The sequence below is a fragment of the Salvelinus fontinalis genome, chromosome 1, assembly GCF_029448725.1.
Source record: "Salvelinus fontinalis isolate EN_2023a chromosome 1, ASM2944872v1, whole genome shotgun sequence".
Lineage (NCBI taxonomy): Eukaryota > Metazoa > Chordata > Actinopteri > Salmoniformes > Salmonidae > Salvelinus > Salvelinus fontinalis.
In genome coordinates this window covers 39,303,837-39,436,722 of record NC_074665.1, presented here as the reverse complement: position 1 = coordinate 39,436,722, position 132,886 = coordinate 39,303,837, and the positions used below count along the sequence as shown (strand labels likewise).

The 132,886-nt window shown below is 42.7% G+C and overlaps 1 protein-coding gene across 1 annotated transcript; it reads left to right on the top strand.

Annotated features, from left to right (window-relative positions):
* The first annotated feature begins 46,756 nt into the window (after positions 1 to 46,756).
* Positions 46,757 to 117,461, top strand: LOC129854142 (transient receptor potential cation channel subfamily M member 4-like). The gene is made up of 27 exons (XM_055920898.1): positions 46,757 to 47,031; positions 49,589 to 49,650; positions 49,887 to 50,064; positions 59,875 to 60,055; positions 63,590 to 63,759; positions 64,423 to 64,600; positions 67,834 to 67,898; positions 68,070 to 68,303; positions 68,589 to 68,691; positions 72,725 to 72,846; positions 74,564 to 74,860; positions 78,015 to 78,116; positions 78,351 to 78,609; positions 80,039 to 80,184; positions 80,459 to 80,571; positions 80,849 to 80,950; positions 83,341 to 83,387; positions 83,801 to 84,033; positions 87,508 to 87,623; positions 91,999 to 92,131; positions 100,921 to 101,095; positions 101,300 to 101,465; positions 101,708 to 101,889; positions 105,266 to 105,398; positions 107,089 to 107,161; positions 111,562 to 111,655; positions 114,478 to 117,461. Exons 1-27 carry the CDS (start codon positions 46,975 to 46,977, stop codon positions 114,507 to 114,509), a joined length of 3,753 nt encoding a protein of 1,250 aa, XP_055776873.1. The 5' UTR covers positions 46,757 to 46,974; the 3' UTR covers positions 114,510 to 117,461.
* Positions 117,462 to 132,886: the final 15,425 nt, after the last annotated feature.

Below are 132,886 nucleotides of genomic sequence, written 5' to 3'. Positions count from 1 at the left end.
ACTGTAGCCAGGCCACTCATGAACATTCAATGTTGTCTTGGTAAGGAACTCCAGTGTATATTTGGCCTTGTGTTTTAGGCCAAAAATCTGTTTCTTTGCAAATGTTTTGCCGTATTACTTCAGTGCCTTATCGCAAACGGGATGAATTTTTTTTGAATATTTTTATTTACAGGCTTCCTTTTCACTCTGTCAATTAGGTTTGTATTGTGGAGTAACGACACTGTTGTTGATCCATCTTCAGTTTTCTCTTATCACAGCCATTAACCCTCTAGAGATGCTACTCCTCGTACGCTGTTTAAACTAGAAAGGCCATTCAAACATTAAAACGTGTGAACTGATCTGGATTAGATTGCTTGCATACAATACTTTGCTTGCATACAACATTTTCGATACTATTTATACTTTTTAAAGTATTCAAAAGTATGAATACTTTCTGAAGGGATGTAAACACTATTATTGCAAGCAGTGACTGCATGCAACTTATTATGTGACTTATTAAGCACTCCTGAACTTATTTAGGCTTGCCATAACAAAAGGGTTGAATACTTATTGAGTCAAGACATTTCAGCGTTTCATTTTAAATTAATTTGTAAACATTTCTAAAAACATCATTCCACTTTGACACTATCGGGTACTGTGTGTAGATCAGTGACACAAAATCTCAATAATAAATGTTAAATTCAGGCTGTAACACAACAAAATGTGGAACAAGTCAATGGGTGTGAATACTTTCTGAAGGCAATGTATATAACATCTCTATACAGTATCCAGTGAACCGTATATCTCTATGAGCCCACTCCTATTCTTTTCAGAATGCTTTGCTTATATGTGGAGCCAAGGGATGGTATTGGCCAGGTGATGAGCGGTGCATGGTTTCCTCCAGACGTGATGCTTGGCATCCAGGCCAAAGAGTTCAATCTTTCATCATTCCAGAAAATATTGTTTTTCATGGTCTGAGAGATAGGTGCCTTTTGGCAAACTCCAATTGGGCTGTCGTGCCTTTTACTGAGGAGTGCCTTCCGCCTGGTCACTCTACCATAAAGGCCTGATTGATGGAGTGCTGCAGAGATGGTTGTCCTTCTGGAACAGGCCTGGGCAATTATTTTCCATGGAGGGCCACATTAGAATATATTTGTGCCATCGCTGGTCAGAATCATATTACAGGATTATACATCATATTTATGACTGTTGACAGATATACAGTGGGGCAAAAAAAGTATTTAGTCAGCCACCAATTGTGCAGGTTCTCCCACTTAAAAAGATGAGAGAGGCCTGTAATTTTCATCATAGGTACACTCCAACTATGACAGACAAAATGAGAGAAAAAAATCCAGAAAATCACGTTGTAGGATTTTTAATGAATTTATTTGCAAATTATGGTGGAAAATAAGTATTTTCCGTATTCTCTGTGATGTCCCCAACACGCCGTGTCACTGTTCGTCTTGACAGGAAAACATTTTCAAACAGATATTTCTTGTCGGGGCAAAGTATTGCTGAAGAATCAGTTAAACATTCTTTAATGAATTCACCCTCAGTGAATGGCTTGCTAAGTTTAGCAATTTTGTGGGACAGTACATAGCTAGCTCTTAAAATTCTGTCGTTTGCTGAATGCAGTTTTGTGAAAAGTCCTTGCTGCGTTTGCAACTGAAAAAAAACTATTTTGATGCACTTGCCCTCTTCTCAGAAGACATATTCCTATATTTTTCTGAATGCTTCGTCTGGAAGTGTCGGGACAAGTTTTAGTCTTTCAAGACAGCGATGCTCTCTTTGCACACTAAGCACACAGCTTTCCCTGATACCTCAATAAAGAAATATTTCGATGTCCACTCTTGCTGGAACACCCTACATTCGTTGTCTACTTTTCTTTGAAAAACGTATTTTGCGCAATTTCTAGCTAGTGTAGGAGTTATTGTTACATATAGAGGCAGATATCACACTATTGAGCAAAAGACAGCTGTACATTAGAATATAGGAGAAGGAGGAGAAGGCAACACGTGAGTGCATTTGCCATTCTGGTAAAAACAGGAAACCAAAGATTAAACAGATGGCCGAAGCCATACGTGCTTTAAAGTGCATTTATGGAAAGAGCAGGACACCATTATGAAGATTAAATAGAGAGGAAAGGCCATAAGTGCTTAGGGTAAAGGCCATAAATGCTTAGGGTAAGATAGACATATTAATTTTAGGACACGAGAGGGTCCTGCCACCATTATAATCTAATCAAGAGCGGATACAGCCATTATTGGGCGTAAACAAGCAGGAAGCCTGAAATGAAGGATAATGGTGGCAGATGACCTAGGAGAAGTAATTTAATCAACATATGTGATGAACTCATGTGCTGTGTGTGTATAGAGACAGAGCCAGTGCTCTGGGAAGGGGTGTGATCCGCGGACCATCCCGGTTTATGATATTTTATATTAGAAGCTTATGTTGAATTCACAGGTTCTTGTAAGTGTTATATTTTGAACCGATTTTCCACGACACTAGCTACTTTTTGTGACTGTGACGTGTGTCAGCCTGTCAGTCATTGTCTGTCCTCGTGCAGTTTTTTTATACGTCCCTTCAAAATAAATGCCGCTCAAGCGGTGGGAGTTAAATCATTACACAAAGGCAAGTATTCATTTGGCTTTTATCTTGAATAACAAACACGTTTTTCAAAATTCTTCGAATTCTTTATGTGATCTGAGCATGATTCCGCAGACCATAGTGAATCAGGACGCGGGCCGCATACTGCCTCCGGGCCAGCCTTTGCCCAGGCCTGTTCTGGAAGCTTCTCCCATCTCAACAGAAGAACTCTGGAGCTCTGTCAGAGTGACCATCGGGTTCTTGGTTACCTCCCTGACCAAGGCCCTTCTCCCCGTATTGCTCTGTTTGGACGGGTGGCCAGCTCTAGGAAGAGTCTTGGTGGTTCCAAACTTCTTCCATTTAAGAATGATGGAGGCAAATGCTGCAGAATCTTTTAGTACTCTTCCCCAGATCTGTGCCTCCACACAATCCTGTCTCAGAGCTCTACGGACAATTCCGTTGACCTCATGGCTTGGTTCCTGCTCTGACATGCACATTCAACTGTGGGACCTTATTTAGACAGTTGTGTGCCTTTCCAAATCATGTCCAATCAATTCAATTTACCACAGGAAGACTCCAATCAAGTTGTAGAAACATCTCATGCATGATCTATGGAAACAGGATGCACCTGAGCTAAATTTAGAGTCTCATAGCAAAGGGTCTGAATTCTTATGTAAATAACGTAATTCTGTTTTTTATTTTTATAAATGTGCAATAATTTCCTAAAACCTGTTTTCACTTTGTCATTATGGGGTATTGTGTGTAAATGTATTAAATCAATTTTAGAATAACATAACAAAATGTGGAAAAGGTCAAGGGGTCTGAATACTTTCCGAATGCACTGTATATCCTCCAAACACTGTATTTCGAGGGCATTATCATTTTAATACAACATGTTACCAACATATTGAAATAATGATTTACACATTTTCATAAATGTTATTTTGATTCATTTATTTATACTATTTCATCCTTCCACAAGATATTCTCCCGACACAAATCTAGCATTGCTACCCAAGCCGGCTGGTCTTTCGTTCTATCGGACTTGTGAGGCGTCTGTTTCTCAAACTACACACTCTAATGTACTTGTCCTCTTGCTCAGTTGTGCACCGGGGCCTCCCTCTTTTTATTCTGGTTAGGGCCAGTTTGCGCTGTTCTGTGAAGGGAGTACTACACAGCGTTGTACGAGATCTTCAGTTTCTTTGCAATTTCTCACATTTCTCAGAACAAGAATAGACTGATGAGTTTCAGAAGAAAGGTCTTTGTTTCTGGCCATTTTGAGCCTGTTATCGAACCCACAAATGTTGATGCTCCAGATACTCAACTCGTCTAAAGAAGGCCAGTTTTATTGCTTCTTTAACCAGAACAACATTTTTCAGCTGTGCTAACATAATTGCAAAAGGGTTTTCTAATGATCAATTAGCCTTTTTGTCACGTTCCTGACCTGTTTTCCTTTGTCTTGTATTTATTTAGTTGGTCAGGGCATGAGTTGGGGGGGTTTGTCTATGTGTGATTTTCTATATTGGGATTTTTGTGTTCGGCCTGGTATGATTCTCAATCAGAGGCAGCTGTCAATCGTTGTCCCTGATTGAGAATCATACTTAGGCAGCCTGGGTTTCACGTGTGTTTTGTGGGTGTTTGTTTCCGTGTTTGTGTTTTCACCACACGGTACTGTATAGGTTTCTGCACTTCGTTTATTTGTTTTGTAATTCAGTGTTCAAGTTTCGTTATAATAAATCATCATGAACACTAACCACTCTGCGTATTGGTCCGATCCGTCTCGCCTCTCCTTGTCCGAGGAAGAGGAAGAATATGAAAGCCGTTACAGAAACACCCACCACCAAAGGACCAAGCGGAGTGGAAAAGGACAGCAGCAGCGCAAAAAGGAGAATTGGACATGGGAGGACGTTTTGGACGGCAAGGGTTGCTACACACGGGAGGAGATCCTGGCTGGAAAGGATTGCCTCCCATGGGAACAGCTGGAGGCAGCTCGGAGAGCAGAGGCAACCGGAGAGAGGAACCGGCGGTATGAAGGTACGCGGCTAGCACGGAAGCCCGAGAGTCAGACCCAAATATTTCTTGGGGGGGCACACGCGGAGTGTGGCAAAGCCGGGTAGGAGACCTGAGCCAACTCCCCGTGCTTACCGTGGAGTGAGAGGGCGTCGTACTGGTCAGACACCGTGTTATGCGGTGGAGCGCATGGTGTCCCCAGTACGCGTGCTTAGCCCAGTGCGGGCTATTCCACCTCACCGCACTGGTAGGGCTAGTTTGGGCATCGAGCCGGGTGTCATGAAGCCGGCCCAACGCCTCTGGCCTCCAGTGCGTCTCCTTGGTCCGGCGTACATGGCACCAGCCTTACAAATGGTGTCCCCGGTTCGTCAGCATAGCCCAGTGCGGGCTATTCCACCTCGCCGCACTGGCAGGGCTACGGGGACCATTCAACCTGGTAAGGTTGGGCGGGCTCGGTGCTCAAGAGCACGTGTCCTCCTTCACGGCCCGGTAATTCCAGTGCCACCTCCACGTACCAGTCCTCCGGTGGTAGCCCCCCGCACCAGGCTGTCTCTCCGTTTTCTCTCTCCAGTTGCTCTCTTCTGCCCAGCGCTGTCTGAGCTGCCTGCCTGCCCAGCGCTGTCTGAGCTGTCTGCCTGCCCAGCGCCGTCTGAGCTGCCCGTCTGTCCCGAGCCGTCAGAGCTGCCCGTCTGTCCCGAGACGTCAGAGCTGCCCGTCTGTCCCGAGCCGTCAGAGCTGCCCGTCTGTCCCGAGCCGCTAGAGCCGTCCGCCAGACAGGAGCAGTCAGTGCCGTCCGCCAGACAGGAGCAGCCTGTGCCGTCCGCCAGACAGGAGCAGTCAGTGCCGTCCGCCAGACAGGAGCAGCCAGTGCCGTCCGCCAGACAGGAGCAGCCAGTGCCGTCAGCCAGCCAGGATCCGCCAGAGCCAGCCAGCCAGGATCTGCCAGGGCCAGCCAGCCAGGATCAGCCAGAGCCTTCCGCCAGACAGGATCAGACAGAGCCTTCCGCCAGACAGGATCAGCCAGAGCCTTCCGCCAGACAGGACCAGCCAGAGCCGTCCGGCCAGGACCAGCCAGAGCCGTCCAGCCAGGACCAGCCAGAGCCATCCAGCCAAGATCCGCCAGAGCCAGCCAGCCAGGATCCGCCAAAGCCAGCCAGCCAGGATCCGCCAGAGCCAGCCAGCCAGGATCCGCCAGAGCCAGTCAGCCAGGATCCGCCAGCCAGCCAGGATCCGCCAGAGCCAGCCTGCCAGGATCCGCCAGAGCCAGCCAGCCAGGATCCGCCCCTCAGTCCGGTTCTGCCCTTCAGTCCGGTGCTGCCCCTCAGTTCGGTGCTGCCCCTCAGTCCGGTGCTGCCTCTCAGTCCGGTGCTGCCCCTCAGTCCGGAGCTGCCCCTCAGTCCGGAGCTGCCACTCAGTCCGGAGCTGCCCCTTAGTCCGGTGATGCCCTTTAATCCAATGGGGTTTATATGGAGGGTGGCCATTGGGAGGAGGCCACGGAAGCGGGGATTGACTATGGTGGGGTGGGGACCACGACCAGCGCCAGAGCCGCCACCGTGGACAGACGCCCACCCAGACCTTCCCCTAGAGTTTATGGTGGTGCGCCCGGAGTTCGCACCTTAAGGGGGGGGGGGTTATGTCACGTTCCTGACCTGTTTTCCTTTGTCTTGTATTTATTTAGTTGGTCATGGCGTGAGTTGGGTGGGTTTGTCTATGTGTGATTTTCTATGTTGGGATTTTTGTGTTCGGCCTGGTATGATTCTCAATCAGAGGCAGCTGTCAATCGTTGTCCCTGATTGAGAATCATACTTAGGCAGCCTGGGTTTCACGTGTGTTTTATGGGTGTTTGTTTCCGTGTTTGTGTTTTCACCACACGGTACTGTATAGGTTTCTGCACTTCGTTTATTTGTTTTGTAATTCAGTGTTCAAGTTTCGTTATAGTAAATCATCATGAACACTAACCACTCTGCGTATTGGCCCGATCCGTCTCGCCTCTCCTCGTCCGAGGAGGAGGAAGAATATGAAAGAAGGTTACACTTTTAAAATTATAAACTTGGATTAGCTAACACAATGTGCCATTGGAACACAAGAGTGATGGTTGCTTATAATGGGCCTTCTTTCGCCTATGCAGATATTCCATAAACAATCAACCGTTTCCAGCTACAATAGTCATTTACAACATTAACATTGTCTGCGCTGTATTTCTGATCAATTTGATGTTATTTTAATGGACAGAAAATGTGCTTTTCTTTCAAAACAAGGACATTTCTAAGTGACCCCAGACTTTTGAACGGTAGTGTATGTTTTGTGTAAGATATGGGCAATACAGTGACTAAAAATCTACTGGGCAATACAGTGACAAAAAATGTACTGCAAAGTTGTTAACCATCATGTTCACATATATTCCATCCGATTTCATATCCACCCCAGCTGAGATGGGACGTAAGAGGGGGTCTATTAGTTGACCTCCACAGCATCCAGCAAACTCTGCTGCTGAGCCGGAGAGAGCTTATCAGCATTGTGTCGTTGGGGCTGTTGTCCTGTTTCCATTTTCCCTTAGACGGACCCTGCTTCTCCTGGACACGTTTTCTTTTCCGGCAGTCTTGTTGCCAGTGACCAGAAATCCTGCAATAATGACATACACCAGGTTTCTCTTCTGCTGAACGAATAATTTTGTTGGTTTCACTCGGAACCTGCAGAACTCTGATAACAGACGGTTTATTATGTTGATTGATGTCTCTGTCCAGTCGTGACAGCCTGTCGATGATGTCCCCGTAGTTTTGTCTCTCCCAGTCAGTAGTTGCGGAAACAAAAGTTTTCCGCAAGTCATTGTGTATGGATTGCATCAACTGATGGGTGATTGCCCCATTTTTGGAGGAATTGAGTGCATCTTCATCTCCAATGTCGGGTAACCCACTGCGTTTAACCACCTCTGCTCTAAACCTTTCTTCAAATTCAACAAACTGTTATTTTGATTTTTGAACACATTTGGTTCTCTCCCCCCAATTGGTGGTTGCATTGGCTAGACCCTTAAGGAAAACATGTATGGCTCTCCATCCATAGGCCACATCTTGCTCTTCACCAACCACAGCTCTATAAACCTTACGCAATGTTCACGATTGTTCAAAACAAAGGCTAATAACTGTCACCCGTCATAAGGATGTAGATTGTTGAGTTTCTTATAACGCTTCAAATGGTCCCATGACTTCATACCTACGTCTCGTGGATGCTTCAAAGCCTTTGACCATTCATCCAACTGTTTCGGAGATACTGATTTATGTGTGATTGCTGTCACTCGAGGTTTGTCTTTGCTACCTTTTACAGCCTGTGTTCTGGTTGTCCTAAGACATCGTTCGCCACTGCTGTCAGAATCTGTTGACTCAAAGCCAGGCAATGCTGACCAGATGCTTGAAACCCGATCTGCCTTGCGCAATTCAGCCTGAGGGTAGATTGAGGGAACAAAGGGTCCACAGGTGGGCGCCATGTCTGTTTTTACGACCCTCGCCTGTAATTGTTGAATTTCTTTTAAGGTTTTTATCTGTTCACCAAGAGCCCTCAAACTCTTTACCTCTCTTTATTATCTCTCGCCTATACTTATCTACTTTGAAAGGGGTCTTCATATCACTAGACAGTGAATTTGTAAAATATTTTTATGTTCACATCCGGAGGAGCTGTTCCGCCCTTCTCCAGAGTGGTTCTCTCACTTAAAAATGGCATTACATTAACTTCAAAAGTTGTACAATATGTTTCTATATTTATTTAACCAAATATTTATACATATATATATTTCTAGATATACATATATATATATATTTCTAGATATACATACATATATATATATATATGTATATCTAGAAATATATATGTATATATATATATGTATGTATATCTAGAAATATATATATATGTATATACACTGCTCAAAAAAATAAAGGGAACACTAAAATAACACATCCTAGATCTGAATGAATGAAATATTCTTATTAAATACTTTTTTCTTTACATAGTTGAATGTGCTGACAACAAAATCACACAAAAATGATCAATGGATATCAAATTTATCAACCCATGCTGGTCTGGATTTGGAGTCACACTCAAAATGAAAGTGGAAAACCACACTACAGGCTGATCCAACTTTGATGTAATGTCCTTAAAACAAGTCAAAATGAGGCTCAGTAGTGTGTGTGGCCTCCACGTGCCTGTATGACCTCCCTACAATGCCTGGGCATGCTCCTGATGAGGTGGTGGATGGTCTCCTGAGAGATCTCCTCCCAGACCTGGACTAAAGCATCCGCCAACTCCTGGACAGTCTGTGGTGCAACGTGGCATTGGTGGATGGAGCGAGACATGATGTCCCAGATGTGCTCAATTGGATTCAAGTATGGGGAACAGGCGGGACAGTCCATAGCATCAATGCCTTCCTCTTGCAGGAACTGCTGACACACTCCAGCCACATGAGGTCTAGCATTGTCTTGCATTAGGAGGAACCCAGGGCCAACCGCACCAGCATATGGTCTCACAAGGGGTCTGAGGATCTCATCTCGGTACCTAATGGCAGTCAGGCTACCTCTGGCGAGCACATGGAGGGCTGTGCGGCCCCCAAAGAAATGCCACCCCACACCATGACTGACCCACCGCCAAACCGATCATGCTGGAGGATGTTGCAGGCAGCAGAACGTTCTCCACGGCGTCTCCAGACTCTGTTACGTCTGTCACGTGCTCAGTGTGAACCTGCTTTCATCTGTGAAGAGCACAGGGCGCCAGTGGCGAATTTGCCAATCTTGGTGTTCTCTGGCAAATGCCAAACGTCCTGCACGGTGTTGGGCTGTAAGCACAACCCCCACCTGTGGACGTCGGGCCCTCGTACCACCCTCATGGAGTCTGTTTCTGACCGTTTGAGCAGACACATGCACATTTGTGGCCTGCTGGAGGTCATTTTGCAGGGCTCTGGCAGTGCTCCTCCTGCTCCTCCTTGCACAAAGGCGGAGGTAGCGGTCCTGCTGCTGGGTTGTTGCCCTCCTAAGGCCTCCTCCACGTCTCCTGATGTACTGGCCTGTCTCCTGGTAGTGCCTCCATGCTCTGGACACTACGCTGACAGACACAGCAAACCTTCTTGCCAGAGCTCGCATTGATGTGCCATCCTGGATGAGCTGCACTACCTGAGCCACTTGTGTTGGTTGTAGACTCCGTCTCATGCTACCACTAGAGTGAAAGCACCGCCAGCATTCAAAAGTGACCAAAACATCAGCCAGGAAGCATAGGAACTGAGAAGTGGTCTATGGTCACCACCTGCAGAACCACTCCTTTATTGGGGGTGTCTTGCTAATTGCCTATAATTTCCACCTGTTGTCTATTCCATTTGCACAACAGCATGTGAAATTTATTGTCAATCAGTGTTGCTTCCTAAGTGGACAGTTTGATTTCACAGAAGTGTGATTGACTTGGAGTTACATTGTGTTGTTTAAGTGTTCCCTTTATTTTTTTGAGCAGTGTATATATATACAGTTGAAGTCAGAAGTTTACATACACCTAAGCCAAATGCATTTAAACTCAGTTTTTCACAATTCTTGACATTCAATCCTATTAAAAATTCCCTGTCTTATGTCAGTTAGGATCACCACCTTATTTTAAGAATGTGAAATGTCAGAATAATAGTAGAGAGAATGATTTATTTCAGCTTTTATTTCTTTCATCACATTTCCAGTGGGTCAGACGTTTACATACACTCAATTAGTATTTGGTAGCATCGCCTTCAAATTGTTTAACTTGGGTCAAACATTTCGGGTAGCCTTCCACAAGCTTCCCACAATAAGTTGGGTGAATTTTTGGCCCATTCCTCCTGACAGAGCTGGTGTAACTGAGTCAGGTTTTTAGGCCTCCTTGCTCGTACATGCACCGAGCTTCCAATGGCTGGAACCAATCAACATGGTAAATGAAAAAGACCCAAATAAAACGCATGTGAAAAGATGCGGTCAAAGTAAAGCTTTGCTGTTTCTTCTTTGTTGCTTTTTTTGTGTTTTTTTTTGTTACAACAACCAGGTCTTCCTAACATTTGCCATAACTAGTATAGCTTACATCCTGAACGTATATGGGCTACCAAATATGCACCTGTGCACACATGGGAGGGGTGGGACCACATGCACTTCTAAGTAATTGAGCCGAGAACATAATTTCTATAATGTAATTAAAATAATTGACCCTTGAGAGAACACATGACCAAAGCAAGGCATGACCCATATAGAATTAAAACAACATTATTCTTAATACAAAATATAATCTAATAAACCAAAGACATGAAAACTGTCTCCAACATTGTATTTAGCTACGTGTAAAACTTTCATATTGGCAGTAAGAATAACAATAGACAACAGTTATTAAAGGCAGTTTAGGGATAAATATATTTAAGGTTCATGAATGTCAAAGATTTGTTCAAAGTATGGTATTTGAAAGAGGGGGATTAGAACCACAAAGTAATAGTGGTAAGAAAGATCATAAAGGTCATTTCAGATTTTTTATTTAATTATTTATTTAACCAGGTAGGCCAGATGAGAACGTTCTGAGAAAGTTCTCATTTACAACTGCGACCTGGCCAAGATAAAGCAAAGCAGTGCGACAAAAACAGCAACACAGAGTTACACATAAACAAACATACAGTCAATAACACAATAGTATGCAAATGTAGAAGAGTAGGGAGGTAAGGCAATAAATAGGCCATAGAGGTGAAATAATTACAATTTAGCATTAATACTGGAGTGATAGATGTGCAGATGATGATGTGCAAGTAGAGATACTGGGGTGAAAAAGAGCAAGAGGGTAATAATATGGGTAGTTAGGTGTGCTATTTACAGATTGGCTGTGTACAGGTACAGTGATCGGTAAGCTGCTCTGACAGCTGGTGCTTAAAGTTAGTGAGGGAGATATAAGACTCCAGCTTCAGTGATTTTTGCAATTCGTTCCAGTCATTGATAGCAGAGAACTGGAAGGAAAGGAGGCCAAAGGAAGTTTTGGATTTGGGGATGACCAGTGAAATATACCTGCTGGAGCGCGTGCCATGGGTGGGTGTTGCTATGGTGACCAGTGAGCTGAGATAAGGCGGAGCTTTACCTAGCAAAGACTTATAGATGACCTGGAGCCAGTGGGTTTGGCAACGAATATGTAGTGAGGGCCAGCCAATGAGAGCATACAGGTCGCAGTGGTGGGTACTATATGGGGCTTTGGTAACAAAACATATGGCAATGTGATAGAATACATCCAGTTTGCTGAGTAGAGTGTTGGAGGCTATTTTGTAAATGACATCGCCGAAGTCAAAGATCGGTAGGATAGTCCGTTTTACAAGGGTATGTTTGGCAGCATGAGTGAAGGAGACTTTGTTGCGACATAGGAAGCCGATTCTAGATTTAATTTTGGATTGGAGATGCTTAATGTGAGTCTGGAAGGAGAGTTTACAGTCTAACCAGACACCTAGGTATTTGTAGTTGTCCACATATTCTAAGTCAGAACCTTTCAGAGTAGTGATGCTAGTTGGACGGGAGGGAGCGGGAAGCAATCGGTTGAAGAGCATACACTTAGTTTTACTAGCATTTAAAAGCAGTTGGAGACCATAGAAAGAGTGTTGTATGGCATTGAAGCTCGTTTGGAGGTTTGTTAGCACACTGTCCAATGAAGGGCCAGATGTATACAGAATGGTGTCGTCTGCGTAGAGGTGGATCAGAGAATCACCAGCAGCAAGAGCAACATAATTTATATATACAGAGAAAAGAGTCTGCCTGAGAATTGAACCCTGTGGCACACCAATAGAGATTGCCAGAGGTCCGGACAACAGGCCCTCCGATTTGACACACTGAACACTTTCTGAGGAGTAGTTGGTGAACCAGGCGAGGCAGTCATTTGAGAAGCCAAGGCTGTTGAGTCTGCCGATAAGAATGCGGTGATTGACAGAGTCGAAAGCCTTGGCCAGGTCGATGAAGACGGCTGCACATTACTGTCTTTTATCGATGGCGGTTATGATATCTTTTAGGACCTTGAGCGTGGCTGAGGTGCACCCATGACCAGCTCGGAAACCAGATTGCATAGTAGAGAAGGTACAGTGGGATTCGAAATGGTCGGTGATCTGTTTGTTAACTTGGCTTTCGAAGATTTTAGCAAGATGGATATAGGTCTATAACAGTTTGGGTCTAGAGTGTCTCCCCCTTTGAAGAGGGGGATGAACGCCGCAGCTTTCCAATCTTTGGGGATCTCAGACGATACGAAAGAGAGGTTGAACAGGCTAGTAATAGGGGTTGCAACAATTTCGGCGGATAATTTTAGAAAGAGAGGGTCCAGATTGTCTAGCCCAGCTGATTTGTAGGGATCCAGATTTTCCAGCTCTTTCAGAACATCAGCTGTTTGTATTTGGGTGAAGGAGAAGCGAGGGGGAGGCTTGGGCAAATTGCTGCAGGGGGTGCTGAGATGTTGGCCGGGGTAGAGGTAGCCAGGTGGAAAGCATGGCCAGCCGTAGAAAAATGCTTATTGAAACTATCGGTTACAATAGATTTATCGGTAGTGACAGTGTTTCCTATCCTCAGTGTAGTGGGCAGCTGGGAGGAGGTGCTCTTATTCTCCATGGACTTTACAGTGTCCCAAAACTTCTTGGAATTAGTGCTACAGGATGCAAATTTCTGTTTGAAAAAGCTGGCCTTAGCTTTCCTAACTGACCGAGTATATTGATTCCTGACTTTCCTGAAAAGTTGCATGTCGCGGGGGCTATTCGATGCTAATGCAGAACACCAGAGGATGTTTTTGTGCTGGTCAAGGGCAGTCAAGTCTGGGGTGAAACAAGGGCTATATCTGTTCTTAGTTCTACATTTTTTGAATGGGGCATGCTTATTTAAGATGGTGAGGAAAGCACTTTTGAAGAGCAACCAGGCGTCCTCTACTGACGGGATGAGGTCAATATCCTTCCAGGATACCCGGGCCAGGTCGATTAGAAAGGCCTGCTCGCTGAAGTGTTTCGGGAACGTTTGACAGTGATGAGGGGTGGTCGTTTGACCGCGGATCCATTACGCACGCAGGCAATAAGGCAGTGATCGCTGAGATCCTGGTTGAAGAGAACAGAGGTGTATTTAGAGGGCAAGTTGGTCAGGATGATATCTATGAGGGTGCCTATGGTTACGGATTTAGGGTTGTACCTGGTAGGTTCCTTGATCATTTGTGTGAGATTGAGGGCATCTAGTTTAGATTGTAGGATGGCCGGGGTGGTAAGTTTAGGTCACCTAACAGTACGAACTCTGAAGATAGATGGGGGGCAATCAATTCACATATGGTGTCCAGTGCACAGCTGGGGGCTGCAGGTGGTCTATAACAAGCAGCAACAGTGAGAGACTTGTTTCTGGAAACGTGGATTTTTAAAAGTAGAAGCTTGAATTGTTTGGGCACAGACCTGGGTAGTATGACAGAACTCTGCAGGCTATCTCTGCAGTAGATTGCAACTCCGCCCCCTTTGGCAGTTCTATCTTGTCGGAACATTTTATAGACTTAATTAGAATTCCAGGTAAGTTCACTGTTATTGATTAACTTTGTTTGCAAATTAAAACTGTTGAGCAACATTACAGCTAGCTAGCATTGTAGTGTTGGCGTACTGTTACTGCACGATTTGCTCAGTCAGATGCTAATGTGAGCATCTAGCTAGAGCTAATTAGCTAGCTAGCTACAGTAATATTAAGTTATACCACTGTTAGTGGTTTATGGACAGTATGTACGCCGGGTGGATCGGCGCATCGCCTGTTTTCAATTTTCAACAGAGCAGTATTAGCTATTATCAGTAGCTAGCAGACTTTACTGACTACTGCCAGCAGGTTAGTCAGTGCAACATGTGTTTTACTCTGAAAAGTGAGCTGTTAGCAGACAGTTAACGGCAGTTGGTCTGTGCTACATGTGTGTTTCACTCAAGTTTAGAGCTATTAGACCGTTTTTAGCTGCAGTTTGGTCGGTGCGATACGTGCATTTTACTCTGAACAGAACTGATGGACAGTTTTAGCGCAGTTTGGTCGGTGCTACCCCTGCGTTTTACTCTGAACTTTAGAGCTTGACAATTTTTAGCTGCTGTTTGGTCGGTAAGACACGTGCGTTTTACTCTGAAAAGAGAGCTGTTAGCAGACAGTTAGTGGCAGTTGGTCTGTGCTACATGTGTGTTTCAATCAAGTTTAGAGCTATTAGACAGTTTTTAGCTGCAGTTTGGTCGGTGCGACACATGCATTTTACTCTGAACTTTAGAGTTAGACAATTCTTAGTTGCTGTTTGGTCGGTAAGACACGTGCGTTTTACTCTGAAAAGAGAGCTGTTAGTAGACAGTATTTAGCGGCAGGCAGGTCGATGCAACACTTGTTTTACTCTAAACAGAGCACTGCTCTCTTGTAATTTGTGAATATTTGTGTTAATGCGATTTAAATTAACTTATTCTTGTCATCAAGGATGCAGGCTGTACACGTGAAATTGTCAGAAGTACATTTGTTATGAGGGGCAACTGACCTCCAAATCCTTTTTGGATTGTGGTGGGTGAAAAGTTTCAAATTTCACACAATATCCTATGGAACAACATACTTATACTGACACACTTTAAATATACTTACTTTATATTTACTGTCAAATTGATTGTAGATTTCCTTGATGATAATGAATACAAAGCAAACTTGCGCCTCCCCAAATCACAGATCAGTCAAAGATTGGTTTATGTTTGGGAGTTGTCTAATTACGCTCATCTGTAGCTGTGCTCATTGTCTTTGCCGGTCATTAACTTCTTGTGGCTGCAGGGGCAGTATTGAGTAGCTTGGATGAAAGGTGCACAGAGGTGCCCAGAGTAAACGGCCTGTTCCTCAGTCATAGTTGCTAATATATGCATATTATTATTAGTATTGGATAGAAAACACTCTGAAGTTTCTAAAACTGTTTGAATTATGTCTGTGAGTATAACAGAACTCACATGGCAGGCAAAAACCAGAGAAAAAATCCAAACAGGAAGTGGAAGTTCTGAGGCTGGTCGGTTTTCAACCAAGATCCCATTGAAATCACAGCGAGATATGAATGAGTTTGCACTTCCTACGGCTTCCACTAGATGTCAACAGTCTGTAGAACTTTGTCTGATGCCTCTACTGTGAAGGGGGGCCGAATGAGAGGGGAATTAGTCAGGTCTGCCATGACCTGACCATTCTTTGACCATGCGCGTTCACATGAGAGGGAGCTCTGTTCCATCGCTCATCTGAAGTCAATGTAATTATCCGGTTGAAACTTTAATCAAGATTTATGTTGACAACATTTAAAAGATTGATTGAATAAATCGTTTGACATGTTTCTACTGACTGTTACTGAACTTTTGGACATTTCGTCAGCTTTTAGGGAACGCGCTTCGTGACTTTGGAATTGTTTACCAAACGCGCTAACAAAAGTAGCTAATTGGACATAAATAACGGACATTATCGAACAAATCAAGCATTTATTGTGGACCTGGGATTCCTGGGAGTGCATTCTGATGAAGATCATCAAAGATAAGGGAATACTCATCATGTAATTTCTGGTTTCTGTTGACTCCAACATGGCGGCTAATTTGACTATTGTTCTGAGCGCTGTCTCAGATTATTGCATGGTTTGCTTTTTCCGTAAAGTTTTTTTGAAATCTGACACAGCGGTTGCATTAAGGAGAGGTATATCTATAATTCCATGTGTATAACTTGTATTATCGTCTACATTTATGATGAGTATTTCTGTTGAATCGATGTGGCTATGCAAAATCACTGGATGTTTTTGGAACTAGTGAACGTAACACGCCAATGTAAACTCAGATTTTTTTATATAAATATTCACTTTATTAAACAAAACATACATGTATTGTGTAACATGAAGTCCTATGAGTGTCATCTGATGAAGATCATCAAAGGTTAGTGATTAATTATATCTCTATTTGTGCTTTTTGTGACCCCTATCTTTGGCTGGGAAAATGACTGTGTTTGTCTGTGATTTGGCGGTGACCTAGCATAATCGTTTGTGGTGCTTTCGCTGAAAATCCTATTTGTAATCGGACACTTTGGTGGAATTAACAACACGATTACCTTTAAAATGGTATAAGACACATGTATGTTTGAGGAATTTTAATTATGAGATTTCTGTTTGAATTTGGCGCCCTGCACTTTCACTGGCTGTTGTCATATCGATCCCGTTACCGGGATTGCAGCCCTAAGAAGAAGTTTTAATGGTTTAAAAAAATAAGTGATACTAACATTTGTATGTACAATCTCAGTGTTGATAGCTATCTGTGGTGTATTGCTATAATACTCAGACTGCTGTTATAATAATTCAGTACGTGGCAGTAGTAGACAGGTTGTAGACTGCATATAATTGGAATTGAGGTGGAAAGGAGCACTAAGTCAGTTTTGGGGTTACAATGTTCACATAAAGATGACCTCTTGATTTCTGTCTTCTGTTCTGGTTTTTCTCAAAAAAATACGCAACATATTTAATCAATAAGGTTGTGCAATCTTATTTTGTCTTCACAGTTGCCAATAAATTTGACATTCCAACCTTGGACTTAAAAGTCTATGATAAATCGAAGACTGAAGTTGATGAGGAGGTGTTTGAGTTTCTTCAAGACCTTGGTGTGCTGGAGATTTGTTTACCCCAAGACACAAATCCTGATGGTGAGTTGCTTATTAGCTTAGAGCTTCACATTCATTCATACAGTCCTGGCTAGCCTAACACATGTTCTGAATATGTGAGACAAGCAGATATATCTGCTGATTTTCTTTTCACATTTTGATATTTTAAAATGATCTTTGTTTCTGTGCTCACCTCTCCCACCCCTTTTAGAACAGTAGTGGGCCTAATCAATTCAAAATGTTACATTTTTGCATTCCGCTTGTCATTAACAAAATTCCTCTAATCATGATAATGGATGTTTCCACCTAAATGTGTTATAATTACAGTGTTAATCACACCAGTTAAATGATAACATGATTGCTAGATTCGTTGAGCTCCTCTGCAAGCAGCTCCTTATCAAAATACAGTGGAAACAATGAGGGGGACTCCGATGACACCATTATAATGCAGCCAAGTCCTGCTACAAGAAAGACAGCTGAGGATAATTGTCTATCTCATGTAAGTACTGCACATTTCCAGTTTAAACAAATGCCAAACTTGAAGATTGAGTGATAAAGGACATCAATGAAAGTTTTGAAAGGGTGATCATGGTGTGTTTTATTATACTAGCTATTTCATTGCTATTTTAAAAGTGTTAGTGTGTTCCTTTTTTTTAAATTACTCCAATTTAAATGATTGAAGACATTCTGAAGAACAAACCTGGAGGAGAGAGGATCTTGAATGAGTATGCTCGGACAAAAAGCCTAACAGATAGCAGAAGACATGATATGGTCAAGATATTGGTTGCACAGATGACAAGTGAACATGGGTATATGTCATATACTCATTACATACCTTACCACCTAACACAATTTTTAGCAGAAGTTGTGATTTACACATCAATACTTTTGTTTGGATCTCAAACAGTAAAGTGTGTGTGTGTGTGTGTGTGTGTGTGTGTGTGTGTGTGTGTGTGTGTGTGTGTGTGTGTGTGTGTGTGTGTGTGTGTGTGTGTGTGTGTGTGTGTGTGTGTGTGTGTGTGTGTGTGTGTGTGTGTGTGTGTGTGTGTGTGTGTGTGTGTGTCTAGGACAAGTCCTTCAAGGCATGTTAAAGAGGACTACGCAAAGGGCATCATTGCCTTGTTCCCATACCTGGCCGATCCTAGTAGCAAGTTTGGTTATGTAAGTACATTAAAACGAAGTCTAACCTTTTTAACTCTCTGGGACTCTTACACCTTACAATTCTTCCATAATGTCAGTATTTAAATTGTTGTACTACTGCTGAGTGATGTTTTTATTCAAACTATAGATCTGTTAGCATGTCTGTACGCCCACCATCTCTGCCATCTATCCTAAGCTCAACTATGGTGGTATAAAAGCCCAGTTAACTTTTGCACTGCGAGGGTCAGACCTGTTGAATGAACAAATCTTCATCTATGGGCGCATCTGTAGTTTTAAGGATAAAAATGAATACGAAGATATTTTAACCTGCTCAACTCAAACCGAATTATACTTTACTTTAGGAGCATTATTACAATGCAGAAGATGGGAGTGGATATCTAGCATGGAGACTGAAATCAGAGGGGCGACAGAAGACCAATTGATTGTAGTTAGTCTCGTTCATGACACATGACCAGAGAATAATTGTATGTGAACAATTGTATAAGCAAGTGTTTCTTAGTCTCTTTTACTCTTTTAGTATTTCTTCGTATTAATTATGTTTCTGAGTCAAATAAATCCTACTTTTCATCTGGTGACATAACTGCATGCATGGTCATCCTTGCAGAGTTTCCGAGCCTTGTTTTTTTATATCTTATGACGCAATATTGTATACTTGTATAGAGCAGACAAACTCGGTAATCTGTAAAACTTTCACCGTGTTACAGGTGGTCCAAAAAGCTGATAGAGACCCCTTCAGAGAGGAAAACTGTCCAACAACAGAAAGCCTGTGTTGCGAGGCCAGTGCACTGATGAAGCATACAGCTGATGAAGCAATTGTAAAGGAGAAGATGAAGCAGACGCTCGCCTATCGCCAAAAGATGGTTCATGACCCAGTGAAGTCCTCTGAAATATTCACAGCGTTTCCAAGATTCCAAGACATAGCAGGAATGGTATGTGGATCTTCGACTGCCTTGCCTTGAAACTGTCAGGACAATTGTTTTCTGTTCTACAACAGTCTGATTAGGGCTGTGATATATTACATGACGATAATGCCACACCATAATGTTTACTGTTCTGTCTTGACTTATTCCATCTTGTCTGCAGATTGAACAAGATTTTAGTCTGATGTTTGGTGATGGGACCTCTGCAAAGTTCCTGGAGAAGTGGCCTACACTCTACAAGCAGAAAGTTATTGACCAAAGCCGGGGCCTCACATAGACAGGCGACCTGCAAGACCTGGTTCAAAATGCTGAATCCACAACAGAAGTGGAAAATGGTATGCTGGAATAAAATGATTATACTAATGGAAGGGAGCATTGTTTCTGAAAGCAAAAGGGAATGATGTAACTTTCAGTGAAAATGTGTACTTTCAGGATGGGACAGTGACATGTTCTCCACTTTGGTCCTTGTCCACCTTCTGCCACTGTCACCTCATGGCTGCAAGAGACCAGGAAAAATCTCAGCCAGACACGCCAGTGACCACATTGTGAAGTTTATCACGGTGAGGTTACAGTTGACTGTTCTGTCCCCATTCCTAATCCTAATAACTACTTTTAAGATTATGGACAAATCATGGTAAGATCATGTGTACCGGTAGCTGTAATTTACATTTTCACAAACTGTTTGCGAACTGTGATTCATTTTAATCGCACACTGATGAAGTTCTTGTGGCACAGACTGGGACCAGCATCCAGGGGCATCTGGAGAGCGTCATGGAAAGCCTTCAACCCTATCTGCTTGCTATGGGGACCCAGAGGAGTGGGATTCACAAGTACTTCATTGTGATTGACAAACATGCAATACCTTGTCACCAGACCCTATTGCCTGTTTTGATGAGCATTTCAAAGCTCATTTTGTCTTTGGTACCTCATACAACCAGGATCTGGTTAATGTGTACAACTTCTTGGAAACCAGAATTTGTGAAATTGATGTTGATACCACTAAGGTTAATCCTAGGGTTGCAGAGTTGAGGGCTCGGATGCTGCATTGAGTTACTAAAAGTTTTGAAGTTGCAAAGGGTTAAAACGCAGCATAGGAAATAACCTTTTTCATTTCACACACACTTTTTCATATCATTCATCTAAAATGTTGTGTTTTGCTTGCAAAAGCCCCCAGGCAAATGCTAATTCCTTGACAAAACACTTGAAGTTGGTCCACGGACTTTGTCCAGGAAAGACACTTGGTCTTAAATGCGGTCAGGCTGGTTGTTCACAAGTTTATGGCACTTTTTCTGGGTTCAGAATGCATCTTAAAAAGCACATGAACCTTGTTCTGATCATGAAGGCCCCTCTACAGCTGAATGTGTAGCAGTCATTTTGATGACTTGCCATCAACTAGTTCCCCTTCTGACTCAGTCCTTGTCCATAAGTGTCTTGTAGACAGCTGCACTGCAACCATAGCTGAACTTAAAGTGGCAGGTGTAGGTGAAACAACCATTACCTCTGGTAGTTTCCATGGAAGAGATAGTTGATGATATTCATAGTCAAGCTAAAGAATCTGTGAAGAAGTGTCTGTCTATACAGGAGCCTATTAAAAGTGACATTGAGTGTAAAATTTATCAGTGTTTTGATTTTTTTTTTAAATCCTTTTGGTATATTAAATTCTGAAACTAAGAGAAAGCAGTATTTTACAGAAAAGTGGGGAAGGGTAGACCCAGTGAATACGTTCTTGGTACAAGATTTGATACACAACACAATCGGACTACTGGACGCTATGATCAAATTGTTGTTACTGATAAATTTGTTTACATCCCAATTTTGAAAACAACCTAATATAAAGGAGATGATGCAGACCTGATTCCAGTTCAAGAAAACTAATAACTTATGTGATGGAGATCTGTTCAAGAGCCATGCTCTATTTTCAAAACAGAAGCATGCAATTCAGATACAGCTTTTCTATGATTTTGAAACTGAAAATCCTCTTGGATCAAAACGGGGAACACATAAATTAGGAGCAATCTATTTCACCTTACATAATTTTTCTCCAAAGTTCAACTCATTTCTGCTTAATATTCATTTGGTTGCTTTATTTCATGCCCAAGACGTTAAAACATATGGCTTTTCTAAAATACTTGATCCAATTGTGCAGGATATTAAAGTACTTGAGAGGGATTGAATTATGGTCCCCTTGTATGATCAACCAGTGTATAGAACTATTGTCCAAGTTACAGGTGACAACCTTGGTCTTCACTGTTTATTTGGTTTTGTTGAATTGTTCAGTGCCAGATATTGTTGCCGCTTTTGCCTTGCTGAGAAAGAGGACTTTCAGACTGAATTTGATGAAGATTCACCCAAGATAGTTATGCGAAACTCGAGCACTTCATGCAGAACAATGCCAAAAAAAGGAGACAAATCCCAGTCTTCCCTATGTGATGGGTGTTAAACATTCTTGCAATCTAAACTCATTGCAGTACTTCAATACATGTGAAAACTTGTCTGATGATATCTTGGAGGGAGTGGCACAATATGAAATTAAACTGCTAGTACTGTACTTGATAGACAAGTACACAACATGAAATGAAATACACAGGAGAATAAAGAGCTGTAACTATGGTTACATGGAGCAAAACAACAAGCCTCCTGCTGTGAAGTTAGGAAAGGACTCTAATGACTTGGGGTTAAATGCTATCCAGTCCTGGTGTTTACTTTGCAATCTACCACTTATCTTTGGAGATTTAGTTTGTCCAAATGATCTACAGTGGTATTTACTGTTGCTGTTGCTTCAGATAGTAAACATTGTATTTCTCCACTGATATCAAAGGGTATACATTTTTTTTTACAACACTTAATCGCAGAACCCCACAGGTTATTCAAGCAATTGTTTCCAAAAAAGAGGCTGCTACCGAAGCATCATTTTATGGTGCATTACCCCACATGTATGCTTAAACTTGGACCAGTTTTGCATAGCTGGTGCATCCGCTATGAAGCAAAGCATAATTTCTTTTAAAAAACAACTAGCTTAAAAAATAAATAGCTTAAAGAATGTAACTAAAACATTGGCAAAAAAACACAAGTCAAATAGCATACAGTTGGCAGACATTTGACATTTGACAGAGTCATGATCTGTCCAGGTATAATGTTATCTTTAAATGTGGTGGACTGGGGCTGTAAGATGGCTGAGACTCTTCAGGTACCAATTGACACGGTTTTAAATGTTAAATGGGCCAAACACCATGGAAATATGTATTGTTCAGGTTTAGTTGTTTGTCTTGAAGTCCATTGTGAGATGCCAGTTTTTCAGAAAATCCACCATGTTGTTTCTTTTGCCCTACAAACAATATGTCTTGATGAGCATTTTAATGCATATAGAGTTGGGTGTACAACAGAGGGACCTTATGTAGTTGATGTAAAATAGCTTTTCTGTCACAAAGCATTTGATATACAGATGTCTTAAAGTTGTGATGATTCAAGTTTGTTTATTGTCCCAAACTGTTTCCTGTGACTCTAAAAACTGCACAGTAAGCTCTTTAAAACCAAGATGTATTGCAATATTGGCTTTTTTATTTACTTTTAATAAAGGGGGGACAGATTCCAAAATGTAAATTTACAGAGGCCACAATATTTTTTTTTGCATTAGTGTTTTTGATATGTGAGATGCCAGTTTCACAAAATCCTCCATGTCATTGTTAGATGTATTGAATTGCAATATTGAGCTTTTTTATGTACATGTATTAAAGTGAACAGTGGCCAACATTTAATTTCAGTCCACACTTGTAGTTTAATGTATGTACTGCAAATGTCTTACATTTAAGAATAAAGTGCTTTGTTAAATACTGACTTCTGATTTATTGACGTTGTACAAATGCTACTCTTGACTGATAATATTCAATTCTATATTGAGTGAATTGGCAGTAGAGTTGTTTCCATGTTACTCTAAATAGAGTAAATTACAGTTTGCAGAGTTAAATATAAACACTGAATAGAGTAGAAATAACTCTGAAAATTGAACTCTGCAACAAGAGTAATTTGTACTCTATTTAGACTGGGACCAAATGTTATCTTTTGTAGAGTATAATTGTATTATGTTTGAGTAAAATGTACTCAGATAAATTTACTGTATGGAGGGGGTGGAGACAATCACAAAGACATGTGAAAAAGATCAGGGTGTGACAGAATAGGCTAATGAGCCAGTCGGAAGAAACAGAGCTTACATGTAAAAGTCACGAGTCAGTGTGTTGTTATGACAGTGCCATAGGGGAGAGGGGGAGAGGAGACAGACAGAAGCATAGGCAGGCTGGCTGAGACAGTGTAATATGGTAAAGCGGACAGACAGGAGGAGAGACTTTACAAGAAGAGGCAGGGTCTGTGATATGGGACCTCCACCAGAAATAGAGGGAGAGTGGTATTAGCTCCCTGTCAAACTGATGCTGACGCAGTGTGCATCGGCTGTGAACTAGCTTGTGGTAGCTTCCAGAAGGTTAAATAACATTGGTCTGTGTGACTGCCAGTCTCCAAGGCTACAGACTACAGGCATGTATAGGCTTGGCAGATAAGAACTCATTTCTCTCTTACTTCATTATGACTTTTCAACAGCAATTTTAAAAGTCAGTTTTATTGTATTCAAAACAATACAGTTAGTTGATCTTTGATTATTTAACTAGGCAAGTCAGTTAACAACAAATTCGCATTTACAAACACGGCCTATGATAGCCTACCGTCATAATGTTTTTCTTTTATTTCATGTTTTTGTTTTATTTCACTGCCATACTGTGTTCGATCTTGTCTAGCCATGTTGTCTCAAGAGGACCACAATGTAAATAAGTCTCAGACTTTATTGTGTGTTATCCTCGATGATTTTATTCACGTGCATGTATGTCTTTTTCAAATTTTATGTGTGCTTGTTTTTTAAATTGGTCGAATTAATAAACTAAAGAGTAGATCAACTGTCTTGTTCAGGGGCAGAACAATATACTTTTACCCCGTCAGCTCGGGAATTCGATCCAGCAACCTTTTGGTTACTGGCCCAACGCTCTAACCACTAACCACCTGCCGCCCCATTTACAAGTTAATGGCGAGCTAATTACAGAACATTACTTACGGTTGTGAGCGTGACAAAATAAAAGCTGGGCCTTCGACTGGAGAATTTTAGAACTCGTGCACTGTCTCATCGCTGTCTCAGTCAGGTAATCATGACAACGAACGCAGTGACAGGGTAAAGTTGATTTAAAAAAAAAAAATCTGTCTGCCACAAGGAAACCAACAGTGGCAGCGACGGTCTACAGAAAATCCACCGGAGTATAAATGAAAATGGCGTTTTGACCAGCGACACTTGTTGCATTCTAATGAGAACAATGCATATTTGTCATCAATGTACACTTTCCAATCACTACAGAATAATTTATTGCATCAATTTGAAGTTTATCTTTTGTAATCAAGAACAATACATGAAACAAAAGAGCACACATTTTCAACTGGAAATTTGATGCTGCTCTGTAGCCGCCATGTTGGGTGCAATACCTTTCCACTTAAAAAAAAATAAAACTTTGAAACTGGGCAAAGGTTATTGGATATGACATTCAGAGATGTCCTCGTTTTCTAAGAAGGTTAATTTGCTAGTCCAATGTCCTAGTACCCCCTTGGAGACCCTTTGACAGAGGGTAAGAAGTACAATTAAAAAATGTCATTATTGATCATCAGTTTTTGACCAAATCAGACAATAAGTGCATTGAACCTGCAACTCATTGATGGCCCTGCAACTTTGACATCACTGACTAAGTACTGTCCATGTAAAGGTAATGGGAATAATCCTTGTCAGGGACAATTTTGTAGATCCATTTACTCCTTTGTAGTTCTTTAAAAGTACAGCCATGTACAAATACATGGTCGGACAGTAGGCTTCAGAGACTTTAAGTATGTGTGACTTGTGTACTATCTTTCCAGTTGTACACGGTTTAAAATGGAATGGTGTAAGGAAAATGGTGGAAAATTTCTTGAGATATTCTTGCGACAATCCAACACTTTTCAAATGCATGATGGGGAGTGAACATACATACTGCATATATTATAGTGTGTTGTGTTTGTGTATGTAACGGCTGTCTAATGCCTCCTCCTCGGATGAGGAGGAGGAGTAAGGGTCGGACCAAAACGCAACGTTGTATGCAGACATAAGGGATATTTATTAAAGAAAGACGAAGCACGAAAACTCTTACACAAACTACAAAACAACGTAGACAGACCTGAACTTGAGAACTTACATATAGACACGAAGAACGCACGGACAGGAAAGACTAGCCAAATGAACGAACAAACGAAACAGTCCCGTGTGGTGCAACAGACACAGACACAGGAACATCACCCACAAACAAACAGTGAGAACAGCCTACCTTAATATGGTTCTCAATCAGAGGAAACGTCAAACACCTGCCTCTAATTGAGAACCATATCAGGCAACACATTTAACCCCACATAGAAACACATAACATAGACTACCCACCCAGCTCACGTCCTGACCAACTAAACAAAGTTAAACAAAGGAAAATAAGGTCAGGAACGTGACAGTGTATTTGTATGCTGACTTCATTAAATCCATTTCCATGTAAATGGACAATAAAGGATATTGCATTGTATATAAAACAATTTACCCTCCTAAACTGCTAACCTTTCTCTCTGATTTTGGAAAATCCCTCAATAGGTAAGTCCCCTGTCTCACCACAGACGCTACAATCAGTGGAATAATATCAAAGCAAATTATTAATATGTCTCATCAAAGTATTAGCTGTAGTCTCTTAATAGCTGTAAACTGACATGGAATTTAGGAGATTAATTTCACGTACTATCCACATATACGCTGATGTACATGACAGTGGAGGCTCAGATGAGGAAGGGGATTTTCATAAAAATAGTGAAACATTAAAATCAGTTATCCTTTTTAGATTAAACTATACTAAATATATTCACGTCACCAAATAATTTATCAAAACACACTGTTTTGCAATGAAGGTCTACATTAGCCAAAACAGCATTCTATAGGGTAGCACCTTGGTGTAGCCGGAGGACAGCTGGTTTCCGTCCTTCTCTGGGTACATTGACTTCAATACAAAACCTAGGACGATAGTGGTTCTCACCCCCTTCCATAGACTTACACAGTAATTGTGACAACTTCCGGAGGAAGTCCTCCAACCTATCACAGCTCTTGCAGCATGAACTGATATGTTGTCCACTCAATCAAATGATCAGAGAATAGATCTAGTACTAAAAGCATAAGCTACAGCTAGTCAGCTAGCACTGCAGTGCATAACATGTGGTGAGCAGTTGACTCAAAGTACATTTGAAAACTTTTGGAAAGAGGATGTATTTTGATCTGAGGAGCAAGAGCATCTCACAATTATAACTTCAAAAAGGGTACCACACCACTAATTTACAACGACACAGTATTGAATACTGAGACAGAGGTTTCTTTCCGATTCTCTACCCTTCTCCTGAGCTGTACACTCATATACTCCACCTTATGAATTTAAAAGGAATGGAGTGGTGTAAGGAAAATGGTGGAAAATTCCTTGAGATATTCTTGCGACAATCCAACACTTTTCAAATGCATGACGGGGAGTGAACATGTGCAAACTTCTGGGTGAAGGGTAGAGAATCAGGACACGCATACATTTCATGTTCTGGTCACATAATACCTTGCTCCGTTTTCTTCTGATACCTCCTTCTTTTGGCCAACATAGTTACCGCTCTGCCATTCTCCCTCCTAGGTAACATAATGACAAAAGAAGATACAGTACATCACTTGCCGAATCAGTGTTATGAAGTTGCCATGAGCAGCACTGCAGATATTGTGATGATCCTGATGCAAGACTTTGCACTTACACAGTCACACAAAGTATCTGCGCATGTGCACCGGTTCGCTTCTTGCTGCTAAAACATGGCAGTGAAGAGACCAAAACTGCAGAGAAGTTTAAGCTTCGCACTTCAACGCTTTTAGTTGTTACAGAAATTGACCCACTTCTGGTGTTTACTTTTTACAGTACCAGTCAAAAGTTTGGACATACAGCATAGTTGAAAGATAATCAGTTGAAGTCTGAAGTTTACATACACTTAGGTTGGAGTCATTAAAACTTGTTTTTCAACCACTCCACAAATGTCTTGTGAACAAATTATAGTTTTGGGCAAGTCGGTTAGGACATCTTCTTTGAGCATGACACAAGTCATTTTTCCAACAATTGTTCACACAGATTATTTCTCTTATAATTCTCTGTATCACAATTCCAGTGGGTCAGAAGTTTACACACATTAAGTTGACTGTGCCTTTAAACAGCTTGGAAAATTCCAGAAAATGATGTCATGGCTTTAAAAGCTTCTGATAGGCCAATTGACATAATTTGAGTCAATTGGAGGTGTACCTCTGGATGTATTTCAAGGCCAAACTTCAAACTCAGTGCCTCTTTGCTTGACATCATGGGATTTTTTTTTTTAAATCAGCCAAGACCTCACAAAAAACCTCCACAAGTCTGGTTCATCCTTGGGAGCAATTTCTAAATGCCTGAAGGTACCCCGTTCATCTGTACAAACAATAGTACGCAAGTATAAACACCATGGGACCACGCAGCCATCATATCACTCAGGAAGGAGACCCATTCTGTTTCCTTGAGATGAACGTACTTTGGTGCGAAAAGTGCAAATCCATCCCAGAACAACAGCAAAGGACCTTGTGAAGATGCTGGAGGAAACAGGTACAAAAGTATTTATATCCACAGTAAAATTAGTCCTATATCGACATAACCTGAAAGACCGCTCAGTAAGGAAGAAGCCACTGCTCCAAAACCGCCATAAAAAAGCCCGACTACGGTTTGCAACTGCACATGGGGACAAAGATCATACTTTTTGGAGAAATGTCCTCTGATCTGATGAAAAAAAATAGAACAATTTGGCCTTAATGACCATTGTTATGTTTGGAGGAAAAAGGGGGAGGCTTGCAAGCCAAAGAACACCATCCCAACTGTGAAGCACAGGGGTGGCAGCATCATGTTGTAGGGGTGCTTTGCTGCAGGAGGGACTGGTGCCCTTCACAAAATAGATGGCATCATGAGGATGGAAAATCATGTGGATATATTGAAGCAACATCTCTAGGCATCAGTCAGGAAGTTTAAGCTTGGTCGCAAATGGGTCTTCCAAATGGATAATGACTCCAAGCATACTTCCAAAGTTGTGGCAAAATGGCTTAAGGACAACAAAGTCAAGGTATTGGAGTGGTCATCACAAAGCTCTGACCTCAATCCTATAGAAAATTTGTGGGCAGAACTGAAAAAGCATGTGCGAGCATGGGGGCCTACAAACCTGACTCAGTTACACCAGCTCTGTCAGGAGGAATGGGCCAAAATTCACCCAACTTATTGTGGGAAGCTTGTGGAAGGCTACCCAAAACATTTGACCCAAGTTAAACAATTTAAAGGCAATGCTACCAAATACTAATTGAGTGTATGTAAACTTCTGACCCACTGGGAATGTGATGAAAGAAATAAAATCTGATATAAATCATTCCTTCTACTATTATTCTTGTCACACCCTGGCCTTAGTTATCTTTGTTTCCTTTATTATGTTTGTTAGGTCAGGGTGTGACATGGGGAAGGTTTGTGTTTGGGTGGTTATATGGTTAAGGGGTTGTTGGGTTTTGTGTTTGTGGTTTTGTGTTGAGTGAGTATGTCTAGGTATGTCTATGGTTTAGTGAGGGTTTCTAGGTATGTCTATGGTTGCCTGAGTGGTTTCTCAATCAGAGACAGGTGTCTTTCATTTGTCTCTGATTGGGAGCCATATTTTAGGCGGCCATAGGCATCATGTGTTTGTTGGGTCATTGATTTTGTCATTGTCTGAGTCTGTGTCTAGGTCTGTTTCAGGTTTGCATGTTTTGCATTTAGTCGGTTTTGGTTTCACGTTCTTGGATTTGTTGTTTTGCTTCGTTAGTTCCTCTCCTAAATAAAGAGAAGATGTATTATTTACACGCTGCGCCTTGGTCCTATCTCTCTCCCATGGACGATCGTGACAGAATGACCCAACCAATTTGGACCAAGCAGCGTGAAAGGAGGGAGCCAGAGCCCGTTGTGCAGATACTGGAGGTGAGCAATGGGAAGGATACAGAGACTGTTAAGGATTTATTGAGGAGTTTGGAGGAGAGTGAAAAGAGGGACCTGCTGTGTTGGTGCGTGAGGAACGACATCCACCCGACAGAGCGTGTGCGGGAGGTGATGTTACCTGAGTCAGTTCTCCATGCTCGTCCTGAGTTGCGTGCTAACCGTCTAGGAATGACAGTTCCACGAACTAGGTCTCCTGTGTGCCTCCCTAGTCCTGCTCCTCCTGTAGCACCTTCCCGCTCCAGCTCGGTACCCCCAGTTCCGGCACCACGCACTGGGCCTATAGTGCGCTTTAAGAGCCCAGTGTGTCCTGTTGCTGCTCCCCGCACAAGCCCTGAGATGTGTGGCCCCAGCCCGGTACCACCAGTTCCGGCACCACGCACTAGGCCTAATGTGCGTATCCAGGGTCCAGTATGCCCTGTTCCTTCTCCCCGCACTAGCCTTCAGGTGCGTGTCCCTAGCCCGGTACCACCAGTTCCGGCACCACGCACCAGGCCTATAGTGCGTCTCAGCCGGCCAGAGCTGCCAGTCTGCCCCGAGCCGTCAGAGCTGCCAGTCTGCCCCGAGCCGTCAGAGCTGCCAGTCTGCCCCGAGCCGTCAGAGCTGCCAGTCTGCCCCGAGCCGTCAGAGCTGCCAGTCTGCCCCGAGCCGTCAGAGCTGCCAGTCTGCCCCGAGCCGTCAGAGCTGCCAGTCTGCCCCGAGCCGTCAGAGCTGCCAGTCTGCCACGAGCCATTAGAGTCGCCCGCCAGCCATGATCAGCCAGAGTCGCCCGCCAGCCATGATCAGCCAGAGTCGCCCGCCAGCCATGATCGGCTGAATCCGCCATTCAGCCAGGATCTACCAGAGACACCGAAGCGGAGATCGACTATGGTGGAGTGGGGGCCACGTCCTCCACCCGAGCCGCCGCCATATTAAGGCCTACCCCGGATCCTCCCCTAGACTTTGTGTTGGTGCGCCCGGTGTTCGCACCTTAAGGGGGGGGTTATGTCACACCCTGGCCTTAGTTATCTTTGTTTCCTTTATTATGTTTGTTAGGTCAGGGTGTGACATGGGGAAGGTTTGTGTTTGGGTGGTTATATGGTTAAGGGGTTGTTGGGTTTTGTGTTTGTGGTTTTGTGTTGAGTGAGTATGTCTAGGTATGTCTATGGTTTAGTGAGGGTTTCTAGGTATGTCTATGGTTGCCTGAGTGGTTTCTCAATCAGAGACAGGTGTCTTTCATTTGTCTCTGATTGGGAGCCATATTTTAGGCGGCCATAGGCATCATGTGTTTGTTGGGTCATTGATTTTGTCATTGTCTGAGTCTGTGTCTAGGTCTGTTTCAGGTTTGCATGTTTTGCATTTAGTCGGTTTTGGTTTCACGTTCTTGGATTTGTTGTTTTGCTTCGTTAGTTCCTCTCCTAAATAAAGAGAAGATGTATTATTTACACGCTGCGCCTTGGTCCTATCTCTCTCCCATGGACGATCGTGACAATTCTGACATTTCACATTCTTAAAATAAAGTGGTGATCCTAACTGACCTAAGACAGTGTCACGGCCGTCGAAAGAACTGGACCAAAGCGCAGCGTGGTGAGCGTACATATTCCTTTTATTTTAGAAAATGACGCCAATAAAACAACAAACGAAGAAAACAACCGTGAAGCTTACAGGGCTATAGTGCCACTAACAAAGATAACTACCGACACTGAAAGGAGGGAAAAAGGGCTACCTAAGTATGATTCCCAATCAGAGACAACGATAGACAGCTGTCCCTGATTGAGAACCATACCCGGCCAAAACATAGAAATAAAGAAACATAGAAAACAAATCATAGAATTCCCACCCCACATCATACCCTGACCTTACCAAATAGAGAAATAAAACGGCTCTCGTGACAGACAGAGAATTTTTACTAGGATTGAATGTCAGACTGAGTTTAAATGTTTTTGGCTAAGGTATATGTAAACTTCCGAGCATGAATCAAGTTGACAATCTACTGGCAAATCCTTTTTAATCCTTGTTATATGAAGAGAAATAATAAAGAGAAATTATAGATAAAACATATTGGTGCTCATCGGCCATTGAACACAAACATTAAACAACAAGTTGGAAATCGCAAATTCAACAATGAGTGGTTTGAAAGATATCAATGACAGTGGCTTTTATCAAGCATTTATCGAGCCAGGCAAAGTGATCACTAGCTGAGTCACTAGTTGACATGACAATGTTTTCTAAAGTTAATGTGATCATCATCTCCCTCTCTGACTCACACACGCAGAGAACACACATACACACATTTACTATCATTAACAAAACAGGTATCAAAATGTCAAAATGTTAGCTATCTAGCTACAACCAATGCCTACAACCGGTAAAAATGTAAACTTACCATGTCCATGGAGGATTAGCCATTGAGCTAACATTAGCTAGCTAAAATTAGCCAACTAAGTTAGCTGGCTAGCAAATTTTTCCTTTATGTTCTTCTCCTCAACAAACCACAGCTTAATTTACAAAAGTAAAACAAGAATTCAGGAGAACAGGGACTACCACTTAGCAGCCAATTATTTTCTAAGTTGTCTGTGTACATTTTTAGAAGCTATCATTGTTTTCCAGCTGTGTTGATGTGTAGCCTACTGGGCCTCTGTCCAAACTGCTTTATGAAATCTTGACAGAGCAAGCAGGCTGCCTGCATGTTAAGATCTATTACTGCGCTATGCACAGATTCCATTCCAAGTTTTAGCCGGAACTGATGTGCCTACCTCCTTATTTAGGTGGAATTTTTGAAGACTAATTATTCATAGAAATAAATGTGATAAAAATAAGGTTTTGTAAATCCTGGTGGATTTTAGTATGATATTGAAGTAAAAGACAGTGTTATTTATTACATTCTGAATTTTTTTTTGTTATTCATAATATAACTTCAAAACAGCATTCAGTGGAACAGAAGAAAATGTGCAGCACAATAAACAGTGCAATTAGCTAACACAAATACAACATTACCATTAGAAGCCAACACACACAGCAAGCTACCGGATATCATTAATTTAAAAAACATTTATTTTGTCACGTTCCTGACCTGTTTTCTGTTGTTTGGTATGTGTTTAATTGGTCAGGGCGTGAGTTTGGGTGGGTAGTCTATGTTATGTGTTTTCTATGTTGGGTTAATGGGTTGCCTGGTATGGCTCTCAATTAGAGGCAGGTGTTTGGCGTTTCCTCTGATTGAGAGCCATATTAAGGTAGGTTGTTTCACATTGTTTGTTGTGGGTGGTTGTCTCCTGTGTCTGTGTCTATGTTGCGCCACACGGGTCTGTTTCGGTTTGTTTGTCCGTTCGTTCGTTTTGTGTAGTCAGTTTTCCTGTTCGTGCGTTCTTCGTGTATATGTAAGTTCGTTAGTTCAGGTCTGTCTACGTGCGTTTGTTATTTTGTAATTATCAAGTGTATTTCGTGTCAGTGTTCGTCTTGTCAAATAAATCATTATGTATTCATCACCCGCTGCGCCTTGGTCCACTCTCTCACCGAAAGACGACCGTTACAGAACCACCCACCACCAAAGGATCAAGCAGCGGTGTAACAGAACCACCCACCACCAAAGGATCAAGCAGCGGTGCAACGGGAGAGAGAGACAGCGCACGACGGAGGAATGGACATGGTAGGATGTTTTGAACGGCAAGGGTTGCTACACATGGGAGGAGATCCTGGCTGGAAAGGATCGCCTCCCATGGGAACAGCTGGAGGCAGCTCGGAGAGCGGAGGAAACCAGAGAGAGGAACCGGGCATTATGAGGGGATGCGTCTAGCACGGAAGCCTGTGAGTAAACCCCAAAAATTTCTTGGAGGGGGGCTAGAAGGGAGAGTGGCGAAGTCAGGCAGGAGACCTGCGCCCACTCCCTGTACTTACCGTGGAGAGCGAGAGTACGGGCAGACACCGTGTTAAGCAATAGAGCGCACAGTGTCTCCTGTATGTGTGCATAGCCCGGTGCGGGTTATTCCACCTCCCCGCACTAGCAGGGCTAGATTGAGTATTGAGCTGGATGTCATGAAGCCGGCCCTACATATCTGGCCACCAGTACGTCTCCTCGGGCCGGCTTACATGGCACCAGCCTTACGCATGGTGTCCCCGGTTCGCCTACATAGCCCGGTGCGGGTTATTCCACCTCCCCGCACTGGTCGCGCGACGGGGAGCATACAACCAGGTAAGGTTGGGCAGGCTCAGTGCTCAAGGGAGCCAGTACGCCTGCATGGTCCGGTATTTCCGGCGCCACCTCCCAGCTCCAGGCCAGTACCACCAGTGCCTACACCACGCACCAGGTTTCCAGTGCGTCTCCAGAGCCCTGTTCCTCCTCCACGCACTCTCCCTGTGGTGTGTGTATCCAGCCCAGTGCCTCCAGTTCCGGCACCACGCACCAAGCCTCATGTGCGTCCTCAGAGCCCTGTACGCACTGTTCCTTCTCCCCGCACTCGCCCTGAGGTGCGTGACCTCAGCCCGGTACCACCAGTGCCGGTACCACGCACCAGGCCTACTGTGCGCCTCAGCGGGTCAGAGTCGGCCGTCTGCCCAATGCCGCCTGTACTGCGCGTCTGCCCAATGCCGCCTGTACTGCGCGTCTGCCCAGCGCCGTCTGAGCCATCCGTCTGCCCAGCGCCGTCTGAGCCATCTGTCTGCCCAGCGCCGTCTGAGCCATCTGTCTGCCCAGCGCCATCTGAGCCATCTGTCTGCCCAGCGCCGTCTGAGCCATCTGTCTGCCCAGCGCCGTCTGAACCATCCGTCTGTCCAGCGCCGTCTGAGCTGCCCTCCAGTCAATCAGATTTCAACCAAAAAACAGATATCAACCAAAATAAGACTTAAAGAAAAAAAACACGTCTTAATCTGGTTGCGATCTGGTTATAAGGCGTCCTGACCAGATTTCAACCAGTAAAATACATCTTCCTCACATCGTATGCCCACTGGCCTACTCCTGTCTAGAAAAAAATCCTTCCAAATAGGCTACTAAAGCCTGATTTGGCCACAGAGGATCATTAGCTTATTTAACAAATCGCATTGCCTACAAGCCGGAAGGAAAGGCAGCACACACAATTTGTGCAGCGCTTGCTTGTTCAGTTGCTACTGTCAGTGAAAAGGAGAGAGGTCCAGCCAGGCATATCACTGTAAAGCGAAGACAATTAAAAAACTAATCTGTTCAACTTAATTGAGCGAACAACAGTAGCCTATAGCCTATCTTATTGGCATCGGGATATCCCCAGTGAGTGTACACTGCACACATTCACTCTTTATCACAGTTGGATCAGTGCCACTTGAAAGTTAGTTTTTTTACAATAACTTCCTCCTCCAGTTTAGATGAATGTCAAAGTCTACAGTATTTGTGCCTCCCCTTTTCGCTAACTTATGGACAATGTCGTTTTTATTGAGCTGTTTGTCAGTGTCAACAGAGTAGGCTACTTTGTAGAGTGGGTTGGGTTAAATGTCCCCCAGGGTTAAACACCACTTACTGTCAGCCCAAAAAAATTCAACAGTACCACTAGTCTTGCTCAACTAAAAATGTAGTCTGTCTCATCTCAACTTTTTAAGTAACACCAAAAAAACAATTTCATTGACAACCATCAATGCTGTTGTCATTGAACATAATTTTGTCTGACGGTTTTGATATCCGTTCATCATGATTGATTACACTTAATGGCACCACAAGCTTAATACCAATGTAGAATATATATGCTTTTTTCTTTAAACATGGCGTGAAAGAATCATGAAGTCAAAAACGGTTGAATGACCCACAATCCTCTAAAAACAGTCGTGGCAAGATAGGAAATTAGGTCTTGACTTCCAATGAGGTCAATCACTACATTTTATTTTCCTTTGGCTATCCTCATGAAAGATACATTTTGAGAAAACACATTAAGTTGGATTTATTCTTAAATTATTTCGGTAAAAATGAAATTAACAAATCGTTGAAACGACTTGCGTAAAATATATTTTTGGGGGTATTTTGACACTTTGAGACAATTATGAAATGACAGAGGGGATACAGATAGGTGGGAGAAACAGATTGAAGGGTCGAAGTGGGGAATTTAACCCCGCTCTTCGGTGGGGAGAGGGGTGACATGTCTAAGCCAGGTGCATTATCGCTAGACCATGGGCTCTGCACGACATGTATTAATTTTTATGAAGAAATAGTTGGTTTGGGTGCACTTGCTTCCATACCCGCCCAGGCATGAAGTCAGATCTTTAAACTTGTTTTATGTATACCAGTAGGGGAGCCTAAAGATAAATAATCCCACTTGGTTAGAAAGAAAAAGTGTAATCGGTTTTTAAAAAGTCACCTTTTAACATTTATTTTTTATTGAATATCAAAAATAATTCTGCTTTCTATTTCCCTTGAAAATGTGTTTGCCTAAGGATAGCCAGCATGCATATATCTATATCTTACCAAATGTAGCTTTTTTATGTCAGGAAAAAGACATTTCCCTTAAGGGGGCATTTCCTCCAAGTTACCCCAATTTGTCATAGTAACAAAAAAAGATTCTGCTAATGTCTCCAGTCATAATATGTGTAGAAGAATTGCATGAAATATGTTTATAAAAAGGTCACATTTTTCCCATGCTAAGAAAGAAATCTAATTTAGCATATAGCTTGAATGGTCATTTTTGCAAACAGTGATTGAGTTATTGTCACGCGGAGTGTAACAAGGGAACCCAAGAGCAGACTTAGATGAGGAGACTGGGATGAAGTAACCAAAGGTATTTATTGAAACACAGGGGGAAGATGGAGTGCAGGTCAGGGGAAGCTCGGGGCGGGTTGCTGGAAACCAGGTGCGGAGGCTGAGGCTGGAGCGAGAAAGGTTGAGACAGGGTAAGCAGGTCCGGAGTGGAATCCAAGGGAGTAGTAGAGTTGGGAATCCAGGACAGAGTAGCCGGATGACAAGACGTGGGACTGGAGACAGGGACCAGAGTCAGAGCGAGCAGAACTGTAGCGGAGAGGAAAAATGTGTCAGGCAAGGAAAACAGGCACAGCAGGATCTGAATAGTAACTAACGGCTAGAAAAGTAGACTGACTGAGCAGAGATTAAGATCTGGCAGCGTGGAAGTGACAGGGCTGAGTATTTGTAGAGATCTTGATTATGGAACAGGTTGCAGCTGGCGGGGTTCTGCGTGCGCACACACACACACACACACACACACACACACACACACACACACACACACACACACACACACACACACACACACACACACACACACACAGAGAGTACTGGGGAAGTGGTGGCAGGTCAAGGAGACACAGGATGAGCAGTAGAGGGCATTGCAGGAGCTGATGTGACAGTACCCCCCCCCCCCCCTTCCCCTCTACGGGCACCAGACCAGGCTTATCTGGGCGTGAGGTATAAAAATCCCGTTAAATGGAGGGGTCCAGAATGTGACAGCGGGGCACCCAGCAGCGCTCCTCAGGCCCGTATCCTTCCCAGTCCACCAGGTACAGCCAGCCAAGACGGCGCAAGTCCAGAAGCCGCCAGACGGTATAGGCAGGATGGTCATCGATGAGCCGAGGGGGTGGAGGAGCTGCTGCAGTAGGAGACAGGGAACTGGAGCAGACATGTTTAATCAGGGATACATGGAAGGTAGGATGGATCCTGAGAGAAGTTGGGAGTTTCAAGCGCACCGCAGAGGGGTTAATGACATGGCGAATTTCAAAGGGACCAATGAATCGGGGGGGGGGGGGGGGGGGGGGTTCGAGTTGCTTCGATGCCACCTCCAATGACAGGTCCTTCGATGAGAGCTATACCTTTTGAACCGGGGTGTAGACTGGAGCTGAGGCCTGGCGACGGATGGCTTGGGACTGGGTCCTCTCGGAGGAACGAAGAAGGGCAGCCCTGGCCTTCCTCCAGGTACGGTGACAACGGCGCAGATGGTCCTGGACAGAGGGAACCGCAACCTCCCTTTTGGGCGGGTAACAAGGGGGGTTGGTAACCCAGAGCTCACTCGAAGGGTGACATTCCTGACGAGGCGTTGGTGAGGGTGTTGTGGGCATATTCAACCGAGGGTAGCTGAGCGCTCCAGGAGGAAGGGTTAGCAGAAGTCACGTAGCGTAGGGCAGTCTCCATCTCTTGGTTGGCCCGTTCGGTTTGGCTGTTGTTCTGGGGGTGATAACCAGAAGAAAAACTAACATTGATACCAAGAGCTGAACAGAAGGATCTCCATACCTGGGAGTAAAACTGGGGTCCTCTGTCAAAAACAATGCAGACGAAACACATGGGATACTAAACAGGTGCGCAGTCTCCCTGGAGGATGGGAGATTGGAGAGGGGAATGAAGTGAGCCATTTTGGAAAACTTGTCAATGGTGAGGATGACGGAGTTAACGTTAGATGGGGGAAGGCCAGTGACGAAGTCCAGAGTTGTGTGTGACCAGGTGCGACTGGGTATGGGAAGAGGGTGGAGCAGACCAGAAGTGGGTTTAGTAGAGGTTTTGTTCTGGGCACAAACCAAACCGGACATCTCTCTCCATGGTGGGCCACCAAAAGCGCTGATGCAGGAAGGCAAGGGTCCGGTTCATATCAGGGTGACAGGTGAGGTGGGTAGAATGGCTCCACTGAAGAACATAAGTACGAACACAATCTGGAACAAACAGAGCATTACTAGGACCGTTACCCGGGTCAGGCTGGTTCTGCTGAGCCTGGCGGATACTGGACTCGATCTCCCAGGTGACGGCGGCAAAGATGCAGGTGGATGTCACAATGGCTTCTGGCTGTTCATTTTACTATAGATAATAGATTGTCCCTTCTGAGTGAACTGAAGGAGATACAACCATGTTACTGTAGTAAAACACTGTTACTTGAATTATAGTAACAGGGTTTCAAGTAACAGGGTTGTAAATCAATGCTATCAATGCTAGCTTTTTCTCTGGAATAGATGCTAGCTGTGGAATGTAGCGTTACTGTCAAGGTCAAGGACAAACTTAGTTATAGAAATAAAAACAGAAGACTTTGAAATGAGAGAGGTTGTCAAGTGGCAAGATAGGAAATGAAGGTGATTAAAAAGACTTCCAATGAGATCAATCACAAAATGTTCCTTCTGTTTGGTTATACTCATGAAAGATACTTACATTTTGAGAAAACATATTACATTGGATTTATTCTTTCCTTATTTTGTTTATGTGTTACTCTGTGTTGTTGTTTTTGTCGCACTGCTTTGCTTAATCTTGGCCAGGTCGCAGTTGTAAATGAGAACTTGTTCTCAACTGGCCTACCTGGTTAAATAAAGGTGAAATAAAACTTTTTGGGTAAAAATGAAATTAACAAATTGTTGAAACGACTTGCATAAAATACATTTTTGGGGTATTTTGACACTTTATTGAGACAATTATGAAACGACAGAGGGGACACAGATAGATGGGAGAAACAGATTGAAGGGTTGGAGTGGGGAATTTAAGCCCTCGCTTGGTGGGGAGCCCCGTCCTTGGTAAATCCCTTTGGGCCGGTGGCTTCTCCATGCAGGCATCTCGATGTGGGTGGGGGAGAGTGCACCCACTGACTGGAACACCCACTGATGGAAGCGGCCATTCTTATTTAATTGTTGTTGTTTTAATAAAATAAAATACATAATAATAATACAAATAAGTATATGTTGGTTGTATTTTTTTGTCAATTTCAATTCACCCCAGAACAATTTGTTACGGGGTGGCTATCACGGTCATTTGTAGAATTAGGCACAGGACGTACCTGACTGGGGACAGGCACTTCAGGGAGAGTGCGAGGAGCAGGCACAGGACGTACATGACTGGGAAGGCGCACTTGAGGGAAAGTGCGAGGAGCAGGCACAGGACGTACCTGACTGGGAAGGCGCACTTGACGGAAAGTGTGAGGAGCAAGCACAGGACGTACCTGACTGGGAAGGCGCACTTGAGGGAAAGTGCGAGGAGCAAGCACAGGACGTACCTGACTGGGAAGGCGCACTTGAGGGAGAGTGCGAGGAGCAGGCACAGGACGTACCTGACTGGGAAGGCGTACTTGAGGGAGAGTGCGAGGAGCAGGCACAGGACGTACTGGGCTGTGGAGGCGCACTGGAGACCTGGTGCGTAGAGCTGTCACAGATGGTGCCGGAACGATGACACACTTCGCACGGTGAGTGCGGGGAGCTAGCACAGGACGTACTGGGATGTGGAGGCGCGCTGGAGACCTGGTGCGTAGAACCGGCCCACATGTTACCGGACAAATGACACGCTCCTCAGGACGAGTATAGGGAGCTGTCACAGGTGGCATCGGACGGCTAACACGCTCCTCAGGGCGAATGCCGTGCATACTACGCCAAACCAATAGCTCTCTCGCTTCACTCTCCTCCAATTTGTCCAACAATTCCTCTAAGGTCTCTAACTCTCCCCTCCGTTCACTCTCCTCCAATTTGTCCAATAACTCCTCGACGGTCTTTGACTCACACCTCAACTTCACCGACCACCCCTTGTGCCCCCCAACATTTTTGGGGGGAGGCTGCTTCTTGTGCTTGCGTCATTACCGCAAACCCCGGCGTTGTCGCTGTCCTTCCTCCAGGGAAGGAAAGCTGAGGCTTAATGCTGTCCTTCAAGGGTGCAAAGCAGGCTGGGTGATGGGGACCGGTTGACTGGGTGAGTGACTGTCCTTCTGGGGGGCAGAGCAGGGTCCCTGGGGTGGCCCCATTCCTCCCTGGCCCTTTCCCTGGTGCAGAGAGCTGGCTAGACTGAGTGGCGGTCCCTGGCAGCCATGTAGTGGGTATTATTTGATATATACACCTCATAATAAGACTATGCAATTAGCCCATTAAATGAATTATCTGACTCCATAGGATAAATGGATGCAGTGGCGCCACCTGGAACCCAGCCCTCACTGGCCCTCCGGAGCTCTCTTATTCAATTCAATAAAGTGCGGATAAAGGGAGGGAGTAACTATAGATAGCCAAATGATGACACAGAGCTCTAAAATGGCCAGTGGAGCAAAAGCTGGACTCTGTAATTGTTTTATTCATATGGAAGTAATTCAAGTTAAGAAAGTATTTGTCATGTAAATACAATTACCATTGATAAAAAATGATAGAAGGTCAAAAAGCCAAAAAGAAATTGGAGGGAAGAGGTCCCTCAACCAATAACAGTTGGTTGTATTCATGGAAGTCATATTGGGTTGAAGCTATTGAAGATTTAAGGAATCATTTTTCATGTAAAGTCAATAAAAATTCATTAAAAATAGACAAAGTCAAAAAATACAAAAGCAATTGCCGTAGATTGTACAGACAAGGTCCCTGAACCAATAACAGTTGATTGTATTCATTAAAGTCATATGGGGTTGAAGTTATTGAAGTTTTAAGCAAGTATTTGACATATAATCAATTCAAATTCATAGAAAATAGCCAAAGTTAAAAAAACAAAGTAATTGCCGTAGATTGTACAGACAAGGTCCATGAACCAATAACGGTTTGTTGGATTCATGCAAGTGATATGGGGTGGAAGCTATTGAAGTTTTAAGCAAGTATTTTTGACAGTTAAATGTAACTAAATGTAATCCAAAATGTAATGTACATAACAAAAGTAATTATTTATCATAAGTGGGCCATAAACAATAACTAGTAATGCATACTCCAAGAAAGGTTAAAATCTCACCTTTCTGGTAAAAATATTTATAATTTGCTGAGGTGTAGTCCCTCCCACCCCCCTCCTGAGTGGCGCTGCAGTCTAAGGCACTGCATCGCAGTGTAACTACAGGCCCGGGTTCATTCCCGGACCAACTGGACCAGCGTCGCCCGGGTTAGGGGAGGGTTTGACCGGAGGGGGGCTTTACTTGGCTCATCGTTCCTTAGTGACTCCTTGTGGCGGTCTCGGCTGCTTGTAGGCTGACCCCGGTCACCAGTTGAACGGTGTTTCCTCTTACACATTGGTGCTGCTGGCTTCTGGGTTAGGCTGGCGGGTGTTAAGGAGCGTGGTTAGGCGGGTCATGTTTCGGAGAAAGCATGACTCCACCGTCGCCTTTCCCGAGCCCGTCAGGGAGTTGAAGTGATGAGACAAGATAGAAATTGTGGAGATTTTTTTGTTTTATATAATATATATATAATATATGTAATAATATATTTATATGTGAACGTCACAGAGCTCTAGCTTGGCTTCCTGAACTCCTTAGGAACTCGCCTTTCATCGCATATTAATGTTGTCCGTCTATGACCAAAAGAAAGAAAGTTTCATTTAAATGTAATTATTTTAGACGAATGGGTATAAATCTGAATATGCTAAAGTGATAAAACCATTCTCCTGCTGCGCTACGATGTAAGGATTGCAGGCATGTGCTTTATCAGTGGCTTTGACATAGGGTTCAGCCAGGAGTTTGACAGTCGAAAGCGCAAATGAAGTGGTAGGAGGGACATTCCGGCTTCAAGTGGTTACAGATTTCAAATCCTACATCAAACAGGCTCAGAAAATATTATACTGTGCCCATAGGAACCAGGGCTTTTGCTCAATGCAAGCCATTCCGATCTACGGTATTCACAGTGATTTATACACAAACATGTCAGTCGGAATCGGTACCAGAACCACACAGGTCTCCTAAAAAGGGGACTTGGATTGTGCCATGGCGGAGATCTTTGTGGGCTATGCTCGGCCTTGTCTCAGGATGGTAAATTGGTGGTTGAAGATGTCCCTCTAGTGGTGTGGGGGCTGTGCTTTGGCAAAGTGGGTGGGGTTGTATCCTGCCTGTTTGGCCCTGTCCGGGGTTATCGTCGGACGGGGCCACAGTGTCTCCCAACCCCTCCTGTCTCAGCCTCCAGTATTTATGCTGCAGTAGATTTTGTGTCGGGGGCTATGGTCAGTCCGTTATATCTGGAGTATTTCTCCTGTCTTATCCGGTGTCCTGTGTGAATTTAAGTATGCTCTCTGTAATTCTTTCGTTCTCTCGGAGGACCTGAGCCCTAGGACCATGCCTCAGGACTACCTGGCCTGATGACTCTTTGCTGTCTCCAATCCACCTGGCCATGCTGCTGCTCCAGTTTCAACTGTTCTGCCTGCGGCTATGGAACCCTGAACTGTTCACCGGATGTGCTACCTGTCCCAGACCTGCTGTTATCAACTCTCTAGAGATAGCAGGAGTGGTAGAGATACTCTGAATGATCGGCTATGAAAAGCCAACTGACATTTACTCCTGAGGTGCTGACCTGTTGCACCCTCGACAAACAAGGATTATTATTTGACCCTGCTGGTCATCTATGAACATTTGAACATCTTGGCCATGTTCTGTTATAATCTCCACCCGGCACAGCCAGAAGAGGACTGGCCACCCCTCATAGCTTGGTTCCTCTCTAGGTTTATTCCTAGGTTCTGGCCTTTCTAGGGAGTTTTTCCTAGCCACCGTGCTTCTACACCGGCATTGCTTGCTGTTTGGGGTTTTAGGCTGGGTTTCTGTACAGCACTGAGATATCAGCTGATGTAAGAAGGGCTTTTAAATACATTTGATTCACATTTAAGAGATTAAATTCATTGAAGAGTCAAAGCAAACAAAATAGCCATTTGTATTCACACAAGTGATATAGGGTTGAAGCTAAGCAAGTATTTTTTTTACATATGAGCTATTTCATTTCAAATAGCCAGTCAAAAATACAAAAGTTATTGCCATAGAGTGTACAGTTTAGGTCTATGAGTCAATAACAGTTGGTAGTACACTTGGAAGTCATATGGGGTGAAAGCTATTGACGTTTTATGAAAGTGTTTTTAATTTAAAGTCCATTCAATATCATAGAAAATAGCCAAAGTGAAAAAAATACTAAATTCCCTTACATCGTATTGAGGAGATCCCTGACCTACTAACAATTGTTTTAATTCATGAAAGTCCTCAGCGGTGGAAGATAAAAATTAAGCAATTATTTTTGACAAAAAATACAAAAGTAAATGCTGTAGCTCGGAGATGGCCGAGACCTCCGCAGTAGAGACAGCAGCGTCAAAAAGGCCCCGTCTCACTCGTTCTGAGACGGTTGTCGATCCTGATTGCCAGCATTAATCAGGGACTCGAGGTCCTCTCCCAGTTCCCGAGAGGCCAGTTCAGCCATGGAGTTAGACAAACCCTGGTGGAAAGCAGTGACCAGGACCTCCGTATTACACCCACTCTCAGAGGCGAGGGTGCAGAACTCAATAGCGAAGTCAGCCACTGGTCTGACCCCTTGGCGGATGTTGAACACTCGGCTTCTCGTCTGCCGACTGGGTGGTCGAAGACTCGTTGCAGCTCGGCAGTGAAGGCTAATGTGGAGCTGCAGGATGGTGGCAGCTGTGCCCACACAGCCGTTGCCCACACCAGGGCCTCGCTTGAGAGTAGAGAGATGTAGGTGATCATGGCCCGATCTGTGTAGAACGAGGAGGACTGTAGCCTGAACACCAGAGGACACCGAGTGAGGAACCCCTTGCATCCTCCCGGGTGGCCGTCATACCGCTCGGGGGCTGAGATCTTGGCTTCCCTGGAGGAACTACAGCAACACCTGTAGCACTGGGCGATGAGACTTGGAAGCTCCTGGGTTGAAGTTGGACTGGGGATGGAGGGAGTAGGTAAGTGCCCGGAGGGTCTCATATTTGTGAGAGTTGTTCTTGCTGTCGCCCCAGCAGTGCTCCTTGATCTGGGTGACCTCTGCTGGGTCCATGTTTTGGCAGAAGCTTGCTGTGACATGGTGAGGTTGGACCCAGGCACAGAGAAGAGACCAGACCAGAAATCAGTGGTTAAGGATAAACATAATACTTTACTGAGAAACAGTGAACAAAAGATCACAGTAACACTGGGAAACCAACAAATACTCAGTCTCGAAACCTCACTCAGGAGACAACCGCACACAGCAAACAATTCAAGCTTCTGCAATGGAAACCAGAACACACACCTCTTTTAACAGAAATCATAATGAGTAACAGGACACACCTGAGTGTCATTATTGTCTCTAGGACGGTCTCTGCCACCCTCTGGTGACAGGTGGAACCATGACATCAGGAGGGAAGCAGTGAGTGACAGAGAAGGGGAGAGAGAAATGGGGAGGGATGGGGGTATTGTGAGAAACACCAAATTACAATATTGCCTCCCTGTGTAATTGGAGAGATTAAACTATAACCTCCAATAAGATTATTTCCTGCAAGACTGGGTTATACTATGACATGAAAATAATTCTGAAACTGAAATTCATCTCTTTATAATTATTATAAATTCTCTCCTTTGGGATGTATTGAGGGGGAAATCTTGGGGAACTGGTTATGAGGGAGTTTTCTGGGGAGATGTGTGTGAAGGATATTTCAGAAACAAACATGGTAATGTAAATCGTGGCTCAGGGGAAATATGGCAGGAAAAATGGGATGATAAAGAACGAGAGAGAGAGAGAGAGAGAGAGAGAGAGAGGAGATTTGAGTTATTTTGGGCCGTTGGGTTTCCTGCAGGTGAAGAAATTAAACAATGCTTTTGGGAACAATCGCTCCACTGCGAACGAGCGGGGGGAGAGGAGGAGTAGGAAAGGGAGGAGGGAAGTGTACAAGAAGAGGAGTGATCATAGCACAAACACATAAACAAAATATTATCTAATATAAACATTTATGATGTTGACTTGGCTACTTTATAAGAAGTGTTTATATTTAAAGTGTAGCTATTACTAAATGTACAATAACACTGTCAAAAGTATTGATTTATTATAGGAGGAGAAGTTGGCTTGTGAGTATAGTAACCCTTGGACACCTCCCCTCACCCCATCTCTCCAGCTTATAAAAGAAGAGAGAAGGACAAGAATATAACAAAAATAATTTCAGGATTAATGGTTTAACATAAAAAGGCATAACACGATTTTCAGTTTTCTTAGTGGTGAGTTTTTATTAATTTATAAACTTGTATTAATTAATTTAAAGCCTGTTGCATTTGTATGTATAAATATGAGGGTGTATCAGTACTAAAAAAACTTTTTTAAATATTTGTTTTATATCCCCTCCCATGAGAAATTATAAATGTATGAAAATATAAAAAATGTATTCCATGTTATTCCAGTGATAGCATGGATAATCATATCATGAAAGGTGCAATATATGACTCTATATTGGTATGCTATGTATGCAGTGTAATATTACAGTATATAATGCAATGTTATCGTCATTTCTATGTAATAATGATATCATATTCCTTATAGGCCACCGCAGTATTGAGATGGCTGTACTGCTGCTTTTGACTGTGCCTCTGACTGTAGCCTTACCTTTTAGATCAACACACAGGTGACTTATTGATCCCTTATAGACTGCATCTATGACCATAACCCTCAGACTTAACATGGGCAGAGCTACACTTTAAAAAAAAAGAGCGGGATAGGGTTATACTAAGAAACGTTTTCATCTGAAGAACCCTTTTTGGAAGAGAAGGGTCTTTTGTAAGGCAAAGAGTTCTACCTAAAACCTTTTTCATTCTTTGATTGTTTGGAAGGCAAGAAGGATACCTTGGAAGGCAAGAAGAGTTCTACAAAGAACCCTTCTGAATCTGAATAAGCTTTTTTACTGTATATTTTCTTCTTTCATTTAAAGAGCCTGAGCATTAGTGTTTACTGCAGTGTTTATTCTTTAACTTCAGGAGTTTGCATAATCTGATACGTTTAAAAAGAAATGTTTGAGAATGTTTTAAACTGTACCTATAATATTTGCACATATATTAAAGTAACTTGTTAAATCCACTCAATCAGTGTAGATGAAGGGGAGAAGGCAGTCATTCTGAATGCAATTTGTGTGTGACTGATAGTTCCAATTGTTGGATAAGCACATTCTGGCTAAATTCCAATAAGAATTACACATCACTCTGCTAGTGATGGGAAACCGAGGCTTTCTGAAGGCGTTGGCGCTTTCACCAAATTATACTGAAAAACGGTTCATTACTTTGCGCTTCATTATCTGTTCACAATGCACATTAGGGACCTCTGCCAGCCAGCAATACTTTTTTTTATCCACTGTTTTTATCAGAACTCCGTCTCGCAGTGGTAAATCGTTGGCTTCAGTAGCCTATAGCCTTCAGTAGCCTTCAGTAGCACCTGTGTAATGATCATGCTGTTTAATCAGCTTCTTGATATGCCACACCTGTCAATTGGATGGATTGTCTTGGCAACAGAGAAATGCTCACCAACAGGAATGTAAAAAAAAAAGTGTGCACAACATTTTAGAGAAGTAAGCTTTTTGTGTATATGGAAAATTTCTAGGATATTTTATTTCAGCTCAATAAACATGGGACCAACACTTTACATGTTGCATTTCTATTTTTGTTTGTGTTATTATGAAATATTAAAGGTGGATAGTTTGGCGCATATTCAACGTTATTAGCCGCATTATTCAGTCCTGCCATGCCTCAATTGTCTGTCTAGACTGGACTTGTTATTCATACGCTGCATTGGTCTTACCCCATTTTCGCAATAAACTTTTTTCAGATTTCCTTCTAGATACCCTTTCATGATTCTAACCACACCTACCTAGCAGACGTGTCGCGGAATGTAACCACAACGAAACTGGATTTTCATACTCAATTCTGAACGCTCACCGTATGACCACTAATTTAGAAAAGGTTAAGTCCAATGGATAACCTATCTGTTCATAGTTTTTCGTGAATAAAACGATAGGTATTTGAGATGAGCGATGCGGAAGGAGAAGGCGGCGGCGAAATGTCAAAGACCGAGAAAGATCAGGTGGGAATGCTTTAAAACAAGTGTGAGAAATTGTATTCCGTTGTAACCTAAAGTTGACTGTACTATACAGTATTGATTTACCGCATGTGGGGCTATTTATTACGTGGGGGCTAGACTACGATTGAAATAGGCTGAGCGTACTGTGGCTCTTTGAATGCGTAGGTGGTGCGGCAGCAACGCGCTTTCATCACGGCTTCAATCAACATTTTGAAACGTGTCTATCGGGTAGCCTAGCTATGCACTACTGTAGAATGTGGGATAACAACATAGTTATGGTATTATTCGTTTGTAAAAAAAAATGTTGGCTATTCTTCCTGGTATCACATTATTTTACAATTGATTGTTTTTTTCGCATTGTGATTTTCCACACACTTTCACTGTGTTCCGAGCATCGCCAAAAGTATGCTGCATGAACATGAGTTTTTAAATACACAGCAAATTCCCCTGTGTTAAATCAACACAGTGTTACATCTACCACTGGTCTAATTTAACACTGGTCCAGTGTATTGGGGTACACACTTTTCAGTGTTAAATTAACACACTGCTTAGTGTAACGCCTTATTTCCATATTTCCTAGTGCCTTGCCTTTCAAGCATAGCAGCTTGAAGTAGCACTGCAGCACCCGCTGATAAATCACAATTAAAAAAATATATATAAATAAAAGTTCCACCGCACCAAATTAGTGCACTAGGCCTGTATTACTCCTGAATGAGCTGAGAAAAATACTCATCAGCAGAGAGGGGAGAAAAATACACATTTTCCATTCAGTCCTGTGGCCTTCACCAAGTGAGATCTTAAGAGGATATTATTAGATGTATATTCTTCAACACAATACAACACATATTTTATAAAGGGCCTAGCTTTACCCTAATACAGTGGCCTGAACTCATGGTTTTACAGGTAACAGCAGGACTGCAAGCATGCTTGCAAAGTGATGTGTCATTTCTATTGGAATTCAGCAAGAGTGGGGATATCCAACATCTTGAATTTTTATTCACCCACAATATGAGACTACCTAAACCAAGGGGGGCCAAAGTACGGCCCGCCGGGCACTTCAAGCCGGCCCGCGAGACAAAATAAAAAAACATTTTTAAATAGTTTTTTATTGTCCTTTTTTTCTCTCCAATTTCGTGGTATCCAATTGGTAGTTACAGTCTTGTCCCATCGCAGCAACTTGCGTATGGACGCAGGAGAGGCGAGGGTCGAGAGCCTTGCGTCCTCCGAAACATGACCCAGCCAAGCTCACTGCTTCTAGACACAATGCCCGCTTAACCCAGAAGCCAGCCGCAGCAATGGGTCGGAGGAAACACCTGGCAGCCTTGTCAGCGTGCATGCGCCCGTCCTGCCAAACCCTCTCCTAACCCAGATGACGCTGGGCCAATTGTGCGCTGCCTCATAGGTCTCCCAGTCTCAGCCAGCTGTGACACAGCCCGGGATCGAACCCGGTCTGTAGTGACACCTCAAGCACTGCAATGCAGTGCCTTAAATCGCTACGCCACTCAAGAGCCACCTGCAAACAGATTTTAAAAAACTATTGGTCTTTCAAAAAATGCAACCCTCTGTTGAATTTCAAAATCCCGTTTTGGCTCTCGAGCTAAAAGTCTGCCCACCCCTGACCTAAACCGTCTAAACTGAAACAACCATTTCAGTAACGGTGCAATAAATCGGATTGAATTAGTTTAACAAATTGTATGTTATTTATATTTGAGTAGCACAAGATTAATTAATTAATGTACATGCAAAAACATAGATATTAAAACAAACAATTCTAAAAATCAACCTGCATTAGAGCATGCTGTGAAATATGATAATGATGGGTGTACATGAATCAACACAATAAATGTGACACTGAAGATCAACACTAGGTAAGACTGGCCTATTTGCTATGTAGGAGTAATAATATGGCAAATGGATGGCAAACCGGTGGCAGAGTTACTTGATAATTATGCCATTGTTGATTAGATGCTTTTTTCATTAACTATTTTCTCTTGAATAATATGGTCTATCCACTAGAAACTCATGACATGGACAATATGGACACAGATGTACATTTTAAGAAAAAAAGGAATATATATATATATATTTTTATATTATTGAAGTATAAATTATCACATTTTCAATTGATTACCTGTTAATTACTGAAATTACAGAAAATTCAGGTAACTTTGGTAAATTACTGGTAGTTAAGCACTTTTTTCAAAGCACCTATTACTTTCAACCTTTGGGAGCATCGGTGAGGTTTCAAGGTGTCCCAGAAAAAGCTGGAGAAAAACTAGCAAACAGAAAACAGCAGCAAGATCAATATTTTTCACATGTAATGCATGAGCACAGTTTGACAGGGTTGAAATATAAAAAACAGTGTCATATTTTGGAATTAATATTACAGGAGGCCTAACAGTTAGGCCTACTCTTAATTTAGTGAGGCACCCTGAAAGTGTCAGGGTGGAAACAACACCTGCAATAACACACCAAATCATATGTATTTTGCTTCTTGAATCAATCAAATATCATCAATCTTGATGGTTATAAACTAACCTTCTCTTAATTATAATTTCAGAGCTGGATACCCAAAATTATTAAGAAACGAGTGTGCACAACTTTCGTAGAGGATTCTTTCAGGTAAAGTCTAATCGCATGCCTAGTTTCCCACATTCTCTACATTTGTTTTATTAACATTTCAATTTTTTCACCTATCACTCAAAATAATGCAAGCTCAGGAGGCCAATAACTGTGTAAAGCTTGAATATAGTAATGATGAATAAAATTAGGATTGTTATTCTTATAATGTAAATGATCAAAGTAATGATTAATCTTTTCCTATGCTGCTGCTGATTGTCCCATTTCCTCTCCCTTAGTAATGGCAGGCTGTGTCAGTGTGGGGGTACGCGGGACACCCATGAGTCAGTGGCGCTGGGGGACTATTTCAGCACAGCCATCGTCAGCCACTGGAACAGCTCCCAGCATTCCTCCGAGTACCCCACCGACGCCTTCGGAGAGCTGGAGTTCGCCGGCGCCAGCAAGAGACAAAGCAAAGTAGGTGTCTGTCTTTCTGTCTGTCTGTATGCTTCTCCCTCTCCCTACGGTGGTTCCTCCTTTAAAAGTTGCGAGTCTATACCGCTGGACTTAGAGGTACCCAGCGTCACGGCTTCATTGCTCCGGACCACCACAAGGGGGAGTTTTAAAGCACTCATTATATATTTGGGTCCCAAGGTTTTTAAATGACCAATCATACCGAGTGGTTCCAATGACGAATTTGACGCGAGCCACTCATCCCTGGTGACTTTCTTCAGCAAAGATGGCTGACAAAACATTATGGTGGAAGCAAATTTAAGTAATTATAACGTCATAACGAGTCAAGCAAAACATTTACAATTGAGAGGAATATGTTAGTTAATGTAGAGACAAACGATTGTGCATATTTTTTTGTCATAAAGTTAATTTATGAAAATCGCTATTTAGGAAGTTTTTTTCCCAGTCATATCCAATATCAGGTGTATCAAACCTCATTCTTTGAATGATGCTGTGTCTGCATGTATGTATTACAATTATACACTTCAACAGTGTTTACCACTCTGGCTCCTGGGACATCAATGATTACACATTGTAACTATGCAATAGACTAGAAACCTTGGTTTAAATAAAGGCTGATTTGTAATTCCTATATATATAGAATAAAAAACAGTCCATCCTGCCAGCATGCCCAGAAGCGAGCCACTCAGTGACGCTTGGAAGAGAGCGGGGAACGAGATGGGAGTTTTTTGCTCTGAGACCGGCATAATAATGTAATGAAACAAGCAGGGAGCAGGTTTTGAACCCTCAACATTTTGGCCAGAAGTCCAGCAGGCTATCGACTGTGCCCAAATGTATTAATTGGGGTTGGGGCCGATTGTGGCTAAAACACTTTATCAAATGTAATCTTTAACATGTGGAAAGGGGGAAAAGTATTATTCGTTTTTCACAAGCGTAGTAGCAGGATGGGCTATTAGCTGAACAATAGACTATTCAACCTTTACTAAAGAATTGTCTAATAGCCGAGCTAGGTGTGAACCCCCCTGTCCAACTTGAGCTAGGTGTGAAACCTCTCCATCTCCTCTCCCCAACTAATCATTTGTATCTATTGTTCCACATCTACAGTGGCTTCCAAAAGTATTCACCCCCTTGGCATTTTTCCTATTTTGTTACCTTACAACCTGGATTTAAAACAGATTTTTTGGGGGGTTTGCATCATTTGATTTACCCAACACTTTGAAGATTCAAATATATATTTTTATTGTTAAACAAGCAAGAAATAAGATAACTGAAAACTATTCACTCCCCAGTCAATACTTTGTAGAGCCACCTTTTGCAGCAATTACAGCTGCAAGTCTCTTTGGGTATGTCTCTATAAGCTTGGCACATCTAACCACTGGGATTTATGCCCATTCTTCAAGGCAAGACTGCACCAGCTCCACTGGTGTACAGCAATCTTTAAGTCATACCACAGATTCTCAATTGGATTGAGGTCTGGTCTTTGACTAGGCCATTCCAAGACATTTAAATGTTTCCCAATAAACATCACAAGTGTTGCTTTAGCAGTATGCTTAGGATCATTGTCCTGCTCGAAGGTGAACCTCGGTCCCAGTCTCAAATCTCTGGAAGACTGAAACAGGTTTCCCTCAAGAATTTCCCTGTATTTAGCACCATCCATCATTCCTTCAATTCTGACCAGTTTCCCAGTCCCTGCCAATGAAAAACACCCCCACAGCATGATGCTGCCACCGCCATGCTTCACTGTGGGGATGAGGTTCTCGGGGTGATGAGAGGTGTTGGGTTTGCGCCAGACATAGCATTTATCTTGATGGCCAAAAAGCTCAATTTTAGTCTCATCTGACCAGAGGACCTTCTTCCATATGTTTGGGGAGTCTCCCACATGCCGTTTGGCGAACACTTTAAGCAATGGCTTTTTCCTGGCCACTCTTCTGTAAAGCCCAGCTCTGTGGAGTGTACGGCTAAAGTGGTCCTATGGACAAATACTCCAATCTCCGCTGTGGAGCTTTGCAGCTCCTTCAGGGTTATCTTTGGTCTCTTTGTTGCCTCTCCGATTAATGCCCTCCTTGCCTGGTCTGTGAGTTTTGGTGGGCGGCCCTCTCTTGGCAGGTTTGTGGTGACATATTCTTTCCATTTTTGAATAATATATTTCATAGCAAAGGGGGTGAATACATATGCACGCACCACTTTTCCGTTAGAATTTTTTTGAAAGAAGTAATTTTTTTCATTTCACTTCACCAATTTGGACTATTTTGTGTATGTTTATTACATGAAATCCAAATAAAAATCAATTTAAATTACAGGTTGTAATGCAACAAAAAAGGAAAAACGCCAAGAGGGATGAATACTTTTGCAAGGCAATGTACCTACACGTATCTACCTACACACAGTTAGTGTTCTGAAAAAACATACATATATATTTATTTGTCAAGGCTCCCGAGTGGGGCAGCAGTCTAAGACACTGCATCTCGGTGCAAGAGGCGTCACTACAGTCCCTTGTTCGAATTCAGGCTGTATCACATACGACCATGATTGGGAGTACCATAGGGCGGCGCACAATTGGCCCAGCGTCATCCGGGTTTGGCCGGAGTAGGCCGCCATTTATGAATAAGAATTTGTTCTTACCTGACTTGCCTAGTTAAATAAAGGTTCAATTTGAAAAACAACTGGCGGCAATCAATAGGAGGTGAACAGTGGCTGGTGCTGAAAATATAGCTAACTTGTTATACAAGTGTTGCACACCAACAGATGGAGAAAACCTACACCAGTCAAGCAATTCATTTCAACAATAAAATTCATTTTAATTTGACTTTACAAACAACAAGAGGGCTTAATTGGAGTCTATTTCTTCAGAGCCTAGACCTATATAAAATTACTTAACTGGATGAGGTGGGCTATGAGACTTAACAGCCTAATAGAGGTAGGATTTATTTTATTAGCCCTACTTACAATTGCAACTGGTCAGAAATGTAGCATCCTACATAAAACAATAATTTAAAGAAAAAAAAGTATGCACGTTCGAACTAAAATAATGTAACTAATAATGAAAAGCACACATTTGTAAATCCCAAACTCTAAAAGTAATTGGAAAGTTAGATACAAATTATGTGTGACACAATAAAGAATGTAAACAAGATGCTATGTTTTTATTTACAGCAGTGATGGACAACTGGAGGCATTTTGAAAACAGGTTTGGCTTGTTCTAACAAAGTTTAGCGGTAGCTTTATGGATTTCTTTGTCTGCATGTAGAACTCAAATCGATGGCGTCAACTAAACTGACTTTTTGGGAAATAAAGAAGCATTTCATCTAACAAAACGACCATGCATGTTGTAGCTGGTACCCTTTGGATTGCAAATCAAGATTTTCAAAAAGTAAGTGATTTATTTAATCGCTATTTGTGATTTTATGAAGCCTGTGCTGGTTGAAAAATATGTTGATGTGGTGCGTTGTCCTCAAACAATCGCATGGCATGCTTTCGCTGTAAAGCCTATTGTAAATCGGACAATGCGGTTAGATTAACAAGAATTTAAGCTTTTAAATAATATAAGATACTTGTATGTGCCTAGATGTTTACTATCCATAATTTTAAAGATTATTTATTGGAATTGCGCTCCCTCCAATTTCACCAGAAATTGTCGACAGGTGTCCCGCTGACGGGACGCCTAGCCCTAAGATTAAGCTAGATTCTTAAAATGTGTACGCCTCATTTGTGTGTTGGAGTCACTTCTAATTCTTAATTGATCTACCGTTTCTATCACAGGCCACTGTAATCTATAGTGGCTCAGGGTGGTACCATTCTGCTCAGCTGATGAAGGTGCTCATGGGCGAGGAATGAGATGGAGTCACAATCCATGCCAGGCACACTTGTGAGCTCTGGAACTCCACCTCCGACAGGCAGAGTGGGTTCACCCTGACATTTCCATTTCTCTTCTGACAACAGAACTTGCCCAACGGCTCACCAGGCACAGCATGGGCCGCCCGGACCATTTTGCTGTTCTTGTTATGCTGTTCTGCTATTCCAAGGATGTGTAACTGAAGAATATAGATAAAAAATACTCTTTCAAAATACTGATGTTTATTTAGTTATGGATCCATAACAAATTATTTTGTCAAATATTCCATGATATTCTTAAGATATGTGTTGAAGCTAGTGAAGTCTGCTAAAAAATAATTCTAAAAAAACAAACTGGCTATATTTACAAATTAGTGAGATTGTCTCATCCCATGTTCAAGAATTGCCTTTTTCTCGCTCACTCTAGGTTAAATAAAAACAAAATCTCCAAAATATCTGTCACGTTCCTGACCTGTTTTCTGTTGTTTTGTATGTGTTTAGTTGGTCAGGACGTGAGCTGGGTGGGAATTCTATGTTGTGTGTCTAGTTTGTCTGTTTCTATGTCAGCCTAGTGTGGGTTCTCAATCAGAGGCAGATGGTAATCGTTGTCTCTGATTGAGAATCATACACTGCTCAAAAAAATAAAGGGAACACTTAAACAACACAATGTAACTCCAAGTCAATCACACTTCTGTGAAATCAAACTGTCCACTTAGGAAGCAACACTGATTGACAATACATTTCACATGCTGTTGTGCAAATAGAATAGACAAAAGGTGGAAATTACAGCCAATTAGCAAGACACCCCCAAAAAAGGAGTGATTCTGCAGGTGGTGACCACAGACCACTTCTCAGTTCCTATGCTTCCTGGCTGATGTTTTGGTCACTTTTGAATGCTGGCGGTGCTCTCACTTTAGTGGTAGCATGAGACGGAGTCTACAACCCACACAAGTGGCTCAGGTAGTGCAGCTCATCCAGGATGGCACATCAATGCGAGCTGTGGCAAGAAGGTTTGCTGTGTCTGTCAGCGTAGTGTCCAGAGCATGGAGGCGCTACCAGGAGACAGGCCAGTACATCAGGAGACGTGGAGGAGACCGTAGGAGGGCAACAACCCAGCAGCAAGACCTCTACCTCCGCCTTTGTGCAAGGAGGAGCACTGCCAGAGCCCTGCAAAATGACCTCCAGCAGGCCACAAATGTGCATGTGTCAGCATATGGTCTCACAAGGGGTCTGAGGATCTCATCTCGGGACCTATTGGCAGTCAGGCTACCTCTGGCGAGCACATGGAGGGCTGTGCGGCCCCACAAAGAAATGCCACCCCACACCATGACTGACCCATCGCCAAACCTGTCATGCTGGAGGATGTTGCAGGCAGCAGAACGTTCTCCACGGCGTCTCCATACTCTGTCACGTCTGTCACATGTGCTCATGTGCTCAGTGTGAACCTGCTTTCATCTGTGAAGAACACAGGGCGCCAGTGGCGAATTTGCCAATCTTGGTGTTCTCTGGCAAATGCCAAACGTCCTGCACGGTGTTGGGCTGTAAGCACAACCCCCACCTGTGGATGTCGGGCCCTCATACCACCCTCATGGAGTCTGTTTCTGACCGTTTGAGCAGACACATGCACATTTGTGGCCTGCTGGAGGTCATTTTGCAGGGCGCTGGCAGTGCACCTCCTTGCACAAAGGCGGAGGTAGCGATCCTGCTGCTGGGTTGTTGCCCTCCTACGGCCTCCTCCACGTCTCCTCATGTACTGGCCTGTCTCCTGGTAGCACCTCCATGCTCTGGACACTACGCTGACAGACACAGCAAACCTTTTTGCCACAGCTCGCATTGATGTGCCATCCTGGATGAACTGCACTACCTGAGCCACTTGTGTGGGTTGTAGACTCCGTCTCATGCTACCACTAGAGTGAGAGCACCGCCAGCATTCAAAAGTGACCAAAACATCAGCCAGGAAGCATAGGAACTGAGAAGTGGTCTGTGATCTCCACCTGCAGAATCACTCCTTTTTTGGGGGTGTCTAGCTAATTGCCTATAATTTCCACCTTTTGTCTATTCCATTTGCACAACAGCATGTGAAATTTATTGTCAATCAGTGTTGCTTCCTAAGTGGACAGTTTAATTTCACAGAAGTGTGATTGACTTGGAGTTACATTGTGTTGTTTAAGTGTTCCCTTTATTTTTTTGAGCAGTGTATATAGGAGGCTTGTTTTGTGTTGGGATTTAGTGGGTGTTTGTTTCCTGTCTCTGTGATTGTCTGCACCAGATAGGTCTGTGTCGGTTTTTGCACATTTGTTATTTTGTATTGTTGTTTGTAGTGTTTTACTTGTTCTTTATTAAACATGTTTAACACTAGCCGCGCTGCACTTTGGTCCTCTCCTTCACCCCTGGAAGAAAACCGTTACAATATCGATACTTTTTAAACAAAGTGATTATTATGAATTCCTTTAGAATTATATAAAAGTCTCTTATCTAATGGAAAATGCCCTTGAGATATTAGTTTAGAGTCCTGCAATCCTCTAAATGTAATTATCAGCGGAGAGTTACCTCATTGAAAAAATATTTTTAGATATACTGTAGGCCTACCATAGGCGAAATGAGTCTCACTAGTGTTGAGTAATGTTCTGTTAAAAATGGTGTAGGTCTTATTTATTTAAAGAGAAAATTGAAGTTAGAAGCAAAAGCCCACAACTGTTTTTTTAGTTTTTTATTTTCACTTCATCTCTATTTGGGTATTGGTTAGACAAGAATTTGAAAATTCAGGTGCAGAAATGTTATGCTCTTAGTGCAAACTTTATTTAACCTGTCTAGGATCAGCGTGGCGCTAGCGGCACCCCCCCCCCCCCACTGAAAAACCAGTGCCGCGAAATTCAAAAAAAATATATTTTTTAAAATATTTAACTTTCACACATTAAAGTCCAATACAGCTAATGAAAGACACAGATCTTGTGAATCCAGTCAACATGTCCGATTTTTAAAATGTTTTACAGGGAAGACACAATATGTAAAGATGTACATCTATTACCTAAAAACACATTAGCATAATCCACCATCTTTTATTTGTCCACCAACACCAGTAGCCATCACCAATTCGGCTAAACTAAGATATTTATAGCCCCTAACCAACAAAAAAACTCATTAGATGACAGTCTGATAACATATTTATGGTATGGGATAGGTTTTGTTAGAAAAAAGTGCATATTTCAGGTAGATGGCATAGGTTACAATTGCACCCACCGTCACAAATGGAATAGAAAAACTACTTAGAGCAACGTGTTTACCTACTTACTAATCACCAAACATTTCGTAAAAATACACAGCATACACGAATCGAAAGACACAGATCCTGTGAATACAGACAATATTTCAGATTTTCTAAGTGTCTTACAGCGAAAACACAATAAATCGTTATATTAGCATAGCACATAGCACATAGCAGCCCAGCATTGATTCTAGCCAAAGTGAGCGATAAAAGTCAACATCGCCAAAAGATATTAATTTTTTCACTAACCTTCTCAGAATTCTTCCGATGACACTCCTGTAACATCATATTACACATTCCATATAGAGTTTGATCGCAAATGTTTATATTTAGCCACCAAAATCATGGTTAGACAATGTGAAATGTAGACAAGCTGGTCAGAAAAAGTCCTTGCGCCACTTAGACAGTGATCTACTCTTATACATAAATACTCATAAACGTGACTAAAAAATATAGGGTGGACAGGAATTGATAGACAATTTAATTCTTAATACAATTGCGGAATAACATTTTTTAATTTATCCTTACTTTTCAATACAGTTTGCGCCAAGCGAAGCTACGTCAAAAAACATGGCGTCCTAAGCCACTAAAATGTTTAGACAGAAACACGATTTATCATAATAAAAATGTCCTACCTTGAGCTGTTCTTCCATCAGTATCTTGGGCAAAGGATCCTTTCTTGGGAGCAATCGTCTTTTGGTGGAAAGCTGTCCTCTTGCCATGTGGAAATGCCAACTGCGTTCGGGATGAACTGAAAAGCGTGCCCAACTATTCACATCGTTGCAAAAATAAATGTCCCAAAATCGCACTAAACGGATATAAATTGCTATAAAACGCTTTAAATTAACTACCTTATGATGTTTTTAACTCCTATAACGAGTGAAAAGATGACCGGAGAAATATAACAGGCTAAACTAACGCTTGGAACAGGAGCGGGTCGGTGTCCAGCACGCGCGTTACGCACCAAGGAAAGACTTGCTAGCTACAGGGTTTTTTGATTTATAGGGCCTGTGAACGCGCAATCGACCCCATTGGAATCGTCATCACGTAAAGGCATCCAGGGGAAGACGTAAGAAGTGTCCGTATAGTCATAGCAATATCAGTGCCGTTTTAACTGACTTCAGAACAGTGGCCAACATTTCTGAAATCTGAATCCATGTCAGGGAAATTGCTGTAGAATGGGCTCTGTTCCACTTAGAGACAAAATTTAAACTCCTATAGAAACTATAGACTGTTTTCTATCCAATAATAATAATAATATGCATATTGTACGATCAAGGATTTTGTGGGAAGCCGTTTCAAAAATTACCCAATTAGCATAAATAGTCTAAACAGCGCCCCCATCCCCAACAGGTTAACTAGGCAAGTCAATTCTTATTTACAAGGACAGCCTACTCCTTCCTCCCTGTCGGGGAATTGAACCCCGTTCACGCACGTGCCCTGCGGGGATTCTTCAGCTAAATAGCCCAGTACTGTACTGCCGACCGTCACGTTGTACAGCGCCATATTTTCCGTTCCATCCTAATGGGAACCCAGAGGGTTTTTACTTTTTCTTGGAATAGAAAAAACATATTAATCAAAGTAATTAAGCAAGTACCAGTCAAAAGTTTGGACACACTCCTCTCATTCCAGGATTTTTCTTTATTTTTACTATTTTCTACATTGTAGAATAATAGTGAAGACATAACAACTATGAAATAATACATATGGAATCAGTTAAAAACAAATTCTTATTTACAAGGACAGCCTACTCCTTCCTCCCCATGGTGGATTTGAATCCCGGTCTCCCGCGTGCCCCGCATTCTGTAGTACAGACATGGCCTGCTCTCCCTTATGTAAGGAATTAGGCACGTTCCCATGTTTACTACACTATGGATTGTAGACCGCACAGAAGCCTAATAAGCAAATAAACACATTTTGTTAATAATATAATGATAAAAATACTCTTTCAAAATGCAGATGTTGATTTAGTTATGGATCCATAATGAATTACTATGGAATAAATATCACTGATTTACATAAATATTGGAACAAAGTTGTCTAATGAAGGCAAACAAGTTAGAATCCTCCAATCCTGTAACCTTCTCCTGACCGTCACGTTGTACAGCACCGTATTTTCCATTCCATGAGGGTTTTGTTCTTTGTTTTTCTCTGAATAGGAACACCATAATATTAATCAAATGAATTAAGCCACATTTATTAAAATCAATCCCATATACTATGTTATTACAAAAAGGTTTTAAATTCTCTGATAACGCCAATGCAGAAGACTATCAAATGCTTCTCAAAGATGTCCTCTGGTGGTCAAACTAGCAATAAGTTGCATTAACAGAAAAAATGGCTGACAAATAGATAACGTGCCACAGAATGCTGCAGCAGCCCCAGGGTTTGCCGCAGTATAACACAGCTTTTAAAGGAGGAACCACTGTAGATCTATTTGCTTTCTCTCACTATGTATGTACTTGTCTGACTGTTTCTCTCTCTGCTGCTTCCATCTTTCATACTGCTTTCTTTCCCCTGTCAACATTCATTTTGTTCCTGAATTGATTAATCATCATTACTATGGCTTTCTGGTAATAATGATAGAGCAGAGACACAGATCTTTTACATTAGTGCAGATGAAGGGAAGGAGACGAAGAGAGTATCCTATACTATATACAATATTATTGTATAGACTGTCTACTATTGGCATGTACTATTCTTTCTCTCTCCCCTAGTTCCTGCGTCTCTCGTGGGACACCCCTCCTTCCATCATCTACACCCTGATGACGGCCCACTGGGGGCTACCTCCGCCCAACCTGGTGGTGTCAGTGGTGAGCGGGGAGGGGAGGGCAAAGGTCAAGACGTGGGTACGGGAGGTCCTGAGGCAGGGATTGGTCAAAGCCTCCCAGAGCACAGGTACTGATGGAACCGCCTCTTCTCCTTACTCAATGGCACTTTCTGAACACGCATGTGCATAAAGATGGCAGAAACAGATATGACGTCATTGTTTTGGCACTATCTACAGAGTTTTTAAACTATGGCGCCCAACATTGTTCAATTGGGATCATGTATACTGTGCTAAATACAGATATAAAAAGAGAGTAACGGTGAGAAAGCTACAATACAGAAAACGTATCAAACGAGGTAAGTCCATGGAGGCCGCCACCTTTGTAGGTGAGTAGGTGAGTTTTTTGATATACTGTAATCAGTAGCGGCCATTTTAAGATGACGGAGGACAGTTATTATATTTTTTTTATGAGCATGGCATTATTTATATTATTTTTATTATTACAGCATGTCATTCATATTCCATTCAGTCATGTCAATATAACATTGACAGGTTTATGCTACTACATGATACTCCAATTTTCCCCAACCCATCATGAGGTTGCTACAACCTAGCCTGTAACTGAAAGTTTACAATGTAGGTGCACAGGCCGAGAGAACATTTTTAGTCATCAAAATAACATACAGTGACACATTCAATACTGTCTTCCACACTCTTGCCTGCTTCTAGTTGATCTAGGGTGTAATCAACAGTTGCAAACGAGAGTTTCTGTTGGACAAATTCAGGTATGTTTATACCCGTTTCGATCCGTTTGCCCCCATTTTTCAACAGAATCGGCAGAATGAATACAGCCCTGATCACACGCAAACACAGTTCACTTTCATAGCAGCCAAATACAAACAGCATGATCATTTTTATCGTTGTATAATTCCTTCTCGTATCTACGCGATCTTCTCCTCTCACATTTTCCCTTCACTTGTGGACATAAGTGCACAACACATTAGCTGTCTGTGACCAGGTGAAAAAACCTTCCCAAGCCAAACCTTCATATCATAACCACTAACCTCTACACATAGCCTACATTGTTGTCACCATATTAATTAACGTCATAGAGGCTACAATCATGCAGTTCAGTGTACAGTCAGCGAGCAGTTTAGTAATTACACCGGAGGGCCTCGGTGGCATTAAATTAATAAAACCAGAAGCTTATCTTGACTTGGAAGAGTTCCAGTGTTGGATAGCCATAGTCAGCTAGCTAACATAGCACCCCTCTCTGTTTGAGCCACGTGTTTGAGTAGGTAAAAACTAGCTAGCTAGTTGGGGTGGCAGGTAGCCTAGTGGTTATAGTGTTGGGCCAGTAACCGAAAGGTTGCTGGATTGAATCCCCAAGCTGACAAGGTAAAAATATGTCGTTCTGCCCCTGAACAAGAGAGTTAACCCACTGTTCCCTGGTAGGCTGTCATTGTAAATAAGAATTTGTTTTTAACTGACTTGTCTAGTTAAATTAAGCCGTGTAAAAAAAATACAACGAAATATATCTCTTCTCATTCATTTTTGAAGAAAATTATTTGTTCCAAACAGTTCAAGTGTTGTCTTTCTCTCTCTTTGAGTCAACTAATCACCACATTTTATGCATTGCAGCGCTAGCTAGCTGTAGCTTATGCTTTCAGTACTAGATTCATTCTCTGATCCTTTGATTGGGTGGACAACATGTCAGTTCATGCTGCAAGAGCTCTGATAGGTTGGAGGATGTCCTCCGGATGTTGTCATAACTACTGTGTAAATCTATGGAAGGGGCTGAGAACCATGAGCCTGCTAGATCAATGTACCCAGAGGAGGATGGAAACTAGCTGTCCTCCAGGTAGATCATGGTGCTTCCCTGCAGAGTGTTGTTGAGGATGCTTTAGACCTTCATTGCAAAAAGTGTTTTAATAAATGATTTGGTGAGGTGAATATATTTAGTATTGGTTTATCTAAAAAGGATAACTTTTGTGATGTCTCACTTTTTATTTTTATGAAATCCACTAACTGTAATATATTGTGACCATCCAGGACAATGCATTGGGATTTTAGGCAAATACTGAAACTCTAGGTTTTACTAAGTCACAACATTTGCTGATTTGAAAACTTAGCCACACAAAAAAGGTTGCAACAGTTTTCTTCTGTAAGTGCGTACTTATAGCAACAGGAAAGACACTAAGAACTGAAGACAATTCTCACCCTACTGTATGACCTCTGCCTTGCCCAACCACTATACAACTCTCTCGCCGTGCAATACCACAGTGAGTGTGAGCATATTTATTGTTTTGTCTGGAACTCTTAGGGCTCAGAGGGACTTCTGGAGAACGACAAGTAGCTGGTGCGGGCCCGTGGCCTTGTCACTTCAGGAGAGAGGAAATGGTCATTGTACTACAAATTAGTCCCATACCCCGAGGGGTGATAGGGAATCGTGGAAATCCACTACTGTTCGCAGCTGTCCCGCCCTCTACACTCTCTGACCCAGTGGTTACCAAAGTTGTACAAGCTGTGACCCACCTTTCTGATTCTTTTTGAATTTTCCCGTGACCCTTTGAATATACTAGGATGACTGAATATTTGGTAAAACCTTGCTCTCTAACCTGTCATTTTCATAAGAAGTAGAGGGGTCTTTCAAGAGATAATACAATCACATGAATTGTCTCCCCTCATATCTCCAGGTATTCTGCTCCATCTAGCTTATTAGTAAGTGGATTTATAACTCTTTTTTAAATCACCTTTGCTGTGTTTCAGCCTCCTATGTTATGCAATATGTAACGTTCCTTTAATATTTTTTTTTACATTGAACCTTTTATTTAACTAAGCAAGTCAGTTAAGAACAAATACTTATTTACAATGATGGCCTACACCGGCCAAACCCGGACGACGCTGGGGATTTGTTGCGCCGCTCTATGGGACTCCCAATCACGGGCAGTTGTGATACAGCCTGGATTCGAACCAGGGTGTCTGTAGTGACACCTCAAGCGCTTAGATGCTGTGCCTTAGACTACTGCGCCACTCACGGGCATTTTATATGAGATGCTCTGGTTTTTAGCATTTCATTGAGAAGCTCTACTCCCACTCCCCCACTCCAGCTTCACATACAACACCCACCATTATCTAGGTTAAAAGCTACTGCTGATGCAAGCACAAATAACATTGAACTTAAGAGTGGGAGGAAAGAGAGAGTAATTGGCTCAATAAGGAGAAGTACGAGGAGAGGACAGATGTATTTAGACAATCAATAATCCTGAATAACATTTTTGAAAATTATGACTTAAGAACCAGTGATAATGAGTGAGTGAGTTGCCATGACTTTTGTTTTTTGTAACATTTGGTCTCTATAAAAGTCTCTCCATTCTACAAAATCTACAACATTAGGCCTACTCCGTTGTTTTCCTAGCAAGCAACTGACAATGACCGAATCGTCTGCTAACATTATTAGCTATTTCTCTTGAATCATATTTGCTCCAAGTAACCATCATTACTTGTCAATATAATACCATCTTACCACTTTTAACTGGAAATATACTTGATCATGTAATAACATCCCATGATATTCTCCTCTCTCTCTCTCTCTCTCTCTCACACACACACACAAACACACATACACACACACACACACACACACACACCTACTACTACAGGAGCGTGGATACTGACTGGAGGCCTACGTGAGGGTGTCGGGAGGTGTGTAGGGGAAGCGGTAAGGGACCATGCCACCGCTGCCTCCTCTGTCTCCCTGAACAAGGTGGTGGCTCTGGGCATCGCTCCCTGGGGCCTGGTCCACAACCGCCAGCAGCTGGTCAATCCGCAGGTAATGCACGCACACACGCTATCGTGCCGAACCAAACTGCTAACTCAGATATTTCCTTTTCACATTGTCTTTTTCAGCATAGTTCAAGAAAGAATGGTGGAAATGATGGTAGATATTTTGGCTTGGCTCGGTTTGGCTCAGTTTTATTTATTTCACCTTTATTTAACCAGGTAGGCCAGTACAACTGCGACCTGGCCAAGATAAAGCAAAGCAGTGCGACACAAACAACAACACAGAGTTACACATGGAATAAACAAACGTACAGTCAATAACACAATAGGAAAAAGGTCTATATACAGTGTGTGCAAATGGCATGAGGAGGTAAGGCAATAAATAGGCCATAGTATATAGGCCAAGTAATTACGATTCAGCAAATTAAGACTGGAGTGATAGATGTGCAGATGATGATGTGCAAGTAGAACTACTGGTGTGCAAAAGAGCAAAAAAGTCAATAAAAACAATATGGGGATGTGGTTGGTAGATTGGATGGGCTATTTACAGATGGGCTGTGTACGATCGGTTAGCTGCTCAGATAGCTGATGTTTAAAGTTAGTGAGGGAGATATAAGTCTCCAACTTCAGCGATTTTTTTGCAATTATTTCCAGTCACAGTAGTATGAAAAGCCCCCATGTTCTGACCATGTCTTGTTTCCCCCTCTTTCAGGGTAGCTTTCCTGCTAGGTACTACTTCCAGAACACGTCCCGTGACTCATGTTGCCTGGACAACAACTACCAGGCCTTCCTTCTGGTGGATGATGGGAGTGTAGGCCGCAGAGGGGGCGAGGCAGGCTTCAGGGCCCGGTTGGAGGACTATATTTCCCATCAGCGTACAGGCATCTGGGGTGAGAGACGTTAGATTCAAATACGTCAATTTAGTCTCTGTTCTAATTCAGGCTTGACAAAAGCATGTGCCTCAGGTAAACTATGTGAGAAATAAGGGCACTACTTCCGGTGGAGGGCGTCTTTTTATTTGAATCCATACTAGTACCGTAATTTCCGGACTATAAGCCGCTACTTTTTTCCCACGCTATGAACCTTGCGCTTAATACAATGACGCGGCTAATTTATGGATTTTTCCCGCTTTCACAAATTCATGCCGCCAAAAAACTGAGCACCGTCACATAATGTGAAGTAAATCGAGCGCGCTCAAACTTTCCATCATTCTGATTACGGTAGTCATTTTGTCACCCTCATCATGGCAAAGACACGGAGAAATGCATATGATGCAGCTTTCAATTTGAAGGCGATCGATCTGGCTGTTTGAAAAGTAAATAGAGCTGCTGCACGGGAGCTTGGCCTTAATGAGTCGATTAAAAGACGTTGGAAACAGCAGCGTGAGAAACTGACTTAGTGCAAAAAGACAACAAAAGCTTTCAGAGGAAAGAAAAGCAGATGGCCCGAACTAGAAAATGAGGCTTGGGTGACAAGTGGGGAGAAATCCTTGTCACCCATAAATTGCGAAGAGCGATTTATGGTCAAGTCTGCCAGTGGGTCCTGACAGCGTGGAGCTGCTGCGTATTGAAGAGGGCAGCATAAACTCAGCGGGGAATTTGCCTCCGGATGAAAGTGAGGAGAGCACAATGAAAACGATCCAACATCGGATGAAGCAATTATGAGGCTATTCAACTCCGACACCAAAGGAGATGACAGTGGTTTCAGTGCACAGGAGGAAGATAGTGACCAAGGACTTTCTTGGTAGGCTACTGTTTACTGCTATTTAAAAAAAATAAAATGTTACAAGCCTGTTTCGTTAAAGCCTATTTATTTTTGTTACAAGACGTGTTTCGTTAAAGCCTATTTATTTTTGTTACAAGCCGTGTTTCGTTTAAAGGCTGTGTAAAGTTCATTTGTTTCAATGTACCGGTAGGCACCTGCGGCTTATAGACACGTGCGGCTTATTTATGTACAAAATACATTTTTTTTTTAAATTCAGTGGGTGCGGCTTATTTTCAGGTGCGCTTAATAGTCCAGCAATTACGGTATATGGTTTTAGCTTGTTGTTGCCACCTGACTGCGTGGCTTCAACCTATCCAAAATTCATCCTTTCCTCCCTCCTTGAAGTAATCACTCATCAGCATGACTGGACAATCCTGTTAGATCAGTTATCACCACAAGGAAGGGAGAAAGGAAAGATGCATTTGAAAGTATTCGAACAGGGCCTCCTTTTGTCTCTGTTGCCCTGCTGTCGTGGTTCTGGTTGAACTGGATAGGTTAAAGCTAGGCTGTCATGTGGCAACACCAAGCTATTACCATATTACTTATACTAGTATTGATTTGAATTCTAGAGGATGATTAATCTTGCGTTACCACAGGGGTTCTGGCCCTTCTTTGGACACTGTGTTAACTAACCTCCAGACGAGCGTCAATGCCATACAACACTCCTTCCGTGGCCTCCAACTGCTCTTAAATGCAAGTAAAACTAAATGCATGCTCTTCAACTGATCGCTGCCCGCACCTGCCCGCCCGTCCAGCATCACTACTCTGGAAGGTTCTGACTTAGAATATGTGGACAACTGCAAATACCTAGGTGTCTGGTTAGACTGTAAACTCTCCTTCCAGACTCACATTAAGCATCTCCAATCCAAAATTAAATCTAGAATCGGCTTCCTATTTCGCAACAAAGCATCCTTCACTCCTTCTGACAAACATACCCTCGTAAAACTGACTATCCTACCGATCCTTGACTTCGGCGATGTTATTTACAAAATAGCCTCCAACACTTTACTCAGCAAATTGGATGCAGTCTATCACAGTGCCATCCGTTTTGTCACCAAAGCCCTATATACTACCCACCACTGTGACCTGTATGCTCTCGTTGGCTTGCCCTCGCTTCATAATTGTCGCCAAACCCACTGGCCCCAGGTCATCTATAAGTCTTTGCTAGGTAAAGCCCCGCCTTATCTCAGCTCACTGGCCACCATAGCAGCACCCACCCGTAGCACGCGCTCCAGCAGGTATATTTCAATGAGCTGGAGACTCGTATCTCCCTCACTAGCTTTAAGCACCAGCTGTCAGAGCAGCTCACAGATCATTGCCACCTGTACATAGCCCATCTGTAAAGAGCCCATCCAACTACCTCATCCCCATACTGTTATTTATTTATTTTTGCTCCTTTGCACCCCAGTATCTCTACTTGTACATTCATCTTCTGCACATCTATCACTCCAGTGTTTAATTGCTAAATTGTAATTATTTTACCACTATGGCCTATTTTCTGCCTAACCTCCCTTATCTTACCTCATTTGCACACACTATATATAGACTGTTTCTATTGTGTTATTGACTGTATGTTTGTTCATTCCATGTGTAACTCTGTGTTGTTGTTTGTGTCCCACTGCTTTGCATTATCTTGGCCAGCTCGCAGTTGTAAATGAGAACTTGTTCTCAACTAGCCTACGTGGTTAAATAAAGGTTAAATAAAATAAATAAATAAAAAGTTCCCCCCAAAAATAATGTATTGAAAAAAAAATATATATAGTAACTTAAAAAAATGTAATAATCAATGGCATTATAACCATTCAATGCTGTTATTATAGTCTATGACCTCTGAAGTCACCTAGTTTTGTGCTGAAATGCCTAGAGTAGCTATTGCATTTTCAGGTTGACATCGTGAGAGTGCACTATGCCATCCTGTGGTGATAGTAAAGCACTGCATGCATGATAATACGATTTTACAGCTATGGCATCTGTTGGACCTCAGCCATGGCACAGTCCAGTTCTTCTGCCAAGTGTAGGAGAGCATGCCGGGCTAGCCATTACATGTCACATCATGTCTTTTCAATGAGCTTATCAAAATGTAAATGCAAGCACACAGAGTTGAAAAGGTCATCTTAGACGATTGATTCTTTTGAGTGCAGTGACACACATTGACGAAATGCATTGCGCTAAAAACTTTGGTATTCTTAACATTCTGTTTCTCTTATCTGAGTAGGAACCCTGTAATACACTAGTGCTTTCTTAGTTTACCTGCCGCAAATAGTAATGTATAGCTAACAGAAAATGTTGAGACATTTCAAGCTGTTACTCAGTTGTTTTTGTTGGAAGTTGTAATCAGTTCTGAACATCTGTCTGTCAGGCAGTGGAAGCATTGACATCCCCGTCCTGTGCATGCTGATATCAGGAGAGACAACCATGCTGGAGGTACAAACACATGACTTAATTTCTTATAGTCTGAGTAGTTTTATTTACAAACCCTTTTTGATAATCAATCTATTAGTTGCTCATTGCTATCTGTGTCTATTGCAAGGCTTGTATATCACCCTCCCTTCTCCCTCCGTCCTACCTCCCCTCTTCCCTCTCTCTCCTTCCCAGCGGTTGGATCTCTCTCTGAGGAACTCCATGCCCTGGCTGGTGCTGGCGGGGTCGGGTGGTGTGGCCGACCTCGTCAGCGACGTCCTGGAGAGCCTATCGTCTGCGCCCCCCGTCCTGTCCTCCACTGAGGGGGAGGGGGAGGCGGGACCCAGTGTGGACCTTAAAGACAGAGTGGCCGAGAAGGTTAGGAAGCACTTTCCGTCCGAAACGGAGATGGACAAACTGGTAGAACGGGTAAGAGCAAGGGAGAATGTGGGGCAGTCTTTTGCTGCAAAGGGTCATTTTTCTCAGCTAAGCATTGTATTTCACGGCTTCCTCTCTTCATCTCCTTTCCCTCATTACCACAAACAGGTGAAAGGATTGGATAGGATTTCAACAGAATTATTTCAATTGACATTGAAAAGCCTGACCACAATAAAGAGCCTCTCAAATATTGACCTTGAACAGTGTTTGCCAAACTGGTAATCATACTATTTTCACCTACACCTCAGCATCTCTCCTCTTATCCCATGTTCACAGGTTCTGAGCATCTACCTGAACAGGGATCTGATCACTGTCTACCACGGAGAGCAGGAGGGACCAGATGACTTTGACACGGTCTTGCTCAAAGCCTTGGTTAGAGGTATGATACACCGTATCACCCCTGTTTCGCGAATGCAAGCATTGCATGAGTGGAATAATTTGCCTTCAGCCCATATGTATCCACAGTTCACACCGCTGATCCATACTGTATAAGCTGATGCAGGGCATAATATCAAATCAAATGTTATTTGTCACATGCGCCGAATACAACAGGTGAAATGCTTCCAAGCCCTTAACCAACAATCTGTTTTTAAGAAAAATACAAAAAAAGTAAGAAATAAAAGAAACAAATGATTTAAGTGCAGCAGTAAAGTAACAATAGCGAGGCTATATACAGGGGGTACCGGTACAGAGTCAATGTGCGGGGGCACCGGTTAGTCGAGGTAATTGAGGTAATATGTACATGTAGGTAGAATTATTAAAGTGACCATGCATAGATAATAACAGAGAGTAGCAGCAGCGTAAAAGAGGGGGGTGGGGCAATGCGAATAGTCTGGGTAGCCATTTGATTAGATGTTCAGGAGTCTTATGGCTTGGGGCTAGAAGCTGTTTAGAAGCCTCTTGGACCTAGACTTGGCGCTCCGGTACCGCTTGCCGTGCAGTAGCAGAGAGAACAGTGTATGACTAGGGTGACTGGAGTCTTTGACAATTTTTAGAGCCTTCCTCTGACACCGCCTGGTATATAGGTCCGGGATGGCAGGAAGCTTGGCCCCGGTGATGTACTGGGCCGTACGCACTACCCTCTGTAGTGCCTTGCGGCCGCAAGCCAAGCAGTTGCCATACCAGGCAGTGATGCATCCCATCAGGATGCTCTTGATGGTGCAGCTGTAGAATATTTTGAGGATCTGAGGACCCATGCCAAATCTTTTCAGTATCCTGAGGGGGAATAGGTGTTGCCGTGCCCTCTTCACGACTGTCTTGGTGTGCTTGGACCATGTTCGTTTGTTGGTAATGTGGACGCCAAGGAACTTGAAGCTCTCAACCCGCTCTACTACAGCCCGTCGATGAGAATGGGGGCGTCCTCCTTTTCCTGTAGTCCACAATCATTCATCTCCTTTGTCTTGATCACGTTGAGGGAGAGGTTGTTGTCATTGCACCACATGGTCAGGTCTCTGACCTGCTCACTATAGGCTGTCTCGACGTTGTCAGTGATCAGGCATACCACTGTTGTGTCATCGGCAAACTTAATGATGGTGTTGGAGTCGTGCCTGGCCGTGCAGTTATGAGTGAACAGGGTGTACAGAAGGGGACTGAGCACGCACCCCTGAGGGGCCCCCGTGTTGAGGATCACCGTGGCAGATGTGTTGTTACATACCCTTACCACCTGGGGGCGGCCTGTTAGGAAGTCCAGGATCCAGTTGCAGAGGGAGGTGTTTAGTCCCAGGGTCCGTAGCTTAGTGATGAGCTTTGAGGGCACTATGGTGTTGGAATGCTGAGCTGTAGTCAATGAATAATATTCTCACATAGGTGTTCCTTTTGTCCAGGTGTGAAAAGGCAGTGTGGAGTGCAATCGAGATTGCATCATCTGTTGGGGCGGTATGCAAATTTGAGTGCGTCTAGGGTTTCTGTGATAATGGTGTTGTGAGCCATGACCAGCCTTTCAATGCACTTCATGGCTACAGACGTGAGTGCTACGGGTTGGTAGTCATTTAGACAGGTTACCTTAGTGTTCTTGGGCACAAGGACTAAGGTGGTCTGCTTGAAACATGTTGGTTTTACAGACTTGGACAGGGAGAGGTTGAAAATATCAGTGAAGACACTTTCCAGTAAGTCAGCGCATGGTCGGAGTACATGTCCTGGTAATCCGTCTGGCCGTGAGGCCTTGTGAATGTTGACCTTTGTAACGGTCTTACTCAAATCGGCTGTGGAGAGATCGTGATCACACAGTTGTCCGGAACCAGTCCTCTATTTGTATATATTTTTTTTTCTTTCAAACATTTTATTTAGCCTTTTCCATAAAGACACAACCAACAACAACACAAAGCAATGAACTTGTACAAAATACATAAAAACAAAAAGACGGAGACAAATGCACAGTCCCCTCCCCGATTTCATTACAGGAGACAAAAAAATGAACAAAAAAAACAGCGATGTCCATGTCTTCCAAGAGTAAAACAAGCTAGAATAGGCGAATGAGAAAATAATGTCTCTGCATTTTATAGTTATCTTTTTGACAATTGTTCTTCCATGGTAAAGATGTATATCCCTTTCCCACCCAAACAAATGATTAGAAGTATTGAACTCCAATGGTACAAACAGCCAACACCCAGATGCTTGGTGGGTTATGGGTTGTCAATACCTTCAATAATAATATATTTGCACACTCATCTCCTATAAACCAAACTACAGGGCTCCAGATACAGTGCCTTTTGAAAGTACTCAGACCCCTTGACTTTTTCCCAAAACTTTTACGTTACACCCTTATTCTAAAATCGCTTAAATAAATACAAATCCTCAGCGATCTACACACAATACCCCATAATGACGAAGCGAAAACAGGTTTTCAATGTTTTTTGCAAATGTATAATTTATATTTTATTTTCACAAGTATTCAGAACCTTTGCTATGAGACTCAAAATTAAAGCTCAGGTGCATCCTGCTTCCATTGATCATCCTTGAGATGTTTCTACAACTTGATTGGAGTCCACCTGTGCTAAATTCAATTGATTGGACATGATTTGGAAAGTATCACACATGTCTATATAAGGTCCCACAGTTGACAGTGCATGTCAGAGCAACAACCAAGCCATGAGGTCGAAGGAATTGCCCGTTGAGCTCCGAGACAGGATTGTTTTGAGGCACAGATCTGGGGGAAAAAAATATCTGCAGCATTGAAGGTCCCCAAGAAGACAGTGGCCTCCATCATTCTTAAATGGAAGAAGTTTATAACCACCAAGACTCTTCCGAGAGCTGACTGCCCGGGAGAGAACGGCCTTGGTCAGGGAGGTGACCAAGAACCCGATGGTCACTCTGACAGAGCTCTAGAGTTCTCCTCCGGGGATGGGCGAAACTTCCAGAAGGACAACCAAATCTGCAGCACTCACCAATCAGGCCTTTATGGTAGAGTGGCCAGACGGAAGCCACTCCTCAGTAAAAGGCACACGACAGCCCGCTTGGAGTTTGCCAAAAGGCACCTAAAGACTCTCAGACCATGAGAAACAAGATGCTCTGGTCTGATGAAATCAGGATGGAAGTCTTTGGCCTGAATGCCAAGCATCACATCTGGATTAAATCTGTCACCATCACTACGGTGAAGCATGGTGGTGGCAGCATCATGCTGTTGGGATGTTTTTCAGTGGCTGGGACTGGGAGACTAGTCAGGATCGAGGGAAAGATGAATGGAGCAAAGTACACTTGTCCTCTGAACTTATCCTCTGCAGCAGAGGTAACTCTGGGTCTTCCTTTCCTGTGGCGGTCCTCATGAGAGCCAGTTTCATCATAGCGGTTGATGGTTTTTGCAACTGCACTTGAAGAAACTTTCAAAGTACTTGAAATTTCTGCATTGACTGACCTTCCTGTCTTAAAGTAATGATTGACTGTCGTTTTTATTTATTTGAACTGTTCTTGCCATAATATGGACTTTGGACCTTATTTGGTAAAATACCATCTTCTGTATACCACCCCTACCTTGTCACAACACAACTGAATGGCTCAATTAAGAAGGAAAGAAATTCCACTATATAACTTATAACAAGGCACACCTGTTAATTGAAATGCATTCCAGGTGACTACCTTATGAAGCAGGTTGAGAGAATGCCTAGAGTCTGCAAACTGTCATCAAGGCAAAGGGTGGCTACTTTGAAGAATCTCAAATATAAAATATATTATTATATTTATTTAACATGATTCTATATGTGCTATTTCATAGTTTTGATGTCTTCACTATTATTCTACAATGTAGAAAATAGTACAAATAAAGAAAAACCCTTGAATGAGTAGGTGTGTCCAAACTTTTGACTGGTACTGTATGTGTACAGTATCCTCAAGTCAAGACGTGTGTGTGTGTTTGTTTGTGTGTGTCTCTCTGTCTCTCTGTGTCTATGCGTGTCTCTTTGCACGTGTGTGTGTGTCAGCGAGTAAGCAGCGTGTGTCAAGTGAAGCCAGCCCCTACACTGAGGAGCTGAAGCTGGCGGTTACCTGGAACAGAGTGGACATCGCCAAGAGTGAGCTCTTCAATGGAGACATCCACTGGAGGGTGAGACTCATGTGCCCAATCAACCCCTAGACCCTAGGCCAGGATTCCCCAACTGGCGGCACGCGGTCCGAGTTCTTGGGGGGACATAATAGACTCAAAACACCAGGAAATCAGCTCCAAGTGATATTAATTTAAGAAATGTGTTCCCAAGTATTCCCACGCATAATAGAGAGAAACGTGATTGTATACAAATGTAAGCAAAGTTTGATATTATGTGTTAGTCAAACATTATATCTGTTTGGGCTTCTTGTGGTCAATTTGCCATCTACAAATGATTTGTAATTATATTCTGGCCCCCTGACCATCTGCTCAAGAAAAACATTCTTGAATGGCTGAATCTAGTTGTTGATCCCTGGTTTAGGCCCTAAATTCCACCAAGCCTATCAGAAGGCAGGTAGACTTTTTACAATATTGGGTACACATCTCTTCAAATGCTTAAGGTCTAGGAGGATCGGGAAATGGAGGGGATCAAATTGGGACAGGGTTTCTCAATACTTTCACTTTTTTTAAATTATTTTCTCCACAGAGAACTTAGTAGTAAATCATTTCTCTCTTCCAGCCACACAGCCACGAGAGATTAACAACTATAAAATAGATGTGTGAATGCTGAACTTCTGTGCGTGAGCACTGTTTTCACAAGTGGCGTGAGTGGATCGCCGAGAGAAATAATACACTACTTTAGCCACAAAGGCTTTGGGAGACCCAGCCTGTTCCATCTATACAGCAGCTGTCAAAGACCTGTTCCATCAGATTCAGATTCAAGTTTATGTGCCATTTCATTGTAGGTTTGGACATACACTGAGTATACAAAACATTAAGAACACCTACTCTTTCCAATCAAGGTGAAAGCTATGATCCCTTATTGTCACTTGTTAAATCCACTTCAGTTAGTGTAGATGAAGGGAAGACAATTGAGACATGGATTGTGTATGTTTGCCATTCCGAGGATGAATTGTCAAGAGAAAATATTTAAGTGTCTTTGAACAGGGTTTGATAGTAGGTGCCAGGCACATCGGTTTTTGTCAAGAACTGCAACGCTGCTGGGTTTCTCATGCTTAACAGTTTCCTGTGTGTATCAAGAATGGTCCACCACCCAAAGGATATCCAGCCAACTTGACACAACTGTGGGAAGCATTGGAGTCAACATAGGCCAGCATCCCTGTGGAACTCTTTCGACATCTTGTAGAGTACATGCCGGATTAATTGAGGCTGTTCTAGGTGAGGGGGGAGGGGAGGTGAGGGGGGGGGGGGGGGGGCAGTGTAGAGGTCATGATCATCTCATGCACAGTAAGGTAGCTCCCATGACACTGTATTGGTATACTGCAGTGCTCATTACTCAACATAGGAGAGTGTTTATATTTTTTCCCATTTCACACATGTACAAGCGTGTATTGAAAATAGTTTTTTTTGCATATCCCAAATCCCCCTGAGACACTCTCGGAAAGTGGGGTCACAGCCAGGGCCTGCCGTTATCAACGGCAACCCTGGAGCAAACAGGGTTAAGGGCCTTGCTCAAGGGTACATCAACAGATTCTTTACCTTGGTGATTCAAACTAGCAACTTTTCGATTACTGGCCCAATGCTCTAACCACTAGGCTACCTGCCGCCCATTGGTATCACGTGGAAGAAAACAAAATATTTTCACAATAAGAAACACACATTTTTGTTCTGTTACCTCTCACCTTTGACCTCTCAACCTCCCTAACCCCCCTTGCAGTACCAGGACTTGGAGGACTCCATGACGGACGCGTTGGTCAACGACAAGCCACAATTCGTGCGCCTCTTCACCGAGAACGGACTCAACATCCTGGACTACCTGACCTATGGGCGGCTGGAGAGCCTCTACCGTTCGGTGGCCGACAGCTCTCTAGCCTACGTCCTGCTGCAGCGCCGCCTAGGGGAGCGCCAGGGTATGACAAGCTCGCAGGCCATGCTGCTGGATGTCTCTCCTGCCAAAGGATCTGGTGGGTCGCCAGGGGGGCGGCGGCCTGCGAATAAGTTCAGTTTATTTGAAGTAAGAGATGTGTTTTTTAGTACATTTTTATTCAATGTACTCATTTCAAGTACACCACATATACAGTGCATTCAGAAAGTTTTCAGACCCCTTGACTTTTTACACATTTTGTTACAGCCTTATTCTAAAATGGATTCAATTGTTTTTTTCTCCCTCATCAATCTACACACAATACCCCATAATGAAAAAACAGATTAAGACATTTTGCAAGTATTAATTACAAAAAACAATCAAATTGACAAGTATTCAGTCCCTTTAGTCAGTACTTTGCTGAAGCACCTTTAGCAGCGATTACAGCCTCGATTCTTCTTGGGTATGTTGCTACAAGCTTGACACACCTGTATTTGGGGAGTTTCTCCCGTTCTTCTCTGCAGATCCTCTCAAGCCCTGTTAGGTTGGATGGGGAGCGTCGCTGCACAGCTATTTTCAGGTCTCTAGAGATGTTGGATCGGGTTCAAGTCCGGGCTCTGGCTGTGCTCCTCAAGTACATTCAGAGACTTGTCCCGAAGCCACTCCTGCATTGTGTTGGCTGTGTGCTTAGAGTCGTTGTCCTGTTGGAAGGTGAACCTTCGCCCCAGTCTGAGGTCCTGAGTGCTCTGGAGCAGGTTTTCATCAAGGATCTCTCTGTACTTTGCTCCATTAATCTTTTCCTCAATCCTGCCTTGTCTCCCAGTCCCTGCCGCTGAAAAACATTCCCACAGCATGATGATGCCACCACCATGCTTCACCGGTAGGGATGGTGCCAGGTTTTCTCCAGATGTGACGCTTGGCATTCATGCCAAAGAGTTCCATCTTGGTTTCATCAGACCAGAGAATCTTGTTTCTCATATTCTGTTAGTTTTTAGGTGCCTTTTGGCAAACTCCAAGCAGGCTGTCATGTGTCTTTTTTTGAGGAGTGGCTTCTATCTGGCCACTCTTCCATAAAGGCCTGATTGGTTGAGTGCTGCAGAGATGGTTGTCCTTCTGGACATTTTTCCCATCTCCGCAGAGGACCTCTGTAGCTTTGTCAGGGTGACCATCAGGTTGTTGGTTACCTCCCTAACCAAGGGCCTTCTCCCACAGTTTTCTCAGTTTGGCTGGGCGGCCAACTCTAGGAAAAGTCTTGGTGGTTCCAAACTTCTTTCATTTAAGAATGATGTAGGCCACTGTGTTCTTGGGGACCTTCAATGCTGCAGACATTTTTTGGTACCCTTCCCCAGATCTGTGCCTCGACACAATCCTCTCTCAGAGCTCTATGGACAATTCCTTCAACCTCATGGCTTGTTTTTTTCTCTAACATGCACTGTCAACTGTAGGACCTTATATAGACAGGAGTGTGCCCTTCCAAATCATGTCCAATCAATTTCATTTACCACAGGTGGACTCCAATCAAGTTGTAGAAACATCTCAACGATCAATGGAAACAGGATGCACATGAGTTCAATTTTGAGTCTCATAGCAAAGGGTCTGAATACTTAAATAAGGTATTTCTGTTATTTTATTTCATGAATTTGCAGAAAATGAATTTTGAGTCTCATAGCAAAGGGTCTGAATACTTAAATAAGGTATTTCTGTTATTTTATTTCATGAATTTGCAGAAAATGTCTAAAAACCTGGTTTCACTTTGTCATTATGGGGTATTGCGTGCAGATTGATGAGGAAAACATTTTTATTTAATCAATTTTAGATTAAAAAAGTTATTCCCAAATGCTCTGTTTACAAAAGTATGTGGACACCCCTTCAAATTAGTGGATTCGGCTGTTTCAGCCACACCTGTTGCTGACAGGTGTATAAAATTGAGCATACAGGCATGAAATCTCCATAGACAAATATTGGCAGTAGAATGGCCTTACTGAAAAGCTCAGTGACTTTCAAGTCATATTGTCACATTTCTGCCCTACTAGAGCTGCCCCGGTCAACTGTAAGTGCTATTATTGTAAAGTGGAAACGTCTAGGAGCAACAACACCTCAGCCACGAAGTGGAAGGCTACACAAGCTCACAGAATGGGACCGCCGAGTGCTGAAGCATGCTGCACTTAAAAATTGTCTGTCCTCTGTTGCAACACTCACTACCAAGTTCCAAACTCACCGGGAGCTTAATGAAATGGGTTTCCATGGCCGAGCAGCGGCACTTATGCCTAAGATCACCATGTGCAATGCCAAGCGTCCACTGGAGTGATGTAAAGCTCGCCTCCATTGGTCTCTGGAGCAGTGGAAACGCGTGCTCTGGAGTGATGAATCACGCTTCACCATCTGGCAGTCTGACAGACAAATCTGGTTTTGGCGTACGCCAGGAGAACACTACCTGCCCCAATGCATAGTGCCAAATGTAAAGTTTGGTGGAGGAAGAATAATGGTCTGGGGCTGTTTTTCATGGTTTGGGCTAGGCCCCTTAGTTCCAGTGAAGGGAAATCTTAACCCTACAGCATACATTGACATTCTAGACGATTCTGTGCCTCCAACTTTGTGGCAACAGTTTGGAGAAGGCCCTTTCCTGTTTCAGCATGACAATGCCCTTGTGCACAAAGCTAGGTCCATACAGAAATGGTTTGTCGAGATCGGTGTGGAAGAACTTGACTGGCCTGCACAGAGCCCTGACCTCAACCCCATCAAACACATTTGGTATGAATTGGAACGCTGACTGTGAGCCAGGGCTAATCGCCCAACATCAGTACACCGACCTCACTAATGCTCTTGGCTGAATGGAAACCAGTCCCTGCATCAATATTCCAACATCTAGTGGAAAGCCTTCCCAGAAGAGTGGAGGCTTTTATAGAAGCAAAGGTGGGGGGGGCAACTCCATATTAATGCCAATGATTTTGGAATGAGATGTTCGACGAGCAGGTGTCCACATACTTTTGGTCATGTAGTGTACTTTGGTTGTGTTTGCACTTTTGGGTTCCATTGCACCAGGCAAGCTCAATCAGGTGAATTAACATGAATTCTATTTGAATCTAGTTCTGGAGGGTTAATTATTTCTGTTAGATCTGGAAATGTTTAGTTGTGGATTATGGCTGTATGAAAACAACACCTGCTGTTATTTGAAATGGACATTACAAAACATCCCTATGCTTTTCATATGGGTTATCAATCATTCCTCATTCTCCTTTTCTTGTCATATTATCTTCCCCCTCTATCTTCTCCACCACCCTGTCCTCTCTCCCTTTCTTCTCAGGTGTCGAGAGTCCTGGAGGACTTGATGGGGGATGTGTGTCAGCCATTTTACCACTCACCACTGGGACTGGAGAACATCTCCTCCCAGAGAAAGGCTCTCAAGGTACTCTCAATCACATAGATTTTCCTATCTCCTTCTTTCCTTTTGCATAGTTTATTTTTCTTCATTTCCCTCCATTTTCTCCTTGTATTCACTTTTTGTGGGCTTTGTACTTTGATACGTGTAATATAAATTGCATATTTGGTCTGAGATACTTAATTTCGTTATTGGAACTCCCCCCAATCATCTCTCTCTCTCTCTTCCCCTCTCGCCGTCCCCCTTCACCTTTTCTCTCAGCGTGTGAGTAAGTTGTTGCGGGGCGACTGTGTGTACCAGGACAAGCGTTGTCTCTTTCCCTGGGCTAGTCTCTTCGTCTGGGCTGTGCTGCAGAACCGCAACGACATGGCCGTCTTCTTCTGGGAGATGGCAGGCGAGTCGGTCCTCAGTGCTCTGAGCGGCTGTAAGATCCTACGGGAGCTGTCCAAGCTGGAGAGCGAGACGGAGACCAAGCTGGCCATGAAGGAGCTAGCGCAGAGGTTCGAGAACCTGGCTCACGGTGAGACGAGAGGATACCTTTTCGTTTAATAGAAACATGAAAAGTGATAACGGAGAGGGTGTTATGTCATTTCGTCCATAATATTGTGAAGGTTGAAAAGCGGAAAACAGTGCAGAGCCTGGTGTAGTGGTAACACTCCTCGCTCTCATCTCACATGCGACTCCCCGCCGGAGACCAGGGGCTCTATTTTAACAACTCTAACGCAATGGTAAATCTAAGCACTGTTGGTAGCGCTATGCTGTAGGTTCAGGGCTGTGCCAGAAATATTGTTGCTATTTTCACAATCATAATTCTGGACGCAGTTACTGAAGGTGGCGCAAAAGGGCTGGGTTTTGATGAATAAACCATTTGTGGGTGTGTCGTGGCTTGGACCCTCACTGGCCAATCAGAACCTGCTCCATGGTTAAATAATGTGGTTACTTGAAGTTTGTATTTACGGTCTTTCATGTATTGCGTTGTCATCAACTCCAATTCGAATGTTAGTCTGTTATAACCTAGTTTGTTAAATAGCCTGCCCCATATTTACAAAATATATTGAACATGTTTGCAGTCCATGTTGTAATGGCATTGCTTCAATTTGGAAATACATTGTTAAACATATGCTATAGCATTCGCACTGATATATGGGCTAGGCCTACTGTAAATTTCAGTCTGTGGACATGCCAAACGTAGTCAATGAGCAAGGTTAAATTCACTCGGCTATTGATAAGGCCTAAAAAGACAATGTATAATTCGAATCAAATTCGAATAAAAACAAAACAAAAACTTGTTTTTAAATAGGCTAAATACAGTTACAGACACCATAAATGTTCGCTGTGGGCGTATAATTCAAACAAGGCAACTTAGACTATGGAGGGTTTTACGTACATCCTAACATTTCACAGGAGCTGGATAAAGATCCAATATAAAGAGAAAGGGGGAATGTCTACTCACCATAATTGTTCCCTATGGGCATATAATTCAGACAAGGCAACTTGCTCCCAAATATAATGTTTTATAAACATTGGAACAATCTTACAGATCGCAAACACACTTCTCCAAAAGTTGCATCGAATGCTTGCCACCGACGTTCTCACCATAAAACCAGGACGGTAAATCATGTTCGGTTTTAATAACATTTTAAAACAACAAATGTCAAATGTAATGATATCATAAAATTGCTGTTGAACCAGCCTTCGTTATACTAGGCCTAAGGTAAAGATAGCCTACAGAGGGCTTGGATTTTGAACTAATGAAATGGAAAACAAACAATTGTTACAAGAAAATAACTTCTAAAGACAAGGTTCACCGATATTCACAGAGGTTCTCATCTCTTGTTTCATGATGGGATTGGACACATGTAGCCCATATCATGGAGGGGATTTTACACACGTCCAAAACTGGATCTGCATCACTAAAATAATGTAGGCCTTTAAATCCGTCTCTGTAGATGTATTCAGTAAGTGTTACCAGAGCAGTGAGAGTCGCTCCTTCACCCTGCTGATCAGGAAGTCTCCCGTATGGGGAGGGACCACCTGTCTAAAGATGGGCATGGCCGCTGACGCCCGCCTCTTCTTCAGCCACGATGGAGTACAGGTCTGTCTGTCTGTCTGGCTGGCTGGCTGGCTTGTCTGTATTGTCTGTCTGTCTACTTGGCTGGGCTATTCTGCCTTCTAATTAAACAAAACATTTCAACCTGCGCATTCTTTTCATCGTCTGTAATCATATCTCACTGCGTCTTGGATGCTCCAGTGCATAGAATGTAACCATGTACATTTGAAGTTGTATACAGGAGCATAACGTGACATCATAGGCTACAATAGATTGAATAAATTGCAAAACTCGACATCTCTATGTGCCTCCCCTCCAGTCTCTCCTGTCTCAGATCTGGTGGGGGGATATGAAGAGGAGCACGGAGGTGTGGAAACTCCTCCTCACCTTCTTCTGTCCCGTTCTGATGTACACCCAGCTCATCTCCTTCAGGTACCTTTAGTACCTCCTCCACATCCACCTCTGTCTGGGAGTGTCTGTTTTTCTGACCCAGATTACGCCTAGTCCTTGATTAAAAGTGAATATCAATTTGTGTTTGGAAAACTCTTTCTTTATGTGTGCTTTTCTTTCTGCTTCTCCCTCTTATCACTAGCAATGTGTGGGATTAAGTCGCTGATTACGTAAATCTGCATTGATGTCAATGGTTAGGATTTGGCCCTCAGTACCTTAGTTTCAAAGTTATTTATACTTTAAACTCTGTCTTTCACAGGGAATTGGAGGAGCCGGGGAAGCCTGATGAGGTTGCACAGGGTAGAGACAGTGACAGCCTTTATGGAGAAACAATTTTCTCCTTCTCTGACATCAAGCACATGTAACTTTCCCTCTAAAAACACAATTACATTGTAGTGTGTGTGTGTTAAATTGTGTACATACTGTTTGTCTCACCACATTTGCTTTCTTGTCTGTGTTGTGTGCACCTGTTATGTGTTTGCATGTAAATATACCTACTATAACATTTGTTAATATGCAAGTATGCAGTGTTTTCCACTAGTGCCGGTTGTCGGCTATACAGCTGATTACAGACTCATTTTCAGCCGGCTACTTTTTCCACTTAAATCAATTAAGCTACTTTTCAATTCACTAGTCAGAAAAAGCTCTGTGGAGCCCTCGCCCGCTAGAATGAACGATATGCGTCTAATAACTCCCGAGTGGCGCAGCAGTCTAAGGCACTGCATCTTAGTGCAAGAGGTGTCACTACAGTCCCTGGTTCGAATCCAGGCTGTATCACATCTGGCCGTGATTGGGAGTCCCATAGGACGGTGCCAAATTGGCCCAGCGTCATCCGGGTTTGGGCGGGGTAGGCCGTCATTGTAAATAAGAATTTGTTCTTAACTGACTTGCCTAGTTAAATAAAACAAATATTTAAAAATGCGATCTATTGATAGGACAGTCAGTCACAAAGTGAGCGATTACAGGGAAACACTACTGGTTTGACAGGCTGCTCTCACTGGGCACACACTGGTTTAATCAACTTTGTTCCTACGTAATTTCAAGGAAATTACGTTGAACCAACATGGAATAGACGTTGAATTGACGTCTGTGCCCAGTATGCTGTCTGTCCCGCCTCCCGGTACCTGGTAACCTGTTGCGTGTGCTGTGGTTGCAGGCAAAATTCTTTACATGGAGGGAGAGAGCATGAATTTGCACGTCCCATATAATTTGAGTGAATTTGTATGTCCCATATAATGTGGTAACGATGAGTCGAAATCCACTTAGGCTATTGTTTTCTGGCACATTCATTTATTTTGTTTTGCGTGCAGTGTCTGCCATCAATGATGGCACACTGGCCCGGGGCCAGTAAAAACATGCTGGGCCTGTGAATCTTGTCAGCAACTGGCCCGACATGCTATTTGTATTTGAGCAATATGATTGGCCGTTCATTCAAGCACCACCACGCTCGCGCGAGTCACATACCTGTCCAACCTATAGGCCTTGCATGATCCCAATACATTTAAGAACTACACCATGTCTGGGACAGTAGAAATTCTGTTTGGGCCAGTAGATTTTGGCCTACTGGGCCGACCGGGCCATTGATAAAAAGTTAACATTGGACCCTGGCGTGTTTCATATGCAGCCATGGAGGGGTGGCACATATGCTCTTTACTCTGCTTTGATTGACGAACAGCAAGCTTGACTAATTTCTTCTAAAAGTTGTCGAAATCGACTGAATAAAGTCGATCTCATCCTTGCCATTCATAAATCATACAACGCAGTTTTTATCCATGGTATCGCATCAGGACAAGTGAACTAAAGATGTAGTTTGTATTTTTGATATAGTGTCTACACCCCTTTAACTTTTTTTCACATTTTGCTGCCTTAAAATTCAATCTAAAATATATATATTTTTCTCTACAAATCTACACAACCTGAAAGAAAGTTATAGAACCCCGCCCCCCTGAAATATCATAATGGGATAATTCCCCACTCCTCTGAGTTAATACTTGGTGAAAGCACCTTTGGCATCCAGTACAGCTGTGAATAATTTTCGTTAAGATTCTACCAACTTTACACAAGTCTTAGGGTAATATATATCCAACGGTTTTGTCCAAAAATTGCTCAGCCTCAGTAAATTTGTTTGGAGATCAAATCAAACATGATTTCTTTGTCACATGCGCCAAACACAACATGTGTAGACTGAGACTACACCACTCAGGAACACTCAACACCTCTTGGAAAGCCAATCTGGTGTGCATTTTACGTAACAACTTGTGTAATTGTCCCGAGGAAAAATAAAACCCTTCTGAGAGTTAGGTTTTCAGAACATTGAGGTGGGTTTTCCTCTAACATTTTACCTGGGCTTTGCTCCTTTCATATTTATTTTTATCCTGACAAACTCCCCAGTCCCTGTCGGTGACAAGCATGCTCAATAACATGATGCTGCCACCACAGCTGTTATTGGCAGTGTATTGTTCATTTTTTTAAATCCAAAACTAACAATACACTGTACTAATATCGTTTCATTAATTTAAAGATAGTACCACAACAAATTCAATAAAGTATTCAATATTTTCGCTGTGGGTTTCGGATGGAATCAAGGCATTAGAATGTACCGAAGGAGAGCAAAATACAGCTTGTTCTGCAAAAAATCAAATGGGCACATTTTTCTATTTGGCTGGCTACTCCATGTGCTTGTGGAAAACACTGAGTATGTGAATGGACGTCAATGTAATGCCTCATTGCAATTTCATATTTTTACTTCAGTGAACATCATACACAGGGTCCTAATAGTCCCAGATATCCTCTGAAAGGTGAGTAAACTATTACATTCCCTCATATCTCCATTCCCCTATTTTCTCCAATGTCCCTCACTTCTTTTTAGTTGAAGATAGAGCTCCATACACTGCAAATCTACCAAGCCATACACACCCATCAAGTCATAGGTTCTTAATTGCTACATTTCATCAGCATACTTCAGTTCGGAATGCGGTCTAGCTGGTTTCAACATTCTGCATCACGCTATTATCGATTTTGGTGCTTCATGAATGTTTCAAGTTTATCTAATGTTCTAGTATTAAAGAGTCTGTTATATGCCTGAAACAGGTCTATTGGTTTTGTAATGGTACAGTAGTACTCGATATAAATGTATGTGTACATTATTACTTTATGTAAATTAGTGTGCAGTAGTTCGTATTTCTATGTACATCTTTCTCTGTTTCTTCAGGCAGGCCCAATACCCCACCTAAACGGCCTTTTGTGCTATCCCGATGGCGGCAGTTTTGGTTCGCACCCGTCACTTCCTTTTTAGGCAACGTTCTGATGTACTTCCTGTTTCTTCTGCTGTTTGCCTACGTGCTATTGGTGGACTTTAAGCCGCCACCCCCGCGAGGCCCCGCTTTCGCCGAGTGTGTGTTGTACTTCTGGGTGTTCACCATCGTCTGTGAGGAGATCCGAGAGGTGGGAAGAGAAAGTTGACTGAAGGAAGTGTTTCTCAATCCTGGTCTTGGAGACCCAAAGGGGTGCACAATTTTGATTTCGCCCTTGCAGCACTATCACACTTGTTTCAACTAATCAACTCATCATCAAGCCTTTAGTTGAATCAGGTGTCTTAGTGCTAGGGCAAAAACTAAAATGTGCACCCCTTTCGGTCTCCAGGACCAGGATATACTGCATTCTTATTGCCCCTGCATAAGAAAATAGCCTGCAGTTGGCGCCAAAGGCAAAAACCCTAACCCTAACTGATATACTGGTGTAGTGTAATGTGTACAGGGTCTACATATGTAATGTTTATACATTATTAACTCTTTATGGCACTTTTAATGCTTGTAAGACTTCATTTAGCTAACTAGCTATATCGATTAGAAATTAGCTATCTAAAGCTGAAGAACATACGCACATCCAGGTACTTTCAGCAGGTGCTGGAGTTCTAGGCAAACGCCGTACACTGCTGCTCATGCTCCCAGGTGAAATGTATTAACAACGTTTCGACCCTTGGGTCTTCATCAGGCATCCATATCCCAGGTGGGGGTGGAAGGTCCTATATATAGGGGCAGTGACATCACCTCCTGAAACAGGAGGTAAAAAAAAAAAGAATAACATAGTTTCACTTGCTCACTGATCCGTGTCTTAAGGCTTCTACGGGTTTTACCTTTGTAAGACAGACCACAAGGGCATTTCAACATGTAAATAACATTGGGGAACATGCAGGTAATCAGGCCCTTGATCTTAAATCTTTGTCCTGTGTGTGTGTGCCTTGAGCACATTGGCCACATTTGTAATTAGCCTCCGGAACCTTGTCCAAAAAAGTTTCCCTTTTCTCTGGTGGGTAATCAGATTTAACCACAATATCTCTCACGTTTGGGGGTCTTTTAAAAACCATACATGGAGGATATTTAGAAATGGGTTTCAATTGTGGGTCAGTATCAATTATGTTCCAGTGCTTCCTGATAATGTCCTTAAATGCCTTCCCCAATGGTGAGTATTGGGTAAAGCATGATGGGACATGTTCTGCTTTTTCTTAGATTTTTGGTTGAAGGCTTTCCAACTGTGTTAAACCTTCAAAACGATCATTGGCGTGTTTTCCACAATTGTCTTTGTACCCCCTTTCCTTAAATCTTTGTGTGATGTCCGTGGTCTGCTTATGATAAGAAGCATCAGAGCTGCATGTTCTTCTGATACGACTGAATTTACTTATAGGGAGACTTTTAATAAGTGGACGTGGATGAAAGCTGTTACCTCTAAGGAGGCTATTTCTGTCCGTAGGTTTCCTATAGAGATCTGTAGAGAGGGAGGGTTTGTCCTTAACAACCATCACATCAAGAAAACTGATTTGTGATAGGTCATAGTTAATGATGAAGTGAGGGTGTTCATTCTTAGAGTATAGGTAAGAATGGAAATCCAAAAGTTCTTCCTGGGTGCCTGTATAGATCACGAAAATGTCATCCAAATATCTCAGAATGAGGAGAATATTGGAGAGAAAAGGGTTAAGGTGATTCGGCACCACCTGTTTTTCATACATTCCTAGATATAGATTAGCATAATTAGGAGCCATAGTGCTGCTCCCCATCGCTGTCCCTTTTGCCTGGAGGAAAAAGTCTCCTCTGAAGAGAAAATAGTTGGAGGTTAGTGCCAGTTCAGCCAAGTCCACAGTACAATTGGTGCTGGGTAGAGCATTAGGGGGACGTTCGTTGAGGTAGAACTTGAGGGCCTCTAGGCCGCCCTGATGGGGGATGTTATTATATAGACTGGTAACATCATAATATATGGTCCACAGATGGTATATGGTCCACAGATTAAAAAAAAAAAAAATCTAAAATCAATTGAGTCTCTAGTATACGTGAGGAGGAGATCACCCAGGGTTTCACAAAATGGTCTACAAAGGTAGAGATATTCTCTGTCAGAGATTTATTACAAGTCACAATGGGTCTGCCTGGTATAGGTGGTGTCATGCGCTTGTGAATTTTGGGTAAAGTGAATATGACAGGTGTGGTTGGGCAGTCAACTTTCATAAACTCAAATTTGGTCTTTGTAATTTCTCCTTCATTCAAACATTTTGACAATTTATCATGGATCCGAGACTAGTAGGGCCCTTTGGGAGTCTTTTGTAAAATTCATTATCACTAAGTTGTCTCAGAATTTCCTTTTCGTTGTTTGCTGCATTTAGTATCACAATTTGCACCTCCTTTGTCGGCAGGTTTTATAATGATACTGGAGTCATTTTTCAGTTCCAAAAGAAATTCTTTCTCTGCTTTGGACAAATTGTGGAATACCTTGTATTCTTTTTTTCTTATCCAGGAGATTATGTACATCTTTCTCAACTAGGCGGCAATATGTTTCATGAGAGGGATTTCTTTTAGGTGGTAAAAATGTGCTTTTCCTCTTAAAATATGTATTCTCTCTTGTCTTAACCTCAGGGCGAGAGTCAGGTTCATTGTCTTTCAGGTTATCAATTGGAAAAACATGAGCACTATTTCCCTTACCTAGGGCAGATGAACATGTATCAGACATAGACCTGTTGGACAGGTTTATTACTGTGTCTTGCTCCGTGTGTGGGGCGGGAATTTCGGCTGTTGCCGTCTTCGTACGGAGTCCATTTCTGCATTTCTTGTGGGGACGCAGGGAGGGCGGTGGCCGTGATGATGGCCTATTCGATGACGTCGTCCATCGGGATTCTCCTCTTGACCATAATGAGGAGTTTGACTTGAAACCGTTTTTATAGTTTCAATATGTCTAAATTGTGTTTAAAAAAAAAAAATCCTAATTGAATATTGTATACATATTACTGTAAATATTGATCACATTCCCTGTGTATGATCATATATTTTGATACATTGAATGTTAATATTGTGAAACTATGTTATAATGTTTTGACCTCCTTTTTCAGGAGGTGATGTCACTGAGTACTGCCCCTATATATAGGACCTTCCACCCCCACCTGTGTAGGGTGCCGTCTTTCGGATGGGACGTTAAACGGGTGTCCTGACTCTCTGAGGTCATTAAAGATCCCATGGCACTTATCGTAAGAGTAGGGGTGTTAACCCCGGTGTCCTGGCTAAATTCCCAATCTGGCCCTCAAACCATCATGGTCACCTAATAATCCCCAGTTTACAATTGGCTCATTCATCCCCCTCCTCTCCCCTGTAACTATTCCCCAGGTCGTTGCTGCAAATGAGAACGTGTTCTCAGTCAACTTACCTGGTAAAATAACGGTAAAAAAAAAAAAAAAAAAAAAAAATATGGATGCCTGATGAAGCTAAGGGTCGAAACATTGTTAATAAATATCACCTGGGAGCATGCGCAGCAGTGTTTTCCTTTCTGTTTTCCAAGTAGCTATCTACGCTCACCCTGGATGACTGGGACTTACTTACAGTAGCTATATGTTCTGACTGGAGGTAACAGTGTTTGATTGACCCATGTCTTCTCTTATCCCAGACGTTCTTAGTGGGCAGCATGATGTGGCGTCAGAGGTTGAGGAAGTACGTCCAGGACGTTTGGAACAAGTGTGACCTCACCGCCATCATACTCTTCATCATAGGCCTCACCTGCAGGTGGGCAACACGATTTCACAGTAGCGTCTTATGTCATAACTGCATGGTCCAGAGATACAGTTGAATTCGGAAGTTTACATACACTTAGGTTGGAGTCATTAAAACTAGTTTTTCAGCCACTCCACGAATTCCAGTGGGTCAGAAGTTTACATACACAAAGTTGACTGTGCCTTTAAACAGCTTGGAAAATTCCAGAAAATGACGTCATGGCTTTAGAAGCTTCTGATAGGCAAATTGAGTCAATTTGAGGTGTACCCGTGGTTGTATTTCAAGGCCTACCTTCAAACTCAGTGCCTCTTTGCTTGACATCATGGGAAAATCAAAAGAAATCAGCCAGGACCTCAGAAAAAAATTGTAGACCTCCACAAGTCTGGTTCATCCTTGGGAGCAATTTCCAAATGCCTGAAGGTACCACGTTCATCTGTACAAACAATAGTACGCAAGTATAAACACCATGTGACAACGCAGCCGTCATACCACTTAGGAAGGAGGTGGGTTCTCTCTCCTAGAGATGAACGCACTTTGGTGCGTTAAGTGCAAATCAATCCCAGAACAACAGCAAAAAACCTTGTGAAGATGCTGGAGGAAACAGGTACAAAAGTATCTATATCCACAGTAAAACAAGTCCTTTATAGACATAACCTGAAAGACCGCTCAGCAAGGAAGAAGCCACTGCTCCAAAACCGCCATAAAAAATCCAGACTGCGGTTTGCAACTGCACACGGGGACAAAGATCGTACTTTTTGGAGAAATGTCCAGTGGTCTGATGAAACAAAAATAGAACTGTTTGGCCATAATGACCATCGTTATGTTTGGAGGAAAAAGGGGGAGGCTTGCAAGCCGAAGAACACCATCCTAACCGTGAAGCATAGGGGTGGCAGCATCATGTTGTGGGGGTGCTTTACTACAGGAGGGACTGATGCACTTCACAAAATAGATGGCATCATGAGGTAGGAAAATCATGTGTAAAATTGAAGCAACATCTCTAGGCATCAGTCAGGAAGTTTAAGCTTGGTCGCAAATGGGTCTTCCAAATGGGCAGAACTGAAAAAGTGTGTGAGAGCAAGGAGGCCTACAAACCTGACTCAGTTACACATTAGCTCTGTCAGGAGGAATGGGTCAAAATTCACCCAACTTATTGTGGGAAGCTTGTGGAAGGCTACCCAAAACGTTTGACCCAAGTTAAGCAATTTAAAGGCAATGCTATCAAATACGAATTGAGTGTATGTAAACGTCTGACCCACTGGGAATGTGATAAAAGAAATAAAAGCTCAAATAAATAATTCTCTACTATTATTTCACATTCTTAAAATAAAGTGGTCATCCTAACTGACCTAAGATAGGGAATATTTACTAGGATTAAATGTCAGGAATTGTGAAACTGAGTTCAAATGTATTTGGCTAAGGTGTATGGAAACTTCTGACTTCAACTGTATAGGCCCTGTTTGAATACTTAAAAAAATACACCCTTCTTTACTTGAGCAAATCGCTGATCTCATGCAGTAAGTTTGGTAGAAGCAATGGGGTGGACACCATATTTGAACTTATCTTCTCACTTATTGGTCAGGTTACCTAAAGGAAAAGACAAATTAAGCACCACTCTTTTTGTCTGAACAGGGTCATATTCATTTGTTCATACCGTAGGAAAACTTAACTTATTTGAGTTCAGATTGTTCAGGTAGGTTTCTTCCGTTTGGTGCCTAATGAATACGACCCAGGGGTCAAACTGTTTTCTTATGTTAATAATGAGGTGGCAAGACCAGTTTTAGCCTTCGACTTCATTTCTTTATCAGCACTCTCATGTGTGATTTACATGTAAGCATATGATTTATAATTAATATTATAGCAACGTATCAAAGATACAGATAGTGTCGAAGTAACAGAAGTGTATTACTAGAACAGGGGACAGACAAAACGACAGGTCAAGGGCAGGCAGAGGTCGGTAATCCAGATCAGAGTCCAAAAGGTACAGAACGGCAGGCAGTCTCAGGGTCAGGGCAGGCAGAAGTCAATAATCCAGTGTGGTGTGACAAGGTACAGAACAGCAGGCAGGCTCAGGGTCGGGGCAGGCAGAATTTTCAAAACCGGGAAAACTAGAAGACAGGAACCAGAAACAGACAGGATCAAGGGGAAAAACATTGGTAGGCTTAACGAACAAAAAGAAAAGGCAACAGACATACAGAGAACACCGGTATAAATACACTGGGGATAATTGGGAAGATGGGCGACACTTGGAGGGGGGTGGAGACAAGCACAAAGACGGGTGAAACAGATCAGGGTGTGACAGTACCACCCCTCTAAGGGCGCCACCTGGCATCCTACCTGGGTGCATACCTGGTCATCAGCGTTGAGTCCTGGATCCAGTATGTCCCTAGCGGGTAACCAGCACCTCTCCTCCGAGCCATAACCCTCCCAGTCAACCAAGTACTGGAGTCCCTTGCCTCGAGGTTGAACCTTCAGGAGACACCTCACCGTGTACACCAGTTGTCCATCAATGTGACGGGGGAGAGGAGACAAAGGGCTGTGAGACATGGGTTTGATTCTAGACACATGAAAGTGGGATGTATACGGAGGGTACGGGGCAACAGAAGATGACAAGCAGAGGGGCAAATGAAATGGAGATGGGGAAAGGGCAGATAAACGTGGGGGGAAAGTTTGTGGGACTCCACCCGGAGGGTGTGGTGGTTAATTTCTTTACTATCAAATGAGGAGAGACAAACTTATCACACAAGTCAGAGTTATACTTAAACTAAATCTTTAATAGTGAGAGCTTTGCAATAGCAATGGCTTGTCGACGAATCACAGTTTCTGACGATCCGTTGAGAGCGCCTCCACCACAAACTGGCGGGATGGGTCAGGTTGAACCAAGATGGGAGCTGTGGTGAAATGGTGTTTGAGATCCCAGAAAGCCCGGTCAGCAGCTGGGGACCCCTTGCAAGGAACCTATGGAGAGGTGAGTGCAGAAAGGGGGAGCTGGATAATGCAGCGATAAAAGTTGGCAAAACCCAGGAAACGTTGCAGCTGCACCCTGGACGTGGGCTGGGGCCAATCCACCACCGCTCTCACCTTCCCGGGATCCATCTGTCCACTCCCTGCAGCGATGATGTAACCCAGGAAGGATGGTGGAGCGATGGAATTCACACTTCTCTGCTTTCACAAAAAGCTGGTTCCTGTAAGCTGGAGAACCTGTAAGACGTAGAGCACGTATTCTTGGGCTGAGCGGGAGAAGACGAGGATGACGAAGACGAACCGGTTCAACATGTCGCGGAGAACATCATTAACCAGAGCCTGGAACACAGCTGGGGTGTTGGTAATGCCAAATGGCATGAACAGATACTCGTAGTGACCGCTGGCCATGTTGAAGGCAGTCTTCCACTCGTCCCCATCCCGTATCCGCATCAGGTGCTAAGCGTTCCATAGGTCCAGCTTGGAGAACACGGTGGCCCCATGGAGCGGCTCGAAGGCCAAGGAGATGAGTGGACGCAGGTAGCGGCTCTTCACAGTGATGTCATTGAGGCCCCGGTAGTCGTTGCATGGGCTCAGGGTTTTGTCCAACTTCTCCACAAATGCAAACCCTGCACAGGCGAGGGAGGAAGAAGGATGGATGAACCCTGCAGCTAGGTAGTCCTCAATGTAGGTCTCCATAGCTTTGGTCTCCGGACCCGACAGAGAGTACAGTTGTTCCCGGGGTGGAGTGGTGCCTGCGAGAAGGTCAATCCCGCAGTCATAGGGTCAGTGTGGTGGAAGCGAAATGGCCCGGGCCTTACTGAAACCCCTCCGGAGGTCCTGATACTCCGCGGGAATGGCGGAGAGGTCCGGGGCAACTTCCGAGCCCCCAGGAAGATGTTCCGGGGCAGGCTGCGCTGACTCTATATCTGTTCTATTTTAGGCCCTATATGTACAAGTGTATAAATTATACAAATGTATAACATTGAGGACCTTGAAATTTACAATTAAGTACTTAGAAAAGTCCCTGAAAGTCTTTGAATTTGACTTGCCAATGTCTGTATGAACCTTGCTTTAACGGATGTATAGTCCTAGGCCTATGCTGTTGTATAGGTGGAGTTATGGGTCAATTTGCATATATTCACTTTTATTCCTCGAAGTACACATGTGGAACTGCATGAAAATCCTTTTTATTTTTCAAATTATTTAGAAATGTTGATCCCAATGTCACACATTGGCCCCATTATTTATAGAAAGACCCTAATATACTTACATTTGCTCTTCTGTGTGTGTGCATGTGTGTGCGTGCGTTTGTGTGCATGTGCATACTTTACGTATATGTTTGTTTGTGTGTGTCGCTGTGTCTATCTTTATGTTTGTTTTTGTGTGTATGTATGCATGTGGGTGTGTGCGTGCGTGCGTGGGTCAGAATGTTCCAGTGGTCCTATGACTTTGGCCGAGCAGTCCTGTGTGTGGACTACATGGTCTTCACACTTCATCTCATCCACATCTTCGCCATTCACAAACAACTGGGGCCAAAGATCATCATTGTCGGCAAGATGGTGAGACTTACTGAAGCAACAAAATGCGACATAACTATGGCTGGGTTGTGTTCAGTTATTTGAAGAAAAAAAACGTTTTGGAATGGAAAGGTAACGTGTCCAATTAGTGGTTTGAGGTGTGAAGATAAGCACATCCATAAAAACCTATCTCAGGTGCTTGATCCGAGAGGGTAACATGCACCCCAAAAATATAAATCTGCACACTGGTATGATGCTCCCTAAGTGTTTAATGGTCTTGGCAAAGACCCTTGTTGGGTAGAAACGTTGCCCTTTTCTCATTTAACACCGTTGGACCATCACACCAACGTGTCCAATAGGAACACAGATTTAGATTTTCTGTCGCAAAACGTTTACCTACTGCGTGCCCTTCTGAACATATTCTTGTTATGTGAGATAAAGGCTTTGGTAATGTTTGTAGTGCACATGTTTTGACAGAATATAAACTTTCTGCACTCCCCCTTGTCTCACTCAGTAACTTTCCATACACCTAGTTCTTATCCACCATCCATTGACCCCGACATATACATTCCTTATACATGTAAAGTAATCAACGAGTTCTAGCATGGTAACATGAATAAGTATATTTCAAGCTAGAATCCAACAAAGCTTATTTAGAGTTTATGCATAAGCATAGGCCTATATACAGTGCATTCAGTAAGTTTTCAGACCCATTGACACCCCCCCCCCAAAAAAATTGTTACGGCCTTATTCTAAAGTGTATTAAATCGTTTTTTTCTCTCATCAATCTACAACTACACCTAATGACGAATCAAAAACAGGTTTATAGAATTTTGTGTACATTTATAAAAAATAAAAAATGAAATAGAACATTTACATAAGTATTCAGACCCTTTACTCAGTACTTTGTTGAAGCACCTTTGGCAGCGATTACAGCCTTGAATCTTCTTGGGTATGACACTACAAGCTTGGCACACCCGATTTGGGGAGTTTCTCCCATTCTGTTCTACAGATCCTCTCAAGCTCTGTCAGGTTGGATGGGGAGCGTCGCTGCACAGCTATTTTCAAGTCTCTCCATAGATGTTCGATCGGGTTCAAGTCCGGGCCCTGGCTGGGCCACTCTAGAGACTTGTCCCGAAGCCACTCCTGCGTTGTCTTGGTTGTGTGCTTAGGGTCGTTGTCCTGTTGAAAAGTGAACCTTCGCCCAAGTCTGAGGTCCTGAGTGCTCTGGAGCAGGTTTTCATCAAGGATCTCTCTGTACTTTTCTCCGTTCATCTTTTCCTCGATCCTGACTAGTCTCCCAGTCCCTGCTGCTGAAAAACATCCCCACAGCATGACACTGCTGTCACTATGCTTCACCATAGGGATGGTGCCAGGTTTCCTCCAGATGTGATGCTTGGCATTCAGGCCAAGGAGTTCAATCTTGGTTTCAACAGACCAGATAATCTTGTTTCTCATGGTCTGAGAGTCCTTTAGGTGCCTTTTGATAAATTCCAAGCGGGCTGTCATGTGCCTTTTACTGAAGAGTGGCTTCCGTCTGGCCACTCTACCATAAGGGCCTGATTGGTGGAGTGCTGCAGATATGGTTGTCCTTCTGGAAGGTTCAACCATCTCCACAGAGTAACTCTGGAGCTCTGTCAGAGTGACCATCGGGTTCTTGGTCACCTCCCTGACCAAGGCCCTTCTCTCCCAATTGCTCAGTTTGGTCGGGCGACCAGCTCCATCAAGTTGTAGAAACATCTCAAAAACAGGATGCACTTAAGTTCAATTTCGAGTCTCATACAAAGGGTCTGAGGTGATGTGGGATATCAACAAACTTGAAGCTCTCAACCTGCTCCACCACAGCCCCATCGATGAGAATGGGGGCGTGCTCGGTCCTCCTTTTCCTATAGTCCACAATCATGTTCGGGTCTTGGTTACGTTGAGGGATAATTTGTTAGTCTGGCACCGCCTGGCCAGGACTCTGACCTCCTCCCTATAGGCTGTCTTGTCGTTGTCTGTGATCAGACACTGTTGTGTCGTCTGCAAACTTAATGACGGCGTTGGAGTTGTGCCTGGCCATGCAGTCGTGGGTGAACAGGGAGTACAGGAGGGGACTGAGCAAGCACCCCTGAGTGGCTCCAGTGTTGAGGATCAGCGTGGCAGATGTGTTGCTACCTACCCTCACCACCAAGGGGCGGCCCATCAGGAAGTCCAGGATCCAGTTGCAGAGGGAGGTGTTTAGTCCCAGGGTCCTTAGCTTAGTGATGAGCTTTGAGGGTACTACGGTGTTGAACGCTAAGCTGTAGTCAATGAATAGCATTGTCACGTAGGTGTTCCAGGTGGGAAAGGGCAGTGTGGAGTGCAATAAAGATTGCATCATCTGTGGACCTGTTTGAGCGGTATGCAAATTCCTCTCACAGTGCTTGTAGAGGAAAGATGCCAGTGGATGAGCGGGCACATGAGACGTGGCTTCAGTTCATGTCAGGAGCGAGTTGACAATGGTGGTGGAGTGGAGCTGTCATCACCTCTTAAATCAGAGAACAAGAGGGGACTTAGCTGTAAATACAACTAGCAGATACATTCCATAACAGCTGTGCCATCGTAGGTTTGAACAACAAGTTTCTCCATGAAGTTAAACTCAGACATCTCAAAATTCAAAAAGCCAAACATAGACTGCGCATCTCACCCACTTGACACATCAAAGTAGTCCAAGAAACGTTCCTGAATAAAGCCCTGATCATCCACATACCTGACGATAACTGACAACTGTAAGCAGAGTGGTGGGGCAATTTTTACCCCCTGGGGCCTGGAGTTTTTTTCTTATCTGTTAACCTAACCAGAAAAACTCTGGACCCTGTAATGTATGACAATGATTAATCAGTTGTAAAAGGTTTTATAAGGGCTATGATGGGACCAGTTTTTCCTAATCAGGTCACATTGTTTTAAAAAACTATATAATATAAAAATTATATTAATTAAAATTATATTCATTATAAGTTACTTCCTCACCATCTTACACAAGCATGCTCCGTTCAAAAAAATGCAGAACTAAGAACAGATATAGCCCTTGGTTCACTCCAGACCTGACTGCCCTCGACCAGCATAAAAACATCCTGTGGCGAACTGCAATAGCATCGAAGAGTCCCCGCGATATGTAACTGTTCAGGGAAGTCAGGAACCAATACACGCAGTCAGTCAGGAAAGCAAAGGCCAGCTTTTTCAAGCAGAAATTTGCATCCTGTAGCTCTAACTCCAAAAAGTTCTGGGATACTGTAAAGTCCATGGAGAACAAGAGCACCTCCTCCCAGCTGCCCACTGCACTGAGGCTAGGTAACACGGTCACCACCGATAAATCCGTGATAATCGAAAACTTCAACAAGCATTTCTCAACGGCTGGCCATGCCTTCCTCCTGGCGACTCCAACCTTGGCCAACAGCTCCGCCCCCCCCGCTGCTACTCGCCCAAGCCTCCCCAGCTTCTCCTTTACCCAAATCCAGATAGCAGATGTTCTGAAAGAGCTGCACAACCTGGACCCATACAAATCAGCTGGGCTCGACAATCTGGACCCCCTATTTCTGAAACTGTCCGCCGCCATTGTCGCACCCCCTATTACCAGCCTGTTCAACCTCTCCTTCGTATCATCTGAGATCCCCAAGGATTGGAAAGCTGCCGCGGTCATCCCCCTCTTCAAAGGGGGAGACACCCTGGACCCAAACTGTTACAGACCTATATCCATCCTGCCCTGCCTATCTAAGGTCTTCGAAAGCCAAGTCAACAAACAGATCACTGACCATCTCGAATCCCACCGTACCTTCTCCGCTGTGCAATCCGGTTTCCGAGCCGGTCATGGGTGCACCTCAGCCACGCTCAAGGTACTAAACGATATCATAACTGCCATCGATAAAAGACAGTACTGTGCAGCCGTCTTCATAGACCTGGCCAAGGCTTTCGACTCTGTCAATCACCATATTCTTATCGGCAGACTCAGTAGCCTCGGTTTTTCTAATGACTGCCTTGCCTGATTCACCAACTACTTTGCAGACAGAGTTCAGTGTGTCAAATCGGAGGGCATGTTGTCCGGTCCTCTGGCAGTCTCTATGGGGGTACCACAGGGTTCAATTCTCGGGCCGACTCTTTTCTCTGTATATATCAATGATGTTGCTCTTGCTGCGGGCGATTCCCTGATCCACCTCTACGCAGACGACACCATTCTGTATACTTCTGGCCCTTCCTTGGACACTGTGCTATCTAACCTCCAAACGAGCTTCAATGCCATACAACACTCCTTCCGTGTCCTCCAACTGCTCTTAAACGCTAGTAAAAACCAAATGCATGCTTTTCAACCGTTCGCTGCCTGCACCCGCACGCCCGACTAGCATCACCACCCTGGACGTTCCGACCTAGAATATGTGGACATCTATAAGTACCTAGGTGTCTGGCTAGACTGCAAACTCTCCTTCCAGACTCATATCAAACATCTCCAATCCAAAATCAAATCTAGAGTCGGCTTTCTATTTCGCAACAAAGCCTCCTTCACTCACGCCGCCAAACTTACCCTAGTAAAACTGACTATCCTACCGATCCTCGACTTCGGCGATGTCATCTACAAAATAGCTTCCAATACTCTACTCAGCAAACTGGATGCAGTTTATCACAGTGCCATCCGTTTTGTTACTAAAGCACCTTATACGACCCACCACTGTGACCTGTATGCCCTAGTCGGCTGGCCCTCGCTACATGTTCGTCGTCAGACCCACTGGCTCCAGGTCATCTACAAGGCTATGCTAGGTAAAGTGCCGCCTTATCTCAGTTCACTGGTCACGATGGCTACACCCACCCGTAGCACGCGCTCCAGCAAGTGTATCTCACTGATCACCCCTAAAGCCAAAACCTCATTTGGCCGCCTTTCCTTCCAGTTCTCTGCTGCCTGCGACTGGAACGAATTGCAAAAATCTCTGAAGTTGGAGACTTTTATCTCCCTCAACAACTTTAAACATCTGCTATCTGAGCAGCTAACCGATCGCTGCAGCTGTACATAGTCCATCGGTATATAGCCCACCCAATTTACCTACCTCACCCCCATACTGTTTTTATTTATTCACTTTTCTGCTCTTTTGCACACCAGTATCTCTACTTGCACATGATCATCTGATGATTTATCACTCCAGTGTTAATCTGCTAAATTGTAATTATTCGATTCATGCCTTTTGCACACATTGTATATAGATTCTCTTTTTTTCTACCATGTTATTGACTTGTTTATTGTTTACTCTATGTGTAACTCTGTGTTGTTGTCTGTTCACACTGCTATGCTTTATCTTGGCCAGGTCGCAGTTGCAAATGAGAACTTGTTCTCAACTAGCCTACCTGGTTAAATAAAGGTTAAATATTTTTTTTTTTAAAGACTAGATTAGGAGGGCGATTTCCTCTACCCAGACACAGACAACAACTGATAGACAATAGAACTCACAGGGCTGTGCTTGCTTTACGCATGTTTGCATCATGCAGGCCTATGCAACTGTAGACCTTCTAAAAAATTGTCATCACTATTATGTTGTGTTAGTAATTACAGTTAATAATTTTGGATTGAAAACGTATAGGCAGCCTAGCCAGCCCAATTTTGAATATACACCAAATTTGATAAAATTCACATTTTCTCCTGGCAGAAAATGGACTATAACATTACCAATTAGTTACCCTGACCAAATGGACAGTGCACATAGGCTGTATGGAGCTGTTCTTATTAGGAGCCTACAGTTGATCAGACTGAACATTTTCATCCCATACAGCATGTCAGATCTCTAATGTTTAGGTGTAGCCAAGGCTGCTGCAACATTTACAGTTGAAGTCGGAAGTTTACATACACTTAGGTTGGAGTCATTAAAACTCGTTTTTCAACCAATCCACACATTTCTTGTTAACAAACTATATTTTTGGCAAGTCGGTTAGGACATCTACTTTGTGCATGACACAAGTCATTTTTCCAGCATTTGTTCACAGACAGGTTATTTCACTTATAATTCACTGTATCACAATTCCAGTGGGTCAGAAGTTTACATACACAAAGTTGACTGTGCCTTTTAAACAGCTTGGAAAATTCCAGAAAATGACATCATGGCTTTAGAAGCTTCTGATAGGCTAATTGACATCATTTGAGTCAACTGGAGGTGTATCTGTGGATGTATTTGAAGGCCTACCTTCAAACTCAGTGCCTCTTTGCTTGACATCATGGGAAAATCAAAAGAGTCTGGTTCATCCTTGGGAGCATTTTCCAAACGCCTGAAGGTACCACGTTCATCTGTACAAACAATAGTACACAAGTATAAACACCATGGGACCACGCAGCCGCCATACCGCGCAGGAAGGAGACGCACTCTGTCTCCTAGAAATGAACGTACTTTGGTGCGAAAAGTGCAAAGCAATCCCAGAACAAAAACAAAAAACCTTGTGAAGATGCTGGAGGAAACAGGTACAAAAGTATCTATATTCACAGTAAAACGAGCCATATATTGACATAACCTAAAAGGCCGCTCAGCAAGGAAGAAGTCACTACTCCAAAACCGCCATAAAAAAGCCGGTTTGCAACTGCACATGGGGACAAAGATTGTACTTTTTGGAGAAATGTCCTCTGGTCTGATGAAACAAAAATAGAACTGTTTGGTCATAATGACCATCGTTATGTTTGGAGGAAAAAGGGGGAGGCTTGCAAGCCGAAGAATACCATCCCAAACATGAAGCACAGGGGTTGGCAGCCTCGTGTTGCGGGGGTGCTTTGCTGAAGAAGGGACTGATGTGCTTCACAAAATAGATGGCATCATGAGGTAGGAAAATTATGTGGATATATTGAAGCAACATCTTCAGACATCAGTCAGGAAGTTAAAGCTTGGTCGCAAATGGGTCTTCCAAATGGACAATGACCCCAAGCATACTTCCAAAGTTGTGGCAAAATGGCTTAAGGACAACAAAGTCAAGGTATTGGAGTAGCCATCATAAAGCCCTGATCTCAATCCTATAGAACATTTGTGGGCAGAACTGAAAAAGCATGTGAGAACAAGGAGGCCTGTAAACCTGACTCAGTTACACCAGCTCTGTCAGGAGGAATGGGCCAAAATTCACCCAACTTATTGTGGGAAGCTTGTGGAAGGCTACCCAAAACATTTGACCCAAGTTAAGCAATTTAAAGGCAATGCTACCAAATAATAATTGAGTGTATGTAAACTTCTCACCCACTGGGAATGTTATGAAAAAATAAAAGCTGAAATAAATCATTCTCTCTACTATTATTCTGACATTTCACATTTTTTTAATAAAATGGTGATCCTAACTGACCTAAAACAGGGAATTATTACTCAGATTAAATGTCAGGATTTGTGAATACTGAGTTTAAATGTAATCTAAGGTGTATGTAAACTTCCGACTTCAACTGTATGTAATGAGTTTTTGCTGTTGTCTGTCCGGGGTGATTATGTGTTATCATCTTTGCTAAATAAATACCGGAGGAAAGTGGAAAGCCTACTTGAGCCTGTGCGAAAAATACGCTGAGTCAACCTCTCTCTTTAATCTAAATTGTAATGGATGATGGGATGGAAGCTATCATAGTTTTGAATTGATTTCGAGATCCCGGGAAAAGACAGTCGAAAGTTCCATATGTTCAGCAAGTAACACATCATAACCTGCTATTACCTCTGCAAGCTCCTTGTAGTTGCCCTTGTTAGCAGAACTGTCCTTCTCGTCGTGTCCTGCTAATAGCCAATTCTTGCATGCCCAAAAATGCAGTGCTGTTGATAAGCCACTTGAGAACATCCCTGTTTCTTTTTTACTTTCTTGTTGTATTACGCACGCAGTTTGAATACGCAGACCATTGTCATGGTCGATGCAGCTTTTTCCCAGAAGCATGAATCTGATGTCGGCATTTATATGCTCCCTGCTTTTGTTTTTCCGTTTAGCTTTCGCCCAAGACTTTCTAAAAAGCAGGCAAGGCCAGCAATGCAGGCAGCTTGATTAAAGGCTCCCTGTTAACCAACTATACTTTTGATACAAATTGGTAATGAACTCCCTCACCTTTTTACCCTTCTTCATGAAACGGATCTCAGGCAGAGGTCGACCCTTGGTTTTAATTCGCATCTTTTCCGTGTACCCCAGAGAATGAAAGGGGTTCTTCAACAAAATGTCAACAAAATTTGCGGTAGTGTTGGCAGCAAAAACTGCACACTCGAGCTGGTAGCTACTGCTACTTGCTACTGAAGTTAGCAAGGCAAATGTTTTATAAATTGCACTAACTGGACACAAAAATAAAGTTCTAAAACAAGAAAACTATTTATAATCTACGTCCTCCTAATTTGAATTGAATAATATCCCCAAAATGCTATCACTTTTCAATCTCTATCCTGTCACCAACTCATCAAGCTTCTCAACACATATTACGCCCCCATAATGCTCTGCAGCACAACCCCAATACAACACACTAGGTTCATTCTCTGAGACTAATCCTATGATTGGATGGGAAACATGTCAGTTCATACTGCAAAAGCTTTGATTGGTTGGAGGTCATCCTCCGGAAATGTTCATAATTACCATGTAGGTCTATGGAAGGGGGTGAGGCCCACGAGCCTCCTAAATTTTGTATGGAAGTCAGTGTACCCAGAGGAGGACAGAAGCTAGCTGTCCTGGGACTATACCATGGTGCTACCACAGAGAGTGCTGTTGAAGTTGTTTTAATCAATTATTTGGTGACATTAATATATTTAGTATAGTTTCATCTTAAAATTTCACTGAGGAGGATGGTCCTCCCCTCCCTCCTCTGAGGAGCCTCCACTGTGATCCATGTTATATGTTGTGCTCTCCTATAGATGAAGGATATCTTCTTCTTCCTCTTCTTCCTGGGGGTGTGGCTTATGGCATATGGGGTGGCCAATCAAGCACTGCTGTACTCCTATGACCCCCGTCCCGCCTGGATCTTCCGGCGCGTGTTCTACAGGCCGTACCTGCACATATTTGGACAGGTCCCAGTGGAGGAAATAGATGGTACTGTGTGTGTGCGTGTGTGTGCGTGTGTGTGTGTGTAAGACCTGTACAAATTATGTGATGCTTTCCAACTCAAAGCTGCCAAACCTTTCGATAAGATCAGTATAAGATAAGAGTGGAAAAGTCTACAAACCTCTGTTCCTCATGTCCTCTGTATTGTTTCTGTCTGTCTGCATGCCCGTCTGTCTGTCTGTCTGTCTGTAGTGAGGAAGGAGTGGGACAGGGAGTGCACTGACAATGTGACGCTGATCGAGGGAGGCGCGGAGCCCTGCAGGAGCCATTATGCTAACTGGCTAGTGATCATCTTACTGGTCATCTACCTACTGGTCACCAACATCCTGCTCATCAACCTACTCATTGCCATGTTCAGGTAGAGGATGGACACTCTCTTTTCCCCCTTTCTCCTATCTTTCTTTCTTCTCTCCTTTCTTTCTCTCTCCCTCCCTCTCACCTCCCTGAATCTTCGGTCTCCTATAAATCTATTCTGTCAATATAATTTTTACTGACATTTTTACTATAATTTTCAGCTAAATACAATGCCTCGTCTTTTGTCAATTGTGTACCACATTATGTTAATTATGAATCCTTTCTCTTCGTCCCCTCTCCACACAGTTACACATTCTCCAAGGTGCAGGGCCAGAGCGACACCTACTGGAAGTTCCAGCGCTATAACCTGATTGTGGAGTACCACTCCCGGCCCTCCCTTGCTCCCCCCTTCATTATCCTCTCCCACGTTCACCTATTCATCAAGAGATACATCCGCAAGGTACCCTCGGTCAAGATCCTCCATTTTGGTGAGAATTCAAACCAGGTATTCATTGAAAAACGAATGTTTATATCCTTACAATCACTATAGGAACTATATTGCTTAAAGGGGCAATCAGCAATTGATACATCCATTTTTGGACCTAAACATTTATGATATGATACATTGATTCTTGAAGAAGATAACCTATGAATGCCTCATGAGCTTAGTTTAACAGTCGTACCCCATCAGAACAAAAAATATGTTTGTTTTACGGCAATGTTTATGAACAACGTAAATGTAAACAAACACTGTATAGCTTTAAAACATGGTTAAAACGATCATTTTGATATCATGGATGGTCAATCCTTGAATCCTTAAAGTATGTGATTGTGTGTATGGATGTGTCTGTGCCTATGTTTGTGTTGCTTCACAGTCCCCTCTGTTCCATAAGGTGTAATTTGTATCTGTTATTTAAATCTAATTTTACTGCTTGAATCAGTTACTTGATGTGGAATAGAGTTCCATGTAGTTCCATAGTCTGTTCTGGACTTGGGGACTGTGAAGAGACCTCTTGTGGAATGTCTTGAGGGGTATGCATGGGTATCCGAGCTGTGCGCCAGTAGTTCAACTAGACAGTTCGGTGCATTCAACATGTCAATACCTCTCATAAATACAAGCAGTGATGAAGTAGCAGACTATGATCGATGATGTCAAAAGCCGCACTGAAGTCTAACAAAACAGCCCCCATAATCTTTTTATCATCAATTTCTCTCAGCCAATCATCAGTCATTTTTGTAAGTGCTGTGCTTGTTGAATGTCCTTCCCTATACGTGTGCTGTAGTCCGTTTACTGTAAAATAGCATTGTATCTGGTCAAACACCATTTTTTCCAAAAGTTTACTAAGGGTTGGTAACATGCTGATTGGTCGGCTATTTGAGCCAGTAAAGGGAGCTTTACTATTCTTTGGTAGCGGTATGACTTTTGCTTTCCTCTAGGCCTAGGGGTACACAATTTCTAGTAGGCTTAAATTGAAAATATGGCAAATAGGAGTGGCAATATTGTCCACTATTATCCTCAGTAATTTTCCATCCAAGTTGTCAGACCCCGGTGGCTTGTCATTGTTGATAGACAACAATATTTTTTCACCTCTGGTTGTCTTTCATAATTTGGTCAGATATACTTGGATGTGTAGTATCAGCGTTTCTTGCTGGCATGTCATGCCTAAGTTTGCTAATCTTTCCAAAGAAAAAAATAATTGAAAGTAGTTGGCAATATCAGTCTGTTTTGTGATGAATGAGCCATCTGATTCAATGAATGATGGAGCTGAGTTTGCCTTTTTTTTCCAAAATTTTATTTAAGGTGGTCCAAAGCTTTTTACTATCAAATCTAAGTTTTTGTCATGTGCGCCGAATATAACAGGTGTAGACCTTACAGTGAAATGCTTACTTTTTCGCACTAACCAATAGTGCGAAAAAAGGTATATGTGTGTGTGTGTGTGTGTAGGTAAGTAAAGAAATAAAACAACAGTAAAAATACATTTGAAAATAAGAGTAGCAAGGCTATATACAGATACCAGTTAGTCAGGCTTATTGAGGTAGTATGTACATGTAGGTATGGTTAAAGTGACTATGCATATATGATGAACAGAGAGTAGCAGTAGCGTAAAAGGAGGGGTTGGCGGGACACAGTGCAGATAGCCCAGTTCGCCAATGTGCGGGAGCACTGGTTGGTCGGGCCAATTGAGGTAGTATGTACATGGATGTATGGTTAAAGTGACTATGCATATAAGATAAACAGAGAGTAGCAGCAGCGTAAAAAAGGGGTTGGGGGGGGCACACAATGTAAATAGTCCGGGTAACCATTGGTTACCTGTTCAGAAGTCTTATGGCTTGGGGGTAAAAACTGTTGAGAAGCCTTTTTGTCCTTGACTTGGCACTCCGGTACTGCTTGCCATGCGGTAGTAGAGAGAACAGTCTATGACTGGTGTGGCTGAGGTCTTTGACAATTTTTAGGGCCTTCCTCTGACACCGCCTGGTATAGAGGTCCTGGATGGCAGGCAGCTTTGCCCCAGTGATGTTTTGGGCCGTACGCACTACCCTCTGAAGTGCCTTGCGGTCAGAGGCCGAGCAGTTGCCGTACCAGGCAGTGATGCAATCAGTCAGGATGCTCTCGATGTTGCTCATTCATTGAACCTTTGTTTCATAGTATAGTTTCTTCTTCATTTTATTTAGTTTGGTCAAACATGATTTCTTAATTTGCAGTACATTCACCAATCAGTTGTGCAGCCAGACTTTTTTGCCCTTCCTTTTTCCTCATCCCTCTCAAACATACCATTTTTCAATTCCTCATCAATCCACAGGGATTTAACAGTTTTTACAGTACTTTTCTTAATGGTTGCATGCTTATTAGTAACTGGAATAAGCAATTTCATAAATGTGTCAAGTGCAGCATCTGTTTGCTCCTCATTACACACCACGGACCAGCAAATATTCTTTACATCAACGACATAGGAATCACTACAAAACGTATTGTATGACCTCTTATACACTATATTAGGCCCAGCCTTTGGAACTTTGGTTTTCCTAGATATGGTTACTATACTGTGACCACTACATCTGATGGATCTGGATACTGCTTTCAAGCAAATGTCTGCAGCATTAGTAAAGTTGTGAACAATACATGTTAATGTGCTGTTTGTAACTACCCTGGTAGGATGACTGATAACCTGAACCAGGTTGCAACCTGGTTACAGTTTGAAGCTTCTTCTTGAGTGGGCAGCTTGATGAAAGCCAGACAATATTTAAATCACCCAGAAAATATACCTCTCTGTTGATATCACATATATTATCAAGTATTTCACACATTATCCAGATAATGACTGGTAGCGCTTGGTGGTCTATAGCAGCTTCCCACAAAAATGGGATTTAGGTGAGGCAGATGAACCTGTAGCCATATTACTTCAACAGTATTTAGGCAAAGACTAGAAGGAGTTTCCGTATGCCAGTAATTTCCTTTAAAATCCGTGAAGGTAAGTGAACAAGCGCACACTTCGGGAGGCCATGTCTTCAGACGAGAGGCCATGTCAGTGGCATATCTACCCATTCCAGTCACAAAATAAACCTTAGATATGAAAGGAGAGATTATTGGGACACAACCTCTGTCTGACAGTGAGGTTAACATGCTAACTACTGGTTTCCTACCACTGGAGGTTCGTGGCACCTTAAATGGGGAGGACGGACTCGTGGTAATGGCTGAAGTGGAATCAGTGGAGTGGTATCAAATACATCAAACCATGTGTTTGATGCCCTTTCATTCGCTCTGTTCCAGCCATTATTATAAGCCATTCTCTTCTCAGCAGCCTCCTGTGTTTCCGACCTCACGCTAAGCATCAGCACGACTAATACATTTTCCACCTCTGTTAGTATTGGAGCTGACGGGGAGAGCAGCTAACAGGTTAATGACATGGGAGGCCATTCAGAAGGAGAACTTCCTGACAGCCCAGAGCAAGATCCAGAGAGGGAGCGACTCAGAGAGGCTCAAACGGATGTCAGTCAAGTGAGTAAACCTTTACACCCGCCCTCCAGTTTGGATCCATCTCTCTTTCAGCATTTTTCTCTACCAATTTAACTCCAGCCTTTTCTAGATAATGTGAATATTTATGGATATTATGAATATATTTATATTTACATGTTACAGTAGCCTACATATACATGTATTGTATACATTTAAATATTTATATATTTTTGTCAAAATAATATACTTATGTAATATACTACATGTACTGTACTGTAATATTTGTATTATATGATGTTGTACTATCAGGTCCAAAATGATTGGCACCCTTGATAAAGATGAGCAAAAAATACTGTATAAAATAGATAATACAAGTACCGAGGCTGAAACTTAGCCACAAGTAGATCTTCCAGCAAGACAATAACCCCAATGCACACATCAAAATCCACAAAGAAATTGTTAATTTACCACAAAATCAACATTTTGCAATGACCATCTCAGGCTCCGGTCTCGAACCCCATTAAAAATCAGTGTTTTGAATTGAAGAGGGCAGTCGATAATTGCAGATCAGGGATCTGGAAAGTTTTTGTATGGAGGAATGGTCTAAGATCCCTCCCAATGTGTTCTCCAATCTCATAAAACATACTGCAGTCCCGTTGATGTGAATCGGGGCATGTTACCTTCTCTGCTTGCTGAATTCAACAATCAACTCCTTTGTTTCGTCGATGGTTACGGAGAGGTTGTTGTCCTGGCACCACAATGCCAATTATTTTACCTCCTCCGTATAGGCTGACTCTTCATTGCAGGTTAACCATGGTGTCATCAGCGAACTTGATGATGGATTTGGTGTCATGCAAAGCCACGCAGTTGTGTGTGAATAGGGAGTACAGCAGAGGGTTGAGGAAACACACCTTGAGGGCCCCTGTGTTAACAGTCAGTGTGGAGGTGTTGTTGCCAATCCTCACAGCCTGTGGTCTGCCTGTCAGGAAGTCCAGTTGCAGAGGGTGGTGTCCAGACCCAGGGCTCTGAGCTTGGTGTCGAGCTTGGAGGGAAAAATTGTGTTGAATGCTGAACTGTAGTCAATGAACAGCGTTCTCACATAGGTATTTCTCTTGTCCTGATGTGTTATGGAAATGGCATCTTCCGTGGATCTGTTGGAGTGGTAGGCAATTTGGAGTTGGTCCAGTGTACCTGGCATGCTGGCCTTGATGTGGGCCTTGCAAGGTGAGGTACAGATGTAGAATCTTAATTTAAGGCAGTTTGCTACAGAAGGAAAATAATCCTTCAGCAACAGCAAATGTGAATTATTATGTGGATTATAATCAATGAACATTTTTGTAGTGGTGGATCCATTTTTCGTTAGGACAAATCAAATCAAATTTCTACATAGAAATTAAACTTTAGAAGCCTTTTTAAACCTGAAATACATTTCAAGTTTGCATTTCCCGCTGTGCAGGAAAATTCACAGCATCAAAAGTGATCAAATTAAGATCCTACATCTGTATTGAAAGGTATTGAAAACAGGGGTTCCAATAATTTGGACCCATATTTTAGAGCAAAATAAATTATTATTTGTTAAACAATTCTCTTTCTCTGAGTAATTGTATTATTGTAAATGTTTTGCATACAATATAGCTCTGTATTTGTGTTCTTTATTTTATAGTCTTTTTTGCTCATCTTTATCAAGGGTGCCAATAATTGTGGACCTGACCATGTGTTTACTGTGTGACAGGGTGGACAGTGTGCTGAAACAGATGGCTGAGACAAGGGATCATGATCGCAGACTGAGGGCTCTGGAATCGGAGGTCAGGCTTACATTTTGTTCCGACATTCTATTTATGTGTCTGTATGTGTGATTTAGATTTTGTACATACTGTATGTCTCACAGTCCCTACATGTTTGTGTGTGTGCTTGAGTGTTTCCACCAGCAGACGAAGATTGAGAAGGGGTAGGGTTGCTCCAGCTCCCTTGGCATGTGATTGTTGATGCCAATTGAGTCATTCGTTAGATCAAATTGAAGTGTGTGTGTGTTTCAAGTTGTATTAATCGAATGTACAGGATACACATGATACACCGTCCAACAAAATGCTTACTTGCAGGTTCCTTCCCGACAATGCAATTAAATGGCTCAGTAGAATAGAATAAAATGTTTAGCGTAAGTATAGTACAGGAAGGCACAATTTATAGGACAATATTTACACGAAAGGGGGGCGATTGTGTGTGTCACTTCACTTATACCCGTCACGCCGGCTGGCGCATCTGGCATCAACAAAGGAACTCCGTTTCCATCTGTCTTTGGCCATCTTCTCCACCGTGCCCCAGCTGTGCTGATTTTGTTGGAGCTTGGTCTCCATTGTTCTACGCCACGTTGTCTTGGGCCTCCCCCTCTTACATCTGCCCTCTGAAAGCCAATAGACAGCTATTCTTGGGATAGAGTCTGTACTCTTGCTCAGGACGTGTCCAATCCAGCTCCAGCAGCGTCTCTTGAGTATGGCATCGATGGCTTCCTGCTTAGTTCGTCGAAGGAGGTTGGTCTTTGATATTGTGTTTGGCTAGAAGATGTGCATGATTCTCCGGAGACGAGTTGTGTGGAAGGTAGATCGTTTTTTCGGGTCTGCTTCTGTCATTTTCCAGCATTCTGAACCATAAAGGAGAGTTGGCAGTACACAGCTCTGGTATATTTTGAGTTTGTATTTGTGCTATATTGTCCCAATTTCCAGACTTTATTGAACTTCATAAAGATTGCTCTTGCTTTATTGATTCTGGTGCAGATGTCTTTGCTGGTGCTTCCATCATGTCATATGGTTAATCAATCAATGGTATTTATAAAGCCCTTTTTACATCAGCAGATGTCACAAAGTGCTATACAGAAACCCAGCCTAAAACTCAGGTCAGGGAACACTGTGGCCCTGTCCGACGATACCCCCGGACAGGGCCAACCAGGCACGATATATCCCCACCCACTTTTCCAAAGCACAGCCTCCACACGACAAGAGGGATATCAACAGACCACCAACTTACTACCTTGAGACAAGGCTGAGTATAGTCCACAAAAATGTCCTCCATCACACAAGCCTGAGGAGGGCGCAAAACCGCATAGGAAGATCTGTGACTCAACCCACTCAAGTGACGCACCACTCCTAGGGACGGCATGGAAGAGCACTAGTAAGCCAGACTATAGGGTCAGAGGCAGAGAATGGAGAGAGGAGAGCCGGCCAGGCAGAGACAGCAAGGGCGGTTCGTCGCTCCAGTACCTTACGGTTCACCTTCGCACCCCTTGCCCAGACTACAATCAATCACAGTACCCACTGAAGTGACTTCAGTAAAGACTTATAGGTTGATACCGAGTCTGTGTCTCTCACATGCATAGGTAGACCATTCCATAGAAATGGAGCTCTATAGAAGAAAGCCCTGCCTCCAGCTGTTTGCTTTAAAATGGGGACAATAAGGAGGCCTGCGTCTTCTGACCGTAGCGTACGTGTAGGTATGTACGGCAGGACCAAATCGGAGCAAACCCATGTAATGCTTTGTAGGTTATCAGTAAAACCTTGAAATCAACCCTAGCCTTAACAGGAAGCCAGTGTAGAGAGGCAAGCACTGGAGTAGTATAATCCAATTTTTTGGTTCTAGTCAAGATTCTAGCAGCTGTATTTATCACTAACTGAAGTTTATATGGTGCTCCCAAGGTAAGTAAAACTGTGGGTTAACTCCAGCTCCTGTTCCTTGATTTTGGCTGCTTTTGCTGTGTTGATGTTGATGGGCATGACGTTTGTCTTGCTGAAGTTGATAACCAGGCCGACTTGCTGGCCAAAGGACTGGACTCTGTCAGTTTTATCTTGTAGATGTTGGTGTGTGTGTGATAAAAAGAACCAGGTCATCGGTGAAGTCAAGGTCTTCTAGAGAAGAGTACAAGGTCCATCATTTTCCTCTTGCCTGATCTTCTGTTGTTCGCCACATGACCCTGTCTATTGCCCGGGTTGAAGAGTGAATCTGACATCACACAACCGTGACAATCTCCAGACTTCACAGCAAAGCTCATGTTGCTCATTCCCACAGTGCATGAACAGTTGCTGTAGAACTGTTTCATGATGTTAACAACATGGCTGGGGATTCAATAAATTCTTAAGATCTTTCATAGGCTTTCGCAGGTGAATGCTGTCAACAGCCTTCTAGAAGTCAATACAGTTGATGTAGAGTTTCCATCTGTAGATCTCCTTCCTCCCCTTAAACCTGCTTGTTCATTCCTAAGCACTTTGTCTATAGCTCAAGACATCCATTGTATGATAATCATGCAAAAGATCTAGCTGGGAACGGATAAGTGTCACCCCTCCAGTTGTTGCAAAAGGATACTGTGCCCTTCTTAGGCACCTGTATGATGACCCCCTTGGTTCAATCTGAAGGTATATTTCCTTTCATCCAGATGTCAGTGAAGAGTGGAAGACGGATGATTGCATCCAATACTGGATTGATTTTGAATAGCTTTGCATTGAGGTTATAGGGACCTGGAACTTTCCCATTCTTTAGTGACTTGATGGTAGGGATTTTTTTTTTTTTGGTTGGTGGGGCAGTGTTTATGTCTAGGTCTTCTGGAGCAGCTTCAGGTGTGATAATTGAACTTCTCTGAAATGTTCTGTCAATCTTGCTTCCTGTTCATTTTTCTGTAGTCAGGAGATTGCCTTGCATGTCTTTGATTTGAATATTTGACTTGAATTTTCTGCCACAGATTAGGTTAGTGATTTTGTATACTTTTCCTTGCCGGCTGCTTGCTGCTGCTTTTTCAGCTGCACTTTCCAGCTCCTCTAGGTAGGCCCTTTTGTCTCTTCTTACTAGCCTTTTGACATGTGTGTTGATTTTTCTGTACTGCTCCTCCAATTTCTGTTTTGACCTTTGTGATTTAGCATCTGTTGTTTTCTTTTTCAGGTCTCTTCTTTCCGCAATCATTTCCCATGTTTCTGGGGTGATCCATTCATTGCGTTGCCTTCTTCTGTGTTCTATGGTTTTCTTGCTGCTTTCTGTAAGCTTTAACCACTCTCTCCCACTATCTGACTATATTTCCTTCAGTCACCTCCTCATCTTCTTCATCTGTGTTCTTTGAAAGGGCTTGATACTTGTTGCGAACTTGCATTATGAAGGTTTTCTTGACGGTTTGGTCCCTCTGCATGCCAACTTCAAATTTTGTTGTTCCTTTTGTCGGTGGTCTTGAACAGTTCAGCTTTAGTTTGATGTCGGCAGTCACAAGATGGTGGTCACTGGCGACATCTTCCCCCCTTCGCACCTTGACGTCCCTCAGCGAGATTCTCCACTTGCTATTGATCATCAGGTGGTCAATCTGGTTCCTCTCTCTTCCATTAGGAGAGTACCATGTCAGCTTGGATATTCTTGTGGGGAAACAAGCTGCCACCAATGACCAGGTTATTTGTGACACAGAATGTTGCCAGTCTCTCACCGTTGTCATTCATCTCTCCACAGCTGTACTTCCCCATTGTTCTCTCGTAGTTGGCATTGTCGGTGCCAACCTTTGCATTCAGGTATCCGATGACGAAGAGCAGGTGTTGAACAGGTGTCTTATAAACTTCAGATTGGAGGGTGTTATAGAACAGACATTTTTCTTCCCCTTTGACATAGTTTGTGGGATGTTTTCTCTACCCCTTTCTGTAGGATGATGGCGACACCTTCACAATGTTGTCCGTCCTCCCATCCAGAGTGTAGTGCTGCTTCGCCAGTGCTGGTTATTATGGAACCAGAGCAAGTCCACCTGGCTTTACTCTCTCCCAGGATCTGTAGCTTGTATCTTCTTATTTCGTTGGTAACCTGTGCCAGCTTTCCGGACTCAGACATTGTTTTAACATTGCATAAGCCACTGTGCAGTTTGTTTTTGGTGTTCAGTGTTCCTATCTTCACATAACCAGTTTCCCATAGGCTTTCACTGATGGCGGTCACACAAGTCTGGGACTCTGGGAGATCTTAGCATCCAGTTGTAGGATTGGCATTTGTTCATGTAGCACAAAGGTTTTACAGTATGATGTTGCTAGCCCCATGCTCAACCATGCACCATGTTAGATTCTTGAAAATGTATCTAGAATGTCTTGGAAGGGTGTTCATAACTTAACGGTAGCTACATTTAGCTGTGAGAAAACAAGCTTGCACTGGAATATTTAGTTGAACTTGACTCTCAAACGACATTTTTTTAACCATTCTTTCCTAGTTGGAGTATTGCTCGAGTGCACTCAGCTGGATAGTGGAAACCCTCTCACAGAGCAACATGGTCAAACCCAGTCGGCCACCGCCAACACTTAGAGGTACCTCCCAATATACAGTGCATTTGGAAAGTATTCAGACCTCTTGACTTTTTCCACATTTTGTTACATTACAGCCCTATTTTAAAATTGATTAAATTGTTTTTTTTTACCCCCTCAATCTAAACACAATACCCCATAATAACAAAGCAAAAAACGTTTTTTAGAAATGTTAGCAAATGTATAAAATAAAACTGAAATCAAATCAAACTTTATTTGTCACATGCACCAAATACAACCTTAGCGTGAAAAGCTTACTTACAAGCCCTTAACCAACAATGCAGTTCAAGAAAGAGTTAATAAACTATTTTCTTCAACCAAATAAACTAAAGTAAAAAAAAAAATGTAAAAAGTAACAATAAAATAACAATAACAAGGCGATATACAGGGGGTACCGGTACCGAGTCAATGTGCGAGGTTAGTCGAGGTCATTTGTACATGTAGGTAGGGGTAAATTATAATAGAATTTGAAGTAATAGCTTACCCGCGTGTGGTCAACTATTTCAGCACCGTTTCACGCTGCTCTGAGACAAGCATGGGGACTGGTCTTGATAAATCAATGACATTTTTATTTTCACTGAATCTACGTTTGGGTATTGGTTAGTCTAAAATTAAGGTGTGGAAATGTTAGGATTATTTTGCTCTTAGTAGCCTACTTCCGACCGGTCACTTTGTACAGCACTATATTTTCCTAACGGAAACCCTGAGGGTTTTGTTTTTCTTGGAATAGAAACACGATAATATTTATCAAATTAAGCAAAATGTCTTTAAATCAATCTCATATACTGTGTTCTTACAAAAACAAAAAACAATTCTCTAGTACAGCCAATATTAAATACTGTCAAATGCCATCTGGTGGTCAAACTAGCACTAACTAGCATTAATGGCAATAATGGCTGACACTTAAATAACGTGCCATAGAATTATGTGGCAGCACGCAAGCTGTGCTGCAGTATGACAACTTTTAAAGGAAGAACATCTGTATATAAACCCTGGATTGCTGATGCTTTGTATTGGCCAATGAGATGCTTTGAAGCCACCAGTCGGCCATATTGGCACTCCTCAGAAAAGCAGTCCTCCATAGGAATGAATGGAATTCTACAGTATTTAATTTAAATGTTAAGGACAAAATTACATGCATTTATTTTTTTGTTGTAGTGGCGACAGTAACATTAGTACTTACAACAAAAAAAAAACACTACCATTCAAAGGTTTGGGGTCACTTAGAAATGTCCTTGTTTTTGAAAGGCATTTGTTTTTGACACATTTATTCTACTAGAGACACCTTAATGCATACTTTTAAATTATATTATGTGAGCTAAACATAAAATATATACACTACCATTCAAAGGTTTGGGGTCACTTAGAAATGTCCTTGTTTTTGAAATAATTTTTACCATTAAAATAGCATCAAATTGATCAGAAATACAGTGTAGACATTGTTAATGTTGTAAATGACTATGACTGCCTAGAAGGCCAGCATCCCGGAGTCGCCTCTTCACTGTTGGCGTTGAGACTGGTGTTTTGCGGTTACTAATTAATGAAGCTGCCAATTGAGGACTTGTGAGGCATCTGTTTCTCAAATTAGACACTCTGTTGTGATAATGTTGCATGTAGGAGTCGGGCGCAGGAGAGCAAGGATGTCTGAGAAGCCTGTTTTAATAAGAAAGTCCACCAACACAGGAATGGCACAAACGAAAAAGGTACAACGCCCTCGACAACAGAGAACCCGTACAAACGCACGGAGGAACAAACAAAGTTCCGACAATCACACACTTAAGAATCCGTGAAAACAAATAACGGAATAACCTCACCGAGCACATCACAAAGAAAGACTAATCCCGCACACATTTAGGCAGGCAACAGGGTACATATATACACACAGAAATTAACGCAAATGAAACCAGGTGTGAAAAAGAACCAAAGACAAAACAAACAAAAAAGGAAAAAGGGATCGGTGATGGCTAGTAGACCGGCGACACCGAGCGCAGCCCGAACAGTGAGAGGAGCTACCTTCGGTAGAAGTCGTGACAAATGTACTTGTCCCCTTGCTCAGTTGTGCAGCAGCGCCTCCCACTCCTCTTACTATTCTGGTTAGAGATGGGTTACGCGAAGGGAGTAGTGAAGGGAGTAGTACACAGCGTTGTACAAGATCTTCAGTTTCTTGGCAATTTCTCACATGGAATAGCCTTCATTTCTCAGAACAAAAATAGACTGACGAGTTTCAGAAGAAAGTTCTTTGTTTCTGGCCATTTTGAGCCTGTAATCGAACCCACAAATGCTGATGCTCCATATACTCAACTATTCTAAAGAAGGCAGTCTTCTTTAATCAGAACAACAGTTTTCAGCTGTGCTAACATAATTGCAAAAGGGTTTTCTAATGATAAATTAGCTTTTTAAAATGATAAACTTAGATTAGCTAACACAACGTGCCATTGGAACAAAGGAGTGATGGTTGATGTAAATGGACCTCTGTGCGCCTATGTAGATATTCAATAAAATCAACCGTTTCCAGCTACAATGGTCATTTACAACATAACAAAGTCAACACTGTATTTCTGATCAATTTGATGTTCTTTTAATGGACACATTTTTTTTTTACTTTCAAAAACAAGGTAATGTCTAAATTACCTCAAACTTTCGAACGGTAGTGTATATATTTTATGTTTAGCTCACATAATATAATTTAAAAGTATGAATTAAGGTGTCTCTAGTAGAATAAATATTTTATCTGATTGTGATTGACCGGTTTGCACAATGTCAGTAGCAATTTGAGCCAAAGGTCAAATGTCTTATCCCTTCTCTGTTTTTCTCTTGTTCTCCAGAACCATTCCCTACCTCCTCCTCTTCCATCTGATCCTGTCTTTGTTTACATGCCGAGCCATTCAGGGTCACTGAAAGGAAAAGTTGATACGCTGTTTCTTTCCACTTCGGCTGCTTCTTTGTCAACAAGTCTCCACTACTGCCAATTGTTTTTGTTGGCATTTTAAATTGTCTGTATTCGTTGAGGTTGTGTATTTCATTTTTAAAAGGTTCCCGAAAGACAACAGTTGGAACCAGGGGAAAGGGCTGGAAAATACACTGTCGAAGAGGGAAAATGTGTGGTGTGTGTTGTGTAATGTGATATACTATGCATTTGTCATATACTTTTTTGCAGGACTCTCTTATGAATTTTACACAATCTTTTGCACAATTTTTTTTCTACTTTTTGAAGTTTTACATGTTTTATATTGGGTATTTGTCACTGCATCTAGACCAGTTATAGGTTCATAATGTACATTATGTGTTAGAGGTATCTCACATATTTTAAGACATACAGTTGAAGTCGGAAGTTTACATACACCTTAGCCAAATACATTTAAACTCAGTTTTTTACAATTATTGACATTTAATTTTAGTAAAAATCCCTGTCTAGGTCAGTTAGGATCACCACTTTTTTTAAGAATGTGAAATGTCAGAATAATAGTAGAGAGAATGATTTATTTCAGCTTTTATTTATTTCATAACATTCCCAGTGGGTCCGAAGTTTACATACACTCAATTAGTATTAGTATTTGGTAGCATTGCCTTTAAATTGTTTAACTTGGGTCAAACATTTCGGGTAGCATTCCACAAGCTTCCCACAATAAGTTGGGTGAATTTTGGCCCGTAGCCTTCCACAAATTTTCTATAGGATTGAGGTCAGGGCTTTGTGATGGCCACTCCAATACCTTGACTTTGTTGTCCTTAAGCCATTTTGTAACTTTGGAAGTATGCTTGGGGTCATTATCCATTTGGAAGACCCATTTGCGACCAGGCTTTAACTTCCTGACGGATGTCTTGAGATGTTGCTTCAATATATCCACATAATTTTCCTACCTCATGATGCCATCTATTTTGTGAAGTGCACCAGTCCCTCCTGCAGCAAAGCACCCCCACAACATGAGGCTGCCACCCCCGTGCTTCACGGTTGGGATGGTGTTCTTCGGCTTGCAAGGCTCCCCCTTTTTCCTCCAAACATAACGATGGTCATTTCTATTTTTGTTTCATCAGACCAGAGGACATTTTCCAAACGTATGATCTTTGTCCCCATGTGCAGTTGCAAACCGTAGTCTCCAGCATCTTCACAAGGTCCTTTGCTGTTGTTCTGGGATTGATTTACACTTTTCCCACCAAAGTACGTTCATCTCTAGGAGACAGAGTGCGTCTCCTTCCTGAGCGGTATGACGGCTGCGTGGTCCCATGTTTATACGTGCGTACTATTGTTTGTACAGATGAACGTGGTACCTTCAGGCGTTTGGAAATTGCACCCAAGGATGAACCAGACGTGTGGAGGTCTACAATTTTTTTTCCGAGGTCTTGGCTGATTTCTTTGGATTTTCCTATGATGTCAAGCAAAGAGGCACTGAGTTTTAAGGTAGGCCTTGAAAAACATCCACAGATACACCTCCAATTGACTCAAATTATGTCAATTAGCCTATCAGAAGCTTCTAAAGCCATGACATTTTTCTGGAATTTTCCAAGCTGTTTAAAGGCACAGTCAATTTAGTGTATGTAAACTTCTAACCCACTGGAATTGTGATACAGTGAATTATAAGTGAAATAATCTGTCTGTAAACAATTGTTGGAAGATTTACTTGTATCATGCACAAGATAGATGTCCTAACCGACTTGTTAAAACTATAGTTTGTTAACAAGAAATTAGTGAATTGGTTGAAAAACAAGTGACTCCAACCTAAGTGTATGTAAACTTCCAACTTCGTCTGTAGATTGCTGTATTCATTCTTAATTCATTCAGCTTGCAGTCAGGTCCAGAATTTATTGTCACGTCTGTATTACTTTTTATACCAACCACTAGAGCTCTGCTACCCGAGCCCGACATTATACATTGGGTTAGGGCCGGGTAGGGTCTGTTTTTTTAATCAATAACTAGGGTATGGGTAGGGCTCGGGTATTACAAAATTGATCACCAACTTTTTGAAGCTGAGCCATTTGCTCGTGCTCTGCTACGCAGTAGAGTAATTTCTGACTGATATGATAACGTGGTGTCAGAATTGCTTCAACCTCGTCAAATATAAGTCAGGAGAGATTATTTAACAGAAAATAATAATGTACCTTGAGTTTTGTCTGAGTTTTGAGCAGAGCAGCCCAAGCGGAGCCGTTGTTATGGATATTCACCGACTCAGAGCCGTGTGCACAGGGAGCGAGTTACAGACAGAAGAGCAGCTAATGTTTTTACTATCAAGGGAAGTTATTTCTGATTTCAGGTTTCGGGTAGAGCTTTAAATTTGGCAGAAGCAATCGGGTCTTGGTAGGTTAGGGCCTAAATGTCGCGGGCAAGGGTAGGATTTTGGCTTAAAATTCCTGCTCGTGCAGGCCTCTACCGACCACTAGTTAGCCCCATATACACTCCGATAATGCAACTAATGTACAATGCATTTGACACAATGGATATTTTTGTGATACATCCGAGTTTGTCTGGATAAATATTTTGACACAACCACCACTACGGAAAAACTCTGTTGTATAACAACAGTTGCATCAAATGGGTTGTATAACCCAAGTGTGTACAGGACCGTTGTTACACTATTGGCGATTCATGTCATTTTAGCCATGTTCTGCATTAAAAGGATAGAAGGCTTTTTAACTTCTCAGCTGAAATGGGTCATGTGGAATGGCGTGATCAACACATACTGTATAACATGTAGTCACATTTCCTGAGGATTAAGTTGCCTCGCTGTCTTTCCATCTTGCATACTCTGACTCATATGTGTGTATCATGTTATGCAGCTTCTGATCTTGTACTTCAATTAAATAATTGCAATACTCAGTTGTAGAATTGTGATGATACTGTAAGGTTGATCCGTAAGGAAGTACCATTTAGTATAACTCCTAACTGCAGTGATGTGACCAAAACATAAATGTGCTACATGGTTACAGACTGTGCTATACTAGTTAACTATACAGGACATGTATTTTTACTTCACTCTTTTTGTCAATCCATCATTTACATAAAAAAAAACTTTATTTTCAGATATAACAACAAAAATACTACAACCCAAACCCCTCATTCTCCCCTCCCTCCCTCCAAGGCGTAAGTAAGTTATAAAAGTAAGTTAAAAAGGAAAGAAAAACAGAAACAAACCGTATTAGAAACAAAATCAATGGTTAAAAAAAGTTCTATAAAAATTATTATCAGCACAAATGGCCACTAGAACAGACATCACTGCTTACCAAACTATGCAAGTTACACTAAGTAAAAGACGGGCTCTCCACTTATTGTATTAATGGGAGACCAGGTTAAGTTAAACCTTTTTCGGCGCCCATGCACAGTGTACTTAACCTTCTCTAGAGGCAGAGATGACATCCCCTCCTTAACCCACTGCATAAAGGAGGGCGGCTTTGCAGACTTCCAGTGAAAGAGGACAAGGTGGCGAGCAAGCAGCGAGGTAGCATTCTGGTCTAGGGGATGTACCCGATAAATGGCAGTGACCGGGTTGGGGCGAACAGTTGTATTACACATATGTGAGAATGGGACCCCATTTTTGAGGCAGAGCCCAGTCAAAAGATTGGCATGACCAAAACATGTGTCCCACAGTCACTGAACTCTGGTGGCATCTCAAACACTTGGGATCCACATTTAGGTATATTTTTGCCAAACTGTCATTTAAGTAATGGAGTCAGTGCAAAACCTTAAACTGAATAAGCCCATGCCTTATGCAAAATTATAATGTGTGGATATGCTCAATACTTTGTTGCAATATATCATTGGGTAGCTAGCCACCTATGTCTTGCTTCCATGTCTTGCTTACCTTCAAAGAATGACAGCTCTTCCTCTGGCCCTATGTTTGTGTGTGTGTGTGTGTGTGTGTGTGTGTGTGTGTGTGTGTGTGTGTGTGTGTGTGTGTGTGTGTAGGCTGCATGGTAGGTGTCAGGTTACGAGCTGTTGTAAGTTTAAAAAAGTCGAAATAAAACAATTAAAAGTACATTTGAATGACACTAAGTGGCAGTGTTTCTACAACTAATGCCGGTTTGCCTGAGGCTGATGCCGTGCACGTGTTTGTACACATGCATATACACACACTCTCATTCAAATAAACACATACAAGAACACACACATACATGTAATAGTGCCAGACATGCACACAAACATACACAGTTGGCATTGCTGTTATGATTTGAGTTGTCCTTTGTTTTAAATGTATTAATTATTATATATATTTTTTGCATTGTTTGCTGTTTTCGTCTGTCTTTTCCTCTTTAGTTCATTATTTTGGTTGTTGGATTCTTGGGAGTGCAGAACAAAGGAATTTCCAGAGTTAGCAATCCCTGAGACTGTGTATGATAACTCTGACTCGTACATCTAATGGTTATTGTAGATGTTAGCTACAGAGGGAGTTTACAGTATGTAAAAGAGCTTTATAAAAGGTAAAGAGAGCAACGAATTGACCTACTTGACCTCAGAGGGTCAGACTACTTTATGATAGAGAATGCAGGGATGTGTACTGAACCTGTACCCATAATAAAACAAAGTGCTCTATGGTCAAATGCATCTATAGGCTTTAATGAAGTGGCAGCTGCATTCATCAAGATGATTTCGCAATAGTCTAAGACCAGTAAGAACATAGACTGAATTATCTGCTTTGTACTATTAAATTCACACTAATAGTAAAATTACCACTCCATGGTGTAAAATAACCCGTGTTGGTGTTAATAACCAGAGTTGCTGCACCAACTGCCGTTTAAGAGGCGAGGGAGCTAAAGCAGTTTATAGACTTAGAGAGAGAAAAAGATGCCATACAGTGGTTCTTCCTTTAAAAGTTGCAGAGTACTGCAGGACAGCCTGCAGGGTGCCGCAAGTTATTTAAGTGTCAGCCATTGTTGCCAGAATGACGCAATTTACCACACACATAAGCCTTTTTCAAAACTTTTAAAGGAAGAACCACTGTATATATGATGAGACGATACAAATCCCAAAAGACGATACAAATCTTGAAAGATGTCAAAGTCTTTCTCCTGAGGGAACTGTCCAAGAAGTAGGACATGATTCAGATGTTCATGACACCTCTTCCCTTTCCGGCTATTCAATGGATTCAGCTCCCAAGAGGGGCCCAGTGAAACAGAAGAGATCTGCTCCGAATTACTCATACACACAGAAAGATGGGAGGCAGCCTCACTCAAAGATATGATTAGCCATGTAAATTTCACATCAGGTTGAGACAGCACCCTCATTAAATTAGTCAAATTGATGTTAAATAATTTTACCAATTGGATTCAAGTGACGAATAATTGACATTTGAATGAATAAGACATCTCTAACCAGGTTTCCATCCAACCTTTGTATGCCCATAAAGTACACGTTGGACAAAGAATATCAGGCCTGATGGAAACAGAACATTTGTCAGTAAACATTCCAAATGTCGACAAAACAAAATAGCCTTGTGTCACCACCTCGACGACCATATGCTCTTGGACCTTGAGAGAAAATGTAGTCAGATGAAGAGAGAGTAGCTGTACTTGCAGTGTTTTCTGGGGTGATCCATGTCTCCATCAGGGCCAAGAAGTCAGGGGACTGAAGGGCAGCATAGGCTGTGATGAACTCTGCGTTCTTGACTGCAGATTGGCAGTTCAAAACGCTGCCAGAGACCTGGAATTCCACATATAGGTAATACAGTACTTTAATGTAAAATTGTTTTGTAAAATTATCCCCCATAATTGATCTTTCAGTACTGTACTTTAATATACCATTACATTACACCATTACATTACATTATACCATTACAGTAGCTAACTGTATTTTTTTTGTCACGGTGTACACAGCCACGGTAAATGTGCTTCATTCTATAGCTAGAGGACTCCTGATATCTTGTCAGTAAACATTGTGTCACCGGCATCCCGGGTGGCGCAGTGGTCTAGGGCACTGCATCGCAGTGCTAGCTGCGCCACCAGAATCTCTGGGTTCGCGCCCAGTCTGGGCTGGGTTCACGCCCAGGCTCTGTCGCAGCCAGCTGCAACCGGGAGGTCCGTGGGGCGACGCACAATTGGCATAGCGTCGTCTGGGTTAGGGAGGGTTTGGCCGGCAGGGATATCCTTGTCTCAGTATGTAAAAATGTAATAAAAATGTATGCACTCTACTGTAAGTCGCTCTGGATAAGAGCGTCTGCTAAATGACTAAAATGTAAATGTATATATATCTCCAGGAGTGATAAGTATAATTGTTGTCTTTATATGTCGTCTAGTACTGGGTACACTAAATTGGAAGGGTTGCAACCAAGGGGTGGGGAGCGTCTGTAAAGCCCACAGGGAGAGGAGCGAACAGGTACAGAAAACACACACATAGTTGCCAAAGCTACAAAATGAGATCAGAAAATATCTAGGTAACATACTCAAGTAAGAGAGTGGTGCAGAGCCTTCCTCAAAGCGCTCAGCAGAACAACACGGCAGAACCGTCTTTGTTTCGGCGACCGCCTTAGTTCTGCAGACGAGACTGCCACAACCACCGCGTACAGCTGCCGCTGAGAAACCTGAAGTATTGCAAATTGCTAATTGCCTGGAAGAGGTGTAGCGCACATCTCCCTGTACTAATTGCTGATTGCCTAGGAGAGGAGAACGACACCCCTCCAATACAGCCAATGATTAATTTCCAAAACAAGTCACAAATTGCCCGGCTCCTTGATCCTGGTTGATGTATCAACAATCATCTGAAAGTTGTCAGCAGTTCACATACCAAGTAGGCCCTGGGAAGACAAGTAGATGGCCCTAGCTAGCAAGAAGACAGTACTAGACAACAGATACAATTATACTTATCACTCCTGGAGATATCAGGAGTCCTCTAGCTATAGAATGAAGCACGCTTCTATGTGTACACAGTGACAAATTGTTGTAAATTTATAGCAAAAAAATACAGTTAACTACTGTAATGGTATATTACAGTAGAGTACTGCAAGAGCAATGCATTATGCGAGGTAATTTAAAAAAACAATTTTACAGTGCTGTGTTACATGTTTTGCTGTATATTTACAACAGCATACTGTTAAAAATGTTTTTGGCACTCCAAAAATCCAGTATGGCACTGTATTCAGTGGGGTGGTACTGAAAATTACTGGCCTTAGCCAGTAAATGACTCTAAACTTACAGGGACAGGGTTTTAGATTCCAGAAACACAATATGGTACTGTAGTTTGGTACTGAATTACAGTAAAATACTATCAGTATAGTAGCCAATAAATTACTGTGGAATTACAAGACAAGGTTTTTAGATTCCAAAAATATGGTATGGTACTGTATTCTGTGGAGTATAGCATTCTCATTAACGGGTGCAACAAACGTAGCCTCCTACAAGGCACGCCTGAAAATAGGATAATGAGACAGTGATTATTTCCCCGCTGACAACATTTGACCACAATGCACCATAATTCACACTAGTGGGTGCATGGTATTGCTGCATATTTTGAGGTGTTCCTTGTAAGAGGCTATATTTTTTGCACCCGTTAGTAAGAGTGCTATACCAGTTTAACTGAAATGTGGTAGTAGTTCCCCGACAACTTAAAGTATGTAGGAAACATAGAGCGGAAGCAGGTCTCAAACCTTTAACGTTTGAGGGGTCAGCCATGTCCTTTTGATTAGTTTTGCCCTGTAGTCACAGCCAGTTTAGAAGCCTTTGATAAGGCCTCTACAAGTGCAAGTGATATAAAATACCAATATTCATTGGTACACATACTTTTGTATATATAGTGTAAAACCTATCCAATCATGGTCTTCCCATCAAACGACTAAGGCTGCCCTCTGGCAAAAGCCTCTCAAATCCATATGTAGAAATAGGCAGAGTTGAGGCAGAGTTAATCAGACACATTGATTTAAAAGGAGATAGAAGCTGTTTTTCAGTCTCTAGGTCCCAGCTTTGATGCACCTATACTGACCTTCCTTCTGGATGAATGCGGGGTGAACAGGCCGTGGCTCGGATGGTTGTTGTTCTTGATGATCTTTTTGGCCTTCCTGTGACATCGGGTGTTGTAGGTGTCCTGGTGGGCAGGCACTGTGCCCCCGTTGATGCGTTGGGCAGACCGCACCACCCTCTGGAGAGCCCTGTGGTTGCTGGCGGTGCAGTTGCAGTACCAGGTGGAGATACAGCCCGACAGAATGCTCTCAATGATGCATCTGTAAAAGTTTGTGAGGGTCTTAGAGGTCAAGACAAATTTATTCAGTCTCCTGAGGTTGAACAGGTTCTGTTCTTTTTCACCACAATGTCTCTGTGGGTGGACCATTTCAGATTATCAGTGACGTGTACGCCAAGGAGCTTTTCACCTTCTCCACTGTGACCCTGTCGATGGGGATGGTGGCGTGCTCCCTCTGCTGTCTCCTGAAGTCCAAGATCAGCTCCTTCATTTTGTTGACGTTCAGGGAGAGGTTATTTTCCTGGCACCACTCCGCCAGGACCCTCACCTCCTCCCTGTAGGATGTCTCGTAATTGTTGGTAATCAGACCTACTACTGTTGTGTCGTCTCCCAACTTGATGATTGAGTTGGAGGCGCACATGGCTGTGTGAACAGGGAGTACAGGAGGGGATTGAGCACACACCCTTGTGGTGAGGATCAGCGTAGTGTCTTACTCATGTCTGCCACGGAGAATGAGAGCCCATAGTCCTCATGAGCAGCCCTCGTCGGTGGCATTGTGTTTTCCTCAAAACGGGCGAAGAAGGTGTTTAGCTTGTACGGGATCAAGATGTCGGTGTCCGCGACGTGGCTGGTTTTCCCTTTGTAATCCTTGATTGCCTGGAGTCCCTGCCACATACGTGTCGTGTCTGAACCGTTGAATTGCAACTCCACTTTGTCTCTGTTCTGACACTTTTTTTCCTGTTTGATTGCCTTTACGGAGTGTGCAAAGCTGTCATCAAGGCAAAGAGTGGCTACTTTGAAGAATCTCAAAAATAAAATATTGATTTAAAAAAGAAAGTGGGTTACTACATGATTCCATATGTGTTATTTCATAGTTTTGATGTCTTCACTATTATTCTACAATGTAGAAAATAGTAAAAATACAGAAAAACCTTGAATGAGTAGGAGTGTCCAAACTTTTGACTGGCTGTACAGAATGTGGTAAACCGTGGGGTGTTGGGTTGAGCGTGCAAAGATTTACATAGAGACAGGGAGGTTCTAGTCAGAAAACACTACTAGGCAATAAAATAAACATAACAACGAAATCACATAGGTTTGGCTCGGTCCTTCTTCTCAGCTTCTGCTCTGTGTCTGTCCCTCTGTTCTCTCTTTCTCCACAGATGGTTGGCACTCTCCCCTAATTACCTCTATTTGGAGCCATCCATGTCGGGGTGCCCAGCCCGTGTACTCCCAGCAGAGGGAGCCAAGGTCGTGGCACGTACCTCCCCTCTGTTACCAACCCCCGGGGTTGGAAGAAGCATGAAATACCTTACTCGCTCACAGGAATGGCTAATTCTTGAACTTCCTTTTGTAATTAATATTTACACGCTGCATACATGGAACAAATGTCAAAATACCCTACAATTGGATGCACTTGTGCCTTTCTGGCATTTTAGGGTATTGGTAAATTACCTGTTCACAGAGAAATGGGCATCATTTTTTATTGTATTTTTGTGTTTCTCATGCTCTCTTCTTTGTTTGTTGTAATTTTATCACTAATTCCGTATTATGTACGTTATATTTTTTTGCTGCATTCTTGTGAAGCAGGGCTCCCTTGCGAAAGAGACATTGGTCTCAACGGGACTTCCCTGTATAAAAACAGGTTCAATAAGTAAATGTCTTTCTGAGTTTGAGTGTCAGTGAGGAGTTCTGTGAGAGGGCTTTCTACACATTGTAGCAATGACTAGGCAAAACACACATTTGAATATTGATAAGAACGACAACACGTCAATGAACAACTGTTAACTGTTCATGATTCTAGCTCAATAGTCAAATCTGTGTAACTGATTTTGGCATACACTATGTGGGATTTTATGTGATTCATTCCGATTTTAATAATTGTCATTTGAATTTCAGTTAGCTCGGGACTCAGCACTTCATGTGGGAGGTTCTTCAAAGCATCAAATGAGTCAGAGAACCAGTCATCCAAGGTAAATGAGTCGGAGAACCAGACATCCAACACTCAGATGAAAACAGATACAACCAGGCAAATAATGTAAATCAGAGAACAAGATGGATATTGAGAGGCTTTTTAAAGACTTACTGTGTATGTATCTTTTCAGGCCATAATGCTTTCACATTAAAATAAACACTGTGTAAGTAATGAAGTAAAACAAAATCCGAAATGGTTACTTTTGGAGCTAAAACACTATCCAAAGCTGTAGAAGAGGACAACAAGAACATAATAATTTGCTAGCATGGCCATTTCCACCTGTTATATTGATGCCTGACAAAGAAGCGACATCGTAATTTAATTTTGGTTGTTGGACCACTAAAAATAGCAGCAGAGTATGTCAACATGGAGAGGGAGAAACCTTAAAATGTTTTATGGCTGGCTGTGAAAGAGTCATCCATTTTAAGAGACAGAGAGGGGGATCGGCCAGCCCAGCTGCAGCTCACATAAAAACCAGACAAGCAAGAACGGCTATGCCTTACTCAAAGAACAAGCATTACCCAGGTTTGAACTACTGCTTGTCCTAGTGCTGAGAAAAAGCTGAAATTATTCCTGGATTAATGTCTGTTTACTCCTTGGTTCGTAATGTCATAACTCATGCCATGGCATAAAGGCTTTACGTTTGATCTTATCTACTTCCAGTCAGTGGCAGTCGGTGCCGTTTAAGATGAGGGAGGACAATATTTGTTTTTATGAGGATGGTTTTATTTCTATTACAGCATATGTGACCCGATTCAGGAAACTAGGTGTATGTCACAAATCACGACTTCACAGGAGAGCCGTTTGAACGTAAAAATATATTTTTATTAAAATGCGTTTTTTTGCAGAGATCTCTTCTCAAACATGTGAACTTTCATGTGCCTTAATATCAAACTTGTATGCCATCTGTAAATATGAATAAAATTGTTCATTTACGAGCCTAGTTGGTTTAGCCACAGAAAAAGCCAGCAACCTTCCTGCTAGCTATGATTGGCCGAGGTAATGAGTGGGCTGGACATGCCAAGAGTTAAGTTTGTTGTGATGGACCACTTTCTGTAGGACGATCGTGCCATGCTGAATCTCTCTGACTCTGAAAATGAATCAGTCTGCCGTGAAGCTTTCATCCATGTATATGGGTAAGAATCTAACATTGAACCTATTTGGTTAACTTTAGCTAGCTATGACAATTGGTTGGTATGGCTTTCTGTTCGCTAGCCAGCTGGTGTTCGATGGCTGGCTTGCTAACGTTACTCTATGGATTGGGATTTTAGTTCATTTCATAGCTAGCTAGCTAACATTAATTGTACATGTCTAAACAAAAGACCCCAAGTTAAAGCTTGCTGATACCTAGCTCATGTTAGTGGAGGTCAGATGGCTGGCTTGGTAGCTAACATTGAACCTGTTTGGTTAACTTTAGCTATAACAATCGGTTTGTTTTGCTGGTTAAAGCTTGCTGTTAGCTAGCCAGTTGGAGTTCATAGGCTGGATTGCTAATGTTACTCTGTGGATTGGGATTTTAGTTAATTTAACTTAACGTTACATGTCTAAACAAAAGACCCCAAGTTAGCTAGCTAACGTTAGAAGAGGTTAGATGGCTGGCTGTGAATGCTATTCATTAACTACAGCTCAGCATTCAACACCATAGTGCCCTCAAAGCTAATCAATAAGCTAAGGACCCTGAGACTAAACACCTCCCTCTGCAACTGGATCCTGGACTTCCTGACGGGCTGCCCCCAGGTGGTAAGGGTAGGTAACAACACATTCGCCACGCTGAACCTCAACACTGGTGCCCCTCAGGGGTGCGTGCTCAGTCCCTTCCTGTACTCCCTGTTCACTCATGACTGCACGGCCTGGCATGACTCCAACACCAAGTTTGCAGATGACACAACAGTGGTAGGCCTGATCACTGACAACGATGAGACAGTCTATAGGGAGCAGGTCAGAGACCTGACCGTGTGGTGCAAGGACAACAACCTCTCCCTCAACGTGATCAAGACTAAAGAGATGATTGTGGACTACAGGAAAAAGAGGACCGAGCACACCCCCATTCTCATCGATGGGGCTGTAGTGGAGCAGGTTGAGAGCTTCAAGTTCCTTGGTGTCCACATCACCCACAAACTAACATGGTCTAATCACACCAAGACAGTCGTGAAGAGGGCACAACAAAACCTATTCCCCCTCAGGAGACTGAAAGGATTTGATATGGGTCCTCAGATCCTCAAAAGGTTCTACAGCTGCACCAGTGAGAGCATCTTGACTGGTTGCATCACTGCCTGGTAGGGCAACTGCTCGTCCACTGACCGCAAGGAACTACAGAGGGTAGTGCGAATGGCCCAGTACATCACCGGACCAATCTTCCTGCCATCCAGGACCTCTATACCAGGCGGTGTCAGAACAAGGCCCTAAAAATTGTCAAAGACTCCAGCCACCCTAGTCATAGACTGTCTTCTCTGCTACCGCACGGCAAGCGGTAACGGAGCGCCAAGTCTAAGTCCAAGAGGCTTCTAAACATCTTCTACACCCAATCCGTAAGACTCCTGAACATTTAATCAAATGGCTACCCAGATTATTTGCATTGAGTACTGTAATCGCAGTTGTCGCAGTGACATCATGAACATTCTATTGTCGTTATGAAAAAGTATAAACACAAAAATGACAGGCTGCAGCCTGGTGGTCCAAAATAGCATGACTGCTGTATTTAAAAAAAAAAATAAACCCAACAGTTAAACATTTTTTGGGGGCCTAACGTTGTATCCTAATTTGAATTTGATGCAGGTCATGTTGTTCTTCAAATTACCATCTCTGGTAAACACACACTATATCAAATAAAATCAATGTTTATTTGTCACAGGATCTGGATCTGTCACAGGATCTAGGAATTGTAAATGGTACAGTGAAATGGTTTCTTGCATAGTGGAGTCTTTTGTTTAGACAAGTAGCTAGCTAGCTACAGTGTCATTCATATTTCATTCACACAGTGAAGTTTAAGATGAACAGGTTTAGGCTACTTATTACACATTTTTACTACAAATTTTCCATATACCCATCATGTGGTTTGCTACCACCTAGCCTATGAATAAAAATGTATGACGTAGGTACACAGGTCAAGAGAAATTTGAGTAATCAAGGTGACAGACATTGACACATTCAATACCACCTTGCACAATCTTTCCTGCATCTAGCTGTTCTAGGGTGTAATCATGAGTCAAACACTTGCAAACGAGAATTTCTATTGGACAAATTCAGGTATGTTTATCCTCGTTTAGTTCCGTTTAAGAAACGCTTTTCAAGAGAATCGGCAGAATGAATGCACACCTGATCAAGCACAAACACAGTTCACTTTCATAGCAGCCAGATTGTTATATAATTCCTTTTTGAATCTACTCACTCTCTTCCTCTCACGTTTTCCCTTAGCTTATGGACTTCAGTGCACAACAACACATCAGCTTTCTGTGTGTCACGCCCTGGCCATAGAGAGGCTTTTATTCTCTATTTTGGTTAGGCCAGGGTGTGACTAGGGTGGGCATTCTAGTTTCTTTATTTCTATGTTTTGTATTTCTATGTTTTGGCCGGGTATGGTTCTCAATCAGGGAGAGCTGTCTATCGTTGTCTCTGATTGGGAATCATACTTAGGCAGCCTTTTTTCCTTTGGTGTTTGTGGGTAGTTATCTTTGTTAGTGGCACTATAGCTTTTATCATGCTTGTAGTCAACCCCCTGTGATGTCATTACCTGCTACTCCTCAGACCAAGCCAATGCATACACAGCTATACAAACTTGCAAGAAATACAATAGTTCCAGGGTTTTCTAAGGACTCAGCAGTAAAAGCTCACTCCCCCAAGTTGATTTATAGAGGTATGTCTGACTACTCCCCTACAGGGCTCTTTGTTTATCCATTCCTTTATAAGAGGCACAGACTTAAAGACTGTGGAACAATTCTAAATCCTTACAATGAATATATATATTGTTAATCTGTAGTCTAGGACCCTATAAATGTAGAGGAGGAGGGGTCCCATAGCCCCTTCCCTTCTATTAATACAACATATAATAATCAATTATTATAATACATCAAACATTTGGTTCAGCCCCTATCGTGACCCCAATTTGACTCCATCACAGCCAAGGTCCAAATTAGTTGTAAACCCAAAACGCAACACGATCCAACACGCAACCCAATTTGACCCCATCATTCCCCCCTTTGAGACTCACCCAGAGTCTCACACCATCAATCATAATGTTCTCCTCTGAAATCAAACAGATTTGGCAATCCCCCCGATCCATTTGATCCCAGGGATGGCCTGCTAAAGGGAGAAACAACTCCTGAGGTTCCTGGAATGCTGGTGGGGGTGGGGTGAGTCTGTCTATACTCCCATTCCTCCTTCTACCACATGAAGTAAGTTTGCTCCCTTCTTGTGCCATCCCCAAATGTTCAACAGTATTTTTAGCCAAGCACTTTATTATACAGCAACAGCAAAGCACAGTAGCCCTACCAGAAGTGTAACAATCATGGCACCTAGGAAAATAAACCCTTAAACCAGTGTCCAATTTGTCAGCTTTTCCCAGAGTACAACCTAATTTAGCCAGGTCATTAATAATAGCTGTCATGTTGTCAAGGGAGTCAGGAAGGAACATGACACAGTAATCTTCATCGTCTATTCTGTCTTTAGCCAATATGTGCCATTTCGTCTCTGGTCACTACTGCCTTCAAATTCTGCACATTTAGTGACAACTGAGTAAAACCCTGTACTTTCAAATTAGTAAGGGCCTGCATGGAGTATTTCAAATTGTTAATCCCCTTACCCTTTAGTTCCACTCCTGCACCTGAAAACATTACTAGGGCTGTCTCTACCTGCCATTCGATCTGATACTAATTTGCAAAGAACTGTTCAGCAGCTCAGAAGCAGGTAATGTTGCTGCTGTCAGCTCAGTTTTATCCCAGATAACATCCTTTCCATCCCATGAGGAGGAAAATGTAGCCATTACCCCCACAGATCCAGAGATGATCCGGAGGTGTCTCCATGCCTTTGCCTATGTTTGACATATTTACCCTGGTTATCAATTGTTGCACATCCAGTACATCAAAACTACTGGTACCTGTTTTTAGGCCTGTGTAAGACAGGCAATTAGTGGTGTTTCCTACATCCACATTCCCTGAGTTTGCAGATACAAACAGGGGGAGTTATCGTGGGTTTTAATCCTGTCAACACATCATTTACTACCCGTCAGATACTCCCCCCATTGTACTTTTTGGAGGTCCTATGCATTTAATCAGCTGGGAAATGTTACCTGGTTGTACGCTAGGAACCTTCGCCCACCTTTGCCATTTAGTCTCAATGTGCCCACCCTCCTTAAATTCTTGAGCTGCATCTGAACTATTACCTATTGTCTTATTGGATAATCCACCTTCCCATGCTGCTTCCTTCCCCCAAGTGACCAACATCAGAATCGTATAATTGCTGTTTCTTTGTCGAACCCTAGTATTGTTAATTAACATCCAAAATCATTATTTCCAATTGGTATTACCTGGGTTCCCCACAGAAAGGCTGTGGAGATGGGTTTCTGGAGAATCATTACCCGTGTGCCAGATGTGTTCCCCTTCCCCTGTAATCCTATGTATGTCACTGCTTTCACCCATTTATTATTCTCCACATCCCTGTCCACAAAGAGAACAGGTAGGATTTGGTGAACAATAAATATCCTGCATGTGTGTTTCCATGGTTGAAATTTTCTTGTTTCACAACCATAGTATGTGTGTATAATGGTGTCCTCAACATCTGATGACTCTTCAAGTTCTGTGGCTGAACCCTCTGTTGGTTCTTCTGGCTATGGTCTCCCCGTTTCTCCTCTGGCCCCTCCTCATCGGTGGGTCCTCCTATGTGTCCTCCAAGCAGGATGGTTTCCATCTTGGTTGGTTCCATTTTCTTTTATGGACTCGTAGTTTCACCCAGTCTCCTATACAGATTGTTAGAGCATCTGGATCCTCACCTGGGATCGGTTCTGCTGCTTTCCTAGTGTGAAAGTGGAGAAAACTTACAACAGAAGTTAGTTCCTTCATGTACTCAAGATGGTCACACTATGTCTCAGTTATGTCTATCTGTCGGTCAGTCATAGGTCTCACCCCTGGGGTATTCATTGGTCGTCTTGTTAACATCTCATAAGGTGTACACCCAATACCTTTGTTAAGGCTGCTGCGCATTTTCATGAGGACAAGGGGCAAGCATTCCACTCAGCTCTTTTTTTTAATGGCAGGCTTTTGCAATCCCCCCTTTGATCATTTAATTAACCCTCTCTGTAATCCCGTTACTCCATGGGTGATAGATGGACACAAACTTCTGGTCAACACTCATAATTTTTGCCACTTGGGCAACCACATCTCCTATGAGATGGGTCCCATTGTCTGTAGACAAACCTTAGGCACTCCGAACCTGAGTATAATTTCCCAGACTAGCAATTTTGCAACTGTTCACGCAACACAGTTGGTAGTGGGATGGTTCCACCCACTTGGTAAACCTGTCAATTATCACCAGGCAGTATCTCTTTCTTTCTTTTTTCTCTACCATGTCTATGAAATCCATAGCAAGGTGGACAAAAGGTCCTTTTGGAGTAGGGAACTTTCCTGGTTGCAGTGGAGTTCCCTTATCAATGTTATCCTTTCAGTGATACCCATCCCGGATCCGGGAGCATCCTCATCAAAAAAGCTGACTAGCATAGCCTAGCCTAACGAGACAGGGATATCATATAATATAATTTTCATGAAATCACAAGTCCAATACAGCAAATGAAAGGTTATGGCTGCAGGGCGAATATTGAAAAAACTGGAAAATATGTGCACATTTTCAAACGGCCTCCTAAGAAACTTTTTATTTTACAATATGCATATATTTACTACTGTTGGATAGATAACAGTCTATAGTTTCTAAAAAGGTTTGAATTGTTTCTCTAAGTCGAACAGAAATATTTTTACAGCCATTTTCCCAGCCGAATTGAGATTTCCAAACTGCGATGTGTCTCTTTAAGACCTTCTCTATAAAAGGCCATTTGACTTAGGACCATAGAAACACGTCACACGCCTTCATCAGGCTGTAATGCGGAAGTGAGAATTGAAAGCTGTCGAATATCTCGTCCATGGACTGAATAACACACCTTCTTGTGAGACCTGCGCAGTTAAAAAAAAATTCCAGGCGCGAAGCAGAATTTGGTCTCGGCTTCTGGAAGAAGGTCGATAACGGTGAATATGATCTCTGACTACGATATTATTTGATACATGTCACAAAATCATCCTAAAGTATGTTTTTTCGATATACTTTAATTATATTATTGCAATTTATTCTGGACTTTAGATGTGATACGACGGAAGAATTTTTTGAAGAAAGGCAGAGTAGCGCCGCAATGCTATTGTGCTTGCTAACCAAAGAGGGAAATAATTCGTTCTGGAACCCAACTAAAGACTCTACTGGACATTGGACCCCGTTACAACATTCTGATGGAATATCAACAAAGATAAGACCCAATTTGGGATGCTTTTTCATATATCTGTCGAGCTGTGCTGTGCTAACTGGGCTAACTGTGCTAGGCTAGCGCTTGACCAATGCTAGTGCTGCCTTATGCTAGCTTATGTTGTTAGCTAATATAACGATATATTGTGTTTTCGCTGTAAAACACTTCAAAAATCGGAAATGTTGGCTTTATTCACACGATATCTGTCTTTCATTAGCTATCCACCATATGTTTTTCTGAAATGTTTTATGAGGTGTAATTAGTAGCCGACGTTGGTGTATGTATTTTCTCTGGCTACTCCCGTCTGGATTCAGACTCTAGCTATGTGTTAGCATTTATGGTAGCATCAATGTAAAACTGATTTATAGCTAAAATATGCACTTTTTATGAACAAAATATAGATTTATTGTGTAACATGTTATATGACTGTCATCTGAGGTAGTTTTTTCTGGGTTCTTTAGGTTGGTTTTAGTTTATTTCGGTTGGCTTGTGCATGCTACTTGAATCATAATTCATACATCATAATCATATCCATACGTGTCTGTCCACTTTTGTATTTGGTGGTGAGCTAACATAAATATATGTGGTGTTTTCTCTGTAAAACATTTAAAAAATCGGACATGTTGACTGGATTGACAAGATGTTTATCTTTCAAATGCTGTATTGGACTTGTTA

Coding starts and splice junctions, on each gene's coding strand:
- LOC129854142 (XM_055920898.1), top strand. CDS start 46,975: ATGAGCGATGCGGAAGGAGAAGGCGGCGGCGAAATGTCAAAGACCGAG. Junction 63,760..64,422: donor AGCAGCTGGTCAATCCGCAG/GTAATGCACGCA, acceptor CCCCTCTTTCAG/GGTAGCTTTCCTGCTAGGTA. Junction 80,951..83,340: donor TTCTCTGACATCAAGCACAT/GTAACTTTCCCT, acceptor TTTTTACTTCAG/TGAACATCATACACAGGGTC.